The 144,179-nt window shown below is 44.7% G+C and overlaps 3 protein-coding genes across 15 annotated transcripts; 2 read left to right on the top strand and 1 right to left on the bottom strand.

Moving 5' to 3' along the window:
* The first annotated feature begins 38,904 nt into the window (after positions 1 to 38,904).
* CCDC113 (coiled-coil domain containing 113) lies at positions 38,905 to 71,737 on the top strand. 2 transcript variants are annotated; one of them, XM_056525385.1, is made up of 9 exons: positions 38,905 to 39,185; positions 39,327 to 39,453; positions 43,939 to 44,103; positions 46,510 to 46,668; positions 59,555 to 59,635; positions 66,930 to 67,085; positions 67,192 to 67,299; positions 67,386 to 67,541; positions 71,223 to 71,737. In XM_056525385.1, the coding sequence occupies exons 1-9, from the start codon at positions 39,076 to 39,078 to the stop codon at positions 71,310 to 71,312; spliced, it is 1,152 nt and encodes a 383-aa protein (XP_056381360.1). In that variant the 5' UTR covers positions 38,905 to 39,075; the 3' UTR covers positions 71,313 to 71,737. The 2 variants fall into 2 exon arrangements, with proteins under 2 accessions (XP_056381360.1, XP_056381361.1); XM_056525386.1 differs by having other exon boundaries at positions 38,905 to 39,198.
* Positions 59,646 to 86,616, bottom strand: PRSS54 (serine protease 54). Of its 10 annotated transcripts, none has more exons than XM_056525388.1 (6): positions 86,481 to 86,616; positions 86,338 to 86,396; positions 78,697 to 78,868; positions 78,325 to 78,584; positions 72,796 to 72,917; positions 59,646 to 59,782 (listed from the first exon to the last, which is right to left on the bottom strand). In XM_056525388.1, the coding sequence occupies exons 1-6, from the start codon at positions 86,489 to 86,491 to the stop codon at positions 59,747 to 59,749; spliced, it is 660 nt and encodes a 219-aa protein (XP_056381363.1). In that variant the 5' UTR covers positions 86,492 to 86,616; the 3' UTR covers positions 59,646 to 59,746. The 10 variants fall into 10 exon arrangements, 7 of the variants coding, with proteins under 7 accessions (XP_056381363.1, XP_056381369.1, XP_056381366.1 ...); XM_056525394.1 differs by having other exon boundaries at positions 72,796 to 72,852; XR_008845065.1 differs by having other exon boundaries at positions 59,765 to 59,782; positions 72,796 to 72,958.
* On the top strand, positions 86,591 to 105,138 carry GINS3 (GINS complex subunit 3). 3 transcript variants are annotated; one of them, XM_056525396.1, is made up of 4 exons: positions 86,591 to 86,911; positions 94,115 to 94,348; positions 104,401 to 104,483; positions 104,573 to 104,710. In XM_056525396.1, exons 1-4 carry the CDS (start codon positions 86,744 to 86,746, stop codon positions 104,643 to 104,645), a joined length of 558 nt encoding a protein of 185 aa, XP_056381371.1. In that variant the 5' UTR covers positions 86,591 to 86,743; the 3' UTR covers positions 104,646 to 104,710. The 3 variants fall into 3 exon arrangements, with proteins under 3 accessions (XP_056381371.1, XP_056381372.1, XP_056381370.1); XM_056525395.1 differs by lacking the exon at positions 104,401 to 104,483 and having other exon boundaries at positions 86,617 to 86,911; positions 104,573 to 105,138; XM_056525397.1 differs by lacking the exons at positions 94,115 to 94,348; positions 104,401 to 104,483 and having other exon boundaries at positions 86,606 to 86,911; positions 104,573 to 105,138.
* Positions 105,139 to 144,179: the final 39,041 nt, after the last annotated feature.

Below are 144,179 nucleotides of genomic sequence, written 5' to 3'. Positions count from 1 at the left end.
TGCCATTCGCCAATACTCTAGCTGTTGAGGTAGAATAAAGTGATGCAAGGTCAGATAAAATGTTTCCAGAAAAGCCCATATGACCAGCAGTAAGACTTTATACTTTTCTGTTCTTGATTGGTGGAGTGTTGCAGTGATAGTTCAACTTATGGAAGTTTCTCTCATCTGCACACAGGTTCTTTGGGGCTCAGCCATAGTTACCATTGGGTTCTTTTGATAGGCGATAAGGTGTTTGCGGTGGAGTACCCCTTTTACTGAATGCTCCCATAATCCTGTATAAAGTTGGTAAAGTCACATGTCACCCTTTAGCCAATCAGGGCTAAAGGCTGTTTTGTCTCTACCCAAGTCCCCATGGACAGAGGAGGGATCCAAAGCATGTGGTAGTCTAGTCCTGGCCTCCGGTCATGATAGGTCACATAGCTGCAGCTCCTACACCTTTAGTGACAGTCTGCATCCAAGTTCATGAATCTAGTCCCAGACATAGCTGCAGCGTTCCTCACGAATCCTGCTGCTGGAGTAGAACGATCTCAAGTAGTTATTTAGGGTAGGGTCACACAGAACGGATCTGCAGCGTATTTTACACTGCAGATCCGCCGATGACCCGACCCATTCTGTGCCTCCAGCTGTTGCCACCCCCGATTCCCTCGCCTCGCTCCGCCCCTGGCCTGCTTGCAGCGGCAGCCATTACGAGCTGCCACATAAGGGGGCCTGCAAGATGGCAAATGCACTATGACATCGCAGCTGACATCGCGGAGCAGCCACGATGTCTGAGTGCACTGCACTCAGACATTGCGGCTGCTCCCTGATGTCTGAGTGGACTCGGTGACCCGCAGGTCCCATGTGGCTGCTCATAGCAATGGATTGCCGCAGCGAGCAGGCCAGGGGCGGATCGAGGCGGGGGAACAGGGGGGTGGGAACAGCTGGAGGCACAAAATGGGTCGGGTCACCGGCAGATCCAAAGCGTAAAATACACTGCGGATCCGTTACGTGTGTCCCTACCCTTAAGGTAAGAGCGCTCTAACAAGACCTACGTAGGTATATAGATTCTCTGGGCTGACCTGTCAATGCAATGGACTAGCGTCTGGGGTCTCTGCTGGATGCTCTCAGGTCAGTGGCATCTCGGCTATACTCAAGGAAACTTAGGTGAGAGTGAGAGGCTCTGCAAATAACCACAGACTACCCCCAAGAAGACCCCAGCGGTATGCACTCTTACTGGTTCACCGCCAGCATAGGAAGTCAGCTAAGTGTCTGCAGTTTAGTGTACCCTGAGAAAGCAAAAGGGAAAAAACAAGTTCTCCTATAGGTCAGCACATGCCATACTAATCCTGAGACCGCAAGCCTCTAAACCTGATCGAACATCAAAGGAGAAGATAAGCTGAGCAAAGTCAGTCTGTCAAATATCCAGTCAGTACAAAGTCTGTCTTCAGTCTAGTCATTCACTAGTCAAGCTGTCTCAAGTCTATAGTTCCAGTTACCAAGAAGTACTACAACTCACATTATTCCTAAAGACTGCGACAGTGACATCACACCACCTGAGTTTATTTAATTGTCCAGTAAAGTGTCATATCTTCAATCTGCATCTACTGTACTGTTAACTGCATTTCTGGACCTGTAACTCAATAAAGTTAAAGCTGTTATCCAACATCCTGGCTTTTGAGGTTATTTAATTTCCTGGGGGTTTGATATGGATAGCCACTTCCTTTGAAGCAGTGGTAAGTGCAACTGTCATTATACTTTAACCACCATGATCAGTCTACATATAGACTACCTCCTAGTATGCATATCACACTGTCATTTCCAGTACGTCTTGTGCCCTGGTCCTTAAGGCCCTAGTACGTACACTGTCTATGCGCTCACTTCACAGGCACTGTGTGTAGGCTGTGATACTGTCATTATGCATTATTACCCCCTTATGTGCCATGATCAACAGCGAATACAGCACTTAAGAGCCACAATGACAAAAAAAAAACATACTTCCAAAGCTCTGATTCCTTATAGCTTTCATTCGCATCTATCCGGACCTCTGATTTTCTCTCTTCTTCCTTCTAAGATGAGTGCTGGGTGCAGGACCTGCCTGCTCAGCCAATCAGTGGCTGAGATGAGATTCTGCAGTGACCTGTCATTGGCTGAGAAGGAGTTCCTGCCCTAATAGCTCAAAGGTAGAAAGACCAGGACACCAGACCGTGTGGAACGGGTTACTATGTTTAACATATTATTTATTTATTTTGTTTATTTATTTTCTTAAAGGGTACCTCTCATCAAAAAAACTTTTGATATATTATAGATTAATGTATGCAGAATAACTTTACAATTGCATGTTATTAAAAAATATGCTTCTTTCTATTTAATTTTCCACTTTGAAGAAATGACCACTAGGGGTCTCCCTACCAGTCCTGGCAGCAAGCATTTCAGACTCATGCTGGAGTCCTAAACACTACGAGCTGCCAGCCTGCTTTGTTCACAAAGGAGGACACTCAGAGCTGCCAGCTTGCTTTGTTCACAGCCTGTTTGGCTGTGAACAAAGCAGGCTGGCAGCTCTGAGTGTTTAGGACTCCAGCATGAGTCAGAAATGCTTGTTGACAGGACTGATCGGGAAAAATATAATAGAAAGAAGCATATTTTTCATTAACATGCTATTGGAAAATTATTCAAAATTCATTAATCTAAAATATATCAAAAGTTTATTTGATGAGAGGTACCCTTTAAAGGCTAGAAAACCCCTTTACTGTTCTGCACAGAATCTCAATGGGACTTGAGTCCGGACTCGACCACTACAAAACCTGAAAGGGCTCATTCCAGGCGGACATTCTGTGTGCAGCAGGTCCTGGCATAATGAGTCGGCACCAAGACTGTGTATAAATGTGCAGTCCCCATTGACGGCAATGCACTTCCATGCAGTATTCCATTGAGAGAACAAATATGTTTATTCTTTCAGTGGAGTTCGGAATTTGAATTTCCACAGTGGAGCAGCATCACATTGAATACACAGAATCCTATTGGAATTTCTCTGGCTGGATATACCACATAATGTTCATGGGCCCTAATTTTCTTTCTTGTAAACTGTTAAAGGGGTACTCCAGTGGAAAACATTTTTTCTAAATCAACTGATGCCAGTAAGTTAAACAGATTTGTTAATTACTTCTATGTAAAAATCTTAATCCTTCCAGTACTTATCAGCCGTTGTATGCTCCAGAGGTAGTTCTTTTCTTTTTGAATTTCTTTTGTCCGACCACAGTGCTCTCTGCTGACACCTCTGTCCATTTTAGGAACTGTCCAGAGTACAAGCAAATCCCCATAGCAAACCTATCCTGCTCTGGATAGTTCCTAAAATGGACAGAAGTGTCAGCAGAGAGCACTGTGGTCAGACAGAAAGGAAATTCAAAAAGAAAAAGAACTTCCTCTGTAGTATACAGCAGCTGATAAGCACTGGAAGTAAGATTTTTTTTTAATAGAAGTAATTTACAAATCTGTTTAACTTCTTCTGTCAAAGAAGGTATATAAGGCACAGGACAACAATAGCGAGATTACATGAACGCCTCTGAGATGTCTGTAAGTGAACAACAATACGAAGCAGCCCCTTCCACATCGACTTACATAAACTGACCTCCACCGTACATGCGAATGGAATATAATCCTGGGCCATATTCAGTAGCACAGCCTCTCCTCCGTCTCAAGTTGACATGTTTTTACTTTCTGAAGACATTAGAGGACTTCAAAGTTTAGCAGCAATTTTCCACGAAAATTTAAAAATCAGAACTTTTCCAGTTCAGTTTTTAAGTGAATTTGAGTGTCTTTATGTTCGAAATACCCCATAATGGACCCCATTGTGAAAACTGTACCCCTCAAAGTATTCAAAATGACATTCAGAAAGTTTGTTAACCCTTTAGGTGTTTCACAGGAATAGCAGCAAAGTGGAGAAGAAGAATCAAAATCTGCATTTTTACACTAACACGTTCTTGCAGCCCCTTTTTTTTATTTATTTTTTCATTTTTAAAGTGGTATAAGGAGAAAAAGCCCCACAAAATTTGTAGGGCAATTTCTCTTGAGTATTGAAATACCTCATATGTTGACATAAAGTGCTCTGCGGGCTCACAACATGACTCAAGAGGAAAAGAGCAACTGTGGGATTTTTGAAAACTAATTTTGCTGTCATGGTTTTTGGAGGCCATGGTGCCAGAACAGCAAAAAAAAAACAAAAAACACATGGCATACTATTTTGGAAACTACACCCCTCAAGGAACGTAACAAGGGGTATAGTGAGCCTTAACATCTCACAGGTGATTGACAAATTTGTGTTGAAGTTGGACGTGAAAAATCAATTTTTAACACTAAAATGATGGTGTTACCCCAAATTTTTCTTTTTCACAAGGGGTAATAGGAGAAATGCCCCCCAAAATGTTAAGCCAAATTTCTCCTGATTAAGAAAATGCCCCATTTGTGGACATTAACTGCTCTGCTGGTGCACTACATGTCTCAGAACTGAAGGAGCACCATTGGACTTTTGGAGAGAGAATTTCGCTGGAATTGAAGTCGGGGCAATGTGCATTTACAAACCTCTCATGGAGCCAGAACAGCAGAAGCTTCCCACATGTGACACCATTTTGGAAACTAGACCCCTCCAGGAACTTAACAAGGGTTACAGTGAGTACTTACACCTCACAGGTTCAGTTTTTAAGTGAATTTGAGTGTCTTTATGTTCGAAATACCCCATAATGGACCCCATTGTGAAAACTGTACCCCTCAAAGTATTCAAAATGACATTCAGAAAGTTTGTTAACCCTTTAGGTGTTTCACAGGAATAGCAGCAAAGTGGAGCAGAAAATTTAAAATCTTCATTTTTTACAATGGCATTTTCTTGTAGACCCATTTTTCTTCATTTTTGCAAGGGGTAAAAGGAGAAAAAGCCACCAAAATTTGTAACCTAATTTCTCTCGAGTAAGGAAATACCCCATATGTGGATGTAAAGTGCTCTGCGGGCGCACTACAGGGCTCAGAAGGGAAGGAGCAACAATGGGATTTTGGAGAGCGAATTTTGCTGAAATGGTTTGTCACATTTAGGAAGTCCCCATGGTGCCAGAACGGCAAAAAAACTTAACATGAGCCTTAACAGCAGGGGTCTCAGACTCAAATTATCTGGGGGCCACTGGAGGTAGAGGCTGGGCTGCATACACCCCTCAAATATAATGCCCCCATCATGCGTCCCTCACATATAATGCCCCCATCATGTGCACCTCACATATAATGCCCTTATCATGCGCCCCTCACATATCATGCACCCCTCACATACAATGCCCACATCATGCACCCCTCACATATAATGCCCCCATCATGCGCCCCTCACATATAATACCTCCAGATAGATATGACCCTCATCAGGTAGGGCTCCCTAGTAGGTACACAGGCCCCCATATAGATATTACCCCCATCTGCTAGGGCTCCTTAGTAGGTACATAGGCCCCATCTGGTAAACATTTTTATTTTCACGGACCACTGTTCAAAAAATCTGTCAGACACCTGTAGGGTGTAAATGCTCACTGCACCCCTTGTTACCTTCCGTGAGGGGTGTAGTTTCCAAAATGGGGTCACATGTGGGGGGGGGACATGGCATTCAGCGAGGGTGTTACTTACCAGCCGGAATGACGCCGGTCCACTGTTCTGGCACCATGGGGGCTTTGTAGACGCAAATGGCCTTCAATTCCAGCCAAATTTAGCTCCTTCCCTTCTGAGCCCTCTAGTACACCCGCAGAGCACTCAACATCCACATATGGTATTTCCATACTCAGGAGAAATTGTGTTACAAATTTTGGGGGTCTTTTTTTCCTTTTACCTCTTGTGAAGTATGGGGCAACAACAGCATGTTAGTGTAAAAAATTAAATGAAAGATTCAGCAGGCATCCTGTTCCGTTCACCGCCCAGTTACGGGCGGTGAACGGAAATGCCGAGGGTGTACAGGTACGCCCTTGGACCTTAAGTACTAGGGTGGCGGGGGTGTAGCTGTACAAGTTAAAGGGGTACTCCGGTGGAAACCATTTTTTTTAATGTAATTTTCACCCCAATATTTTTTAACAGCATACAAAATGAGTGTTGTCTCAGATTTTTCCCAGGTTTCAATGTGGCCGAGACCTGACATCACTAGTCAGCTGATGACAGGGAGCCTGTGTGCCTCAATTGGTGGAGCGATCGCTTGGTGAGAGAGAGATCGATCTGCAACTAATTGTATATTCTGCAACAGCTGCAGGCACCCTGATTGAAAAATACAGGTCTTTTAAATGGATGCAGCTCATTTATGTTTCAATGAATGGGGTGGCTGATGTGTGGGAGGGAGGAAAAATGGAATTATAGAATTTGTAGGAAAAGGAGGAAATTCAAACAAGAAATACCAGTTCACAAAAAGCTAGCCACAGTGTTATGGTAATCTCACAACATAGCCATTTAGCCACAAGACAAGCACAGATCCTTTCTAAGCATGTCCATTACTGTCTGGCTGGTACGTACTAAAATCACCTTATGGTGGATTACCCCTTTAATGACCTTGGCATCTGTATTTGAATTAATTCTAAATGTGGTATTGTGCTGCATTTTAAGACCTTCTAACCTGCTTCAAGTTGCCAGACAGGTTTAGATTCAACAGGTCTGGCAGTTATCGTGGTTAGGTGTGGCTGGTGAGGGAATATTCAGACAAGTAGAGCATGAGAAAAAAAAAACACACCTGGCAAGGTGGCCAACGTCTGCACAATTTTCTGTTTAATTGTGCTGACACTGGCCTCCATTGTTTCAGCTGTATGTACTATCTGCATACTTAGATGATACCCTGAAACTAAACCCAATTGTCATTTGAATTTGGTTAACTAGTTGATTTAATTTATTATAGGGCCAGGTAGGGCTGAACAGCATTTTTTCTTCTATAAATGAAATCATAATTTAAAACACAGCTTTTTGTGTTTACTTGGTTATCATTCATAATTTATCTGAAACAATTAGTTGTGACAAATATACCAAAATAGAAACTGTGAAGGGCCAAATACTTTTTCATAGAATTGTAGCTATGCCTCAAAGAGGAATTCTCATCTCCAATATTCATCCCCTATCCACAGAATAACATGCTGGTTGGTGGTGGGGTCTGAACACTGTAACCCCCTGTTCATCAAGAGATAAAAGGTATATTGTACCTCTCGATAAACAGATTCAATTCCAGTGCTCCATTCCATCTTTATAGGGCTTATCAACATTGCTGAGCTGTGGGGTGGCAGTTGTGCGCTGGACAGCAATGAGCCCCACTCCTTGCATATTTGATAATTAAGATTTTTATGGCAGCAGAGACTATCAGTGCTAAATGTTGTATTGGTCCTGAGTGACACTAGAAGATTATAACATTATGATTTTTATTAGGCATAAAATAAGCTGAACAGGCCTCAATCTAATGCAGCAGAGATAGCTACACTATTCACATATTTCATTTACTCAGCCCCCATTAGTGACTAAGGGAGTTAAGCAAATTGCTTAAAGGGGTACTCCACCCCTAGACATCTTATCCCCTATCCAAAGGGGACCCCCACAATATAGCATGCGGCACCCACCTGTTTCTGCTCCGGAAGCGCAGGAGTGTCTGGGTCTCGACCACCGGAATGGAAGTCCATGACGTCATGAATCCGCCCCCGTGTGAAATCACGCCCTGTCCCCTCAATGCAAGTCTATGGGAGGGGGCATTGAGGGGATGGGGCGTGACGTCACACGGGGGCAGAGTCGTGACGTCACAGACTTCCGTTTCGGTGGTGGAGACCCAGAGCCTCCAGCGGAACAGGTGGGTGCCGCATGCTATATTGGCGGGACCCCCGCGATCAGACATCTTATCCCCTATCTTTTGGATAGGGGATAAGATGTCTTGGGGTGGAGTACCCCTTTAAGACAGCTAACTTTTCTGTTTTCGGCTTATCGACTATCTACAGTTGCTGCAAACAGACCGAAGATAGTTGGGAAGCCATCTTTTTAGTAGATGGGAATACCACAGTAAGCAGGCCATACACAATGTGGCCAGTTAGTTGTCAGTGGAATTGTGTGAACAAATGATCCTACCAGCAACATAAAATTGTTCACGTGGCAAAAATTGGAAATGTTAGCCACTTTCGCATGTGTACTCTAGATGCACACACCAGGTGTAGCTACATAGACCTTGTAACATCCACGTTCCGGCCAGACACTCTGGCCGTGAGCGCTCTGTCATGTCCCCGCTGCCGACTGGGCTGGGATTCGCATCGCAGGACGCGCCCATATGCGAATCCCAGCCCAACACTCACCTCCCTGTCCTCGCAGCCCCGGTGCGCGTGCTCCCGCCTCCTAGGGCGCGCGTGTCGGAGCTCTCACTCTTAAAGGGCCAGTGCTCATTTAGTCAAGTGTCTGCACCTGCACTCTGGTCCTTAAATATCAGCTCCTCCCTTGGTTCCCGGCCGGATCTTTGGTTGTCTATTGCCATAGTGAAAGTTCTGTGTCTCTGTTACTGTGTACCTGTTCCTTGCTACCTTCCTACCCTGCACCTGTTTTTCTGACCTACTGCCATCTTGCCATGTCCTGCCAGTCTCCTTCTGTGCCACACCATCTCCCAGCTACCTGTGTGGATGAGTCGTGCCAGGGGTAGCGACCTGGGTGCCGCCTGCCGCAGCAGAACCATCCCGCTTTGCGTCGGGCTCTGGTGAAAACCAGCGGCACCTTAGACTCCGCTCCCTGACACGGCTCACTTCATCATCCTCACAGGCCCAGAGGATCCACCACCTGCCGTGACCATAACAGTAAGATCCGGCCATGGATCCCACTGGGGTGCCTTTGCCAGATGTCTCGGATCTCTCCACCGTCATGGCTCAGCAGTCACAGCAGTTAGCTCGTCAAGTGCAACAGCTGAATCAATTCTCAGCCATGGTGCAACAGCTACTTGCCGCTCAGCAGCAACAACAGCAACAGCAGCAGCCACCTGTTCCTAAGCCTCCTCCTGTGTCTGCAGCTCCTGGGACCAAGCTTCGTTTGTGTTTGCCTTCTAAGTATGACGAAGATCCCAAGCTGTGTAGAGGCTTTGTGACACAGTGTCCTGTCCATCTTGAACTCATGGCGGATCTGTTTCTGAAGGAGCATGCTAAAGTGGAGTTTGTGTTCAGTCTACTGTCTGGAAAAGCTTTGGCCTGGGCTACTCCTCTCTGGGATTGTAGAGATCCGGTCTCCTTGAACTTGTCAGCCTTCCTTGCAGAATTCCGCAATGCATTTGAAGAACCCGCACGAGCCTCCTCTGCCAAGACGGCTCTACTCAACCTCTGCCAAGGGAACTCCTCCGTTGGCGACTAAGCAGTTTAGTTTTGCACTCTTGCCTCTGAACTTTCTTGGAACAACAAGGCCCTTTGTGCTACCTTTAAAAAAGGACTTTCTCTACCTCCTGGGAGAGGGAATTGGGGATTACTCTTACCCCTTCCCAGTGGTCAAAATGCTTCCATCTCACACATAAATCGGTAATAGCAACTAAAGCACAAGAAACAAATTATAAAATCTTGTCCCGGTGGTATTGGGTTCCAGCTCAGCTTCACCGTTGGTCTCTGAAGCTTGCTGCCGTTGTGGGGGATCCAAAGGGACTATGGCGCATGTCTGGTGGGGCTGCCCATTGCTCTCCTCTTTCTGGTCCTCTGGACTATCCGGAAGGTCACTGGGATCTCAATACCTAACTCCCCTGAAGCAGTGCTTCTATTTAGCTTCCCCATGTCCTCCACCTCCTTCCGTAAGTCCCTCTTAAGCCATATGCTGCAGGCTGCTCGCACGGTCATTCCCTGCAAATGGCACTTCTCATTGCCCCCATCTATCGGAGAATGGCTGGAGGAGATCGCCGCCACTCAGAGAATGGAAGAGTTACTTGCTCTTACACCGGAGGAGTATGACAGGTACGCTAAAACTTGGCTTGAATGGCTCACATTTCAGTCCTCCCCTAATTTCGGGGCCTTACTAACCCTGAACACCCCAGCCAATCCTTGAGGGCCGTTCTCCTTTCCTTTCCCTAGTACTCTTAACCCTCCCTAACCCCTTTGGTCTACCCAGCTGTGTCCGTCCTGTATGTTATTGTCTTTTGTTGCTCTCCCATGTTTTCCTCCCTGTTCTAGTTTCTCTGCCCTTTGTCCCTGACAGCTCTGAGCTTGTCTTCCTATTTTATTTTCATCTATTCTACTTCCCCCCTCCCCCCCTTTGTTTTTATTTTTGTTTGCTCTTACTGTTTATTGACTCTTCGGATGGACTACTTCCATCTAGCTTTCTTGTTCTCTCATCACTGGAGACTGTTTTCTACCTTTCTAAATTGGGACTCTGGTTCCCTCATATCTGGGCTCCTATGCCTGCTTTTTGACTACTATAGGCTGTTGGTTTGCTCGATTGTAAAGTTGGCCTGGGGACGTTTAGCCTCCCCTTTGCTCTTTGTGTTTTCCACGAATATGTGTATCTTGTAATTTTACTTTGTATCCTCTAACAATGTCTGAACATGCTTTCTACTGCATAGTTAGCTTGAGGAGGTTTACCTCCCCTTTGCTCTTTGGGTTTTCATCAAATAGGTGTATTTTGCAATGTTATATTGTATCCTTTAACAATGTATGAACACGCCTTTGTATGCCATTTTCCCCCTTTTTTGTCTACGGGATGTTATGTATTTGTTTGTTCCTTTGTTTTTTTATTGAAAAATAAAAACCTTTGAATTGAAAAAAGGACTTTCCTCTCGAATCAAGGATGCTCTAGCTGCAGGAGATTCTCCGACTAACCTGAGCGAACTTATGCATTTAGCCACTCGAATAGATGTGCGTTTTGCCAAGAGGCAGGAAGAACTTCCTTTGGAAAAAGAACCTGCCTGTACACAGCGATAACCTCGTCTGGCACCCGTGTTCCAACATCCTCCTCTACTGTCTATTTTGCCTCCTGCCAAAGAGGCTATGGAAGTGGACCATTTTCTCTTAACGCGGCAGGAAAAATCCTGTCGACACAATGAGAATTTGTGCCTATATTGTTCCAGTCCAGAGCACTTTCTCAAAGACTGTTCTATACATCCTCCGCGTCCGGGAGAACACTCTCAACTTGGACAAGTAGGAGTGACTTCCTTAGATGTTAATATTACCTGTACTTGACCACCCCGGTTCTAGTATTTTCCTCTGCCAAGTCATCTTTCATTGCTTCTGCTCTTTTGGACTCCAGTTCCACTGGTAACTTCATTGGTGGTAGTGCCCTGGGTGCCGCCTTCCAAAGCAAGACCATCCCACTTTGCGGCAGGCTCTGGTGAAAACCAGCGGCACCTTAGACTCCGCTCCCTTGCACAGCTCACGTCATCATCCACACAATCCCAGAGGATCCACCACCTGCCGTGACCATAACAGACCTGCAGCAGACTGCACACTTTGTACATGTGTATCCACCTGCTCTGAAAACTATCCGTGCAGCTCATTCAGTGCCACCTATCTGCTCCTTTTTTTCTATTTTTAACTTTTTATTGGACGAAAAAAAGAAATGCAGTGTTAAGAAAATGAGGCTATGTCCACATGATCTTTACAGTTGGTATTTTCATTAAAAAAAAAATGGCTGGTAAAAGTTAATAGAAGTTTGCATTCACTTCCAGGCAGTACAACAGAAAGGTGGTAACTGGTAACTATAAAAGCAAGTACAATAAGCAATTGAGTGAGCTAGCAATCGTGTGAAAGTATACAAGTGGGTGAAAGTATAAAAGTGAGGGGGACTTAAAATTAAGGGACTTTAAATTCAGGGAGTTTAATTGAAATATTTGCTTCTGTTTTTTACTGCATATTTTTACAATCCCCAAAACCAAGATGGCCTCCATTTTGGAAAATGCCATCCAGTGTACATCTTGCTTGATGTATGCAATCCTTGAACAACAGTTTGAGGGTGCATATTGTTGTGCGAGATGTGTGTGCGAGTTGTTCATTTGGAAGCCCAGATCCTGGATCTAGAGGAGCAACTGGCAACACTGAGATCTATTGACAACATGGAGAGGAGTCTGCTGCTCATTGAGCAAGCACTCTTGTGGGTAGATGTGGGGGGGATAATAGTGAGACGGAGGTGCACGACAGTCAGGCAGCTAGCTGGGTTACAGTTAGAAAACGGGGTAGTGAAAAGTGACAGGGAGGCTAGTCCTGAACTGGCACACCCAAACAAGTTTGTCCAGTTGGCAGATGAGGGGGATGCCATTTCAGAGCTAGAAGTACTGCAGCAAAATACTGCCTCTGAACGCCAGGGGGTTGTCTGCTCCAGTAAGGAGGGAAGGAGGAGTGCAGGGCAGGCCAGACAGGTACTGGTAATGGGGGACTCTATTATTAGGGGGACAGACAAGGTGATCTTTCACAAAGACCAGGACCGTCAAACAGTGTGTTGTCTTCCTGGCGCTAGAGTTCGGCACATCGCGGATCGGATTGACAGTTTGCTGGGTGGGGCTGGAGAAGACCCAGCAGTCATGGTACATATTGGCACCAATGACCAAGTAAGAGGTAGGTAGAGTGTCCTTAAAAATGTTTCAGTGAATTACGCCGCAAGCTTAAGGCAAGGACCTCCCAGGTTATATTTTCTGAAATATTACCTGTACCACGAGCCACACCAGAAAGGCAGCGGGAGATTACGAAGGTAAACAAGTGGCAGAGGTTTATAGCCTATTCAGGAAGAAAAATGGAAAGGGGGAGGAGTTTGTCTTTATGTAAAGTCTAGTCTAAATGCCGCACTGTGAGAGGATATACGTGAGGGAAACGATAGTGTGGAGTCACTATGGGTAGAGTTATATGGAGATAAAAATAGGGATCGACCGATATCTTTTTTTTAGGGCCTATACCGGTAATCGGTGGAGGTTATTCCGATATTCCGGTATAAGTTATCGGCTATTTATCCCCCCCCCCCCCGCGCGACACCGCTGCAGATCATTGATTTAAAGCGTGCGCTTTAAATCAATGCACTGCAGTGGCTTTTGCGCTGCCATAGACAGCCGCCGCAACCCGCTTCTCTCCCCCTGCCTGTCCGGGGGTCCTCCTGAGTCCTATCACCGCCACCGCCCCCCCCCCCCCCCACACCGCACCTCCCACCGCCGCACAGCTCCACACCCCCTACCGCCACGCCGCGTCACACCCCCCACCACACCGCCCCGGGCCCATTTCCTCCCCCATCCCCGGTTTTATAATTACCTGTTCCCGGGGCCCACTCTACATCTGGCTCCGGTGGTGGCCTCCTGAGCTGTCACTGTGCGCACTTACGGTGACGTCACGTCGCGCACGTCACGTCACTCGTCATTGCGCACAGCGTAACGCAGGACTCAGCAGGAGCCAGAAGTAGCGTGGGCCCCGGGAACAGGTAATTATAAAACCAGGGATGGGGGAGGCAATGGGGCTGGGGCGGTGCGGTGGGGGGTGCGGTGCGGTGGGTCGGGGGGGCGGTCGCGGTGCAGCGGGTCGGGGGGGGGCGGTCGAGGTGCGGTGGGGGCGGTGCGGGGGGCATTATCGGCTTATCGGCAAGGTAATTGCCGATACCAATAATGCCCAAAATCGTGATTATCGGCCGATAATATCGGCCAAACCGATAATCGGTCGATCCCTAGATAAAAATGAAAAAAAATTCTGATGGGGGTTTGCTATAAGCCACCAAATATAATGGAAGAGGCAGAAGATCAATTACTGAGGCAAATAAGGCAGCAAATCAAAATGATGTGATAATAATGGGGGACTTTAACTATCCTGATATAAACTCGAAGACTGAGACATGTGAATCTCATAAAGGAAAACAGGTTTCTGACTATAGCTAAAGACAATTATCTGTCCCAAGTGGTGCAGGGCCCGACCAGAGGGGGCGCCCTACTGGACTTAATATTAACCAGCAGACCTGACAGAGTAACTAATGTGCAGGTAGAAGGATATCTAGGAAATAGTGATCATAATTCATTATAACTTGTCCTGCAATAAATTCATCTCTCTAGGGGCCACAAAAACAACTGTAGGAAGGCAAAGTTTGATCAACTCAGAGAAGCTCTTAACAATATAAAATGTGATAATGTCCTCAAAAACAAGAATACTGACACTAAATGGGAGACTTTTAAAAATATATCTTACTTCTCACTGTAAGAGGTATATACCTTATGGGAATAAAAGTGTAAGAAATAAAAGAAAACCAATATGGATGAATAAAAATGTTAAGGGGGCAATAAATGACAAAAATAAAGCATTTAAACTACTAAAACAGGATGGCAGTTAAGAAACATTAAAAAAAGATAGAGAAAAATGTAGAATATGTAAAAAAAACTGATAAAAGCCACAATAGTAGAGACAGAAAGACTCATTGCCATGATGTTCTTTATCTATATAAATAGCAAAAAGGTTCAAAATGAAAGTGTTGGCCCTTTAAAAAATTTGAAAGAAGAAATTAGACGGGGATCAGGAAAAAGAAAATATATTAAACAAATTCTTCTCCACTGTATTCATAGAGGAAAATGAAATGCTAAAATACAGCGAGGCAAGGTAAAATACAGCGAGATAAGATAAACTCCCCAGGAAGAAGTACGTCACCTGTCTAACCCAGGAAAAAGTACAGGTCACCTGCCTAACCCAGGAAGAAGTATAGTGCCGCCTACAAAAAATCTAAATAGACAAATCACCAGGTCCAGATGGCATTCACCCCCATGTTCTAAAGGAATTAAGTAATGTAATAGGCAGACCCCTATTTTTAATATTCAAGGACTCTATAGTGACAGGGTCTGTTCCCCAGGACTGACGCATAGCAAATGTGGTGCCAATATTTAAAAAGGGGTAAAAAAGTGACCCCGGGTATTATAGGCCTGTCAGTTTAACCTCCGTTGTATGTAAATTGTTTGAGGGTTTTCTAAGAGATGCCATTTTGGAGTATCTTGATAAAAATAAATGTATGACCCCCATATCAGCATGGGTTTATGAGGGATTGGTCATGCCAAACTAACCTGATCAGCTTTTATGAGAAGGTGAGCTCCAGACTGGACCAGGGGGAATAGCTGGATGTCGTATATCTGGATTTTTCCAAAGCATTTGATACGGTGCCACATAAAAGGTTAGTGCATAAAATTAGAAGGATTGGGCAGGGGGAAATGTGTGTAAGTGGGTAAGTAACTGGCTCAGTTTTTCGCCCTATAGGACGCACCGGCGTATAAGACGCACCAAATTTATAGGTGCAAAATCTAAAAAAATAAAGATTTTGAACCCAATAGTGGTCTTCAACCTGCGGACCTCCAGATGTTGCAAAACTACAACTCCCAGCCGTTGGCTGTCCGGGCATGCTGGGAGTTGTAGTTTTGCAACATCTGGAGGTCCGCAGATGGAAGACCACTGCATAGGAGTTAATACTCATGTGTCCCCGCCGCTCCGGACCCGTCACCGCTGCCCTGGATGTCGCTCCATCGCTGTTGCCGTGTCCCCGTCGCTCCGGAACGTCTCTGCTGCCGGCTGGGTATCCTCGCTCTCCGTCGCCGCCATCACATCGATACGCACGTCGACGCACGTACGCGACGACGTGATGACGAGGAAGGAGAGCGCCGGCCATACAGGGGATCCCTGAACGGAGAAGACACCGAGGAGGCAGGTAAGGTCCCTCCCGGTGTCCTGTAAGCACTAACCCGGCTATTCAGTCAGGCAGTTCGAGACCGCCGTAGTGAAATCGCGGCGGTCCTGAACAGCCTGACTGAACAGCTGGGTTAGTGTCACTTTCGCTTCAGACGCGGCGGTGAGCTTTGATCGCCGCGTCTGAAGGGTTAATACAGGGCATCACCACGATCGGTGATGTCCTGTATTAGCCGCGGGTCCCGGCCGTTGATGGCCACAGGGACCGCCGCGATAGGGGTGTATTCGCCGTATAAGAAGCACCGACTTTCCCCCCCCAGTTTTGGGGAAGAAAAAGTGCGTCTTATACGGCGAAAAATACGGTAATGGTATTATTATTGAGTGACTGTTACTAGTGGGGTACCACAGGGGTCAGTCTTGGGTCCTATTCTATTTAATATATTCATTAATCACCTTGTAGAGGGGTTGAATAGTAAAGTAGCAATCTTTGCAGAGGATACTAAACTCTGTAAAGTGGTCAACACAATAGAGGACAGTGCACTGTTACAAATGGATCTGGATAGGTTGGAAGTTTGGGCTAGGAAGTGGCAGATGAGGTTCAACACTGATAAATGTAAGGTAATGCACATGGGGAGGAAAAATCCGGGCAGGGATTATGTATAAAATGGGAGAACACTTGGGACGACTGACATGGAAAAGGAATTGGGAGTCTTAGTTAACAGTAAATTTAGCTGTAGTGACCAGTGTTGGGCAGCTGCTGCCAAGGCAAATAAAATCATGGGGTGCATCAATAGGAGCATAGATGCCCACGACAAGGAAATAATTCTACTCTCTACTGTGTACAGTACTGGGCACCAGTGTACAAGATATAGTGGAGCTGGAGAGGGTTCAAAGACGGGCAACCAGAGTAATATGGGGATTGGGAGGACTACAGTACCCAGAAAGATTAGGGTTATTGTTACGCCGAGCGCTCCGGGTCCCCGCTCCTCCCCGGAGCGCTCGCAGCATTCTCCTGTTCGCAGCGCCCCGGTCAGACCCGCTGACCGGGAGCGCTGCGATAATGTCCCTAGTCGGGATGCGATTCGCGATGCGGTACGCGCCCGCTCGCGGTGCGCATCCCAACCCGCTTACCAGACTCGTTCCCCGTCTGTGCTGTCCCGGCGCGCGCAGCCCCGCTCCCTAGGGCGCGCGCCGGCTCTCTGCGATTTAAAGGGCCAGTGCGCCACTGATTGGCGCATGGTTTTAATTAGTGTGTTCACCTGTGCACTTCCCTATATTACCTCACTTCCCCTTCACTTCCTTGCCGGATCTTGTTGCCATTGTGCCAGTGAAAGCGTTCCTTGTGTATCCCAAGCCAGTGTTCCAGACCTCTTGCCGTTGCCCCTGACTACGATCCTTGCTGCCTGCCCTGACCTTCTGCTACGTCCGACCTTGCTCTTGCCTTATCCCTTGTACCGCGCCTATCTCAGCAGTCAGAGAGGTTGAGCCGTTGCCGGTGGATACGACCTGGTTGCTACCGCCGCTGCAAGACCATCCCGCTTTGCGGCGGGCTCTGGTGAAAACCAGTAGCAACTTAGAACCGGTCCGCCGGCACGGTCCACGCCAATCCCTCTCTGACACAGAGGATCCACCTCCAGCCTGCCGAATCCTGACAGTAGATCCGGCCATGGATCCCGCTGAGGTCCCGCTGCCAGTTGTCGCTGACCTTACCACGGTGGTCGCCCAGCAGTCGCAACAGATAGCGCAACAAGGCCATCAGCTGTCTCAACTGACTGTTATGCTACAGCAGCTTCTACCACAGCTTCAGCAACCATCTCCTCCGCCAGCTCCTGCACCTCCTCCGCAGCGAGTGGCCGCATCCAGCCTCCGTTTATCGTTGCCGGACAAGTTTGATGGGGACTCTAGACTTTGCCGTGGTTTTCTCTCGCAATGTTCCCTGCATTTGGAGATGATGTCGCACCAATTTCCAACTGAATGGTCAAAGGTGGCTTTCGTGGTTAGTCTCCTGTCTGGGAAGGCCCTGTCATGGGCCACACCGCTCTGGGACCGCAATGATCCTGTCACTGCCTCCGTACACTCTTTCTTCGCGGAGATTCGAAGTGTCTTCGAGGAACCAGCCCGAGCCTCTTCTGCCGAGACTGCCCTGCTGAACCTGGTCCAGGGTAATTCTTCAGTAGGCGAGTACGCCATCCAATTTCGTACTCTCGCCTCCGAATTATCTTGGAATAACGAGGCCCTCTGCGCGACCTTCAAAAAAGGCCTATCCAGTAACATCAAAGATGTGCTGGCCGCACGAGAAATCCCTGCCAACCTGCATGAACTTATTCATTTGGCCACCCGCATTGACATGCGTTTTTCCGAAAGAGGAGCTCCGCCAGGATATGGACTTTGTTCGCACTAGGCAGTTTCTCTCCACGGCTCCTCTCTTCTCTGGTCCGCTGCAATCTGTTCCTGTGCCTTCCGCCGTGGAGGCTATGCAAGTAGACCGGTCTCGTCTGACACCACAAGAGAGGACACGCCGCCGCAATGAGAACCTATGCCTGTACTGTGCCAGTACCGAACACTTCTTGAAGGATTGTCCTATCCGTCCTCCACGTCAGGAAAGACGCACTCCGATTCCGCACAAAGGTGAGACAGCTCTAGGTGTGAACTCTGCTTCTCCACGTCTTACTGTGCCTGTGCGGATTTCTTCTTCTAACTCCTCCTTCTCAGCTGTGGCCTTCTTGGATTCTGGATTTGCAGGAAATTTTATTTTGGCCTCTTTCGTTAACAAGTTCAACATCCCAGTGTCCAGTCCCGCCAGACCTCTCTACATCGCCTCAGTTAATGGTGAAAGATTGGACTGTACTGTGCGTTACCGCACAGAACCCCTGTTAATGTGCATTGGACCCCATCACGAAAAGATTGAATTTCTGGTACTTTCTAACTGCACTTCTGAAATTCTTCTCGGACTGCCTTGGCTTCAACGCCATTCCCCTACACTTGACTGGACCACCAGGGAAATCAAGAACTGGGGTACTTCTTGCTACAAAAAAATGCCTTATGACTGCTCCCAGTCCTGCCAGTCAAAACCCTATGGCTCCTCCGATACCAGGTCTCCCCAAGGCCTATCTGGACTATGCCGATGTTTTTTGCAAAAAACAAGCAGAGACTTTGCCTCCTCACAGGCCTTATGACTGTCCTATTGATCTCCTTCCTGGTACTACTCCACCCCGGGGCAGAATCTATCCCCTGTCAGCTCCTGAAACACAAGCCATGACGGAGTACATCCAAGAAAATTTAAAAAGGGGATTTATCCGCAAGTCTTCCTCCCCTGCCGGAGCAGGGTTCTTCTTTGTCTCCAAAAAAGACGGTTCCTTACGACCATGCATTGATTACCGCGGTCTTAATAAAATCACTATAAAAAACCACTATCCCCTGCCTCTTATCTCGGAACTCTTTGACCGCCTACGTGGCGCCAACATCTTTACCAAATTGGATTTAAGAGGTGCATATAATCTCATCCGCATCAGGGAAGGGGACGAGTGGAAGACCGCATTTAACACCAGAGACGGACACTTTGAATATCTGGTTATGCCCTTTGGGCTTTGCAACGCCCCTGCTGTCTTCCAGGACTTTGTAAATAAAATTTTTCGTGATTTATTATATACCTGTGTTGTGGTCTACTTGGACGACATTTTGATTTTCTCTTCTAACCTCGAAGAACACCGCCGTCATGTCCGCCTGGTTCTTCAGACACTCCGGGACAATCAATTATATGCCAAGATGGAGAAATGTCTCTTTGAATGCCAATCTCTTCCCTTCCTAGGGTATTTAGTCTCTGGCCAGGGACTTCAAATGGACCCGGACAAACTGTCGGCCGTGTTGGATTGGCCAAGTCCCTCCGGACTCCGAGCTATCCAACGTTTCTTGGGGTTTGCCAATTACTACAGACAATTTATTCCACATTTTTCCACCATTGTGGCCCCAATTGCGGCCCTAACCAAGAAAAACGCCAACCCTAAGTCCTGGCCTCCTCAAGCGGACGAGGCGTTCAACCGTCTCAAAACTGCCTTTTCTTCTGCTCCCGTACTCTCCAGACCTGATCCATCTAAACCCTTCTCACTGGAGGTAGACGCCTCCTCGGTGGGAGCCGGAGCTGTACTCCTACAAAAAAACTCTTCTGGACATAACGTTACTTGTGGTTTCTTTTCTAGGACCTTCTGTCCGGCGGAGAAAAATTACTCCATTGGTGATCGAGAACTACTGGCCATAAAACTAGCCCTCGAGGAATGGAGGCACCTGCTGGAGGGGTCCAAATACCCAATTATTATATACACTGATCACAAGAATCTCTCTTATCTTCAGTCTGCCCAACGGCTGAACCCACGCCAGGCTAGGTGGTCGTTGTTTTTTGACCGTTTTAACTTGAGATTCCTCGGATGCCTCTGAAATGGAAGCCTCCCTGCAACACATTATTCCTCCTGAGTGTCTGATCTCCGCTTCCCCAGCTTCCATCAGACAAACTCCTTCTGGAAAGACCTTCGTCCCTCCACGCCAGCGCCTCAGGATCCTCAGGTGGGGACACTCCTCACACCTCGCCGGCCATGCTGGCGTCAAAAAGTCCATCCAGCTCATCTCTCGTTTTTATTGGTGGCCTACCCTGGAAGCAGATGTTGCTGATTTTGTTCGGGCTTGTACAGTCTATGCCCGGGACAAAACTCCTCGTCAGAAGCCTGCCGGCCTACTTCATCCTCTGCCTGTTCCTGAGCTACCATGGTCTCAGATTGCTATGGACTTTATAACAGACCTGCCTTTATCCCATGGCAACACAGTCATTTGGGTGGTCGTTGATCGTTTCTCCAAGATGGCACATTTTATTCCACTTCCAGGTCTTCCTTCTGCGCCACAGTTGGCGAAACAATTTTCTGTGCACATTTTTCGCTTTCACGGGCTTCCCACGCATATCGTCTCGGATAGAGGCGTTCAATTTGTATCGAAATTCTGGAGGGCCCTCTGTAATCAGCTTAAAATCAAATTAAACTTCTCGTCTTCCTATCATCCCCAATCCAATGGGCAAGTGGAGAGAGTTAACTAGGTTCTTGGTGACTATTTGTGACATTTTGTTTCCTCCCGCCAGGATGATTGGGCCGATCTTCTACCATGGGCCGAATTCTCGTACAATTTCAAAGTCTCTGAGTCCTCCGCTAAATCCCTGTTCTTTGTGGTGTACGGCCGTCACCCTCTCCCCCCCCCCCCCCTCCCCAGTCCCACGCCTTCTGGTTTGCCCGCTGTTGACGAAGTTACCCGGGACTTCTCCACCATCTGGAAGGAGACTCAAAAATCCCTCCTACAGGCCTCATCCCGGATGAAGAAGCATGCCGACAAAAAAAGAACTCCTCCTGTCTTTGCTCCTGGAGACAAAGTGTGGCTCTCCGCCAAGTATATCCGCTTCCGTGTCCCCAGTTATAAACTGGGACCACGTTATCTTGGACCCTTTAAAATCAAGTGCCAAATCAATCCTGTCTCCTACAAACTCCTTCTTCTCCCTTCTCTCCGTATTCCCAATGCTTTTCATGTCTCTCTCCTTAAACCGCTTATCCTTAACCGCTTCTCTCCCAAGGTTGTTGCTCCTACTCCTGTCTCCGGGTCCTCAGATGTCTTCTCGGTTAAAGAAATTCTCGCATCTAAGACGGTCAGAGGTAAAAAAAAAAATTCTTGTAGATTGGGAGAATTGCGGTCCTGAGGAGAGGTCATGGGAACCCGAGGATAACATTCTCGACAAGGACCTTATTCACAAATTTTCAGGTTCAAAAAGAGGGGGAGACCCAAGGGGGGGGTACTGTTACGCCGAGCGCTCCGGGTCCCCGCTCCTCCCCGGAGCGCTCGCAGCGTTCTCCTGTTCGCAGCGCCCCGGTCAGACCCGCTGACCGGGAGCGCTGCAATAATGTCCCTAGCCGGGATGCGATTCGCGATGCGGGATGCGCCCGCTCGCGGTGCACATCTAGACCCGCTTACCAGACTCGTTCCCCGTCTGTGCTGTCCCGACGCGCGCGGCCCCGCTCCCTAGGGCGCGCGCGCCGGCTCTCTGCGATTTAAAGGGCCAGTGCGCCACTGATTGGCGCATGGTTTTAATTAGTGTGTTCACCTGTGCCCTTCCCTATATTACCTCACTTCCCCTTCACTTCCTTGCCGGATCTTGTTGCCATTGTGCCAGTGAAAGCGTTCCTTGTGTATCCCAAGCCAGTGTTCCAGACCTCTTGCCGTTGCCTCTGACGACGATCCTTGCTGCCTGCCCTGACCTTCTGCTACATCCGACCTTGCTCTTGCCTTATCCCTTGTACCGCGCCTATCTCAGCAGTCAGAGAGGTTGAGCCGTTGCCGGTGGATACGACCTGGTTGCTACCGCCGCTGGAAGACCATCCCGCTTTGCGGCGGGCTCTGGTGAAAACCAGTAGCAACTTAGAACCGGTCCGCCGGCACGGTCCACGCCAATCCCTCTCTGACACAGAGGATCCACCTCCACCCTGCCGAATCCTGACAGTTATTTAGTTTAGAAAAAAAGAAGGCTTAGGGGCAACCTAATAACTATGTATAAATATGTCAGGGGGCAGTACAGAGATCTCTCCCATGACCTATTTATACAGAGGACAGTATCTATAACAAGGAGGCATCCTCTACGTTTAGAGGAAAGAAGGTTTCTACTCCAGCACAGACAAAGGTTCTTTACTATAAGAACAGTGAGACTGTGGAACTCTCTGCCAGAGGAGGTGGCCATGATGAACTCGGTAAACGATTTCAAAAAGGGCCTGGATGCATTTTTGGAGAGTAATAACATTACAGGTTATGGATTCAAGATTTATAGGGACAGAACCTTGATCCAGGGATTTATTCTGACTGTCATATTGGAGTCTGGATGGAATTTTTACCTCTAAGATGATGTTTTTTTTGCCTTCCTCTGGATCAACTCTGTAGAGACTCATTAGGGATACAGGTTGAACTTGATGGACTCTGGTCTTTTTTCAACCTTATGAACTATGTTACTATGTTAAAATAAAAAAATACCACGAGTCACATCTACCTCAAAATGGTAAAGATAAAGAGGGAGATTTATCAAAACCTGTCCAGAGGAAAAGTAGCTGAGTTGCCCATAGCAACCAATCAGATCGCTTCTTTTATTTTCCAGAGGCCTTTTCAAAAATAAAAGAATCAACCTGATTGGTTGCTATGGGCCAGCAACATTTCCTCTGGACAGGTTTTGATAAATCTCCCCCAAAGACTACAGATCACGGCACATAAAATGAGCCCTTACAAAGCTTTAAATATGGAAAACTAAAAAGTTATAGGGGTTAGAATACGCTGATTTTCTCTTTGTTTTGTTTTCTTTTTGTACTACAAGTAGTAAACATAAAAAAAACTATACAAATTGGATATCGTTGTAACTGAACTGTACCTACCTGATAAAGATAACATGTCAATTGTCCTGCACAGCGAATCGTGTAAAAATTAAAACACTTATAAATGTACAAAAATTACTTCACCATACAAATAATTTTGTTTCTGTTTTGTAGTATATTCTTTTGGTAAAATGATGGGTGTACAGTTGTTCCTGCTAAAAACAAGCCCTTATATAGAGTACAGTAAAGAATATCTTTCTGTGATGATGGTGAAGCCTTCTTTTTTTTAGACGTAGAGGATGTCATGGTTACCGACCTATTAATCACAAAAGGTCCCATATGAGTCCCAGGGTAATGCAATATTATTCCAATATCCCTTTGGGGGAACTCCCTCTGAGATAATAAGCCCTTTCACTTAGGGACTCATTAAAATATAGATTTTATTGTATCAGTAGTCTCTCTATTATTGGTTGGATTTTCTTAGCTATATCACTATTTAGGTTGGTATTGGTACCAGTGGAGTGTGAGCCTTTTGGAGTTGCTCACATCTACCTCAGCCTACATAGGCTATTGGTAGGCTAGCACTTTATCCCTCTCTGTTTTATGCTTGCCTTAGGCTTCCCTTTATTAACCTTAAAGGAAATCTGTACTGCATGAATTTTACATATTCCTGTGCCCGGGCTGCAAAAATAAACTAAATAAAACTTAACTCACCTTCCGGCCAAAGTTCCCTACATGGCAGTGCGCTCAGCCTATCACCGGCCGAGGTGGGACATCGCTGCGGCCGGTGATAGGCTGATGGTTCTGTGACGTTACCGTCCCCAGGAAGCAGCAAGAGGATCACAGCGGAGGACCGTGATGCCGGTACCGCAGCAACGGGGGAACGTAGGAAGGTGAGTTAAAGTTTATTTTGTTTATTTTTGCCGCCCGGGCACAGGAATATGTAAAATTCCTGCAGCACAGATGTCCTTTAACTGTCCACCGATAGAGAGATCATTGTCTAAAATATCACTGGCCTCCCCGCCTTTATGCCAGCTCCCTGGCTTTGTCAAGAGTTGTGAGGCTACTTACCTAGGCATAAAAAGATTATTAGAAGGATCTCTGTATTGTCCATACAAATGTTTGTGCATTTTGATTAAATAGCCCCAAGACGTCTGTTTCTGTGCAGTACTTACAGTATCTCAAAGTGAGTACACCCCACATGTGTTTGTAAATATGTTTTAATATAATTTCATGTGACACTCTGCTACAACGTTAAGTAGTGAGCGCACAGTCTGTATAACAGTGTTTAATGTTGGTCCACTCAAAACAACTCAACAGATAGCCACTAATGTCTAAACCTTGGCAACAAAAGATTTTCAAATTGGCCTAATTAGTCATTTTCCCTCTCTGGTGTCATGTGACTCATTAGTGTTACAAAGTGTGCAGGGCTGGCGTTAGGGCGGGGCATCCCGGGCAGTTACCCAGGGTCCCCAAACATGGCAGGCAGTGCTTCACCAATAGTAAACCACCCATACTTAGTGGAGGAACACTGCTTGCGCTCCACTGGCCAATAGCGGAACCCTCCACCGCCGCTATATGTGGTGCACTCCTCGGGGGCCCGGGCAATCGCTGCCAGCACGTTTTTCTTTTAACTACTTTCATGTGCGGCCCCGCAGGGCTGAGGAGGCCAGGGGCTGCTGGGAGCCCCGGCTGACGTGGCCCTGGCACAGAAGCAATGCAGCCTCAGCCAAACCGATCTCCAGCAATTATCTCCTGGGGGTAAGGAGAGGGTTTGGGTTGGGGATATGTATTGTATATGTGTGTGTATGATTTTGTATGATGTGTGTATATGTATTATGTGTGCATGATAGATTTATGTGTATGTATGATATGTGTGTTAAATGTGTATGTATGTATGATGTGTGATGTGTGTAAGTATCAACCTTATGTGGGGGAACTATACTGCCAACCTAATGTGGGGGAACTACAACCTAATGTGGGGGAACTATACTGCCAACCTAATGTGGGGGAACTATACTGCCAACCTAATGTGGGGGAAACTATGCTGCCAACTTAATGTGGGGGAAACTATGCTGCCAACTTAATGTGGGGGAAACTATACTGCCAACCTAATGTGAGGGGAACTATACTGCCAACCTAATGTGAGGGGAACTATACTGCCAACCTAATGTGGGGGGAACATACTGCCAACCTAATCTGGGGGGAACATACTGCCAACCTAATCTGGGGGAACAAACTGCCAACCTAATGTAAGGGAACTATACTGCCAACCTAATGTGGGGGGAACATAGTGCCAACCTAATGTGGGGGGGAACTATACTGCCAAAATATTGTGGGGGGCAACTATACTGCCAAACTAATGTGGGGGGGAACTGTGCTGCCTATCTAATGTAGGGGGAACTGTGCTGCCTATCTAATGTACGGGGAACTGTGCTGCCAACTTAATGTGAGGGGGGGGGGGGGGGGAACTATGCAGCGTACTTAATGGGGTAGTCCACTGCAAGGGGGGGGGGGAAGCTGGAGGCACAAAATGGGTTGGGCCACTGGCGGATCCACAGATGTTTCTGGCATGAAAATTCCATTTTCTGTGTCTGCACAAACAAAGAGCATGTTCTTTCTTTGTGTGGAGTCTGCACAGAATGCATAGCTGTCTATGAGACGGCGCATTCCTGCTGGCATATTATGTCTGTGCCCTGCAGTTTGCTGAATATCTGCACGGAGATTCTCCATGTGGACATTCTGTCTGTGAACATAGCCTTATAGTATATGTGGGCGCTATTACTGATAGGTAGCATTGAGAAGATCACTGTTTATCTGTGTGTGGTGACTATTACAAGAAAAAGGTGACAGTATTTGTTTAGGGCTACATGGCAAAAATAGGTTGCATAGTCAAAGATCGCCATGTTGTTCTCCTTGAATCGTGCTGAATCTCAGCTAATGTAAGTAAATGTGGTCACACATAGAGAAATCCAGCACAAATCAGTTCTTGAAAAAGCTGAGTTGGAGGTACTCAATCTGCTTAGTATGTATTGTCCGAGATCTCTATCCTGGTGGAATCCTCAGACCACCTTGAAATTAAAGGAAAAGTAGTGATGGTAGTGGATGAGATCTCAAGGACTGGGGAATAAAGGGTGTGAAGTGGCTGGAATAAAAGATGATGCAGGGAGGTGAATGGATGAATGGATGCAAAGTGATGGATGCGAATATAGATAGTGCGGCTTAGAGAATGACTCAGAGGATGTGTGATGCTTATTAAATGCAAGGCTGGTGATCAAGTATGGAAAGATAGAGAGGTAGATGTATAGTGTATATGTATAGTGCATATGCAAATGAATGGTGACTGTTGTGTGTATGTCTACTATGTTGCAAAATGAATCAGGTGTTGCTGAAATAACTACTGCAATAGATGTGTGAATAATTAATGTGTTATAATTAAAAGGTGCAGATGAATATATAAAAAGATGTGAAATAAAACACAGTATATGTGATTAGATGACGACACACTCTCAGTTTGAAAGTTCAGTGTTGGTTAGAGGCAGATCCACTTATGTGTACTTGCAGGAAAAACAGAGGTACGGCTCGGCCGTTTTTAAATAAAGTACAGTAGTGGGGATAAATAACAAGTCACTTAATCCATAGGTTCAGGGGTATAGATAACAATGTCTCTACTGAAGGTATAGTTTGATGGTTCCTGCATACACAGTGCGGCGGCTGTGCAATAGTGCAAATGAATTGGCAGCTCGGCGGCCGTAAAAATAAAGTCTTCGGTACTGTGTACCGCTTACCCGTCCTGTGGGTAGGTGGAGCGAGGCTCTGCGAGATGGGGTCCTGATGTCCGTGGAGCTGGGATGTCCTGGTGTTGCGGTCTGTCTGCCGATAGGCCGGTCACCTAGTCCGTGTGCTGGATTTGTCTGTCTCTGAAGGGGTCTCGGTCTTTGTGATAATGCTGGTAATGCTCGGTGCTCCTTGGTGATAGCTGTGGAGCGTTCTGCGATAGCTGTGGGTGGTGACTTGAGATTGTGAACGTGGGGTATCTGGTGGTGGTCTCTAGAGAGGTGTGTTGTTACGCCGAGCGCTCCGGGTCCCTGCTCCTCCCCGGAGCGCTCGCGGCGTTTCTCTCTCTGCAGCGCCCCGGTCAGACCCGCTGTCCGGGAGCGCTGCACTGACACTGCCGGCGGGGATGCGATTCGCATAGCGGGACGCGCCCGCTCGGGAATCGCATCCCAAGTCACTCACCTGTCCTGGCCCCCGGCTGTCATGTCCTGGCGCGCGCGGCTCCGCTTCTTAGGGCGCGCGCGCGCCAGCGCTCTAATATTTAAGGGGCCAGTGCACCAATAATTTGTGCCTGGCCCAATCAGCCTAATTAGCTTCCACCTGCTCCCTGGCTATATTACCTCACTTCCCCTGCACTTCCCTGCCGGATCTTGTTGCCTTGTGCCAGTGAAAGCATTTAGTGTTGTCCAAAGCCTGTGTTCCAGACCTTTTGCTATTCCATTTGACTACGAACCTTGCCGCCTGCCCCGACCTTCTGCTACGTCTGACCTTGCCTCTGCCTAGTCCTTCTGTCCCACGCCTTCTCAGCAGTCAGCGAGGTTGAGCCGTTGCCGGTGGATACGACCTGGTTGCTACCGCCGCAGCAAGACCATCCCGCTTTGCGGCGGGCTCTGGTGAATACCAGTAGCATCTTAGAACCGGTCCACCGACACGGTCCACGCCAATCCCTCGCTGACACAGATGATCCACATCCAGCTAGCCAAATCGTGATAGTAGATCCGGCCATGGATCCCGCTGAGGTGCCGCTGCCGAGTCTCGCTGACCTATCCACGGTGGTCGCTCAGCAATCGCAGCAAATTGCCCAACAAGGACAGCAGCTGTCGCAGTTGACCGCCACGTTACAGCAACTTCTGCCACTACTACAGCAGCAACCATCTCCTCCGCAGCGACTGGCCGCTCCTAGCCTCCGCTTGTCCCTGCCGGACAAATTTGATGGGGACTCTAGACTCTGCCGTGGCTTTCTGTCTCAATGTTCCCTACATATGGAGATGTTGTCGGACCAATTTCCTACAGAACGGTCTAAGGTGGCGTTCGTAGTGAGTCTTCTTTCTGGAAAGGCCTTGTCTTGGGCCACACCGCTCTGGGACCGCAATGATCCTGCCACAGCCACAGTCCAGTCCTTCTTCGCTGAAGTCCGTAGTGTCTTCGAGGAACCAGCCCGAGCTTCTTCTGCCGAGACTGCCCTGCTGAACCTGGTCCAGGGTAATTCTTCTGTAGGCGAGTACGCCATCCAATTTCGTACTCTCGCTTCCGAATTATCTTGGAATAACGAGGCTCTCTGCGCGACCTTTAAAAAAGGCCTATCCAGTAACATTAAGGATGTGCTGGCCGCACGAGAGATTCCTGCCAACCTGCAAGAACTTATCCATTTGGCCACCCGCATTGACATGCGTTTTTCTGAGAGACACCAGGAGCTCCGCCAGGAAAAAGACCTTGATCTCTGGGCACCTCTCCCACAGTATCCTTTGCAATCTACGCCTGTGCCTCCCGCCGAGGAGGCTATGCGAGTGGATCGGTCTCGCCTGACCCAGGAAGAGAGGACTCGCCGTAGGGAAAAAAATCTTTGTCTGTACTGCGCCAGTATCGAACATTTCTTGGTGGATTGCCCTATTCGTCCTCCACGTCTGGGAAACGCACACACGCACGCACCCAGCTCACGTGGGTGTGGCATCTCTTGGTACGAAGTCTGTTTCTCCACGTCTCACGGTGCCCGTGCGGATTTCTCCTTCTGCCAACTCCTCCCTCTCAGCCGTGGCCTGCTTGGACTCTGGTGCCTCTGGGAATTTTATTCTGGATTCTTTGGTGAATCAGTTCTGCATCCCGGTGACCCGTCTCGTCAAGCCGCTGTACATTTCCTCGGTCAACGGAGTTAAATTGGACTGCACCGTGCGTTACCGCACAGAACCCCTCTTAATGTGCATTGGACCCCATCACGAAAAGATTGAATTGTTCGTCCTTCCCAACTGTACCTCTGAAGTCCTCCTCGGTCTGCCATGGCTCCAGCATCATTCTCCCACCCTTGACTGGACCACCGGGGAGATCAAGAATTGGGGCCCTGCTTGCCGCAAGAAATGCCTCACGTCTCCTCCCAGTCCCGTCAGGCAAGCCTCGGTGCCTCCTCCTACACCTGGTCTCCCCAAAGCCTATCAGGACTATGCTTTGCCTCCTCATAGCCCCTGTCCTGGTAACACTCTGCCCCGTGCCAAGCTTCACCCTCTGCCCTCCCTCCCCATTCCCACTCCTGCTGAACTGCCTGCATTTGATGAGGAAACCCTACAATCTCTCCCAGTGTCCTCGTCCCACGTGAAGCAATTGCCGGTCAAAAAAAGGGGGAGACCTAAGGGGGGGGTACTGTTACGCCGAGCGCAGCGCTCCGGGTCCCTGCTCCTCCCCGGAGCGCTCGCGGCGTTTCTCTCTCTGCAGCGCCCCGGTCAGACCCGCTGTCCGGGAGCGCTGCACTGACACTGCCGACGGGGATGCGATTCGCATAGCGGGACGCGCCCGCTCGCGAATCGCATCCCAAGTCACTCACCTGTCCCGGCCCCCGGCTGTCATGTCCTGGTGCGCGCGGCTCCGCTCCTTAGGGCGCGCGCGCGCCAGCTCTCTAAGATTTAAAGGGCCAGTGCACCAATAATTGGTGCCTGGCCCAATCAGCCTAATTAGCTTCCACCTGCTCCCTGGCTATATTACCTCACTTCCCCTGCACTTCCCTGCCGGATCTTATTGCTTTGTGCCAGTGAAAGTGTTTAGTGTTGTCCAAAGCCTGTGTTCCAGACCTTCTGCTATTCCATTTGACTACGAACCTTGCCGCCTGCCCCGACCTTCTGCTACGTCTGACCTTGCCTCTGCCTAGTCCTTCTGTCCCACGCCTTCTCAGCAGTCAGCGAGGTTGAGCCGTTGCCGGTGGATACGACCTGGTTGCTACCGCCGCAGCAAGACCATCCCGCTTTGCGGCGGGCTCTGGTGAATACCAGTAGCATCTTAGAACCGGTCCACCGACACGGTCCACGCCAATCCCTCGCTGACACAGAGGATCCACATCCAGCTAGCCAAATCGTGACATTTGTCAGGCAGTGTGAGAGTAATCAGACGCGTTTCGGACTATCGTAGTCCTTCCTCAGTGAGCACCGCCAGGACATCCCACCGCCACGGACAACGGGACCTCAACTCGCAGAGCCTCGCTCCACCTACCCACAGGACGGGTAAGCGGTACACAGTACCGAAGACTTTATTTTTACGGCCACCGAGTCACCAATTCATTTGCACTATTGCACAGCCGCCGCGCTGTGTATGCAGGAACCATCTAACTATACCTTCAGTAGAGACATTGTTATCTATACCCCTGAACCTACGGATTAAGTGATTTGTTATTTATCCCCACCACTGTACTTTATTTAAAAACGTCCGAGCCGTACCTCTGTTTTTCCTGCAACGGTGGGCCCCAGACTGGGGGTCTCCAGAGGTTGCAAGTACACATAAGTGGATCTGCCTCTAACCACCACTGAACTTTCAAACTGAGAGTGTGTTGTCATCTAATCACATATACTGTGTGTTTTATTTCACATCTTTTTATAAATTCATCTGTACCTTTTAATTATAACAGGTGGGAAGGAGTACAAGGGCCCTGCACTCTTACTCCACATTTCTACCTAACTGTTTAAATTGACTTAACAATTATTTTGTTTTTATTTGATTAATAAATGTGGTGTACCCTGGACATTTAGTACATCAATTTTATTCACACATCTATTGCAGTAGTTATTTCAGCAACACCTGATTCATTTTACAACATAGTAGACATACACACAACAGTCACCATTCATTTGCATTTACACTATACATATACACTATACATCTACCTCTCTATCTTTCCATACTTGATCACCAGCCTTGCATTTAATAAGCATCACACATCCTCTGAGTCATTCTCTAAGCCGCACTATCTATATTCGCATCCATCACTTTGCATCCATTCATCCATTCACCTCCCTGCATCATCTTTTATTCCAGCCACTTCACACCCTTTATTTCCCAGTCCTTGAGATCTCATCCACTACCATCACTACAAATCAGTTCTTGCTCTTTAGGTGGTTTATTAAACTCTTAAAACAGCATCATAATACGTATGGCTTTCTGTGACCCTGTGGTTTCCTGTGACCATACATTTTATGATGCTGTTTTGTGCTGGATTTCTCTATGTGTGTCCTCACAAGTTGCTGTTGCTCCACAGCTATTGATGCACTTCGTTCTTGCAAAGGGGGGAGCTGAGCTGATCTACACTAAATGGGGTCACATTGCGATCCCCAAATTACCGCAGCCACAAATTCATCCTGGATGGAATTATTAAGTTTCACATGTTGTAGTCACAGCCATTTGTGGTTTGCAGCTCAATCTCATTTACTCACATTAGCCGACATGCAGCACAATTCAGGGGCCGCAACATAGTGATCTTTGGTCACGCAATCTGGAGGCCCCATTTTTTATTTTTGCCCAGAGCCACACTTAGTCTAAAACCGGCCCTGAAAGTGTGAATAGGGAGCAGATGTCTTAAATGTGGTGTTATTGCTCTCACACTCTCTAATACTGGTCATTGGAAGTTCAACATGGCACCTAATGGCAAAGAACTCTCAGAGGGTCTGAAAAAAAGTTTTTTTTGCGCTACATAAATATGGCCTAGGTTATATGAAGATTGCCAAGACCCTGAAACTGAGCTGCAGCACAGTTGGCAAGACCAGCGTCACATCCAGAGGTTGTCTTTGGGAAATAGACATATCAGAGCTGCCAGCATTGTTGCAGTAGTTGAAAGGGTGAGGGTTCGGCCTGTCTTGGCTTAGATTATAAATTGCACACTGCATCAAATTGGTCTGCTCTTGAATATGATGTACAATAAAGCCTGCAAACAGTATGCTGAAGACAAGCAGATTAAGGACATTAATTACTGGAACCATTGTCCAAAATTAATTTATTTGGTTCAAATGGTGTTAATTGTGTGTGGCAGCAACCAGGTAAGGAGTATAAAGACAAGTGTGTCTTGTCTACAGTCATGCATGGTGGTGGGAGTGTCATGGTCTGGGTCTGCTTGAGTGCTGCTGCCACTGGGGAGCTACAGCTCATTGAGGGAACCATAAATGTCAACATGTACTGTGACACACTGAAGCAGAGCATAATCCCCTCCTTTTGGACACTGGGCCACAGGGCAATATTCAAACAGGATAACAACCCCAAACACATCTTCAAGACCACTACCTTGCTAAAGAAGCTGAGGGTATAGGTGATGGACTGATCAAACATGTCTTCAGCTCTACACCCTATTAAACATCTGTGGGACATCCTTAAATGAAAGGTGGGGGAGCGCAAGGTCAATAACATCCACCAGCTCCGTGATGTTGTTCATGGAGAATTGGAAGAGGACTCCAGTGGCAAAATGTGAAGCTCTGGTGAACTCCATGCCCAAGAGGCTTCAAGCAGTGCTGGAAAATAATGGTGGCCACACAAAATATTGACTTTTTGGGACCAATTTAGACATTTTCACTTAGGGGTGTACTCATTTTTGTTTCCAAGGTTTAGACATGGCTGTGTGCTGAGCAACATTAACCTCTTCAGGACATGGGCGTATGGATACGCCCTGCATTCCGAGTCCTTAAGGACCGAGGGCGTATCCATATGCCCGTGGGAATTCCGGCCCCCACCGCTAGCCGGTTGGGGACCGGAGCCGGATGCCTGCTGAAATCGTTCAGCAGGCATCCCGGCATATCGCCCAGGGGGGTCATTATGCCCCCCCATGTCGGCGATTGCCGCAGATCGCTGGACAATTCAGTCCAGCGATCTACGGCGATTCCGGGTCAATGGGGTCTCCAGTGACCCGGAATTACTGGCTGATCGGGCCGTCTCTGACGGCCCCGAACTGCCAGAGCCTGCAGGGGTGAGGTGGCACTGGTGCCACCTCACGATCGCCCTGATTCGTCGGCCGGATTACCGGCGCCTGCTGCGGGTGTCACTCCCGCAACCCGCTCCGCCCCTCTTCCGGAGGACGTGAGCGGGTGCGGGACGTGCACCCCGGGTGCTGGGGACCCCGATCCCCGGCGTGAATGTTGGGATCGGGGCCCCAGGAGGAGCAGCGGCGGCGGCGACGAGGAACTGACCTGCGCGGCGTGGATCGTTGGAGGTGAGTGACAGCCTCCTGCTGTTGCTTAGCAACAGCTCCCAGCATGCAAAAAGGGCATGCTGGGAGCTGTAGTTATGCAACAGCAGGAGGCAGACCACCACAACTCCCAGCATTCCCTTATGGGCATGCTGGGACTTATGGTTTTGCAACAGCTGGAGGCACATTTTTTCTATGGAAAAGTATACCTTCAGCTGTTGTATAACTACAACTCCCAGCTTGCACAAACAGCTAAAATGCATGCTGGGAGTTGTAGTGGTGCATCTGCTGGTTGCATAACTACAACTCCCAGCATGCCCGTTGGCTGTCGGTGACTGCTGAGAGTTGTAGTTTTGCAACAGCTTAAGGCACACTGGTTGTGAAACTTAGAGTTTTTTTTTTTACCTAACTCAGTGTTTCACGACCGGTGTGCCTCCAGCTGTTGCAAACTCCAACTCTCAGCAGCCAATGTACACCATGCACCGTACATGCTGGGAGTTGTAGTTTTGCAAGAGCTGGAGGCACACTGGTTGTGAAACACCGAGTTAGGTCACAAACTCAGTGATACATAACCAGTGTGCCTACAGCTGTTGCAAAACTAAAACTCTCAGCATGTACAGTCCGTCAGCGCATGCTGGGAGTTGTAGTTTTGCAACAGCTGGATGTCCCCCCTTCCTCCCCAATGTGAACGTACAGGGTACACTCACATGGGCAGAGGTTTGCAGCAAGTATCTGGCTGCAAGTTTGAGCTGCGGCAAATTTTCTGCCGCAGCTCAAACTGCCAGCGAGAAACTACTGTGAACCCCCACCCGTGCGACTGTACCCTAAAAACACTACACTAACACAAAATAAAAAGTAAAAAACACTACATATACACATACCCCTACACAGCCCCCCTCCCCAATAAAAATGATTGCAAACAGCTGGAGGCACCCTGTCACTTTGGAGCCCTGTCGTATTTCAAGGCAACAGTTAAGAGTCACATATGGGGTATCGCTGTACTTGGGAGAAATTGTGTTACAAATTTTGGGGGGTATTTTCTGCTTTTACCCTTTTTAAAAATGTAAAATTTTTGGGAAAACAAGCATTTTAGGTAAAAAATAAATTTTTTTTTTTTTTTTACATATGCAAAAGTCGTGAAACACCTGTGGGGTATAAAGGTTCACTTAACCCCTTGTTACGTTCCCTGAGGGGGTCTAGTTTCCAAAATGGTATGCCATGTGGTTTTTTTTTTTGCTGTCCTGGCACCATAGGGGCTTCCTAAATGCGGCATGCCCCCAGAGCAAAATTTGCTTTCAAAAAGCCAAATGTGACTCCTTCTCTTCCGAGACCTGTAGTGCGCCACCAGAGCACTTTTCACCCCCATATGGGGTGTTTTCTGAATCGGGAGAAATTGGGCTTCAAATTTTGGGGGGTATTTTCTGCTATTACCCTTTTTAAAAATGTAAAATTTTTGGGAAAGCAAGCATTTTAGGTAAAAATTATTATTTTTTTTTTTACATTTGCAAAAGTCATGAAACACCTGTGAGGTATAAAGGTTCACTTTATCCCATGTTACATTCCCCGAGGGGTCTAGATTCCAAAATGGTATGCCATGTGTTTTTTTTTTGCTGTTCTGGCACCATAAGGGCTTCCTAAATGCAACATGCCCCCCAAAAACCATTTCAGAAAAACGTACTCTCCAAAATCCCCTTGTCGCTCCTTCCCTTCTGAGCCCTCTAAAAAACAAAACAGAAAAAAAAACACCAAAGTCCATAATTGCGTATTTTTGGTCACTTCATATACCAGAAAAAGTTAATAAAAAGTGATAAAAAAAAAAGCAAACACAAATAGTACTTATAAAAACTACACGGCACAAAAAATTAGCCCTCATATAGCCGTATATGTAAACTTAAATAGTTAGGAGGTGTCAGAAGAGAACAATTTTAAGCATACTAATTATCGTACAAAAAGTTATAGTAGTAAAGCAAGTAAAATAAAACAAAACCTTTATAAGGCTGGGTTCACACCACGCTTTGTTAATACAGGGAAAAAATAGTGAAAAAAAAGTTTATAAAATTGAATTACACCTTCCCTATTAAAAGTTTGAATCATCTCCTCTTTTCCTATTTTTAAATAAAATAATGTGAACAAAAATAAACATGTGGTTTTTTGATCAAAAAGTCTACAGTGCAGATTCATACATCCCCCGTATACAGAGGAAAAAAGAAAATTATAGGGGTCAGAAGAGGATAATTTTAAGCATACAAATTTTTGAACAAAAAAAAAGTTATATATTTTTTTAAAGTAGTAAAATAAAAAAAATATTAAAATTTGTTTTTGTAATCATATGGACCGACAGAATAAAAATAGTGTAATATTTTACTAAAAAGTGCACTGTATACAAACAGAAGCACCCAAAAAAAAATAATTTTTCAATTCAATCCCCAAAAATTATTTATTTTGGGGTTTAGACATAGATTTTGTGGGGAAAATATTGATGTCATTACAAAGTAAAATTGGTGGTGCAAAGAAAACCCTCATATGGGTCTGTAGGTGTAAAACTGGAAGCATTATGATCAGGGGTGTCGATAGGTGGGCTAACAGGGATATAGCCCCGGGTGTCCAGCTAACATCCCCGGGTCTGCTGCCAGTCTTATTTTTTCATTAATTAATCCCTTAGCGACACATGACGAACCTGGTCCATCTTGGTGTCGCTCAGGGTGTATGGAGCGGGCTCCTGACTTGAGCCCGCTCCATACCCGGCTGGCCCCAGCTGATTTCAGTGGTTGGGGGCTGCCGCTAATAGCTGACATGCGTCGATTGCCGCGGGCGGCTATCGTTTAGATCGCCGCTGTCAAAGCTGACAGCAGTGTCTAAAGGGACCTTTAATCTGTCCCTGGTGGGCTAGAGGAGTGTATTGGGTGGGGGTGGGGACCAATCCACTGCGGAGGTAGCCGGAGGGCTTACCTCTCCTGTAGTTCGGTCCGTGGCTCTGCATTTGAGAGAGCCTGGCTGGACCAGGCTTTACCAAATAAGCATAGAGCACACAGATCAATGTAGTTCTGTGAAACTACATTGATCTGTATGAGGAATCTAATGATTCAATAAAGTGTAAAAAATCTAATGATTTAATAAAGTGTAAAAAAAAAAAAAAAAATGTTTAAATACCCATTAACCCGTTCCTTATTAAAAGTTTGAATCACCCCCTTTTCCTACTTTTCCATATAAAAAAAACACGTAAGCAAAATAAAAATGAACTTTTTAAGTATAGCCACATGCGTAATTGTTCGAACTAACATAATCTAACATTATTTGGTGTAAATGTAAAAAAATACTAAACCCCAGAATTGCGTTTTTTGCTCGTCACATTCTAGAAAAAACTATTAAAAATCGATTGAAAAGTCAGATCAATACCGATATGGTAACGATAAAAACAACAGATTATGGTGCAAAGAATAAGCTCATACAGCTCAGTATACGAAAAAATAAAAAAGTTATAGGGGTCAGAAGAGGACAATTTTATGCATAATAATTTTCATACAAAAAGTTATAATTTTTTTAAAGTAGTAAAATAAAGCAAAACCTATATAAATATGGTATTGTTTTAATCATATGGACCTACAGAATAAAGATAAGGTGTCATTTTTACTGAATAGTGTAAAATCGGAAGACCCAAAAGTTTCAAAATGGCTTTTTTTTCTCAATTTTGCCCCACAAATATTTTTTTTGCTTGTTTCACTGTAAATTTGGTAGTAAATGAGCGATGACTTACAAAGTATAATTTGTGGCGCAAAAAACAAGCCCTCATATGGATTGGTAGGTTGAAAAATGGAAGTGTTATCGCTATTAGAAGGTGAAGAGGAAAAAACAAAAGTGCAAAAATGAAAAATTCCTTCTTCCTGGAAAGTGTCAACAGCGCAAGGCGGTGTTCCACAACCAGTGTGCCTCCAGTTGTTGCAAAACTACAACTCCCAGCATGCCAAAGGCTGTCTGGGCATGCTGAGAGTTGCAGTTTTTCCACAGATTAAGGTACATTGGTTGAGGAACACTGCCTTAGCTGGGAGCTGCTCCCCCTCTATAATAAAGATGGTGGTGAGGAGGTACAGGTACGCCCTGGTGCGTTAAGTCTTAGATGGAAAAGACGTACCTCTACCTCCTCACTGCCATCTCTACTATAGAGAGGGAGCAGTTCCCAGTCATTGCTGTGCGCCTATATGTTCTACGACAGTGGTCGACAACCAGTGTGCCTTCAGCCAAAGGCTGTTTGGGCATGCTAAGAGTTGTAGTTCTGGAACAGCTTGAGCTACATTGGTTGGGGAACACTGCCTTAGCTGGGAGCTGCTCCCTCCCTATAGTAAAGATGGCGGTGAGGATGTACATGTACGCCTTTTCCATCTAAGACAACGCACCAGGACGTACCTGTACCTCCTCACCGCCATGTTTATTATAGAGGGGGAGCAGCTCCCAGCTAAGGCAGTGTTCCCCAACCAATGTACCTTTAGCTGTTGCAAAACTACAGGCTTTCAAGGTATAGTGTTACTAGTCAGTGGTAATGGTGGTGGTCATGGTATGGCGGAAAAATTTGTCCCTACTGGTAAAAAATATTAACATTATGTTGGTGATATGTATAATGATAATAATCCTTTCTGCATACTGGAATTATTGGTAATGGTCTCCATATACAGTATTTGGTCAGTAACAGTATGGTGATAGTATGTATGTGATGATATTTCTTCTTGTATACTGGTATTATTGGTAATATTGGTCTCAGTATACAGCATTTGGTCAGTAACAATATGGCAGTAATATGTATGTGATGATATTCCTCCTTGTATACTGGTATTATTGGTAAAATTGGTGTCAGTATACAGGATTTGGTCCGTAACAGTATGGCGGTAATATGTATAGTGATAATATTCCTCCTTGTATACTGGTATTATTGGTAAAATTGGTGTCAGTATACAGGATTTGGTCCGTAACAGTATGGCGGTAATATGTATAGTGATAATATTCCTCCTTGTATACTGGTATTATTGGTAATATTGTTCTCAGTATACAGGATTTGGTCAGTAACAGTATGATGGTAATATATATAGTGATAATATTCCTCCTTGTATACTGGTATTATTGGTAATATTGTTCTCAGTATACAGGATTTGGTCAGTAACAGTATGATGGTAATATGTATAGTGATAATATTCCTCCTTGTATACTGGTATTATTGGTAATATTGTTCTCAGTATACAGGATTTGGTCAGTAACAGTATGATGGTAATATGTATAGTGATAATATTCCTCCTTGTATACTGGTATTATTGGTAATATTGTTCTCAGTATACAGGATTTGGTCAGTAACAGTATGATGGTAATATGTATAGTGATAATATTCCTCCTTGTATACTGGTATTATTGGTAATATTGTTCTCAGTATACAGGATTTGGTCAGTAACAGTATGATGGTAATATGTATAGTGATAATATTCCTCCTTGTATACTGGTATTATTGGTAATATTGTTCTCAGTATACAGGATTTGGTCAGTAACAGTATGATGGTGGTAGTAGTGTGATTGCACAGTTGCCAGTGGTGGGACCCCCAGCGATCAAACACTTGTTTTTCACCGGACCACCCCTTTAACGCAGTGTGGACATAGGCAACCATGGATACAACTGTGATTCCCCACCCCAAACCCCGGCTACCTCCTCATCCCTGCACCCCAACATCCCCCCAATCATGTACCCAGACATGGCCAGACGCTGCTATACTGCTCCACAGTTGGGGGAAGGGGTGAGATGATGTGATGACGGACAGGGTATCCATGCTAGACGCTGCTGTAGGGGGCGCCTTATCACAGCCATAAACCAGTCAGAACTTTAGGGAAGAGCGGCGCTAAGTCACGTGCTTCTCCATGGAGACGCCGATGTCGTCAACTGTTTAACTTAACAACCATGGCGGAGACTGATGGGGAGAGCGTGAGGACTGAGTCCCAGGCCGGCGAGGAGTTGTACCTGTCCGAGCTGAGCCCAGAGCAGCTGCGGGCACTTATCCGGGACACCAGGTACCGCAGCTCCGTATGTAATCCTCCATGCCTGCCCTGCATGTATAACGTCCTGTCATGCTCCCCTTCCCTAGATAGAGTGCCAGTGCCATACTGCTGGGCTCCCTTCTAACCCCTCCGTATACCGCTGTTTTCTTGTAGCAATGCCGTTTCCACACTCAAAGCTGAGACGGAGATGTTTGAGAAGTTCTACAAACGACTGGATCCGAAGGAGCTGACCCCGGCTGCCCCCTCCGAAGCTTCAGGGTCTCATCAGGACTTCATCCAGGTACAGTGCTCCCCTCCAGCACCAGCTTCACTATACTAGTGCATTATATGCAGAATATCCATGTGTAGGGCACAGCGCCCCCTATAGAATCACATCTCATGTAAATGTGGCTGCAGAGTACCCTCTTCTGTCCTTGGTGCAGCAGTATATCCATGTGTAGGGCACAGCGCCCCCTATAGAATCACATCTCATGTAAATGTGGCTGCAGTGTACCCCCTTCTGTCCTTGGTACAGCAGTATATCCATGTGTAGGGCACAGCGCCCCCTATAGAATCAAACATCTCATGTAAATGTGGCTGCAGTGTACCCTCTTCTGTCCTTGGTACAGCAGTATATCCATGTGTAGGGCACAGCGCCCCCTATAGAATCACATCTCATGTAAATGTGGCTGCAGTGTACCCTCTTCTGTCCTTGGTACAGCAGTATATCCATGTGTAGGGCACAGCGCCCCCCTATAGAATCAAACATCTCATGTAAATGTGGCTGCAGTGTACCCTCTTCTGTCCTTGGTACAGCAGTATATCCATGTGTAGGGCACAGCGCCCCCTATAGAATCACATCTCATGTAAATGTGGCTGCAGTGTACCCTCTTCTGTCCTTAGTACAGCAGTATATCCATGTGTAGGGCACAGCGCCCCCTATAGAATCACATCTCATGTAAATGTGGCTGCAGTGTACCCTCTTCTGTCCTTGGTGCAGCAGTATATCCATGTGTAGGGCACAGCGCCCCCTATAGAATCACATCTCAAATACATGTGGCTGCAGTGTACCCTCTTCTGTCCTTGGTGCAGCAGTATATCCATGTGTAGGGCACAGCGCCCCCTATAGAATCACATCTCATGTAAATGTGGCTGCAGTGTACCCTCTTCTGTCCTTAGTACAGCAGTATATCCATGTGTAGGGCACAGCACCCCCTATAGAATCACACATCTCATGTAAATGTGGCTGCAGAGTACCCTCTTCTGTCCTTGGTACAGCAGTATATCCATGTGTAGGGCACAGCGCCCCCTATAGAATCACACATCTCATGTAAATGTGGCTGCAGTGTACCCTCTTCTGTCCTTGGTGCAGCAGTATATCAATGTGTAGGGCACAGCGCCCCCTATAGAATCACACATCTCATGTAAATGTGGCTGCAGAGTACCCTCTTCTGTCCTTAGTACAGCAGTATATCCATGTGTAGGGCACTGCGCCCCCTATAGAATCACATCTCATGTAAATGTAGCTGCAGTGTACCCTCTTCTGTCCTTGGTACAGCAGTATATCCATTTGTAGGGCACAGCGCCCCCTATAGAATCACATCTCATGTAAATGTAGCTGCAGTGTACCCTCTTCTGTCCTTGGTACAACAGTATATCCATGTGTAGGGCACAGCGCCCCCTATAGAATCACACATCTCCTGTAAATGTGGCTGCAGTGTACCCCCTTCTGTCCTTGGTACAGCAGTATATCCATGTGTAGGGCACAGCGCCCCCCTATAGAATCACATCTCATATAAATGTGGCTGCTGTATACCCTCTTCTGTCCTTGGTACAGCAGTATATCCATGTGTAGGGCACAGTGCCCCCTATAGAATCACACATCTAAGTGTAGTTGCTGGGTGTACCCTGTACTGTCCTTGGTGCAGCAGTATATCCATGTGTAGGGCGCAGCGCCCCCTAGAGAATCACACATCTAAGTGTAGTTGCTGGGTGTACCCTGTACTGTCCTTGGTGCAGCAGTATATCCATGTGTAGGGCGCAGCGCCCCCTAGAGAATCACACATCTAAGTGTAGTTGCTGGGTGTACCCTGTACTGTCCTTGGTGCAGCAGTATATCCATGTGTAGGGCGCAGCGCCCCCTATAGAATCACTTCTCATATAAATGTGGCTGCAGTGTACCCTCTTCTGTCCTGTGCAGCAGTATAGTCATGTGTAGGGCACAGCGCCCCCTATAGAATCTCTTCTCATATAAATGTGGCTGCAGTGTACCCTCTTCTGTCCTGTGCAGCAGTATAGTCATGTGTAGGGCACAGCTGCGCCGTCTATAGAATTACACATCTCATATAAGTGTGGCTACATAGTGTACCCTCTACTGTCCTTTGAGCAGCAGTATATCCATGTGTAAGGTGCAGCGCCCCCTATAGAATCACACATCTTATGTATTTTAGTCACTGCCAGAGCATTCTGCATTGAAGGTGCTTATCCATGTGCATAGGCAGACCTTAGGCCTCCTATAGACTCTCACATCTTTCCCCTGTTTATATAATGCTGCAGTGTTTACCTTGCATTATACTTTTACAGCTATATACAGTTGTGCTTAAAAGTTTGAATTCCCTGGATGAAGTAAAATTTTGGCATTAATTTAAAAATATGACTGATCATGCAAAAAATAAATCCCTTGGGGAGATTTATCAAGACATGTCCCGATGAAAAGTTTCTGAGTTGCTCATAGCAACCAATCAGATTGCTTCTTTCATTTTTGAAAAGGCCTTTGAAAAATGAAAGAAGCCATCTGATTGGTTGCAATGTGTAACTTTTCTTCTGGACAGGTTTTGATAAATCTCCCCCCCCCCCCCTGTCTTTTATTAAAGGATAGCGATGCTATAGAGCCATTTATTATTACATAGTTGTTTTTAAATTGTAATGATGCTAGAAGTCACCCGAATGGCTTTGATCAAAAGTATACATACCCTTGAATGTTTGGCCTTGTATTTCAGCATTCCTCCGAAAACAAGATGCTGATGTATACTTTAATATGAACAGTGGACCGCATACATTTCTATGTGCGAACGAGTCACTAGATGACTCCATTTGGCCATAGAAATCCGCAGGGTCAGCTATTTCCATATACCGTTTTCAGCGGGATGCTGATGGATACGATGGGTGCACCAATGAAGCATGAACCTATCTTACAGACACACAAGGTGACACACACATTAAAATAGCAATTAAAGGGGTACTCTAGTGGAAAATATCTACGTCCTGCGCTGGCTCCCGCGATATAACGCGGGGTCACACGGTGACCCTGCATCATATCGGGTCGGTCCCGACGGCCATCAATGGCCAGGACTCACGGCTAATACAGGACATCACCGATCGTGGTGATGCCCGGTAATAACCCTTCAGACAGGGCGATCAAAGATGATCGCCGCATCTGAAGTGAAACCGAAAGCATCCCGGCAGCTCAGTCGGGCTGTTCGGGTCTACCGTGATAAAATTGCCCCAAATTGTCCCGAACAGCTTGCAGGACAGCAGGAGGACCCCTACCTGCCTCTTCGCTGTCCGATCGCCAAATGACTGCTCCGTGCCTGAGATCCAGGCAGGAACTATTGCATAGCAGTGAACAGTATAAGAGATCAGTGTGTGCAATGTTATAGCCCCCTATGGGGCTATAACATTGGAAAATTATTCACTTTTTTTTTTTTTTGCAAAGTCAAAAATTGCGTATTTTTTGATAATTTTTATACCATTAAAAAATGAATAAAAAGCGATCAAAAAGTCTGATCAAAACAAAAATTGTTTCGATAAGAAGTTCAGATTACGGCACAACAAATGAGCCCTCATACATTCCCATATGCGAAAAAATAAAAAAGTTATAGGGGTCAGAAGAGGACCTTTTTAAATGTATAAATTTTCCTGCATGTAGCTATGATTTTTTTTCCAGAAGTACAACAAAATCAAACCTATATAAGTAGGGTATAATTTTAATCGTATAGACCTACAGAATAAAGATATGTCATTTTTACTGAAAAATACACTGCGTAGAAACGGAAGCCCCCAAAATTTACAAAATGGCGTTTTTTCTTACATTTTTTCGCACAATGATTTTTTTCTCCGTTTCACCGTGGATTTTTGGGTAAAATGACTAATGTCACTGCAAAGTAGAATTGGTGGTGCAAAAAATAAGCCATAATATGGATTTTTAGGTGGAAAATTGAAAGGGTTATGATTTTTAAAAGGTAAGGAGGAAAAACGAAAATGCAAAAACGGAAAAATGCTGAGCCCTTAAGGGGTTAAAGGTTAATTTCCCACACCTGTGGCATAAATTGCAATAAGTGTATGTGCATAAAAATTCGATGAGTTTGTTAGCTCTCACATGGATGTACTGAGCAGGCTAGATACTGAGCCATGGGGAGCAGAAAAGAACTGTCACCTGCGTAACAAGGTATTGAAACTTTATAAATTTGGAAAAGTATGTACATGATATCCAAAGCCTTACAAATACTATTCAGTACTGTTCAATCACTTAAGGGGAAAATTCAGGGATCTCTTGACTCCAGCGTCAGGTCAGGTAGATCAAAAAAGATTTCACCGCAACTCCCCACAGAAAACCTCAGTAGAAATGCAGGCTGCTCTGGAACAAGAGGCTGTGGTTGTTTCGAGCAGCACAATACAAAGTCCTTGTTACTGTCCAGGTGTACCCCATACTGTCCTCAGTGTAGCAGTATACCCATGTGCAGAAATAGAGCCTGGACCTTTTGATTTACTTCTCCTTTATGTGCAGATGCGCAGTCGCCGTCGTTCTAAGTCACGTAGCACCATCTCTGAGCGTCTCCTGACCCTGAGTGTGGATCAAAAGTGTGAGCTGGTGCAGCGGGAGCTGGAGGAAACCAGTGAGAAGGTGCAGAGAGACAGTGACAACACGGAGCACATTCTTCAAAGCTACAAGGTAACTGAGGCATACTTCTATGAAGGGTCACCACAGGCATTGAGCCTTCTCCTATAATGCTGCATAGAGGCGTAGCTAAAGTCTTGTGGGCCCTGGTGCTAGGACCTCCACCCCCTCAGCATGTCACCATCCATCCATGCACCCCTCCCTTAGCATGTCCCCATCCTTCCATACTGTGCCCTACCCTCAGCATGTCCCCATTCTTTAATTTTTTGCACCCCCCTCAGCATGTCCCATCCATCCATCCATCCATACTGTTCCCTTCCCCAGCATGTCCCCATCTAATGTCTACAACTTTCCCAAATTTGGCATGTCACCATACATTCAATGTCCCCTTTCCCTTCAGTGTTTTAAAAACTCATACTGGTGGCACAGGTCCGAATGCAGAGCAGTATACTCTAGAGAAGGGGCAGGGCTTTCCTCTTAGGCTAGGTTCACACTGCGGAATCTCCGGGCAGAAAATTTCCGCCCGGAGATTCCGAGTGCGGCCAGACCATGCGGGCACTGCAGTCTCCAATAGACTGCAATGTGTTCTGCGAGTATTTCCGCCTGAAGAATGAGCAGCGCCATTCTTCAGGCAGAAATTTCCAAGCAGATTTTCCATTCACAAATTCCGAAGTGTGACTTTGTGAACGGAATCCCATTCACTACACTATACATTTTAGCAAGCGAAATTTCTGCCCTCAATTTCAAAGCGGAATTCTAGTGTGAACCTAGCCTTAGAGCACCTTGTGTGCCCTACCCCTCGTCCTCTCTACTCTCTTGGACTACTACACATATGTCAGGGGCAGACAGGTGTGGGGTGGAGCCGGAGCACGGGACGGGTATCGTAAACTTACATGGTGTGCTACAAAGGCTCTGCTTAGTTCAGTCTCATACACCCTTAGCTGCTACAGAATATCATACAAATCTCAGCTGTTGCAGAATCCAATATTGAACAAGAAGAAAAAAACGTGGTCTCAAAAAGCAGGAGGTGCTCAACCCCAAATGCAGTTGTGCATTTATAGTGGGGGAGCAGATCCTGCCCTTGTGGTCTGTTACTAGGGGCAATCCCCAGCATAAAATACATACAATGGAGGATTCCTACAGCAGACTACAAGTGCCATAATGGCATCCTACTCCAGATGAAAGGTGTGGATGTGTAACATATAGAGTAATACAGGAATTTAGGTGCACTACTGTGGTAGATGTAAACATTGACATATGGCTAACCCTCAAACTGATGTTAAAATTGAGACATTAGCCAGTATATCCTTATATGAAGGACACACCAGAGCCCGCACACCAATGCCAGGGTTTCTCAAGGGGCACGGGACCTAACACTAAACTTACCTGTGCCGTATGGGCAATACCAGGGGCAAGTGGGCAATTACAACAGCATTAGGCTGCTTTCACACTATGAAATTGTTCCGTTTATGAACTTCCGTCACCAGTTCCGTCACTATATCGGCGAAACCCGGCCGTTACAAAACCCCTGATGGCCGTGACTAAATCGCATTGCAGCCTATGGGGTTTTGTAACTGCCCGTTTGCACCCGTATATGCCCGTAATTCATTACGGGCGTTATACAGTGACGGGACATCGTGGCGGAAAAATTACTGCATGCAGGCAGTTACTGCGGGCAGTTACAAAACCCCATAGGCTGCAATGCGATTTAGTCACGGCCATCAGGGGTTTTGTAACGGCTGGGTTTCGCCGATATAGTGACGGAACTGGTGACGGAAGTTCCTAAACGGAACTATTTCATAGTGTGAAAGCAGCCTTAGATCCGACTAACAGCTTGCTCCCAGTTACCTCCAGTGTAGCTGGGCACACTTACAATGGGAGGAGGAAGGCAGGCTATAAGCCCCTCCCAAGTTGGCTAATGTGTTGACAGCCTCACAGGTGAACCTTAATGCTGCCTAGAAAGTGATCAAGATGCATTAAATGTGGAGTTTATACACCTCCAAGTATAATATTTGAATAAGAAGAAGAAAAGACGTGGTCTCAAAAAGCAGGAGGTGCTCAACCTACAATGCAGTGGTGCATTTATACTGGGGGAGCAGATCCTGCGCTTGTGGTCCGTTGCTAAGGGCGATCCCGAGCAATCCAATGTTGAAAGATTTGGGGTGGGGTTATGTCAGCCAGTAGTAGACAGATCTTCACTGACAGCAAGCAGAGATCTTCAAAATGGTAAGAGCTGGAAAACCAGAGACTCAAAAACCAGTCCTGACTAAACAGTAAAGCTGTGACTACCCCTGAGCTATACTGGTTATCAATCAGCTTTCCCAGGGACTGATACAAATAGGAATAAACAGGCGGCTGCAGATATTTGTGTTGTACCTATTATAATAATGAACCTCAGAATCATCACTGCTTCCCCTCTCCTCTGCTTATTCTGACCCATCTTTCTCTCTGATTGTTCAGGCCACCATTGAAGAGGCCGAGATCCGCAGCTCAGAAATTAAAAAGGTCAAGTATGAGTTTGAGCGAGACATCGGCAGAGCTTCAGTAAGCAATAAAAAGGGTGAAGTGGTGAACCCCGACAAGGTTCTCCGCTACATGGAAGAAAAGATGCTGGCAAGAGTAAGTCCCTGCATATATACTCTATGGTGGAAATTTATGAAAAACCTGTTAAGAGGAAAAGTTGCCCATAGCAACCAATCAGATTGCGTCTTTGATTTTTCAAAGGCCTTTTCAAAAATGAAAGAAGCGATCTGATTGGTTGCTATGGGCAACTCTGCAACTTTCCCTCTGGACAGGTTTTGATAAATCTCCCTCTATAAGCTGCAGGACAAGAAATGTTTATGCAATGTGATACAGTAATAAACACCACAGCAAGGAAAATGTGAGGCTATCATTTTAGGCTTCTCGTTTCAGTACCATCCTCTTCTATATACAAACTCCCCATTAGTATTGCGTTACACAGCAATAGTGCACCATATAATTTAAGGCCCCCTCTGTGCCCCCATAAAGTATTAAGCTCCCTATGTGACCTCATGCAGTAGTCATACACTGCATGCCCCATCTAGCAGTTATGCCCCCCTCTGTACCCCATATGGTAGTTAAAATGTACCTGTCCTAGAACAGAAAAATATATCCTTCTATATGTTACTCACTAGGTCATGCAGATAGTTTACATGTCTTTTTTTTTTTTTATGTTTCTGGCTTCTGAATTTGGCTCACAAATCTCTCTGTGTTGCTATGGAAGAAACAATGTAGGCAAGAGAAATCCCCTTCATATACACTCTCTACAAGCTGCAGGACTAGAAATATAAAGGCACACAAAACAGACATAATGTATTGGGAGGCAGGGTAGCATATGAAGAGGAACATATTACAAAAATAATATATTTTACTGATAAACATTACATAGATAATATTTCTGGAGGCTTGGTGGGTTATAGAGACATCTACAACATACTACAGTGATCCCTCAACATACGATGGTAATTCGTTCCAAATGAACCATCGTATGTTGAGGGAGCCGTGCAATAGTAATATAGAAAGTTATCGACGTGATGACGATGGAGAGCGATGGCCATGCAGCGGAGCTCGAAGAGGACGGTCCGGAACATCAGGGACAGGTGAGTGACACTCGCCGGACCACACCGGCAGCAGCTGAAGCAGTCTACACTGCCGGATAGCCATTTATGCGATGGCCCGACATATTAATGTATACATTGGGGAGCAAGGCAGAGAGACACACAACATTGATAATGTATTGTAGAACAGAGTGGAATATAAAAAGGCACACATGACAGATGATGTACCGGGTTGCGGGGTGGGATATGGAGAGGCATATACAGGCCGTAAATGTTGGCATCCCTGAAAATGAAGTATTTCTCACAGAAAAGGATTGCAGTAACACATGTTTTGCTATACACATGTTTATTCTCTTTGTGTGTATTGGAACTAAACCAAAAAAGGGAGGAAAAAAGCGAATTGGACATAATGTCACGCCAAACTCCAAAAATGCTCTGGGCAAAATTATTGGAACCCTTTCAAAATTTTGGATAAATAAGATTGTTTCTTGGCATGGCCTGGATGCCAAAGTGAGGGACGGCTGTGTTGTGAGCTCCCGCTAACCCCGCTCTGTAACCCTGCTTTTACTTACCCTGAGTGTCCGGTCTTCTCCTGGTGGGTCCCTCTGGAGTGGAGGAACACCTGGGGCTGTTTCTGGTCCAGTTCCGGAGGCTGTCGGTGGAGCGGCGGCTTCCTCCTCCTGCGGCCTGGGCTGTGGTGGGTCGTGCTGCGGAGCTTTGGTGGGGATCCTTCTCCTGGTCCCGGACTATCTGTGCTGTCGGGCAGTGTGGTCTTCTCTGGCGCACAGCTCCCTGTCTTCTCAGCCCTCTCTGGCTGTGAACGCCACATCGGGCATTGCAAATGGCTTCCAAATGTGGGTCTGGTTGCTGTGGAGACTCCTGCTGTGGAGTGCGGCCTTTGCTGGATCCCTTGCAGCAGCACGGACCCTGCCTCTCCTTTGCTGCTCCCTGGGGAGCTGAAGATTTGTGCATGCTGGCACCCTGAAGAGCATTGCTGGAGTCCTGGCCTCATCCCTCCTAGGGGGAGACATCTTGCCTGGGACTTGTGGTGCAGTGCTTGCTCAGTGGATATATCTGCAGTGCTGTTGTGTTCCTTGATCAGTGGACTGTGTGGCTAGTGACTTTCTGCCTGCTCTTAGTGAGGCCCTGTCTGCCATGGAGGGCTCTCATGGTAATAAACGGAATAAGAAATCCAAACTGAATGCCGAGGCCTCTCGGCCGATCTCTGATGAGTATTCCTCTTCTGATGATGGGTCCTCTTGCTCTAGTGGCCCCTCTCAAAGAAATCCTGGGTGCTCAGACCCCGCTTGCTTCTAGAGTCTCTAAGTAGGCGGTGAAAATGCTGAGCCAGTTCTCCAGGGCTCCGGACTGTCCTGGGGGTAATGCTCCTGATACTCCGCTGTCGATTTTTGAAGGGTCTCTGACACCTTGCATTCCCTGCCGGAGCTAGTAGACTTCCTGCAGCTTCAGGTTACAGGGGTACTTAACCGCATTGATGACATGGAAAACCGTCTGAAGCGCAATAACATCCGCCTCGTGGGCCTCTCCGAGAAGGTAGAAGGGAATGATCCTGTGTTGTTCCTTGAAATGTGGCTGAAGGAGATTCTCCCTGTGGATACCTTTTTTCTCCCTATTTCTCGGTTGAGCGAGCGCATCGATTTCCGGCTCGGTGTCCCTCACCTGGTGGCCCTCCACGTCCCTTCCTTGCCAAACTTTTGCACTTCAAGGACAGAGATGCTATTCTCCAAACTGTACGTATTAAGGGAGAAGTCATTTGTGATGGAAGCAGAGTATCCTTTTATCTGGGCTTTTCTGTGGAGCTTCGCAAGCAGCGGGTGCAGTTCATGGAGGTCCGGGCGAAGCTATGTGCCAAGGGTTACTGCTACTCGATGTTGTATCTGGCTGGCCTGAGAGTAGTGGATGGAGCATCTGCCAAGTTCTTCACTTCTCCGACTGAAGCTCTTCACTGGGTGGATGCGGCCCCCCTTGTTAGGCCTCTGGATTGAACTATCCTGAACTTCATTGCTAAAGACTGTTCCCCATGATTGTCTTTAGATAGAGATTAGGGAGGTAGTTTTTTTCAGAAGGTAAGAGACATTTCTGTTATGCCGAACGCTCTGGGTCCCTGCTCCTCCCCGGAGCGCTCGCGGCGTTCCTCTCTCTGCAGTGCCCCGGTCAGACCCGCTGACCGGGAGCGCTGCACTGACACTGCCGGCGGGGATGCGATTCGCATAGCGGGGCGCGCCCGCTCCCGAATCGCATCCCAAGTCACTCACCTGTCCCGGCCCCCGGCTGTCATGTCCTGGCGCGCGCGGCTCCGCTCCTTAGGGCGCGCGCGCGCCAGCTCTCTAAGATTTAAAGGGCCAGTGCACCAATGATTGGTGCCTGGCCCAATCAGCCTAATTAGCTTCCACCTGCTCCCTGTGTATATTACCTCACTTCCCCTGCACTTCCTTGCCGGATCTTGTTGCCTTGTGCCAGTGAAAGCGTTTAGTGTTGTCCAAAGCCTGTGTTCCAGATCTTCTGCTATTCCTATTTGACTACGAACCTTGCCGCCTGCCCCGACCTTCTGCTACGTCTGACCTTGCCTCTGCCTAGTCCTTCTGTCCCAAGCCTTCTCAGCACTCAGCGAGGTTGAGCCACTGCCGGTGGATACGACCTGGTTGCTACCGCCGCAGCAAGACCATCCCGCTTTGCGGCGGGCTCTGGTGAATACCAGTAGCAACTTAGAACCGGTCCACCGACACGGTCCACGCCAATCCCTCGCTGACACAGATGATCCACATCCAGCCTGCCGAATCGTAACAGTATATCCGGCCATGGATCCCGCTGAGGTGCCGCTGCCAAGTCTCGCTGACCTATCCACGGTGGTCGCTCAGCAATCTCGGCAAATCGCCCAACAAGGACCGCAGCTGTCGCAGTTGACCGCCACGTTACAGCAACTTCTGCCACTGCTACAGCAGCAACCATCTCCTCCGCCAGCTACTGCACCACCTCCGCAGCGAGTGGCCGCTCCTAGCCTCCGCTTGTCCCTGCCGGACAAATTTGATGGGGACTCTAGACTCTGCCGTGGCTTTCTGTCTCAATGTTCCCTACATATGGAGATGTTGTCGGACCAATTTCCTACAGAACGGTCTAAGGTGGCGTTCGTCTGGAAAGGCCTTGTCTTGGGCCACACCGCTCTGGGATCGCAATGATCCTGCCACAGCTACAGTCCAGTCCTTCTTCACTGAAGTCCGTAGTGTCTTCGAGGAACCAGCCCGAGCTTCTTCTGCCGAGACTGCCCTGCTGAACCTGGTCCAGGGTAATTCTTCAGTAGGCGAGTACGCCATCCAATTTCGTACTCTCGCTTCCGAATTATCTTGGAATAATGAGGCTCTCTGCGCGACCTTTAAAAAAGGCCTATCCAGTAACATCAAGGATGTGCTGGCCGCACGAGAGATTCCTGCCAACCTGCAAGAACTTATCCATTTGGCCACCCGCATTGACATGCGTTTTTCTGAGAGACACCAGGAGCTCCGCCAGGAAAAAGACCTTGCTCTCTGGGCACCTCTCTCACAGTATCCTTTGCAACCTACCCCTGTGCCTCCCGCCGAGGAGGCTATGCAAGTGGATCGGTCTCGCCTGACCCATGAAGAGAGGACTCGCCGTAGGGATAAAAATTTATGTCTGTACTGCGCCAGTACCGAAAATTTTTTGGTGGATTGCCCTATTCGTCCTCCACGTCTGGGAAACGCACGCACCCAGCTCACGTGGGTGTGGCGTCTCTTGGTACAAAGTCTGCTTCTCCACGTCTCACTGTGCCCGTGCGGATTTCTCCTTCTGCCAACTCCTCCTTCTCAGCCGTGGCCTGCTTGGACTCTGGTGCTTCTGGAAATTTTATTCTGGACTCTTTGGTGAATAAGTTCTGCATCCCGGTGACCCGTCTCGTCAAGCCGCTCTACATTTCTTCGGTCAACGGAGTGAAGTTGGACTGTACTGTGCGTTACCGCACAGAACCCCTCTTAATGTGCATTGGATCCCATCACGAAAGATTGAATTGTTCGTCCTTCCCAACTGTACCTCTGAAGTCCTCCTCGGTCTGCCATGGCTCCAGCATCATGCTCCCACCCTTGACTGGACCACCGGGGAGATCAAGAATTGGGGCCCTGCTTGCCGCAAGAAATGCCTCACGTCTGCTCCCAGTCCCGTCAGGCAGGCCTCAGTGCCTCCTCCTACACCTGGTCTCCCCAAGGCCTATCAGGACTATGCTTTGCCTCCTCATAGCCCCCGTCCTGGTAACACTCTGCCCCGTGCCAAGCTTCACCCTCTGCCCTCCCTCCCCATTCCCACTCCTGCTGAACTGCCTGCCTTTGAGGAAACCCTACAATCGCTCCCAGTGTCCTCGTCCCATGTGAAGCAATTACCGGACAAAAAAAAGGGGGAGACCTAAGGTGGGGGGGGGGGGGGGGGGAGTACAGTTACGCCGAGCGCTCCGGGTCCCTGCTCCTCCCCGGAGCGCTTGCGGCGTTCCTCTCTCTGCAGTGCCTCGGTCAGACCCACTGACCGGGAGCGCTGCACTGACACTGCCGGCGGGGATGCTATTCGCATAGCGGGACGCGCCCGCTCACGAATCGCATCCCAGGTCACTCACCTGTCCCGGCCCCCGGCTGTCATGTCCTGGCGCGCGCGGCTCCGCTCCTCAGGGCGCGCGCGCGCCAGCTCTTTAAGATTTAAAGGGCCAGTGCACCAATGATTGGTGCCTGACCCAATCAGCCTAATTAGCTTCCACCTGCTCCCTGTGTATATTACCTCACTTCCCCTGCACTTCCTTGCCGGATCTTGTTGCCTTGTGCCAGTGAAAGCGTTTAGTGTTGTCCAAAGCCTGTGTTCCAGATCTTCTGCTATTCCTATTTGACTACGAACCTTGCCGCCTGCCCCGACCTTCTGCTACGTCTGACCTTGCCTCTGCCTAGTCCTTCTGTCCCACGCCTTCTCAGCAGTCAGCGAGGTTGAGCCGTTGCCGGTGGATACGACCTGGTTGCTACCGCCGCAGCAAGACCATCCCGCTTTGCGGCGGGCTCTGGTGAATACCAGTAGCAACTTAGAACCGGTCCACCGACACGGTCCACGCCAATCCCTCGCTGACACAGATGATCCACATCCAGCCTGCCGAATCGTAACAATTTCCTACACCACTAGGGGGATCTCGGTCCACTCAGCTAAACTGTCCTGTCCTTTTTCCCATATCTAGTACATGCATCCCAGCTGGTTACAAGTGGAGGCAGTTGTGGACGCTCTGGGGGTTGCCCATGCAGAATATTGAGAGCATATAATGATTCTTACCCTGACCCTTTAGTGCAATGGGACGCATACAAAGCCACGGTTAGAAGTGGCAGGAGGTGGGTGTATTGGAGGCAGCGTATGTTCAGGACCCCTCCCTCGAGGGGGTGGGCTAGGGCTCAGAGTTCTCTGCTGGTCATTCAGAAGGATAGGGTCCAGTTGCACATGGTGGATAGGGAGGTTGCCTTGTTTGCATTTGGGGGCAAAAAATGGTAAACTGCTGACGTTTTTAGCGAGGGCTAGTCGCCCTGCTGCCTCTATCCCTAATATCAGTGGCCCAGATGGTGCGGTGGTGACTGACCCTTTGTTGATTAACACTGTCTTTAAGGACTTTTACGCCTCTTTGTATGCTGCCCCTTCTGAGCCCTGTCTAGGGGAGATCTTGTTTTTCCTTCGGAATTTATCCCTTCCTATGCTTAGTCGCTCTCAGGCAGAGGCGTTAGATGCCCCTTTTTCGGTTGAGGAGGTGGAACTGGCCATTCGAGATCTTCCTCATGGGAAGACCCCGGGTTTAGATGATAGGTGATTGGTACAGGATGAATTAGGAATGATTGGCCCCTATACTTCTTCTTAAATTGTTTCACTCCATAGCTGACACTGAAGTGCTTCCAGACTCTATGATTGCGGTGCTTCCTAAGCCTGGAAAAGATCCGTTACTATATAGGGCTATTTCCTTATTGAATGTTGATATTAATATTTTGGCTAGAGTATTGGCTACTCACCTGTACGGTGTCATTGATACTGTCATTCATCCTGACCAAACTGGGTTTATGCCGGGTAGGGCTGCTGATGTTAATGTGAAGCGTCTGCAACTTAACATAGCAGCAGTGGGGGAAGGCTTTCCTACAGGTGTAGTGGTCAGCCTGGATATTTATAAGACCTTTTTGATTTGGTACAGTGGCCCTATCTTTGGGAGGTATTGGGATTGTTTGGGTTCGGTCCTCGTTTCTGTGCTCGTGGGACATGGCAGGGAGGGGTGCCCGCTCTCTCCTTTTCTTTTGCGCTGGTGATGGAACCCTTGGCCGCAGATGTTTGTAGGGCACCTGATATCTGTGGTATTCCCAGGGGATCTATTGTAGAGAAGGTTTCCCTTTATGCAGATGACACTCTGGTGTTCCTGGCAGATGCTGAGGGCTCTCTCCTGTCCCTCATTGACCTACTTGACCGGTTTAGTGTAATTTGGGGCTTACGGGTCAACTGGGCCTAGTCCTCATTGAAAGCACTGTCGTCTGGAGTTCCTTCTAATCTCCCGGCCGTTCAGATACTTGGGGGTGGAAGTAATTATGTCCCTGCTAGATTATATGTTGTTGAACTTAGATCCACTATTGTGCTCCACTGTGGAGCGGTTAAATGCCTGGTCCTCGCTTGCTCTCTCCTTAGTGGGTAGGATCAATATTTTTAAAATGTATATACCTACCTAAATTCCTTTTTACCTTTTTCATTTAGCGCCTGTGATTCCCCCTAGGAGATATTTTAATACACTTTGTGGTGCTCTGGGATCCTTTTATTGACAGGGGGAAGTCTTCCAGACTTGGTCGGGCTCTTCTCCAGGCTCCTAAAAGGCATGGTGGCTTAGCGGCCCCTGACATGTATAGTTATTTTCTTGCCTCCCAACTGGTCTACTGGACCTGGATCTTTCGAACTCAGCGACTGCCCTGGCTGGTGCAATTATGGGATCCTATGAATCTCTCACTAATATGCTCTACAGGTATCACTCTTGTTCTTCTTTTCCTGTCCCTCTTCAGACTATTGCTAAAGTGTGGTCCATGGTGTCGAGCAAATTTCCACAACCGCTGGTTTCCCCTAGGGCACCCTTGTGGGGGAATGTACATTTACCTCACCTACATGGGTTACAGGAGGCCGGTTTTCTTGTCCTTTTCATATATGAAGGAACGTTATGGCATCCCTGGAGATGCCTTCTTTAGGTATATCCAGCTCAGACATGTGGTTCAAGCGCAGTTTAGCTCCCTGACGTTTATCCCTGTGTTTTCTGAAGTGGAGCTTCTCCTAGGCACTATGGACCTTTCTAAACCCTTTACTCAAGCTTATGCGCTCCTCCAGACACTAGGACCTAGCCCTTTCTTACAAGCCTTCCATAAATGGATAATGTAAAAGTGAGAAAAGAGAGCGCTTCTTGGTGTAATAAAAGACATATGTATAACTGAAATACGGAGGCATAAAAGCCACTCGCCCCAAGAAGTTGTGTAACAGCATACACAACAATGATAGGCACATAAAATAGTAGAGATATCCGCTGCCCTCCGGCTGTGAAGTAATGGAGGATCGGTGAGGCTTTAAAGTGGACGCCGGCTCTACGGGGTGCAGGATATACTCAGAGAAGGAAAGGTAAAATCACAGGTAGTTTAATTCCCAAGATGCAATGGGTTTCACTGCAGATTCGCAGCTTCATCAGGCATAACAAGAAGAATATGAGTTACTGCTTTATAGAAATGACAATTAACCCTGTCAGTGCAATGATGGGAAGGGAAGGAGATATACAATATTTCCATATATCACACTAGTGAATTGAAAAGAAAAAAAGGGGAAAAAATAATAAATATACCGTTGCATAGTAAAAACGGTTGCATAGTAAAAAAGCTAAAAACATGGGGTAACATATAAACACATGCATTAGTGCACATACACATACAAAACTGCACATTTACAAATATATGACATCCACATGTGTATATAAAAAAATAAACTGAATATTAATCACCATAACAAAAAATAGAAGAAAAAAGAACAGGAGAAACAATAAAATAGAGAAGAGAGAGTGCACCCATGCGAGAAAATGGCCAGAGATCCAGCACGAACCAGAAGATACCAAGAGCTGGATCTGAGGGCAATATACAGTATCGCCCACTATAGGAACTAACGGACATTCTCAATGGTCTCATTCTGACCATACGGTACTAAAGTGGACAACTTAAATATCCAAAAAGACTCTTGATTAATTTAATATTGAAAGCTGTTCTCTTTCCCGTCCCGTCATTACACTGACAGGGTTAATTGTCATTCCTATAAAGCAGTAACCCATATGCTTCTTGTTATGCCTGACGAAGCTGCAAATCGGCAGTGAAACATGTTGCATCTTGGGAATTAAACTACCTGTGATTTTACCTTTCCTTCTGAGTATATCCTGCACCTCATGGAGCTGGTGTCCACTTTGAAGCCTCACCGATCATCCATTCCATAAATGGGTGGTTGACATCTCAGATTTGTCAATGGAAGGAGGTTGAATGTTCCTATTATGCTACTGTGGTCAGTAGTTGAGATATGCTGATACAATCTAGATATGTTCTGAGGTTGTATTATACCCCTGCTAAGCTTAAATGCATAGGTGTTTATCAGTCTGATTTGTTTCCCATGCTCTGTGGAGGTTGATATTTTACTGCATGCAGTGTGCGAGTGTCCTGTCATTGCTGTCTTCTGGAGGGAGGTAATGGAGTTTCTTTGTTTCTTGCTGATAACCTGGACTTTCCTTTCTTGCTTACCCCGGTGTTATGCTTGCTCGGAGGTATTAATGATGTAGTCTCTAGCTCGCACAGACTTTGGCTGATTCGCTTCCTGCTATTCTGTGCTCCTAAAGTGGTAGTAATGACCTGGTAGGATACTTTGCCCTCCCCCGCTGTCTCGTTGGCTAAATATGGTCAACAAATATGTCCCGTTGTATCAAGCCCTATATGTGAGTCGCAAGTGCCCTAAGAAATTTGGCTTCTGCTGGATCTGTTGGCGGACCATCCAACTAGTTTATCCCAGTAGGTTCTAATGGTATACTGGTGTCCTCTAGGGGGAGAGGCTGGGAGCGGGGGGTTGGGGTTGCCGGGATGTGTGTTTGCGACTGTGTGCGTGTGTTTGCCTTTGTTGGGCCTCCTCTGGTTCGGTCTCAGATGTGCCCTGCTGCCGCTCACTTTTGTAAAGTGATTCCCTGTCTGTGCTTAACAGCTAGTCCCTGAGACCAATGGAGTCTGTTGTTGTTCATGTTTATTATTCCACCTTGTTGGTAGGGTATGTACATTAAAAATGCAAACTTAAATAAATACTTAAATAAATAAAAAATAAGATTGTTTCAAGCATGTGATGCTCCATTAAACTCACCGAGGGCAAGTAACGGGTGTGGGCAATATAAAAATCACACCTGAAAGCAGATAAAAAGGAGAGAAGTTCACTTAGTCTTTGCATTGTTTGTCTGTGTGCCACACTAAGCATGGACAACAGAAAGAGGAGAACAGAACTGTCTGAGGACTTGAGAACCAAAATTGTGGAAAAATATCAACAATCTCAAGGTTACAAGTCCAACTCCAGAGATGTAGATTTGCCTTTGTCCACAGTGCACAACATTATCAAGAAGTTTGCAACCCATGGCACTGTAGCTAATCTCCCTGGGCATAAACGGAAGAGAACAATTGATGAAAGGTGTCAACGCAGGATAGTCCAGATGGTGGATAATCAGCCCCAAACAAGTTCCAAAGATATTCAAGCTGTCCTGCAGGCTCAGGGAGCATAAGTGTTAGCCCGAACTATCTGACGACATTTAAATGAAACGCAACGCTAAGGCAGGAGACCCAGGAGGACCCCACTGCTGACATACATAAAAAAACAAGACTACATTTTGCCAAAATCCTTCTTGGAAAATGTCTTGTGGACAGATGAGACCAAGATAGAGCTTTTTGGTAAACCACATCATTCTACTGTTTACCGAAAACGGAATGAGGCCTACAAAGAAAAGAATACTGTACCTATAGTGAAATATGGTAGAGGATCAACGATGTTTTGGGGTTGTTTTGCTGCCTCTGGCACTGGGTGCCTTGAATGTGTGCAAGGCATCATGAAATGTGAGGATTACCAACGGATTTTGGGTCGCACTCTACAGCCCAGTGTCAGAAAGCTGGGTTTATGTCCGAGATCTTGAGTCTTCCAGCAGGACAATGACCCCAAACATACGTCAAAAAGCACCCAGAAACAAAGCACTGGAGAGTTCTGAAGTGGCCAGCAATGAGTCCAGATCTGAATCCCATTGAACACCTGTGGAGAGATCTTAAAATTGCTGTTGGGAAAAGGCGCCATTCCAATAAGAGAGGCCTGGAGCAGTTTGCGAAGGAAGAATGATCCAACATTCTGTCTGAGAGAAGCTTATTGATGGTTCTAAATCCCATTGTACACCTGTGGAGAGATCTTAACCCCTTAAGGATGGACCCATTTTTTACCTTAATGACCAGTGACCTGGCTCTTTTTATTTGACATGTGTCTCTCTTTAAATGGTAATAACTTTAGAACGCTTTTTGATGCAATTATGATATCATTTTTCGTGACATATTGCACTTTATATAAGTGGTGCATTTTTGTTGACTCATGAAATCGTGGAGTTTTTCTCCCATAGAAGTCTATGAGATTAAAAAACGCCATGTGGGTTTTAACTTTGGTGTCTTTTCAGGCAGCTTTTACCCTTTTTTTTTTTTTTTTTTTTTTTAAATAAAATTTCATTTGGTATGAAAATAACAATTCTTTATTAATCAGTCACTAAAAACATGAACAAATATAAAAACAGAATACACATACAAATAGAAAAAGAGGCGAGTATATCATAAGCTGGGTAAAGTGCATAAATAAGCAAGATTAAGTGTCAACATAGTAATGGGACACTCACAGTATGCAAAGTGCTAAATATATCAAAAATATTGTATAGAATGTATGTACCATAAGCATGAATACTGGTAAACAGCAAATTATAAACTGGGAAGGAAAAAGAATGGCATTAAGATAAACAAGTCAGGCCATGCACTCATATATCAGATACTGTACCTCGCTGTATAGAACCGCTCCACATCTCTGCTATATTATGGACAATTGCATCGGGAGATATGTCTATTAGTACAGGTACTACTTCTCTCATCATGGAACAGTGTGTTCCATGCTGGGAGTAGTACTACCTAAAATATGTCAAAAAAGAGAGAAAAAAAAGTGAAACCCACACACTTTATTAAAAATAAAAAAAAATGTTGTTATTAAAAAATATAAATTTTGTTAAATACATATTTTTCCATCACTACAGCATCCCTTTTTTTTTTTTTTTTTGCCATTGCGCCAAAAATGCTATTTCAACGCAAATGAAAAAACGCCAGATGCAGGAAATTGCACTGGCGTTTTTTTCTAACCAAAAAACACAGGACAAAAAAACTAGTAGAAACTTAGCCTAAGGTTGCATGCACACCATGTTTTTGCAATGCAGTTCCCAGATCAGGTTTTTGATGAAAAACGGATACATCAAAACATGTGTACAAATTTCAACTCGTATATGCAAAACTGACTAAACCGGATGATGCGTCTGACATGCGGTTTACAATATTAAGTCAATGCATACGATTTTCTATACGGTTCTGTACGGTTTTTAACTTGAAACCGTAAACGGGAATTGTATAGCAAAAACTTGGTGTGCATGCAGCCTTACTGCAATCCCTTTCTGTGAGAAATACTTCATTTTCTTGAAAAATTTGAGGGGTGCCAACATTTACGGCCATGACTGTAATATATAGATAACATATTCGAATACATGAAGGAATGTACTGTATATAAAGTCTGTAATCCCACTCTCTTTTGGCCAGGATAGTCTGGTGGATAAACTCCGTTTAAAGAATGCAGCACTGAAAATTCAAAAGAAGAAGTTACAGATGCAGCTGAAGCAGGTATCACTCTTTACATAGCAATTTCCTGGATCTTTCTGATGCTGTTGAGGAATGTTTTCTTTGCTGCACTGCTGTGCTTAGATTTGTTGCAGAAACTCCACTAGGTGCAGGTCAGTAGTGTGACTTTAGACAGTTGCTCAGGATTCCCTGTTTCCAGTGAAGAGAAAAAAAGGAACACAATAGCGCCCCTGGTGAAGTACGTTAAGCACAGGTAGGGAGATGCTGGTATAAACACTCACCCTGTGATGATAACATCTGATATCACATATATCATAAAATGGGATCCTGCAGCTTGATTCCCCCGATCCCAGGCAGCGTCTGGTCCGGTATTAGTGTAGGCAACAGAAGAAACAAAATCGGAACTTATTCCAAGCGCCAGATCCCTCAAGATAGTCAGTCTAACAAAGTAGACCAATTTCCATAGAAGATAACATTTATTCCAAGCATAGATCTATGCTTGGAATAAATGTTATCTTCTATGGAAATTGGTCTACTTTGTTAGACTGACTATCTCGAGGGATCTGGCGCTTGGAATAAGTTCCGTTTTTGTTTCTTCTGCTGCCTGTTTCCAGTGAAGAATTCCTAATTCCATCACTGATATCAGGGTTTTCAGGTCCCAAGACAGCAGTGACTCTTAATCTGTGACTGCAGGTGTATGATGGATCTACAAAAATGGGAGAAATGGTCCACATTGTCCACAGAGCTCCACTTCTGACTCCTCCATCCAATGAACATTCTCCACACAGCTCTGGATTTCCCATGTGTTTATTACAGGTGTAAGAGAATCTTTAATCTAGAATTCCACTTGTGGTTTTTTTGGGCGAGTTGCCCCAAAAAAACATCAAAAACGGTCACATGACGTTCTTCCGTGGGAAAAAAACCACAGCCAGATGTTAGCAGGAATCAATAGGGAAACGCAAATTGTTTCCTCTCTCTCCATTTTGCTGCAATTTGACAGTTTTGCAATATGGTGTTTTATTAAGCAAAAAACTCCATAGTTTCAGCATCCCTGGAAGGAATTAGTGATAAAATCCCTACTTCCCTCTGCAGCCAGACAGCTTCCAGCGCAGCTTAGTGCTGCCCTGGGAGCTCTCCTTGCAGAGATCGGGACTTCTGCTGTGCCACGGCTACAATTGCTGAGCAGTAGATATACGTTGAATATCTACTGCCCAGCAAGAATTTGCAGTGAGGCTGCAGTGAGCGCTATGTGCCAGCTCAGCGAGGAAAGGGTTAACCAGCACTTCAGATCAGTGCGATCAACCCTTTAGTTCTATGCAGTGTATACAGCCATGTACAGGCTGTATCCACTTACCCCATCCTGCTGCTCCAGTCAGTCTTGTTTAGCCCTGCCACCTAGTGATGACGTCATTAGGGGGGAGCTACAGCCAGGGGTGGTAAGTCTCTGTTTACATTGTACATTTGTATAATGTAAACAGACCCTTCTGGCAGTGTCTTCCCAAACAGGGAGACTCCAGCTGTTGTTAAACTACAACTCTTAGCATGCCCAGACAGTTTTGTCTGTTTTTCAACAATTGGAGGCTCCCGGTTTTGGAAAACAATGCATTATGCATTTACTAACCCATTGTTCTTACTTTTTTTTTTTTTTTTCTTCTTGTTTCAGATTTGTGTATCCTATGGATTATGGTGGATTTGTTGGATTATGCGATAATCTGCATTTTTTTTCTTTAAAATGTTTTTTATTTTTTTTATTTTAATTTTCAGGCTTAGTAGTGGAAGCCGTCTTTTAGACTGAATCCATTATTAAGCCAGGGCTTAGCATTATCCCCCAAAACAGCTAGAACTAACCCCCAATTATTACCCTGGTACCTACCGCCACAGGGGTAGTGGGAAGAGCCGGTACCAACAGGTCTAGAGCGTCAAAAATGGCGCTCCTGCGCATAGACGGTAAGAGGTTGTGTTATTTAGTCTGGGGAGGGCCAGTAATAATAGTCCTTGCCCACCCTGATAATGTCAGGCTGTTGCTGCTTGGTTGGTATCTGGCTGAGAATGAAAATAGCGGGAACTACAAACGTTTTTTCCCAAAAATTGATTGATTAATTAATGAAAAATAAGGTGTTTGATTCCCTGTATTTTCAGTCTCAGCCAGATACCAACCAAGCAGCAACAGCCTGATGTTACCAGGGTAGACTATTGTTACTGGCCCTCCCCAGCCTAAATAACGCCAGCCTGTAAGTGCCTAGGCCCAGGGGCAACATTTTTGACACTCCAGGCCTGTTGATACCAGCTCTGGGCACCGGAATAATTATTGGGGGTTAGCGATAGCTGTTTTTGGGGCTAACACTAAGCCCCAGCTTAGTAATGGATTCCGTCGATCAGACGGCTTCCACTACTAAGCCTGAAAATTAAAATGACTAAAAAACATGACACATTGGGAAAATTATTTTATTTAAAAAAAAAATAAATACTCCTCCACGGCCCTTTGTTAGCCATTTTATTAACCCCTTAAGGACCAGGCCATTTTACACCTTTAGGACCAGAGCATTTTTTGCACATCTGACCACTGTCGCTTTAAACATTAATAACTCTGGAATGCTTTTAGTTATCATTCTGATTCAGAGATAGTTTTTTCGTGACATATTCTACTTTAACATAATGGTAAAATTTTATGGTAACTTGCATCCTTTCTTGGTGAAAAATCCCCAAATTTGATGAAAAATGTGAAAATTTTGCATTTTTCTAACTTTGAAGCTCTCTGCTTGTAAGGAAAATGGATATTCCAAATAATTTTTTTTTATTCACATTTCCAATATGTCTTCTTTACGTTTGCATCATAAAATTGACGTGTTTTTACTTTTGAAAGACACCAGAGGGCTTCAAAGTTCAGCAGCAATTTTCCAATTTTTCACAAAATTTTCAAACACTATTTTTCAGGGACCAGTTCAGGTTTGAAGTGGATTTGAAGGGTCTTCATATTAAAAATACGCCACAAATGACCCCATTATAAAAACTACACCCCCCAAAGTATTCAAAATGACATTCAGTCAGCATTTTAAACCTTTATGTGTTTCACAGGAATAGCAGCAAAGTGAAGGAGAAAATTCACAATCTTCATTTTTTACACTCGCAGAAAATATATACTTATTTTTGTAGCCCAATTTCTCTCGAGTAAGCAGATACCTCATATGTCTATGTAAAATGTTCGGCGGGCGCAGTAGAGGGCTCAGAAGCGAAGGAGCGACAAGGGGATTTTGGAGAGTACGTTTTACTGAAATGGTTTTTGGGGGGCATGTTGCATTTAGGAAGCCCCTATGGTGCCAGAACAGCAAAAAAAACAACACATGGCATACTTTTTTCACAAACGTGTGTTTTCCCCCCAAATTTCACATTTTTTCAAGGGTTAATAGCAGAAAATACCCCCCAAAATTTGCAACCCCATCTCTTCTGAGTATGGAGGTACCCCATAAGTGGACCTGAAGTGCACTACGGGCGAACTACAATGCTCAGAAGAGAAGGAGTCATATTTGGCTTTTTGAGAGCAAATTTTGCTCGGGGGTATGTCGCATTTAGGAAGCCCCTATGGTGCCAGGACAGCAAAAAAAAAAACACATGGCATACCATTTTGGAAACTAGACCCCTTGAGGAACGTAACAAGGAATAAAGTGAGCCTTAATACCCCACAGGGGTTTCACGACTTTTGCATACGTAAAAACAATGCTCAGAAGAGGAGGAGTCATTGTTGGCTTTTTGAGAGCAAATTTTGCTCGGGGGCATGTCGCATTTAGGAAGCCCCTATGGTGCCAGGACAGCAAAATAACCCCAACATGGCATACCATTTTGGAAACTAGACCCCTTGAAGAACGTAACAAGGGGTACAGTGAGCATTTACGCCCCACTGGTGTCTGTCAGATCTTTGGAACAGTGGGCTGTACAACATTTTTAATTTGCACAGCCCACTGTTCCAAAGATCTGTCAGAGTTTTAGTTTGCAACAGCTGGAGGCACACTGGTTGCGAAACACTGAGTTAAGTAACAAACTCTGTGCTTCTCAACCAATGCGCCTCCAGCTGTTGCATAACTACAACGCCCAGCATGTATGGTCTGTCAGTGCATGCTGGGAGTTGTAGTTTTGCAACAGCTGGAGGTTTGCCCCCCCCCCCCTCCCCCCATGCGGGCGGGTTTACAGCGAGTTCTGCTGCAAGTTTAAGAAGCGGCAAATTTTCCGCCGCAGCTCAAACTCCCAGCGAGAAACTCACTGTAAACCTCCGCCAGTGTGAATGTACCCTAAAAGCACTACAACTACACAGTCCCCCCCCCCCCCAATTAAAAAACAAAATACTAAAAACGTCTTGTACGGCACGGTTTCCAAAACGTAACCTCCAGCTGTTGAAAAACAACTTGCAGTATTGCCGGACAGCCACTGACTGTCAAGTCATGCTGGGAGTTTTGCAACAGCTGGAGACACCCTGTTTGGGAATCACTGCCGTAGGGTATTTTTGTGGCGGATTCAAATCCCCAATTTAGGCCTCAAATGCGTATGGTGCTCTTTCGCTTCGGAGCCCTGTCGTATTTCAAGGAAGCAGTTTAGAGCCACATATGGGGTATCTCCGTACTCGAGAGAAATTGCGTTAAAAATTTTGGGGGGCTTTTTCTCCTTTTACCCCTTATGAAAAGGTAAAGTTGGGGTCTACACCAGCATGTTAGTGTAAAAAAATATATATTTTACACTAACATGTGTTACGTGTTGCCCCATACTTTTAATTTTCACAAGTGGTAAAAGGAAAAAAAATTAAACATTTGTAACGCAATTTCTCCTGAGTACAGAACTACCCCATATGTGGGCGTAAAGTGCTCTGCGGGCGCACAACATGGCTCAGAAGTGAGAGCGTGCCATGTACATTTGAGGTCTAAATTGGTGATTTGCACAGGGGTGGCTGATTTTACAGCGGTTCTAACATAAACGCAAAACAATAAATACCCACATGTGACCCCATTTTGGAAACTACACAGCTCACAGAATGTAACAAGGTGTATAGTGAGCGTTAAGACCCCACAGGTGTTTCACAAATTTTCGTTAAAGTTGGATGTGAAAATGAAAAAAAATGGTGTTACCCTACATTTTTCATTTTCACAAGGGAGAATAGGAAAAAAGCCCCCAAAATGTGTAACCCCATTTCTTCTGAGGACGAACATACCCCATATGTGGATGTAAAGTGTTATGTGGGCGAACTACAATGCTCAGAAGAGAAGGAGCGCCATTGGGCTTTTGGCAAGAGAAGGTGTCTGAAATTGAAGGCAATGTGTGTTTACAAAGCCCCCATAGTGCCAGAACAGTGGACCCCCCCCCCACATGGGACCCCATTTTGTAAACTACACCCCTCACGTAATGTAATAAGGGGTACAGTGAGCATTTACGCCCCACAGGTGTCTGACAGATTTTTGGAACAGTGGTCTGTGAAAATGAAAGATTTTATTTTTCATTTGCACAGCCCACTGTTCCAAAGATCTGTCAAATGCCAGTGGGGTGTAAATGTTCACTGCACCCCTTATTAAATTCTGTGAGGGGTGTAGTTTCCAAAATGGAGTCACATGGGGGGGGGGGTCCACTGTTCTGGCACAACGGGGGGCTTTGTAAACACACATGGCCTCCCACTTCTATCCCAACCAAATTCTCTCGCCAAAATCTCAATGGCGCTCTTTCTCTTCTTAGCATTGTAATTCGCCCGCAGAGCACTTTACACATGTGGTATTTCCATACAATTTTACAAATTTTGGGAGGCTTTTTCTCCAATTACCCCTTGTGAAAATGAAAAATTTGGGGTAATACCAGCATTTTAGTGAAAAAAATCAAATTCTTCATTTTCACGTCCAAATTTAGCAGAAATTTGTCAAGCACCTGTGGGTTGTTAAGACTCATTGTACCCCTTGTTACGTTTCTTGAGGGGTGTAGTTTCCAAAATATTATGGCATGTGGTTTTTGTTTTGCTGTTCTGGCACCATAGGGGCTTCCTAAATGCGACATGCCCCCCAAAAACCATTTCAGCAAAATTTGCTTTCAAAAAGCCAAATGTGACTTCTTCTCTTCTGAGCATTGTAGTGCGCCAGCAGAGCACTTGACATCCACACATGGGGTTACAAATTTTGGGGGGCATTTTCTCCTATAACCCCATGTATAAATGTAAAATTTGGAGGAAAACCAGCATTTTAGTGAAACAAAAACTCATTTACACATCAGAGTTTAACGAAAAGTCGTCAAACACCTGTGGGGTGTTAAGGCTTAGCGGACCCCTTGTTACGTTCCTTGAGGGGTGTTATTTCCAAAATAGTATGCCATGTTTTTTTTTTTTTTTTTTTTGCTGTTCCGGCACCATAGGGGCTTCCTAAATGTGACATGCCCCCCAAAAGCCATTTCAGAAAAACTCACTCTCCAAAATCCCATTGTCGCTCCTTCCCTTCTGAGCCTTGTAGTGCACCTACAGAGCACTTGACATCCACATATGAGGTATTTCCTTACTCGAGAGAAATTGGGTTACAAATTTTGGGGGGATTTTTCTCCTTTTACCCCTTGTAAAATTTCAAAGAACATGCAAGTGTAAAAAATGAAGATTTTGAATTTTCTCCTTTACCTTGCTGCTATTCCTGTGAAACACCTAAAGGGTTAACACACTTTATGAATGTCATTTTGGATACTTTGGGGGGTGCAGTTTTTATAATGGTTTAATTTATGGGGTGTTTCTAATAAGAAGACCCCTCAAATCCACTTCAAAGCTGAACTGGTCCCTGAAAAATTCAGATTTTGAAAATTTTGTGGAAAATTGCTGCTGAACTTTGAAGCCTTCTGATGTCTTCCAAAAGTAAAAACATGTAAACTTCATGGTACAGATATAAAGTAGACATATTGAATATGTGAATCAATATATAAATTATTTGGAATATCCATTTTCCTTATAAGTAGAGAGTTTCAAAGTTAGAAAAATGCTAAATTTTCATGACATTTTGGGATTTTTCACCAAGAAAGGATGCAAGTAATGATGAAAATTTACCACTGTGTTAAAGTAGAATATGTCACACACAAAAAATCTCGGAATCAGAATAATCGGTAAAAGCATCCCAGAGTTATTAATGCATAAAGTGACAGTGGTCAGAATTGCAAAAAAAGGGCTCGGTCCTTAAGGTGAAAAAGGGCTCAGTCCTTAAAGGGTTAAGGTTCTTTTTGGGTAGCAGTGCTCACCTTTCTCACATCACTTGTCATACTTTCTCACAGTAATGGCTTCAAAGTTTAACATAAATCAAGTAACAAGGGATCCCAGTTAACTTTCCTTGTTCACTGTTCACAGAAGGAGGAGATGGGTGAGGTGCTGAATGAAGTGGATTTCCAGCAGCTGAAAATTGAAAATGCACAATTTCTAGAAAGAATTGATGAGAGAAACCAGGATCTTCTGCAGTTAAAACTGACCACTGGTGACACTCTCCAAGTGCTGAACTCATACAAGGTGACTAAGAGAACAGGCTTCCAGTAAGGAAGTCACATTGCTATAGGCCTGAATTTTTAAGGCTAGAAATGTGACACTAGATGGACTATCTTGATTGCCTTTACAGAAGAGGCTTCAGAACACAATGGTGGAGTCTGTTCATCTGGCCAAGGAAATTTCAGTGCGTAATGAGATCCTGCAGAAAATTGAGCTTGAAACTGTACAGGTGGAGCAGGTAACATATATACTGGGGGGTGATGTTTATTTGCACAGTTCCAAGCTGTGCACCTTTTGGTTTATGTTCCTGGTTACTTTTGTCAGGAACGAGCAAAAGCTGAAAGTCTTAACAAGAAACTAAGGAAACAACTGAGTGACTATCGGGTTCCAGATGTTTTACAGTATGTACAGGAGAAGATGGAGCAGGAGGAGCTGGAGAAGAATGTGCGAGCCTGGGAGAGGAAAGTAGAGATCGCTGAGGTAAGTAGGGCACATATGAGGCGTTAATACTGTATAATTTCGTATTTTTTTACATTTACGCAATTTACCGTGCAGGATCATTAACATTATATTCCCTATTGTCTAGTCAGCAGCACAATTATGGGGTGATTCTCCACCCCTGTGAACTGCAGGACCCAGGAATTTTATTTGAAATAAAAAAAGACTCCTTAGGGCATAAAAGCCCCTCACTAACATACATTAGTGAGTTTTTTTTCTGTCCTGTAAGCAGGACCTATGTTGGCCAGATTGTTATTTTTTTTTTTTGTACGGCTGTTACTGTTTCTTTGCCCCGTCCTACCTGCCTGCCACCCCCCCCCCCTTTTTTGGCATTCAGTTAGCGCTGTATATGCGAGCGCTTACCTTGCCTGTAGCCCCGTATCAGTCCCTGTATGTGTAGCAGTGTTTGCCTTAGGGCGCGCCGCGTGTGCGGATGCTGAATATGTTGTGTTTCTGGGGGCGTGGCCTAGCTATCTCCGGGTCTCTTCCTTAAATATATACCTGATGCCTCGGTTGGTGAAGAGAGTCATCTAAAAAATCTGGACCTGGTGAGAGCCCTTCAGATTTACATACAGAGGACCTGCTCCTTTAGGAAAGAAGAAAATGTATTTTTCCTATACCATGGCTCCAGTAGGGGTAAGAAATCATCCAAGTCCACATTAGCCCACTGGATCTGTGATTGTATTCGGACTGCCTACTTTAAAGCCTACCTTGAGCCTTCAGAATTTACAGCACATTCCACAAGGGCAATGTCAACTTCTAGTGCTGAACGAGGTTCAGTCCCTCTTGATTTGCCATAGTGCATAATAGAGCACTCCCATGACGTTCTCTAAAGGACAAGTCTCATGGTCAAAAACTTATCCCCTATCTGAAGGATAGGGGATAAGTTTTAGATCGTGAGGGGTCCAATCACTGGGGCCCCCGCAATCTCCTGTTTGGAGCTCTGGTGTTCTAGCACAGGAGCGCATCATGACACCTGCCCAAAACGGAGGCCGCCACTCCCCCCTCCATATAGTTCTATGGGAGAGTCGTTTGGCAATCTTCGGCTCTCCCATAGAGCTACATGGAGGGGGTAGTGCAATAACAAAAACATTTTTTAATGAGAGTGCCCATTTAAAAATACTGTTTATTTTGCACTTCTTAATATACAATCATTAGATTGAATTCACTGTATTTTGCTATGCTTATTGCATAGCCTTTTACAGTGTGATCGGCACTTCACTGGAACAGCCTGGCTAAGCCTCAGCTGCCATATTAGCTCATTAGTCCGATAAGTTCCTGAGTTGGCTGGGATGTATGATTTAATAGTTTAGACAAAGGATCAAAGGTTTAATTGAGCCATTTGCAGTAAGTGTTTGAGTACTTATAGTAGCCGACACTAAGGCTATGTTCACTTGATGGAATGTTCCAGAGAGTGCGGAAGTTCTATAGAGTGTGGGCGCCCACATAATATGCTGTCTCGTAGATGGCTATACATTGCATGCGGACTCTGCATAAATTATAAACATGTTCATTCTTTGTGCGAACATGTTCATTCTTTGTGAGCTGGGAAATTTCAAAACCGGGAGCTCCCTTTTCCAGCCGGACCAGCGCAAAAACCCACTCAATTTAACCCCTTAATGACCAAGCCCATTTTCACCTCAAGGACCAGGCCAATTTTATTTTTGAGTTTTCGTTTTTTCCTCCTCGCCTTCTAAAATCCATAACTCCTTTATATTTCCATATACAGACCCATATAAGGGCTTGTTTTTTGCGTGACCAATTGTACTTTGTAATGAAACCTCTCATTTTACCATAAAATGTACGGCGAACCCCAAAAAAAAAAATTTTTAGGTAGGAAATTTTAACGAAAACCAAAATTTTGCACATTTTGGAGGGTTTTGTTTTCACACTGTACACTTTACGGTAAAAATGATAGGTGTTCTTTATTCTGTGGGTCAATACGATTAAAATGATACCCATGGCTAGATACTTTTATATTTTTGTACCACTTAAAAAAAATCTAAAACTTTTTGTACAAAATCAGAAATCTAAAATCGCCCTATTTTGACCACCTATAACTTTTTCATTTTTCCGTATATAGGGCGGTATGAGGGCTCATTTTTTGTGCCGTTATCTGCACTTTTTTTAAATACCACATTTGCATATATAAAACTTTTAGATAATTTTTTATAAATTTTTTTTAAAATAAAATGTGACAAAAAAGCAGGATTTGTAGAATTTTTAAATTTTTTACGTTTACGCCATTCACCGTACGGGATTATTAACATTATATTTTGATAGTTCGGACATTTACGCACGCGGCGATACCAAATATGTTTATTAAAAAAAAATGTTACGCTTTTTGGGGGTAAAATGGGATTTTTCTTGGGGGAGGGGATTTTTCAATTTTTTTTTTTTATTTTTACATTTTTCAACTTTTTTTTTTTTACACTTTTTTTGTCCCCATAGGGGACTATCTATAGCAATCGTTTGATTGCTAATACTGTGCAGTGCTATGCATAGGACGCAGCACTGCTCAGTATTATCGGTGATCTTCTGCTCTGGTCTGCTCGATCGCAGACCAGAGCAGAAGACCCCGGGAGACGGCCGGAGCTTGGTAAGGGGACCTCCGGCTGTCATGCTGACTGATCGGATCCCCGCTGCAGCGCTGCGATCATCCAATCAAAGTGCCGCAATGCCGCAGATACCGTGATCTGTATTGATCACGGCATCGGAGGGGTTAATGGCGGACATCCGCGCGATCGCGGATGTCGGCCATTACCTGCGGGTCCCTGGCTGCTGCTATCAGCCGGAACCTGCCGTGTATGACTCGAGCACCCTTCCGATGCTCGCGGTCATACACAGGACGTAAATGTACGTCCTGGTGCGGAAAGTGCCGCCAAACCAGGACGTACATTTACCTCCGTGGTCGTTAAGGGGTTAATGAGCTGACCAAAGTCAGACAGTGACTCCGGTCTGCTTGTTTTTGCCCAATATCCAGTTTTGTGACCAGACTTAAAACCGTAGTATACCACAGTTTTAAGTCCGGTCACTAAACCTGATACAGGCAAAAATGAGGCGACCGGAGTCACTGTCTGACTCCGGTCGGCTCATTTAAAGTGAATGGGTTTCAGTGCCGTATGGAGGGAACGTAGTGTAAATGCAGCCTTACACACTGAATTTGGTTTCGTGCCCTCAATCCTGATGACAGGTTCTCTTCAAAGGGTTTTTTCAAGAATATATAATATGTTGTTTACTGCCGCCTTATGCGTTAAAAAAAAACAACAAAAGTCAACATACTTACACCACACCCGCCCCATGGCGCTGCAGCTGTCAGATCTTCTGGTTACCGGTGCACTCCTGTTTTTCCTCCTCCTGATGACATCCCGCTCCCCAGTCAGCCAATCACAGAGCTGGGTAGGGGATCAAAATGTCATAAGAAGAAGAAAAAAAAAGGCACCCAGTAGGGACCAGAAGATCTGACAGCTAAAGAGCCGGGGGAGCAAGTAAAGTAAATATGCCGGCTTTTATTTTGTTTTAACATACAGGATGGCAGTAAACTTCTTCATATTATTTTTTATTGGAAATACCCTTTTAAGTCCTTTCAAGACAAATGATTACAACACTCCATTCTGATAAAATGTGGATAGTTTCTCATTGTGTCTTCTCCTGGCTACACAGCTTTCTCTGAGGACTCAGCGCAGAAAGTGGGAGCAGATAAAGACAGCCAGCTTGACACCAGAATATGAGCAGCTATATGGAGAACAGTGACAGAACAAAACAGATACTTAACAACCAGTAGCTGAAGGCGGTCAAAGAATCGGCAACATATTCAGTTACTAGTTTCGTGGATTTACTAATTTACTAAAGTAAAATATTTTGTCATTTGACTTGGGTTTTTATTAAATCACTTTTTTTCCCCCCATTAAGGAAGAATAATTAAATCTACAGCTCTCACATGGCTGCTACAAAGCTGTAATATGTCGCCTGTTATATAAATCCAACAGGAAAAAAATAGTATACTTTATTGGACTCCATGTTACAGAGGTGTTAGAAGTCACTGCACAGAGTGAGTGTAGTTTCATGGTATAGAACCATAAGGACTCCAATCTCCCTCTGTACAGCCTTTTGTTTTTCTGCATGCCTGAGGTCTTAGGAGTTAGGACATCATAATTTCTGACTCTATCTATACCGTAAAAGCTCAAGTATATTGGCTTCCTTTAATGTGGAGGTTTAGCAGGAGCCTAAGGAAATAAAGTTAATAAGAATCTTGAATGCAACTTACTGCCATTTTTATTTGTGGCATTGTGTGTCTTATTTTGGTTGACTGAAAGAGTGACAATGTTTGTCCCCATTCTGCTATGGCAAATAATAGAAGAACAGTATTTACAGATATTGTGTCTGATCTCTCAACACTCTCTAGTAAGTATGACCAGTGTTGGGGAAATGCTGACTTTGGACAGGTCTAGATCTTTGTTCTCCATCTGCCCTTATTTCCCAGAAGACCCTGACCATCCTCTTTGCTAGACGTTACCACGTTATCGTTATCACTTAGGGTTCTGTATCATATTATGGCATCTTGTCTTCTGCTCTTTGCTGCTCTGCCCCCATGTCTTCAGCCCTGACTGGCAGATGTGTTTTAAGGTATTATAAGATTATCACCTCTATTACTAGAATGCTGGAGACCTGCGTTCACTTATATAGAACATGGTGGAGTTTGAGGTGTAAGTTATACACAGTCTCTACAAATATTTTCATCATGATGCCCACTTTTATCTCATTATGCATAAAAAAACAAGAAATACAATAATATGGACATCAATGCTGGATGAACAGCCAGAAGCTTCGGGAAGGTCGTTGTCATTGTAATAATCATACAGCATACTTTGTTCTTTCTCTAGAGGAGGCTTAGGTGTTGGTTCCTTTGCTGAAAATGGGAAGTGCAGCTTATCCCATGGGAAAACCCGTGTATTGATGGTAATTGTAGGGATGAACGGCTGCCCTGCCTCCATGGTACGAGATGAAATCCAGTCACTGTAAAATGAGGTGCGTGTGTAGAGAACAGGAATGTAGGGCCTTATACCAGCACCATTCAGGACTCCAGCTAGCACCCATTGGTCCTTACCATTCACACGACATGACACTGGGCTACCTCCTGCCCCCTGTAGACCAGACACATCAGGTAAACATCACATCCAGTACATACTGACTGAACACATAGTCCATGATCTCCTAGAGATTAGAGAGGTCTTACCACACAGCCAGAATCATGATGCCCACGGTGGGTGCAGCATGCGGTTGACACAGTCCTCTGCAAAGGGCAAGGGTTCATATTCTCAACAGACAATCTGCACCAAGATGTACAGCCTGAATGTCCTGTCAAATGCCAGTGCAGAGACCATTAATGTCTGATCTCCCTGCAGAAGGAAATAGAAAAAAGGAAAAAAAGGACCACACAGGGCGCCTAGTGCATTATCCTAGGGTGCGAGAGAAAATGAAGTGCTGGTGTTGAGCTCACCTTGAGCGCTATAATATGCGCTTATCACCCCGATGGTTGGGGTATCAGAGAATAAGATGATGCCGGGAGTGCTGCACTGCCGTCGGGATGTGGATCCAGATGGACGTCTGTCCACAGAAGGTGCAAGGTTGAGTAGAAAGAAAAGATCCCTCTTCAGCGCTGCTTCTCCCAACACATTTCTCTTAGACGTAAGTAGATGAAAGTTAGGTCTTTTTTATTTATACCAATGACGCGTTTCGGGTTCGTACCCTTCCTCAGATTGGCATGATTAAGATGACAACTTTAACAAGTGTGTATGTATGTATATGTGTATATATATATATATATATATATATATATATACACAAAAAACCCGCCAAAATTAGGCGGGTGGGAGGGTTAAGGGAGGGGAAGACAGGAAATGACATATACAGGTAAATCACGTGACTACAGGTATATTATAGATAAAATCAGAAAAACTTTGCTAAAATGTGTAAACTTTAGAATAAACGGTGATCAATCTACTTTGGTGCATAAAAAAGAAAACGTCTAACTAGTTTTTTCTGAGCTTTAAAGACTTTTTCTTCTTCTTTTTAATGCACCAAAGTAGATTGATCACCGTTTATTCTAAGTTTACACATTTTAGCAAAGTTTTTCTGATTTTATCTATAATATACCTGTAGTCACGTGATTTACCTGTATATGTCATTTCCTGTCTTCCCCCTCCCTTTCCCCTCCCACCCGCCTAATTTTGGCGGATTTTTTGTATATATATATATATATATATATATATATATATATATATATATATACTTGTTAAGTTTCATCTTAATCATGCCAATCTGAGGAAGGGTACGAACCCAAAATGCGATATTGGTATAAATAAAAAAGACCTAACGTTCATCTACTTACGTCTAAGAGAAATTTGTTGGGAGAAGCAGCACCTAAGAGGGATCTTTTCTTTCTACTCAACCTTGATCTCCCTGCAGAACCACCTGCTTACAAGGCTAGCTCCGTAGTGTAATCCCTGGCTGACATCTTTACGTAGTAGTTGGGCCTCACTTACATCTTTTGTTTTTGTTTAGTGTATACAACAGGAAAAGCTCATAATGTATACATTAAACAGAGGATGTGATAAATGCTGTATGACAAACACATCATGAACAGCTTTGAAAAGCTCATGAAGTATACTCTAAACCGATAGCTGTGACCTAGGCCCTACAGTGGCATCTGTCACACATTCTATTATGGCATTTGTTTAATCAATACGTTTTTTACAAGGTGACATATTATAAATCGTGTTGTCTATTACCTTACTCTGTACTAAATTTTTCTCATACCAAAAAATTTTTAAGGAAATACTAAAACTTGAATGCAGGGAGGGAAATAATTCAGAAATATATAACCATTTGAAGAGCTACCAAGCTCCTTAGACCTAAGTCTTAAAAAATTACTTTTAATAATGTATATTATTAAAACAATTACCTCATAGTCAACTGCTACTTTTTAGCACCTATTTAACATCTTAGTGCTATGGCCATCTTTCAGCATGTCTATAATATTCATGTGTGGCGGAAATAGGTTACTTCTTCTTGTCTTTAACCCCTTAAGGACTCAGCCCATTTTGGCCTTAAGGACTCGGACAATTTAATTTTTACGTTTTCATTTTTTCCTCCTCGCCTTCTAAAAATCATAACTCTTTTATATTTTCATCCACAGACTAGTATGAGGGCTTGTTTTTTGCGCAACCAGTTGTCCTTTGTAATGACATCACTCATTATATCATAAAATGTATGGCGCAAAAAACACTATTTTTGTGGGGAAATTAAAAAGAAAAACGCAATTTTGCTAATTTTGGAAGGTTTCATTTTCACGCCGTACAATTTACGGTAAAAATGACATGTGTTCTTTATTCTGCGGGTCAATACGATTAAAATGATAACCATTATTACATACTTTTCTATTATTGTTGTGCTTAAAAAAAATCACAAACTTTTTATCCAAATTAGTACGTTTATAATCCCTTTATTTTGATGACCTCTAACTTTTTTATTTTTCCGTATAAGCGGCGGTATGAGGGCTCATTTTTTGCGCCATGATCTGTACTTTTTTTTGATACCACATTTGCATATAAAAAACGTAATACATTTTTTTATAATTTTTTTTTAATAAAATGTATTAAAAAAGTAGCAATTTTGGACTTTTTTTTTTTTTTTTACGTTCACGCCGTTCACCGTACAGGATCATTAACATTTTATTTTAATAGGACATTTACGCACGCAGCGATACCAAATATGTCTATTAAATTTATTTTTTACGCTTTTTGGGGGTAAAATTGGAAAAAACTGACGTTTTACTTTTTTATTGGGGGAGGGGATTTTTCACTTTTTTTTTACTTTTACATTTTTTTTTACACTTGAATAGTTCCCATAGGGGACTATTCATAGCAATACCATGATTGCTAATACTGATCTGTTCTATGTATAGGACATAGAACAGGTCAGTGTTATCGGCGATCTTCTGCTCTGGTCTGCTCGATCTCAGACCAGAGCAGGAGACGCCAGAAGGAGGAAGGTGAGGGGACCTCCGTGCGGCATTCTGAATGATCGGATCCCCGCAGCAGCGGTGCGGGCGATCCGATCATTCATTGAAATCGCGTACTGCCTCAGATGCCAGGATCTGTATTGATTCCGGCACCTGAGGGGTTAATGGCGGACGCCCGCGAGATCGCGGGCGTCGGCCATTGCCGGCGGGTCCCTGGCTGCGATCAGCAGCCGGGATCAGCCGCGCATGACACGGGCATCGCTCCGATGCCCGCGGTTATGCACAGGACGTAAATGTACGTCCTGGTGCGTTAAGTACCACCGCACCAGGACGTACATTTACGTCCTGCGTCCTTAAGGGGTTAATACACTGCTCAAAAAAAATAAAGGGAACACTTGAAGGGGTTATCCACCATAAGGTGATTTTAGTAAGTACATGGCAGACAATAATGGATATGCTTAGGAAGGGTCTGCACTTGTCTTGGGGATAAATGGCTATGTTGTGAGATTACCATAACGCTGTGGCTAGCTTTTTATGAACTGGTAATTCCTTTTTTAGTTTTTTTTTTTTTGTTTTTTTTTTACTACAAGTCCCCCAATTCCATTTCCCTCCCTCCCACGCATCAGCCACCCCACCCATTGAAACATAAATGAGCTGCATCCATTCAAAAGACCTGTGGTTTCCAATCAGGGTGCCTACAGCTGTTGCATTAGTTGCAGATTGATCTCTCTCCCACCAAACGATCACTCCACCTATTGAAGCAGACAGGCTCCATGTTATCAGCTGACTAGTGAGTCAGGTCTCGGCTGCATTGCAACCTAGGACAAATCTTAGACAGTCATTTTGTATGCTGTTAAACATAAATATTGGGGTGAAAACCGTCACACACAGGTACAGACACTATATTATGAACTAGACTAATTTTACAGCCCCTGTAGCATAGTCAAATAAAATAAAAAAATCCTGGAATACCCCTTTTAAACAACACAATGTAACGCCAAGTCAATCACACTTCTGTGAAATCACACTGTCCCCTCAGCAACACTGATTGACAACATTATAGGCAATTAGCAAGACACCTCCAATAAAGGAGTGGTTCTGTAGGTGGTGACCACAGATCAGTTCCTATGCTTCCTGGCTGATGTTTTGGTCACTTTTGAATGCTGGCGGTGCTTTCACTCTATTGGTAGCATGAGATGGAGCCTACAACCCACACAAGTGGCTCAGGTAGTGCAGCTCATCCAGGATGGCACATCAATGCGAGCTGTGGCAAGAAGGTTTGCTTTGTCTGTCAGCGTAGTGTCCAGAGCATGGAGGCGCTACCAGGAGACAGGCCAGTAAATCAGGAGACATGGAGGCGGCTGTAGGAGGGCAACAACCCAGCAGCAGGACCACTACCTCCGCCTTTGTGCAAGGAGGAGCACTGCCAGAGCCCTGCAAAATGACCTCCAGCAGGCCACAAATGTGCATGTGTCCACTCAAACTGACAGAAACAGACTCTATGAGGGTGGTATGAGGGCCCGATGTCCATAGGTGGGGGTTGTGCTTACAGCCCAACACTGTGCAGGATGTTTGGCATTTGCCAGAAAACACAAAGATTGGCAAAATTTGTCACATGTGACAGAGTCTGGAATCACCGTGAACGTTCTGCTGCCTGCAACATCCTCCAGCATGACCAGTTTGACGGTGGGTCAGTAATGGTGTGGGGTGGCATTTCTTTGGGGGGCCGCACAGCCCTCCATGTGCTTGCCAGAGGTAGCCTGACTGCCATTAGATGCCGAGATGAGATCCTCAGACCCCTTGTGAGACCATATGCTGGTGTGGTTGGCCCTGGGTTCCTCCTAATGCAAAACAATGCTAGACCTCATGTGGCTGGAGTGTGTCAGCAGTTCCTGCAAGAGGAAGGCATTGATGCTATGGATTGGCCCGCCCGTTCCCCAGACCTGAATCCGATTGAGCACATCTGGGACATTATGTCTCGCTCCATCCACCAACGCCACGTTGCACCACACTGTCCAGGAGTAGCCCATGCATTGTAGGGAGGTCATACAGGCACGTGGAGGCCACACACACTACTGAGCCTCATTTTGACTTGTTTTAAGGACATTACATGAAAGTTGGATCAGCCTGTAGTGTGGTTTTCCACTTAGATTTTGAGTGTGACTCCATATCCAGACCTCCATGGGTTGATAAATTTGATTTCCATTGATAATTTTGTGTGATTTTGTTGTCAGCACATTCAACTATGTAAAGATGAAAGTATTTCATACAATTAGTTCATTCATTCAGATCTAGGATGTGTTATCTTAGTGTTCCCTTTATTTTTTCGAGCAGTGATATAGGCATGTATGTGGAGAGTCATTTGTTGACAAATAATTCTGTTGCCATGTATTTTGGAACACTTTCAATGTTGGTGAGAAATCGTTTTAAAAATATACATTAATAAATGTTAATTTTAATACCCATTAGTGAAGGACTTAGGTTTAAGGAGCTTGGTATCTCATCAGATGGGTGTATATATAATTTTTTTGTGAAACACTAACATGACAGAGACCAAGAGAAAACTGTTTTGGCCTTTAGTGGACTAATTTAACTATATAGACATGTTTAACATGTACGTCAGGAGCTTTCCTCACATACGCACTAGATTGTTAAGCGAACAGGGCCTTACTGATGTTGCCCCCTGCTAATCCATACAACATCCCACTGAGAGGCAGCGCAGATCTTCACCCATCCTCTCACCTGTACTTTTCAAGTCCATCCATCCTGACACCATGCAGTTGCTGAGTGCAGAGTTGTGAGGGTCCAGGCTTGGGAAGCAAATGGGTTGAACTGTGGAGCCAAATCTGATCTTGTTCTTGGTCATGAGCAGCATCAGATCATTCCTGTGAAGAATCTCATCAAATTCCTCATGTATGATGACCTTATGGATGATGTAGGATGCTCTGGTGTGCAGCTCATTGTCCAGATTTGTGATTCCCACCACAACTATAAGATCTTTCCTGAAGAGGACAGATGGAACATAAAGATATTATTCCTAAATATCAATCTGACTAGATATCACAGAAAGTGGTGAGGGATAGTATCATAATATTTTTTGACTAGAGGTCTAACCTTAGTTTCAAAGCAGATGGTGCTGTTATTATCCAGAATTCACTGATGATTGTTCCCATTGCAAGATGGAATCCCATGTAGTTCTGAACTGATACCAACCAAGGGAAACTAGAGAAACTAAGTAGTCGCTTGTTCAGTGCATCCGCTGTGAGGACCTCAAACCTCCCACAGCCTGAAAGAAGCAGAATCGCCACTTGTCAGCTGTATCTATACATCATCTGACTGAAATATCCACTGCACCCTTAAACATACTGATTTTGTAAAAAAAAAAAAAAAATAATTGAGATTTTTTTAAACAGTACAATAATAGAAAAGTATGTAAATATGGTTATCATTGTAATCATATTGACCCACAGAATAAAGAACACATGTCCTTTTTACCATAAAGTGTACAGCTTGAAAATTAAACCCTCCAAAATTAGCAAAATTGCGTTTTTTTATTAAATTTCCTCACACAAAATTTGCTGGGTTCGCGGTACATTTTATGGTAAAATGAGAGGTGTAATTACAAAGTACACTTGGTCGCGCAAAAAACAAGCCCTCATATGGGTCTATGGATGGAAATATAAAAGAGTTATGGATTTTAGAAGGCGAGGAGGAAAAAAACTAAACAAATGCAAAAATTAAATTGGCCTGGTCCTTAACTCCTTAAGGAAGCAGGGCATATCCATACGCCCTTGTTTCCGAATCCTTAAGAACTCAGGTTGTATGGGTATACCCTGCTTTCTTCCGGCCCCTGCTGCTCGCCGGGCAGGGACCGCACCGGGATGCCTGCTGATATCGTTCAGCAGGCATCCCGACATATCGCCCAGGGGGGTCCTGAGGTCCCCCCATATCAGCAATCGCAGCAAATCGCCGGTCAATTCAGACCGGCGATTTGCTGCGATTCCGTTCCCCGCCCCTCGCCAAGTGGGGATCGGAGCCGGATGCCTGCTGAAATCATTCAGGAGGTGAGGAAGACCCCACCTTCCTTATTTCCTCCTCCTCCTCATCATCTTCGGATGATGAGCCACCAAGGCGGAGACGCCACCAAGGGAGGCCGCAAACCACCTCTGCTCCTGACCCTGTGCCTCATGATAGTATGAGTCCCCCTGGCGCTCATACTAGTCAAGCCCCCCAGTCAAGTTCACTGGTGCCCCATACCGGCAAACTTGTCTGGACTCAGCCAGCGGACCACGAGTCCGTGATTCCTGAGTTTGTTGGCGACTCAGGAATCAAGATTGACATTGTCGGGTTCACTAAAATGGACTATTTCAGTTTTTTTTTTCAGTGACGACTTTGTCAATCTGATGGTTGACCAGACGAACCTGTACGCCCAACAGTTCGTCGCCGCAAACCCAAGCTAATTTTTAGCTAGACCCAATGGATGGTACGCCGTCAATGCGGCCCAAATTAGGACCTTTTGGGGCCTCGTGCTGCATATGGGTCTAGTTAAAAAAAACAGTGTCCGGCAATACTGGAGTGGGGACGTCCTTTACCAGACCCCGCTTTACGGTATGGCCATGACACGTCCCCGGTTCAAGGCCATTCGGAAATGTTTGCATTATGCTGATAATGTCCCAACCACTTCGGGGCCAAATTTTGGGAGGCCTATGTCCCGGGGCAGGAGGTCGCTATTGATGAGTCTCTCATCAGCTTTAAGGGGGGACTCAGCTTCCGGCAATACATCCCTACCAAGCGAGCGCGGTATGGAGTGAAGATGTATAAACTTTGCGAGAGTACCTCAGAGTACACATGCAAGTTTATAGTGTATGAGGGACGAGATTCTAGTTTTGAACCCCCAGAATGTCCCCCCACTCTGGGTGTTACCGGGAAAATCGATTGGGGCCTTTTGAACCCATTGCTAGATAAAGGTTACCACCTTTACGTGAATAACTTTTATACTAGTATCCCTCTCTTCACATCCCTCGCCGCCAGATCCACGGTCACTTGTGGGACAGTCCGGAAGAATCAAAGAGGCCTTCCACCCCATCCCCTACATGCTCCTATCCCCCGGGGTAAGTCCCGTGCCTTTTCCCATGAAAACCTGTTGCTGGTCAGGTATAAGGACAAGAGGGATGTCCTTATGCTCACCACAAATTCATGGGAACGGCAGCACCGACTGGTTCTCAAGCCCGATTGTATTCTGGACTACAATCGGTATATGGGGGGAGTTGATCTATCTGATCAAGTCCTCAAGCCATATGATGCCATGCGGAAAACACTGGTATGGTACAAAAAAGTTGCGGTCTACATGATACAGGTTGCCATGTACAACTCTTTTGTACTGTCCCAGTATGCTGGCAACACAGGGACATACCTGCAGTTTCAAGAGGTAGTTCTAAAGGCCCTCATCTTTGGTGACCGCCAAGGAGCGGGTCAGAGCACCTCTGGAACTTCAGTGCCCCAGATCGTGAAAAAATGCAGTGTGTGTCACAGGAGGGGGATTTTGAAGGACACCACCACTCAGTGTGACACTTGCCCCGATCATCCGGGCCTCTGCACTAAAAACTGTTTCAGGGAGTATCACACTTCCATGGAGCACTAAATTTTTAATCCTTTTCCCTGATTTTAATTCCCCTGAATTATACTCCAATGTACCAGTCCAGAGTACATTGTCCTCCAAATTTTTAAACCAAACAGCCCCCCCCCCCCCCCAAAAAACAAAAACAAAACACAAAAACCTATATCACAATACCCCTGATAAAAAGGGTAATGGACACAGGGACACAGAGTCAACAGCATTGGGGGTTTGCAGTTGCCTCAAATGCTCAGCGCTCTCTCCCCACCTGAGCGGGGTGCGCATTTGAGGTAACGGAATAGGGATGGCCACTCACATCACATTCCCAGAATGATGATTCAGAGCATAGGGTTTGGAGCGGGCATCATTTTTACTTTCAGCTATACTCTAGGTCATCATTCTGGGAATTGGCATATCCATATTAAAATTGCAATTTTCATTCCCCCCCCCCCCCCCCAAAGTACCAAATCTCCACTTCACCCCTATACACCTTCCCTAGGGGGTGTTCTGTTTGTAATAGGCTCACATGTGGGCGTTCCTTTCATGTATTTTCCTCTGAATGTATCTAACTGTTAGGTCCGTAACAAACATCGGCCTCAAATGCGAAGAGTTCTCGCTGAGCTCTGTCGTATTTCCAGGCGACAATTCGGAGTCACATGTTAGTTTTTCCCAGAAAGATGAAGCAGCTCATAGGTTGAAAATTGGAAAATACATTTAGGAAACACCTGTGCGTTCAAAATGTCCTCTTTACCCCTATACCCATTCCTCAGGGTGGGTACTTTCTGTAATGTTGTCACATGTGGGTGTTTAATTTTTGTATTTTCCTCTGAATGTATGTAATAGTCAGCTACTGATATGCCATAGGCCTCAAATACAAACTGACCTGTATGACTTCTGAGCCTTGTTGTGTGCCCGCCCGCCCGCCCAACACGTTTCCCCATATGTGGATGTATTTCCATAGTCTAGAGAAAAAGCCCTCCAAAATTTGTAACCCAATTTCTCCAATTACCCCTTGAGAAAATGTAAAAAATTAGGTAACCCCAGCATTTTAGTGTAAAAAATCAAATTTTTCATTTTACGGCCCATTGTTCAAAAAACCTGTGAGGTATAAGTACTCACTGTACCCCTTGTTACCTTCCTTGAGGGATGTAGTTTCACCCACACAAACCTGTCATACAGGCTTGTAGTGCGGGGGATACTGATCAGTATCACCCGCACTACAAGCCTATATGACAGGTTAGTGTGGGTGATACTGAGAACAGATTTCCTTTAAGGACCAAGCGTTTTTCTGTTTTTGCACTTTAGTTTTTCCCTCCTTACCTTTTAAAAATCATAACCTTTTCAATTTTGCACCTAAAAATCCATATTAGGGCTTATTTTTTGCGCCACCAATTCTACTTTGTAATGACATCAGTCATTTTACCCAAAAATCTACGGCGAAACACCATTTTGTAAATTTTGGGGCTTCCGTTTCTATGTTGTAAATTTTTCGGAAAAATTACACTTTATCTTTATTCTGTAGGTCCAAACGGTTAAAATGATACCCTACTTATATAGGTTTGATTTTTTCGTACCTTTGAAACAAATCATAACTACATGTACAAAAGTAATACATTTAAAATTGTCCTCTTCTGACCCCTATAACTTATATAATTTTTCCACGTACTGGGTGGTATGAGGGCTCATTTTTGGCACCCTGATCTGAAGTTTTAATCTGTATAATTTTTTTTTTTATAGGACTTTCTCATCGCTTTTTATTTGGTAAAAAAAAGTGACCCAAAATACACTATTTTGGATTTTATTTGCGCGTACGTCATTGACCGTGCGGTTTAATTTATGATATATTTTTATAGTTCGGACCTTTACGCACGCGGCGATACCACATATGTTTATTTTTATTATGTTTATATATTTTTTATGTGGAATTTGGGAAAAGGGGTTTGATTTAAACTTTGAACTTTTTTTTTTTTTACACTTTTAGTCCCCTTATGGGGGACTTTTAGGAGGAATCATTAGATTCCTCATACAGATCAATGGGATTCCATATAATCCCATTGATCTGTGTGCCCTGCGCTCGATTGATAAAGCCTGGCCCTGCCAGGCTTTATCATTCAGAGCGCAGGAGCCGCCGCAGCAGCAGTGGAATGCCCCCCCCCCTGCACGCGCCCGCTCGGCGGGGGGGGGGGGGGGGGGGGGGGAGATCCACCCCACTGGACCACCAGGGATAGGATAAAGGCACCTTTAGATGCCGCTGTCAACTTTGACAGCGGCGATCTTAAGGGTTAATAGCCGCCCGCGGCGATCGCCGCATGTCGGTTATTAACGCTGGCCCCCAGCTCAGCGACTGCTGAGGTAGCCTGAGGTCTTACCTCTCCTTTAGTGCCAGCTCCTGCGCTCAGAATGATAAAGCCTGGCAGGCTTTATCAATCGAGCTCAGAGCACACAGATCAATGTGGTTCTATGGAACCACATTGAACTATATGAGGAATCAAATGTTTCCTCCTAAAAGTCCCCTAAGTGGACTAAAAGTGTAAAAAAAAAAAAAAAAAAAGTTTAAAAACACACACATTCCCTTCCTTATTAAAAGTTTAAATCCGATGCGAGGGGATCTCACCTATAGTATCATGATATTCTCCTGAATGACTTCCGCCGGTTGGCGTTCTGATTATTGCTTAGGATGGGATGGGGAAGGGGTGCGGGTTGCTCGATTGATTTGATAATGCTGCATCGTGATATGTCTTGTTGATATAGTTAATATATCTATACTACACATTATTTCACAGGAATGCCCTGTGTGCATGTTTATAAAATTTTGAAAATTTTGAAAAAAAATATGTTTAAAAAAAAAAAAAGTTTAAATCACCCCCCCTTTTCCCCAAAAAATTCCAAAGTCCAAAATAGCGTATTTTTTGTCAATTTTTAAACCATAAAAAGTGAATAAAAAGCAATCAAAAAGTCTGATCAAAACAAAAATGGTAATGTCAGATCATGGCGCAAAAAATGAGCCCTCATACCACCCCGTACGCAAAAAAATAAAAAAAGTTATAGGGATCAGGAGATGACAATTTTAAATGTATTAATTTTCGTGCATGTAGTTATGATTTTTTCCAGAAGTACAACAAAATCAAACCTATATAAGTAGGGTATCATTTTAATCGTATGGACCTACAGAATAAAGAGAAGGTGTCATTTTTACCAAAAAAATGTACTGCGTACAAACGGAACCCCCCAAAATTTACAAAAATTGTTTGTTTCGCCATAGATTTTTGGCTAAAATGACTGACGTCATTACAAAGTAGAATTGATGGCGCAAAAAAAATATGGTTTTTTAGGTGCAAAAGTGAAAGGGTTATGATTTTTAAAAGGTAAGGAGGAAAAAATGAAAGTGTAAAAACAGAAAAATGCTTGGTCCTTAAGGGGTTAAGGGCTGGACCATAGAAGTAAATGGTGCCTGCTGTTCCCGTTAACAGTATCTGTCAGCATTGTACTTCTTCCTGGATTAGAAGGGTGACATGTAAAGGAGAGTTTACCTCAGGCTAAGTTTCTACTTGTTTTCTTTTTGGGGGAAAACGCCAAGAAAAACGTCAATTCTGCCGCATGGCGTTTTTTCGGCCAAAAACCGCTGTGGCCAGATGTTAGCTAGGGTACCATTAAAAAAATAATAATAAAAAAGATACAGTAGTGATGGAAAAAAAATTTATTTAACAAAATGTATCTTTTTTATAACATTTTTATTAATTTTTAAACAGGGATCAATTTATGTGGGCGGACAGGGCACTAAAAATATAGACAATAATAAAAATGTAGTGTGTGTGTTTTTCACTTTCTATTCTTTATTTTTTTTAGGTGGTACTACTACTCCCAGCATGGAACACACATTGTTTCATGATGGGAGTAGTAGTACCTGTACTAATTGACAGATTGCCCCGGGTCCGTCCTGTATAATGTATAGATGCGGCCGGCTGCTCTTCTATGGTCCCCTGCACTGCCGTATATATATACACCTATTCATATTTCCCACAGAGAGTTGTGATTGGCCAGATGGTTCCAGCCAATCACAACTCTCTGTGGGAAATATGAATAGGTGTATATATACGTCAGTGCAGGGAACCATAGAAGAGCGGCTGGCCGCATCTATACATTATACAGGAGGATCACAGCGGGTGTCAGGAGTGACATCCACTGTGATCTTTCCTTAACTGCAGGTACTACAGCTCCCAACATGGAACAGAGTGTGCTCCATGCAGGGAGTAGTAGTATCTGCAGTTAAGGAAAGATCACAGGGGTATCACTCCTGACATCCGCTGTGATCGTCTTATACAGCGCTCGCATCTCTGCAGAGCTGTGATTGGCTGCAACCATCCGGCCAATCCCCACTCTGGGCTTAAAATATGAAGTTCTATTCACATCACTGGCCGGAGTATAGTGCAGAGATGTGAGCGCTGTATAGAGCCGCTCCACATCTCTGCTATATTATGGACGATCGCATTGGGCGATATGTCTATTAGTACAGGTGCTACTACTCCCATCATGGAACAGTGTGTTCCATGCTTAAAGTAGTAGTACTACCTAAAAAATGTCAAAAAAAGAGAGGGAAAAAAATTGTGAAACACACACACTTTATTAAAAATTAATAAAATTTTTGTTATAAAAAATATAAATTTCGTTTTTTTTTCCCCATCACTACTGCATCCTTTTTTTTTTGGTACCCAACACATTTTGGGTACCAAAAACAAAATAAAAGAATGCCAAAGGGGCCAAAAATGCAATTTCCACACAAATGAAAAAAAACTCCAGAATAAATGCCAGATGCAGGGAATTACACTGGCGTTTTTTCAGGTGTTTTTTCTTGTGTTTTTTTCAAACCAAAAAACGCAGGACATAAAACCAAGTAGAAACTTAGCCTTACCCCGCTGTATTTCACCTGGCATTTCATTTTCCTCTATAAATATATGATGGGGCAGATGCAAAATAGGTAAATATAAAACTGTTGGTTGCTATAGGCAACAACATATTTCTTTAGACAGTTTTAGTAAATAAGGCCCATCTTTGTCTTCCCTTTTATTTGCAGTGGAAAGAAACGTCTCCTATCTTATGAACTGTTCATGAATTTACTGAACACCAGCGCATAGGATACCTACTGGCAGACAAGCAGTGGATACAGGCGATGAGGATCGTGCTGCACATCATCATATTGACCCTAAAATACACAAATCATGAGCACTAGTGAGGCTGACACCTGCAGAATATCATCCAAGACATTGCATCATGGCTGTTTCCTCACTTCATATTCATCAATCAGGGCTACATCCAGATTTACGGATACGAAATACACAGAAGGATGCGCTGTCACACGCCTCCGGGAGAGGGCGCTGGATGACACAAAGCTATGGGAACGTTATCGCCATAGTAACGGAACGGGCAGCTGCTCTGAGGGGGAGAAGACGCGTCGTGACGTTAGGGGGCGTGTCCTTCAAAGCCAGGATTAGAACGTGCAAGGCGGGAAACCGAGTCTGTCAGTGAAGCAAAACTGAATCGGGAGACGAGATGTGGGACTCGTACATGCCGGTGGAGGCCAGCCTTGGCCGGGAGGAGAACTTCCTGTCACTCGATGACCTGTTGATGTCTCAGGAGAAGCTGCCATGCCGGGTGGAGAGCGGCTTCCCCCGCCTGGGCTTCCTGGAAAAAGGGGGAGACAGCGACAATATCCCTGAGGTAAAGTCATGTGATCATGTCACACCTCAAGCAGTGCCCCCCCCCCCCCCCCATATTATATACAGCTGGGGTTATACATGAGCACCCCCCCCCCCCATATTATATACAGCTGGGGTTATACATGAGCACCCCCCCCCATATTATATACAGCTGGGGTTATACATGAGCACCCCCCCCCCATATTATATACAGCTGGGGTTATACATGAGCACCCCCCCCCCATATTATATACAGCTGGGGTTATACATGAGCACCCCCCCCCCCATATTATATACAGCTGGGGTTATACATGAGCACCCCCCCCCCATATTATATACAGCTGGGGTTATACATGAGCACCCCCCCCCATATTATATACAGCTGCGGTTATACATGAGCACCCCCCCATATTATATACAGCTGGGGTTATACATGAGCACCCCCCCCCCCCATATTATATACAGCTGGGGTTATACATGAGCACCCCCCATATTATATACAGCTGGGGTTATACATGAGCACCCCCCCATATTATATACAGCTGGGGTTATACGTGAGCACCCCCCCCCCCCATATTATATACAGCTGGGGTTATACGTGAGCACCCCCCCCCCCATATTATATACAGCTGGGGTTATACATGAGCACCCCCCATATTATATACAGCTGGGGTTATACATGAGCACCCCCCCATATTATATACAGCTGGGGTTATACATGAGCACCCCCCATATTATATACAGCTGGGGTTATACATGAGCACCCCCCCCCCATATTATATACAGCTGGGGTTATACATGAGCACCCCCCCCATATTATATACAGCTGGGGTTATACATGAGCACCCCCCCCCCCCCCATATTATATACAGCTGGGGTTATACATGAGCACCCCCCCCATATTATATACAGCTGGGGTTATACATGAGCACCCCCCCCCCCCCCCATATTATATACAGCTGGGGTTATACATGAGCACCCCCCCCCCCATATTATATACAGCTGGGGTTATACATGAGCACCCCCCCCCCATATTATATACAGCTGGGGTTATACATGAGCACCCCCCCCCCATATTATATACAGCTGGGGTTATACATGAGCACCCCCCCCCCATATTATATACAGCTGGGGTTATACATGAGCACCCCCCCCCATATTATATACAGCTGGGGTTATACATGAGCACCCCCCCCCATATTATATACAGCTGGGGTTATACATGAGCACCCCCCCATATTATATACAGCTGGGGTTATACATGAGCACCCCCCCCATATTATATACAGCTGGGGTTATACATGAGCACCCCCCCATATTATATACAGCTGGGGTTATACATGAGCACCCCCCCATATTATATACAGCTGGGGTTATACATGAGCACCCCCCCCATATTATATACAGCTGGGGTTATACATGAGCACCCCCCCCATATTATATACAGCTGGGGTTATACATGAGCACCCCCCCCCATAGTAAATACAGCTGGGGTTATACATGAGCACCCTGAGACCCCCCTCCCCCATATTATATGCAGCTGGGGTTACACATGAGCACCCCCCATATTATATGCAGCTGGGGTTATACATGAGCACCCCCCCATATTATATACAGCTGGGGTTATACATGAGCACCCCCCCCCATATTATATACAGCTGGGGTTATACATGAGCACCCCCCCCATATTATATACAGCTGGGGTTATACATGAGCACCCCCCCCCCATATTATATACAGCTGGGGTTATACATGAGCACCCCCCCCCCCATATTATATACAGCTGGGGTTATACATGAGCACCCCCCCCATATTATATACAGCTGGGGTTATACATGAGCACCCCCCCCCCCATATTATATACAGCTGGGGTTATACATGAGCACCCCCCCCCCATATTATATACAGCTGGGGTTATACATGAGCACCCCCCCCCATATTATATACAGCTGGGGTTATACATGAGCACCCCCCCATATTATATACAGCTGGGGTTATACATGAGCACCCCCCCCCCCATATTATATACAGCTGGGGTTATACATGAGCACCCTGAGACCCCCCTCCCCCATATTATATGCAGCTGGGGTTACACATGAGCACCCCCCATATTATATGCAGCTGGGGTTATACATGAGCACCCCCCCATATTATATACAGCTGGGGTTATACATGAGCACCCCCCCCCATATTATATACAGCTGGGGTTATACATGAGCACCCCCCCCATATTATATACAGCTGGGGTTATACATGAGCACCCCCCCCCCATATTATATACAGCTGGGGTTATACATGAGCACCCCCCCCCCCCATATTATATACAGCTGGGGTTATACATGAGCACCCCCCCCATATTATATACAGCTGGGGTTATACATGAGCACCCCCCCCCCCATATTATATACAGCTGGGGTTATACATGAGCACCCCCCCCCATATTATATACAGCTGGGGTTATACATGAGCACCCCCCCCCATATTATATACAGCTGGGGTTATACATGAGCACCCCCCCATATTATATACAGCTGGGGTTATACATGAGCACCCCCCCCCCCCATATTATATACAGCTGGGGTTATACATGAGCACCCCCCCCATATTATATACAGCTGGGGTTATACATGAGCACCCCCCCCCATATTATATACAGCTGGGGTTATACATGAGCACCCCCCCCATATTATATACAGCTGGGGTTATACATGAGCACCCCCCCCATATTATATACAGCTGGGGTTATACATGAGCACCCCCCCCCATAGTAAATACAGCTGGGGTTATACATGAGCACCCTGAGACCCCCCTCCCCCATATTATATGCAGCTGGGGTTACACATGAGCACCCCCCATATTATATGCAGCTGGGGTTATACATGAGCACCCCCCCATATTATATACAGCTGGGGTTATACATGAGCACCCCCCCCCCATATTATATACAGCTGGGGTTATACATGAGCACCCCCCCCATATTATATACAGCTGGGGTTATACATGAGCACCCCCCCCCCCATATTATATACAGCTGGGGTTATACATGAGCACCCCCCCCCCCCATATTATATACAGCTGGGGTTATACATGAGCACCCCCCCCATATTATATACAGCTGGGGTTATACATGAGCACCCCCCCCATATTATATACAGCTGGGGTTATACATGAGCACCCCCCCCATATTATATACAGCTGGGGTTATACATGAGCACCCCCCCCCATAGTAAATACAGCTGGGGTTATACATGAGCACCCTGAGACCCCCCTCCCCCATATTATATGCAGCTGGGGTTACACATGAGCACCCCCCATATTATATGCAGCTGGGGTTATACATGAGCACCCCCCCATATTATATACAGCTGGGGTTATACATGAGCACCCTGAGGAGACCCCCCCCATATTATATACAGCTGGGGTTATACACGAGCACCCTGAGGAGACCCCCCCCCATATTATATACAGCTGGGGTTATACATGAGCACCCTGAGGAGACCCCCCATATTATATACAGCTGGGGTTATACATGAGCACCCTGAGGAGACCCCCCCCCCCCCATATTATATACAGCTGGGGTTATACATGAGCACCCTGAGGAGACCCCCCCCATATTATATACAGCTGGGGTTATACATGAGCACCCCCCATATTATATACATCTGCGGTTATACTTGAGCACCCCCCCATATTATATACAGCTGGGGTTATACTTGAGCACCCTGAAGAGACACCCCCCCCCCCATATTATATATACAGCTGGGGGTTATACATGAGCACCCTGAGGAGACCCCCCCCATATTATATACAGCTGGGGTTATACATGAGCACCCTGAGGAGACCCCCCCATATTATATACAGCTGGGGTTATACATGAGCACCCCCCAATATTATATACATCTGGGGTTATACTTGAGCACCCTGAGGAGACCCCCCCCATATTATATACAGCTGGGGTTATACATGAGCACCCTGAGACCCCTCCCATATTATATACAGCTGATTTTATACATGAGCACCCTGAGGAGACCTCACCCCCCATATTATATACAGCTGGGGTTATACATGAGCACCCTGAGGAGACCCCCATATCTCACGTTACAGAAGAGGGCAGGACAGGGAGTGAATATTGATGAGGCAGGGGAGCTGGGTGAGCCTGCTCCCCACCTCCATTGTGCACAGGAGCACAATGGAAACAGAATTAGTAATGGGCATAACTTTGGAAATAGTGTATACTAGAAACAATTTGTCTGGCACTGCATAGATTTAGCCTAACTAGGCATGTTGAATACAGCTAATAATGAAAGCTGGGAGTTTCGTGAGACAGGTGGTGCTCACTCCTATAATGCACAAAATGCTTCCAGCATTGGATTATAGAAAGATGCTAGGAAAGCACTCACCACTTACTCATTTCTTATGCCCTTTATTCAAGTGTGAAAACACATGGCAGGGTACACGGTGTGGATAGACCAGCAGCGGAAGGCAGCGCCAGGAAACCTCCTTATAACCGTTGTGACAGCTGTTTTTGTAGTACAAGACTACTTCATCAGACCTGAGGGTCCCCCCCCAAATCATGTCGGCGAACGCCCCAAATCGCCGGTGAAGTCACACTGACGATTCTGGTCATACGTGTGGCCCAGAGTTAGATGGTGATCAATGGTGACCGTGAATCATCTACTGTAGTGATCCCGCCAACCCCCCCCCCCCCCGCCCCCATATAACGGTGTGTGACAGCGGCGATCTAAAGGGTTACATGACAGCTATTAACGCTGACACCCAGCTACAGGATTCAGCTGGGGGCTGGCCGGTATGACACAGGCTCGAGTCAAAATAGGGCAATTTCAAACATACTAATTTTGTTAAAATAGTTTGAGGTTTTTTTTTATAAGCTGTAAAATTATAGAAAAGCATATGACATGGATATCATTTCATTCGTATTAACCGACAGAATAAAGAAAACTTCATTTTTACCATAAAGTGTACACTGTGAAAACAAAACCTTCCAAAATTAGCTAAATTGCGGTTTTCTTTTCAATTTTCCCACATAAATATTTTTTGGTTGCGCCGTACATTTTATGGTAAAATAAGTGATGTCATTACAAAGTAAAATTGATGCAAAAAACAAGCCCTCATATGGGTCTGTGGATGGAAATATGAGTTATGATTTTAAGGAGAGGAGGAAAAAACGAAAATGCAAAAATAAAATGGGCCTGGTCCTTAAGGAGTTAAACTGTATCTTTTTATTTGCCGGACTAAAAAACTCCCAAAACGTGGTGTGAATGCACCCAAAGCAAGTTTCAAATAGTGGTCTGGAGTGAGATTTTGTAACCATTTAAAATTCTCATTTAATAAAACGGCAACCACTACAAGTGAAAGCTCTTTACTTCCACCACACTGCTTATTTGAAAAGAATGTATGTGAACACTTTTGCAATAAACGCCAAAAAAAAGTGTGAAACGAATGATAAAATATCCCCATCCCCCCCCCCCACATCTCAATCACGATTACGGTGTACCATTACGACAATGTGGGAGGCTGGGTGTTCTTATATCGCATCAAAATCACTGTCCTGGATGCCATCAGTAAAAATGTAGTGCTCAAGCTGGGGTCCCAGTAATGTCTGCAATAACAAACACAGAAACTAACCTGCTCTAGAACTCTTTAACCCCTTAAGGACGCAGGGTTTTCCGTTTTTGCATTTTCATTTTTTCCTCATCACCTAAAAATCAGAACGCTTTAAATTTTGCACATAAAATTCCATATGATGGCTTATTTTTTGCGCCACCAATTCTACTTTGCAGCGACATTAGTCATTTTACCCAAAAATCCATGGCGAAACGGAAGAAAAATACATTGTGCGACAAAATTGGAGAAAAAATTTAATTTTGTAACTTTTTGGGGCTTCCGTTTCTACGCAGTGCATTTTTCGGTAAAAATAACACCTCTTTATTCTGTAGGTCCATACGGTTAAAATGATACCCTACTTATATAGGTTGGATATTGTCGTACTTCGGAAAAAATCATAACTACATGCAGGAAAATTTGTTAAAAATTCTCATCTTCTAACCCCTATAACTTTTTTTTTTTTCCCGTGTGCGGGCCGGTATGAGGACTCCTTCTTTGCGCCGTGTTCTGAAGATTTTATCGGTACCATTTTTGTATTGATCGGACTTTTTGATCGCTTTTTATGCATTTTTTCATGATATAAAAAGTGACCAAAAATACGCTATTTTGCGCGTACGCCATTGACTGTGTGATTTAATTATATATTTAAAGTTCGGACATTTCCGCACGCGGTGATACCACACGTTTGTTTTTATTTAGTTTTTTTTTTTTTTATGGGAAAAAGGGGGGTGATTCAAACTTTTATTGTTTTAAATTTTTTTTTTTTTGTAGTGCTATAGCTCCCATAGGGAGCTATAGCACTGTACACACTGATCTCTTATGCTGATCCCTGCAAAGCCATAGCTTTGCATGGATCAGCGAGATAGGGGCTTGATTGCTCAAGCCTGTAGCTCAGGCTTGGAGCAATCAAACCCAGATCGGACACGACGGAGCAAGGTAAGGGGGTCTCCACTCGCGTCCTAGCTGATTGGGACATCGCGATTTTATCGCAATGTCCCGATCAGCCCGACAGAGCTGCTGGGAAGCGTTTACTTTCCCTTTCAGACACGGCGGTCAACTTTGATCACCGTGTCTGAAGGGTTAATAGCGCGCGGCACAACGATCGGTGCCGTACGCTGTTAGCCCAGGGTCCCGACCCTGCAGCCGGGACCGACCCGGTGTTTTAAACACCGGGATCGGTCGTACAGGTACGTCCTACGTCCTTAACAGGTTAAAAGCGGGGAAAGATAACCAGACATGGGTCAGGGTTTCTCTCGACCATCTGCAAAGCCAACACAGATCTGAGAATGTAGGGAAGGTTAAATGAAGTAGGAACCTAGTCCCATTGGGATAACAGTTTGTAGTCTATTGTGCTTTGCATCAGATGGACAGTTTGGGGCACGGAATAAATAACTCCAGTTGCTAACAAGTGTTTTGCCTAACTCCTCCTTATGTCAAGCTTCTGTGTAAAAAGGGTGAGAGCGCATCTAGGCCATATGTCACTGATAAAGGCCGCAACAGCAGTGGAGAAAGCTGCTTGTGTTGCCAGTGACATGTGAGATAATTACCCCAGTCACTCCTTACAGCTCTGCTATAATACTGGATTTATTCTCTTGATTAGGGCACCAAGATGGAGTTGCCGCTATGGATGGTGAAGGGTCTGTATGACAATAAGCGAAGAATTGTTTCTGTTGAGCTTCCAAAGATCTACCAGGAAGGCTGGCGAACCGTCTTTAGTGCAGATGCTAATGTGGTGGACCTGCACAAGATGGGACCACATTACTATGGCTTTGGCTTCCAGCTGCTCAACTTTGAGAGTCCGGAAAATACAGAGATTGCAAAGACAATATTGCAGGTAAAATCCCCAGATGAACCAGTGCTACAGAGAGACCACAGCTAAACAAACATATTAAGCACCCATTCCATGTTCTATAGCAGGGTTACTCCACTAAATTTAGTAAAGGTTCACTTACCTAGGTGTTCGATTGCTAGACCCCAACCGATCATAAACTAGGCTGGAAACGAGGCGCATGGAGTTCTTCATGCGAGGTACGTGGGTGCATCACAATATGAAAAGGTATCCCAGTTTCATCACATTAGATACCCAAATATGCTTCATATTTGGGTCATTAATGTGAGATTCATGGGATTAACCTCTTAAGGACGCAGGGTGTACCTGTACGCCCTGCGCCTGGCATCACACCGGGTCGGTCCCAGCTTCTATTCATAGCCGGGACCCTGAGCTAATAGCGCACGGCACCGATCGTTGTGCCGCGCACTATTAACCCTTCAGACACTGCGATCAAAGTTGACTGCCGTGTCTGAAAGTGAAAGTAAAAGCTTCCCGGCAGCTCAGTGGGGCTGATCGGCACTATCGCAATGAAATCACCATGTCCCGATCAGCTAGGACGTGAGCGGAAGCCCCCTAACCTTGCTCCGTCGCGTCCGATTGGCGTTTGATTGCTCCAAGCCTGAGCTACAGGCTTGAGCAATCAACTCCCTATTACGCTGATCCATGCAAAGCTATGGCTTTGCTGGGATCAGGGCAAAAGATCAGTGTGTGCAGTGTTATAGCCCCCTATCGGAGCTATAACACTGCAAAAAAAAGTGAATAAAAAGTTAATAAAGGTCATTTAACCCCTTCCCTAATAAAAGTTTGAATCACCCCCCTTTTCCCATAAAAAAAACTGTAAATAAAAATAAATTTATGTGTTATCGCAGTGTTTGTAAATGTCCGAACTATAAAAATATATAGTTAATTAATCCGCATGGTCAATGGCGTACGTGGAAAAAAGTTCCAAAATAGTGTATTTTTGGTCACTTTTTATATCATAAAAAAATTTATAAAAAGCGGTCAAAAAGTCCGATCAATGCAAAAAATGGTACCGATAAAAACTTCAGAACACAGCGCAAAAAAAATAAGCCCTCATACTGGCCCATACGCGGAAAAATAAGTTATAGGGGTCAGAAGATGACAATTTTAAACGTATACATTTTCCTGCATGTAGTTATGATTTTTTCCAGAAGTATGACAAAATCAAACCTATATAAGTAGAGTATCATTTTAATTGTATAGACCTTCTAAAGAGAAGGTGTCATTTTTACTGAAAATGCACTGCGTAGGAACGGAAGCCCCTCAAAAGTTACAAAATGACATTTTTTCTTCAATTTTGTCGCACAATTAATTTGTTTTCCGTTTTGCCGTGGATTTTTTGGAAAATGACTGTCACTGCAAAGTAGAATTGGTTGCGCAAAAAATAAGCCATCATATGGAATTTTATGTGCAAAATTTAAAGCGTTATGATTTTTAGAAGGGGATGAGGAAAAAATTTAAATGCAAAAAAGAAAAACCGCCGAGTCCTTAAGGGGTTAAAATAAGCCCTTTGTACTTCTACTACTGTATTGAGTTAGTTGCCCCCTGTGCCTTCCATTAGTAATCCCATCCTTTTATTTATTCTATCTTTAAACTATCCAGTGTAGTGTGTTCAGTGCTGGAAACAGACATCTTGGGAATACACCACTGACTCTGGGGTAGGCGGGGGAATGCCAGCTTCAGATATGTGATCCTCAGTCTGTGCCTAGTTTAACCTCCCCTTCAGCTTTCTCCCTTATAATCTCTGAACAATGAATAAATATTTTACTCACCTAGCATAAGAACACTTCTTTGTTGCAAAGCACCTAATGTAAAAGCTGCCTTGCAGCTGAAAGCTTTTCTATATACCACTGATAGTGTCACCTTGATATTGAGAGATGGCTCCTCTTAAAGGTCCGGACAGCAGGGGAATGGAAAGCTGATGCCATTGGTCTGCAGACTTAATGGGGTACACCACTGGAAAACATCTTTTTCTCTATCTGCTCCATTGGGGGACACAAACCATGGGTGTATGCTGCTGTCACTAGGAGGTTCGACACTATGGCAACAAGAGAAGTCGGCTCCTCCCAGCAGGGTATACCCGCCCACAGGCACCTGAGGTAATCAGTTTTAGCTTAGAGTCTTAAGGAGGTGGACATGGTCTGGAGTGCTCTCCAGACCAGGTCTTATGTTTTATTTTCCTAGTTAGGGATGTGTTTAGTTTTCTATTCCTTTTTCTTTCACGTTTTCAGCTGGGGACTCGGGAACTGCGGCTCACTGTTTCCCCATTGCGATGGAGGGGGCACAGACATTGCGTATATGCGCTGTTAACCCCCTCTCACCAACGGTCAGCGTCTGGGGTTGTACCTCATGGGTCCGGGGCCCCCTATTTCCTGCTCGCCTCGCTCGCACATGGTAGCCTGGCGTGATGCAGGTGACAAAAAGCTGACTGAAGACTCCACAGAAGACTCCATTAGGTAAGTTCTTCTGACTGAGGTGAGTATATTTCCCTTTCTTCCTTAGGTGCGGATTTGCAACCTCTGGAGACCCACAGTTTTTGGCCCACCTTTCTCATGTGTCTAATGGGGTTGGCATGGACAGGGGGCTTTCTTTATTCTGGGGTGAGCAGTGGCATGTGTGTAAGGGGACAGTTTATTTCACTGGCCATTTGTGTGTGTGCTTTTTTTCTGACTGAACTAGAGCAGACCTTTAGCGCGGCAGACAGCCGCGGCGTTGCTCTTCTCAGAGCGCCGGCCTACTTTAGCTTTCAGCAGTGGCTGCTGCCGGCGGCGTCTCGCTCGCTCCGTTCTCCGCGAGCGCATATGCATTCGCATGTGCGCTCAGGCCAAGGAGCGGGCGCCATTACTGTTCTACTTATTCTCCCGGTACGCTTTAACTCCGCCCACCCAGGACCGCCAGGGCTTCTACAGGGCGTGAACTGGCCACCAATCAGCGCTGTGCGCGCGCACATGGTGGCAAGGGCCAATCAGCAGCGCCCCTGCTCCTAGCTCGGCCCTCTCTTGCGATTGGCCGGCATATTCTCCCTCTCTGACTGCTAGAGCGGAGTTTCCCTCAGCTGCCCTGGGGAGGATACCTGGACATAGTCTTGGGTGAGACATTTAAATTTTTACTTTGTCTGTACCCAGAACTGTTCCTACCTCTAAACAGATATCTGGAGTGTTAGCCACTCATTACATCTGTTATAGCTGTAACTCAAAAGTGTCTGGTTCTGCTGAACCACTTGTTCTGCCTGCACCACTGCTCCCCCAGAGCCCCCTGCTATTCTACCCAGTTGTTCTTCCAGACCCAGTGGGTTCGGCCGCCCCTCCAGCCCTGGTTCCCTCTCTCTCCTGGTCTATATCCGACTTGGCTCAGGTCTCCCGTTATGTGGTGACTGCCTTAGAGAGGCCCTTCCTACACCGGCCTTTCGAAGGGTCCCGCTCTCCCCCTATACTAGCGCTCTCGCAGCGTCATAGGGGTGTTTTCATCTGATTCCCCGAGTCTTCTGGCAGGCACGGGCGCTCCCCTCGCAGGCATCGCCCCGTTACTGACCTGTAGCAAGCGTCACTCCCCTAGAGGACGCTCCCATGGTCGCCGCTTTGGCTCTCCAGACCCACATACCAGGTCCTTTTCCCTCTCTTCCAGGGCCGCCTCCCACGTTCCCATTCACCTGGAGAACTTGTGGATGAAGTTTCCGATTCAGCCTCTGATTCAGTAGACCGCACGGATATGTCGGACATGGTGCACTCATTGGTTTCGGCCATAAGAGACGCCTTCCATCTAGAGGACACAGGATCTTCGGACGTGGCTCCATAAGTTTCCTTTCATCGTGCCCAACCTCCAGGGCTGCCTCACCTTGTTTCCATTCACCTGGAGAACTTGTGGATGAGGTTTCTGATTCGGCCTCCGACTCAGAGGACCGCACGGATGTGCCTGATGTGGTGTACTCATTGGTTGCGGCCATAAGAGACACCTTCCATCTAAAGGACCCAGGAACTTCGGACGTGGCTCCAGAAGTCTCCTTAATATGTGCCCGACCGGCACCCAAGACTTTCAGCTCTCAAGCTGAATTTTACGCCCTCCTGGTATTTGCCTGGAGGCACCCTAAGTTTCAGGAAACAAAGAAGGTTCAAGCGCGGTATTCCTTCGCCAAGGACCTCATTGCTCGGTGGACCTCCTCTCCAACTGTGGATCCGCCGGTCTCCAGCCTCTCTAAGGCGCCTACCCGGCCGTTGGCTAATGCGGCTGCCTTCAAGGATCCAGCGGACATGAAGGTGGAGGCTTTGGCACATTTTGCCTTTGAGGCAGCAGGTTCTTCTTACCTTTGCTTCTGCCTGGGTGTCAAGGCCCTTTCGGTATGGTCTCCCAACTCCGCCAGGGTAGTCTTCAAGATCCCTCTGGGGGATTTCTTTAATCTAGCTCTCCAATGCTCCACAGATGGAGATTTTCTGGATTCTGCTGCCTTTGCCACAAGCTACCTGGTAGCCACCGTCCCTCCATGTGGCTTAAAGCCTGGAATGCGGATGCCACCTTCAGGAAGTGAGGCGACGGGCAGGAAAGAGTTCTTTATTACCTCTGGATAAGGCTCACAGAACCACTTTCGTCGTAAGTCCTCCTTCCGGTCCTGCAGACCTTTGGTACCAACAAAAGGTCCAGCCAGGCGCCTTCTCGGGAAGAGGGCTCCTTCCTTCCGATCCCGTTCCTCCTGGAGGTAGGCTATCCGTTCAGGCCGTTTTGCGGCCTCATCGGGCACCTGTAGGCCTTCCTCGATCTGATGGGTCGCCTCTTACTCTTCCGGGATGCCTGGACTACGCACATTCATTGTCCCGGTTCCTTCAGGGGAACGTTTTCGAGGTTTATTCCAACCTCTTTGTGGTCCCCAAGAAAGGCGTTTCTGTTCGCCCAATCTTGGTTCTCGAGTATCTCAGCCAGCATCTTCTGCTTCCCATCCCGAATGGAGTGTCTCCGTTCGGTGCTGGCATCCCTGGTTCATGGGGAATTTTCGTTCCTCGGTGGACATCAAGGATGCATGCCTCCACATCTCATTGTTCCGGTCATCAGCGGTACCTCCGCTTTGCAGTTCCGGACGGTCATTTTCTATTGTGGCTCTCCATTTCGGTCTGGCCACTTCTCCGGACCTTTAACAAAGTCCCGGCGCCTGTGATAGACCCTTTCACGGACAACAGTTGTTTCCGTGATTCCTTACTTGGATGACCTTCTGATCAGAGTTCCAGCCAGGGACCAGATCCTGGAGAGTCTTGGTCTCAACCTCCAGACCTTGTCTCTCTTCGGTTGGATGGTCCTTTTGGACAAGTCCAACAGCTTTCCTGGGGCTCCAGTTCGACACGGCCTCTGCCCGTTTTCAACTCTGCCAACCAATCGGCTGACTCTTTTATCAAATTCCGATGACATCGGCACCCTGCTCCCAGTTTCCATTCGCTTTTGCATGGATGTCCTGGGTCGGTTAGCGGCGGCCGTGAAGGCCGTGCCATTTGCCCAGTTTAATCACCGACCTCTTCAATTGGTGATTCTCTTCCGGTGGGACAGGTCTCCATTGTCACTCGACAGTCTTGTCGGTCCCTTCTATGGTGGCTGCTTTTTCGGGGCCGTTCCTTCCTGCCCCTCCCTGCCAGTCTGTCAGGCTGGGGAGGTGTTTTCATGGACTGGCCGGTCTGGGGCCTTGGTCCCTCGAAGCCCTTTTTTCCCCCCTTCATGTTGGGGCCTAGGGCCATCCTTTCTTTGCTTGCTGCTTAGGAAATTCCCTCCTGGGCAGAAATCAGGTTTCCGGCCATCTCGGCGCTTTTCATTCCGGGCGTTTCTGGGATGTGGTCTTTCTCAGCCGCTCCTCAGCCATCGAAGGCGAGTGGTCCCTACATCTGGAGGGGTTTTGCAGTGATCTGCAACCTCTGGGGTGCTCCCAGGCGTGGACTTCTGCATGTCCCACCACAACCTAGCGTAACTCTTTCTTGGTCGGCATTGCCCTACCTTATCTGTTTATTGGTCTGGCTTTGCCCTACCTTATGTTTCCTCCCCTTCCTCTCTTTTCGGGGTCCGGAGGAAACTCTCAGCAGAGGGCGTTCCCGCCATTCTCGTGACCCAGACTGGCCCCCCGGCGGGCGTGGTACGTCGTCGTGGTCAGGCTCCTGTACTACTTACCTCTGCACCTTCCCTATCGTCCAGACCTCCTATATCAGGTCTCCTGTGCCACCCCTATTTACCGTCTCTGCTTTTGAAGGCGTGATGTTGAGACAGCGGTTTTGAGGACCCGGGGTTTCTCTTCCCAAGTGGTTCACACCATACTGAGGGCTCGCAAGCCTTCCACTACAAAGGTTTACCACCATACCTGGTGGTCTTATTTCTGTTGGTGTGAAACTCAGTCTTTTTCTCCTGTCGTGGTTGGCTTTCGGCCGTTTCCATTCTTTTTCAACGTTATTTGACGTTCAATTATCATGTCCGAACCTAGTTCAGGGAGTGGCACAAGCTGCCCCTCCTTATCAGTCCCTTTATTTTCCCTTGGGACTTACACTTGGGCGTCCTGCAGAGCACCTAAGACCCTTTTGACCCTCTCAGGGACATTTCTTTTCGCCTCCTTCCCCAGAAGGTGGCGTTCCTTATTGCTCTTACCTCTGTTAGGAGGGTGTCGGAGCTGGTAGCTCGTCCGTCCTTCTTACCTGAGATTGTTCTCATTGAGATGAAAAAGTCAAAAAACCTTGTCCTACCGTCCTCTTGTCCGGCCCCTTCTCATTCCTGGAAGTGTTTGTTCCACAACCTGGTTGTGGTGAGGGCTGTTCGGACTTCTCTGTCACTCTTTCCTTTCGGTAGTGTGACCCCCTTTTTTGTTTTTCCGGAAGGACGTTGTATAGGACAACCTTCTTCTACGACCACCATTTTTTTTGTGGATCCGGTCTGCTCTCTTTGGGAGCTTACCGCTGCAAGGGGAAGATCCCACCCTTCAGGGGTTGGCTCATTCCACCTGTTTTTTCGGGGCATCCTGGGCCATCCACTACATGGCCTCAGCCTTGTAGTTCTGTAAGGCATCCGCATGGTGGTCTTTGTACACTTTCTCAAGGTGCTACCAGATTCATGCCTTTGCATCGGTTGATGCTATTCTGGGCTGTAGGATGTTGCAGACAGCGGTGGTCCAACCGTCCACCTGTCTGATTCCTTACCCACCTAAGGGACTGCTTTGGTACGTCCCATGGTCTGTCCCCCCCCCCCATGGAGCCGATAGAGAAAAGGAGATTTTTTTTTTTTTTTTTATGCTTACTGTAAAATCTTTCTCGAAGGATCCATTGGGGGACACAGCTCCCCCCCCCCCCCCCTCTTTTTCTGGTGTTCCCACTTCAGTTATCTGTCCGAAGATGTGGTCAGTTGCTTTTTCTTCTGATTGCTCGGACAGTTTGTGGTCTTCTCTTGACCTGTCGGTCTTCTCCTCCTATTGCTCTGGGACTAAAACTGATTACCTCAGGTGCCTGTGGGCGGGTATACCCTGCTGGGAGGAGGCGACTTCTCTTGTTGCCATAGTGTCGAACCTCCTAGTGACAGCAGCATACACCCGTGGTCTGTGTCCCCCCCCCCCCCCCCCCCCCCCCATGGATCTTTTGAGAGATTTTACGGTAAGCATAAAAACTCCTTTTTTTTTTTTTTTTTTTTTTTTCCTTTTTAAATCAACAAGAAGGTTAAACAGATTTGTATATTCTATTAAAAAATATTAATCTTTACAGTACCTATCAGCTGCTATGATCAACAAGAAGTTATTTTCTTCATGAATTTCCTTTCTGTCTGACCACAGTGCTCTCTGCTGACATCTCTGTCCATGTCTGGAACTGTCCAGAGCAGGAGAGGTTTGCTATGAGGATTTGCTTATACTCTGGACAGTTCCTAAAATGGACAGAGGTGTCTATGAATCATACAGCAGGTAATAAGTACTGGAAGGGTTAAGATTTTTTTTTTTAATAGTAGTAATTTACAAATCTGTTTAACTTTCTGGCACCAGTTGATAAAAAAATTAATAAAAATGTTTTCCAGTGTTTCCCTTTAACCCCTTAATGATGCAGGATGTATATTTACATCCTACGCCGGCTCCCACGATAGAACGCCCTGGGACCCGCGGCTAATACCAAACATCATTGATTGCCGTGATTCCCGGTATTAACCCTTCAGATGCTGCGATCAAAGTTGATCGCGGTGTCTGAAGTGAAACCTTCCCGGCAAGCTCAGTGGTTCTGTTCAGGACCGCCGAGGTGAAATCTCGGCGTCCCGAACAGCTTGCAGGACACGAGGAGGATCCCTACCTGCCTCCTTGCGGTCCAGTCGCCGAATGACTGCTCCGTGCCTGAATTTCAGGCAGGAGCAATCGAGCGGCGATAACGCTGATCCATGCCATGCTATTGCATGGCAGGGATCAGTGTTGGAAATCATTGTGTGCAATGTTATAGTCCCCTATGGGGGCTATAACATCGTAGCAAAAAAAGGAAAATTTAACCCCTTCCCTAAATAAAAGTCTGAAACTGAATTTCCCATAAAAAAAACTAAATATAAATGTGTGGTTTCGCCGCGTGCGTAAATGTCCGAACAATAAAAATATTTAATCAACACCTTAAATCGGCGCTGTCACCAACTTTATTTTTTGATATGTTGTAGTACTTATGTGCTACAACATATCACTAATATACTTTTATTATTTTATTTTTTTTCATTAAAAAGGTTTAATATACATTTAAAAACCGGCTACTGAAAAAGGACTGATTTTGGAGTGGCTAGCAAAAAAAAAAAAAAATAGGATGGTGGAGCTACCCTTTTCATTTTCTCATCACCTTCTAAAAATCATAACTCTTTAAATTTTGCACATAAAATTCCATATGATGGCTTATTGTTTGCGCCACCAATTCTACTTTGCAGTGACATTAGTCATTTTACCAAAACATCCACAGTGAAACGGGGGAAAAATTCTTTGTGCGACAAAGTTGAAGAAAAAAAATGCCATTTTGTAACTTTTGGGGGCTTCCGTTTCTATGCAGTACATTTTTCAGTAAAAATGACACCTTATCTTTATTCTGTAGGTCCATACGGTTAAAACGATACTCTACTTATATAGGTTTGACTTTGTCGTACTTCTGGAAAAAATCATAACTACATGCAGGAAAATGTGTACGTAAAAAAAAAAAAAAAAAAAAAATCTGACCCCTATAACTTTTTATCTTTCTGCGTACGGGCGGATATGAGGGCTCATTTTTTGCGCCTTGTTCTGAAGTTTTTATTGGTACCATTTTTGTATTGATCGGACTTTTTGATTGCTTTATATTCATTGTATAAAGTGACCAAAAATACGCTTTTGACTTTGGAATTTTTTTGCGCGTACGCCATTGACCGTGCGGTTTAATTAATGATATATTTTTATAATTCAGGCATTTCCGCATGCAGGGATACCACATTTGTTTGTTTTTATTTATACTTTTCCCATAGCTTTGCATTCATCAGTGTTATAGGCGGTCGATTGCTCAAGCTTCAGCCCCAGGCTTAGCGCAATCAATCGCCGATCGGACGCGACATACGGGTGAGGGGACCTTCGCTCGCGTACTAGCTGATCGGGACATCGCGATTTTATCGCGATGTCCCAATCAGCCCGACTGAGCTGTCGGGAAGCTTTTTACTTTCATTTTAGACGCGTCTAAAGGGTTAATAGTGTGCGGCACAACGATCGGTGCCACACGCTATTAGCCCAGGGTCCCGGCTATCATTAGCCCCTCCCACACACTCCAGCCCCCCCCCCCTCCCAGTGCGCTCGTGGTTATGTACAGGATGTAAATGCGTTAAATATCAACGCACCAGGACGTACATTTACGTCCTGCGTCGTTAAGAGGTTAAATACACCTGTTCTATACCTGTACTTCTGAGGGGCTGGTTGGCAACAACATTAATGTTAGAACTGTAGTCTTTTCTGCTAGTAACAGTCACCAGTGTCATGTGCATTTTCTTGAAAAGATAAGCTGGGGTGGTACCTCCTAGTGTAGATTTGTCTGGTCCAAAAGTCAAGAATACATTTTCCTTCACAGGTATGCAGTAACTGTAGTTGTGCAAGGATAGACACAAATCTTATGGAGTGTTCACACTGTAATATCATCTGCCCTACCCTCAGGTATTTTGTTGCTAGAAAGAGCTCAATTTCTTTTGTGGCTACATAAATTGTGACAATCTCCTTATGGTACAACATGTTTTGTTTTCTAGACCTTCATTGGTCGTTTTCGGCGCATCATGGACTCTTCTCAGAATGCTTACAATGAGGACACGTCTGCCCTAGTGGCAAGGCTGGATGAGCTGGAGCGAAGCTTGTTTCGGGCTGGACAGAAGGGCTTGAATGCTTTTCAGAGCTGGGAGCGTGGGACAGCATATCAGATCACGGCATCTAATTTGGTGCAGAGTTACAGGAAGAGGAAATTTAATGAGACTGATACGTAGTGGTTGCTCCTAATCCCTACTGTTGTCATGGATGCCGACTCGTCATCTGAGGATCTGGGGCTCATGTCTCCCAATTTGTCATTCTGGTATAAATATAAAGGAATAGATATGACAGTGCATATATATCACAGCACAGGAGCTGCAGGGGTGATGTATTCTGAGCTGCAGGCAGTAATGGGCCTTTCATTGCAGGATTGATCAGCTTTCCTGGAAAAGGCTACACTTAGCTCTATATATAGGAGAATGGATCTCCTGCTGACTCATGTGTACTGCTTAAAATTCACACTGTAAATATACTCTATTACTTTGAGGTATAAAGAATCATTCACAGTAAACTGCTGTTAAGTTTCTATACAGTATGCAGTGTCCAGTTACTATAGAATTGAATGTCACAGCTAGGAAAATATTGTAAAGAAGTCTTGTCTGAAAATACTCTAAAAGCATGGCACTAGACATGATGTAGATGGGTACAGTGGTGTGCTGGCAGGATTACTGCAAAAATCGATGCAGGGAAGGCATGTCGGTGTAGGAGGTGAACAGTCCGTTTTGCTTTCGAAAATCAGATTTGGTAAGATATTTGTTTACATAGGTTATAAGGTAGCAAAAAGAAAAGTCCATAAACTTCAACCTTAACCCTTTAAGGACCCAGACAATTTTCAGTGTAGGACCTGGCCATTTTTTGCACGGCTGACCACTGTCACTTTAAGCATTAATAACTCTGGGATGCTTTTACCTTTCATTCTGATTCACAGAATGTTTTTTCGTGACACATTCTACTTTGCTAGTGGTAAAATTTTGTCGATACTTGCATCATTTCTTGGTGAAAAATTCCCAAATTTTCATGAAAAATTTTTTTTTTTTACTTTGAAGCTCTCTGCTAATAAGGCAAATGAATATTCCAAATTATATATTGATTCACATGTACAATATGTCTACTTTATGTTGGCATCATAAAGTTGACATGTTTTTACTTTTGGAAAACATCAGAGGGCTTCAAAGTATAGCAGCAATTTTTCAATTTTTCAAAATCGAAATTTTTCATGGACCAGTTCAGTTTTGAAGTGGATTTGAAGGGCCTTCTTATTAGAAATACCCCATTATAAAAACAGCATAGTTCAAAATGACATTCAAAAGGTTTGTTAACCCTTTAGGTGTTTCACAGGAATAGCAGCAAATTGAAGGAGAAAATTCAAAATCTTCATTTTATTTTATTTTTTTTTTATTTTTTTTTTTACACTGGCATGTTCTTGTAGACCCAGTTTTTGAATTTTTACAAGGGGTAAAAGGAGAGAAATCTTCCTAAAATGTGTAAACCAATTTCTCTCGAGTAAGGAAATACCTCATGTGTATGTCAAGTGTTCGGCGGGTGCACTAGAGGGCTCAGAAGGTAAGGAGCTACAGTGGTTTTTTTTGTGAGTTTTTCTGAAATGGTTTTTGGGGAGCATGTCACATTTAAGAAGCCACTATGGTGCCAGAACAGCAAAAAAAAAAACACATGGCATACTATTTTGGAAACTACATCCCTCAAGGAAAGTAACAAGGGGTACAGTGAGCCTTAACACCCCACAGGTGTTTGACCACTTTTTGTTAAAGTTGGATGTGTAAATAATTTTTTTTTCCACTAAAATGCTGGTTTTCCCCCAAATTTATTTTTACAAGGGGGTAATAGAAGATATGGGGTTACAAATTTTGGGGGCATTTTCTCCTATTACCCCCTTGTAAGAATAAATTTGGGGGAAAACCAGCATTTTAGTGGAAAAAAATAATTTACACATCCAACTTTAACGAAAAGTCGTCAAACACCTGTGGGGTGTTAAGGCTCACTGTACCCCTTGTTACATTCCTTGAGGGATTTAGTTTCTAAAATAGTATGCCATGTGTCTTTTTTTTTAATTTTTTTTTTTTAAATTTTTATTTTTTGCTGTTCTGGCACCATAGGGGCTTCCTAAATGAGACATGCCCCCCAAAAAAATTTCGGCTAAAGTTGCTTTCCAAAAGCCAAATATGACTCCTTCTGTTCTGAGCGTTGTAGTACGCCAGCAGAGCAAATACCCCATGTGTGAACGTCAAGTGCTCTGCTGGCGCACTACAATGCTAAGAAGAGGAGCGCCATTGAGCTTTTGGAAAGAGAATTTGTTTGGAATGGAAGTCAGGGGCCATGTGTGTTTACAAAGCCCCCATTGTGCCAGAACAGTGGACCCCCCCCCCCCCCCCACTCACATGTTGGTGGTCTGACTCACTGACCATAATTATATCGCCTGTGAAAGACGAAGGCTAAACTGTTGTAGTTCTTGATTACCTCTGCATGTGCCATTTGGGCCTGAATTTAGTAGTTGTCAGACGAAGGCTCCTATCACACTGACGTTTGTGCCAGTCAGTGTGATTGCCGTTAAAAGATGGTGGGATAGTGAATGGGATTCTCTGTGCCCGTTATGACTCCTGTTAGGCTCAGTTATAATAACTGACATTAATGACACTAAAAGTGGGGGGAAAAGAGCCCTTTACTTCCGTTTGTAACGGAGCCTCACACAGCGTGAAAGTCTAAGTAAATCCAGAAAACATGACCTGTTGGGGGTACTTGAGATCTGCGTTTTGAGAAACACTGGTCTAACTAATTTATACAAATGTAAAATTGTTTGTCCCGAGCCTCTCTGCCTCTTGATACATCCCATGGCTTTATTAGCCTTGGCAGCCACTGCTTGGCACTGATCGCCAAAGTAGTTAACTTTCAACCAGTACCCCCCCAAATCCTTTTCAGTAGAAGTTCTACCTAATGTTTTATTAATTAGAAGATAATTGAACATGGTTTTTACAGCCAGAGTGCATCACATTACATTTATCCACATTAAACTTAATTTGCAATGTCTGTGATCAAGCCTGCAGCTTCCCCAGATCCCTGTAAGATTATCTTCCCCTGGTGATCACTTTACCCAATTCAGTGTCATTTGCAAATATAGAAATTCTCCCTCTACAAAGTCATTAATACATATATTAAAAAGTACCCAAAGGACCCAGTACTGACCCCTGCAGTACCCTACTTGTAATTGACACCCAACCAGGGTAAGTTCCATTGATCCCCACCCTCTGCTTCCCATCACTGAGCCAGTTGCTAAACTATTTACATAAATCCTCACCTAGTCCCAGTTTCCTCATTTTATGTACTAGCCTTTTATGCGGCACGGCACAGTATTAAATGCCTTAGAAACGTCCAGATATACAACACCCACAGCTTCACCCCCTATCCAATCTATAACTGACCTCCCCATAGAAGCTGATCAGATTAGTCTGACAGAACCGATCCCGCATAAACCCATGTTGCTTTGTTGTTGTTGTAGGTCATTTTCATTGAGATACCCCAGAAAATCATATCTCAGAAAACCCTCAAAAATCTTACCCACAGCAGATATTAAACTTGCAGACCTATAGTTCCCAGAATCCCTTTTTTGAATACTGGTAACACATTTGCTAAGCACCAGTCCTGTGGAACACTCCGTCATAATAGAATCTTTAACCCCTTAAAGACTCAGCGTTTTTCAGTTTTTTTTTTTTGCATTTTTGTTTTTTCTCCTTACTTTTAAAAATCATAACCCTTTCAATGTTCACCTAAAAATCCATATGATGGCTTTATTTATTTTTTTGGGCCACCAATTCTACTTTGTAATGACATCAGTAATTTTACCCAAAAATCTACAGTGAAACCCCCAAAAAATCATTGTGCGACAAAATTGAAGAAAACTCAATTTTGTAATTTTTTGGGGGCTTCTGTTGCTACGCAGTACAAATTTCATTACAAATGACACCTTATCTTCTGTAGGTCCATACAAATAAAATGATACCCTACTTATATAGGTTTGATTTTGTCTTCTGGAAGCAGCCTAAAAATGTCCTCTTCTGACCCCTATAACTTTATTTTATTTTCCGCATATGGGGATGTATGAGGGCTTATTTTTTGCGCCATCATCTGAAGCTTTTATTGGTACCATTTTTGTTTTTATCTGACTTTTTGATCGTTTTTTATAAAAAAAAAAAAGTTAAGGTATAAAAAGTGACCAAAAATACGCTATTTTGGACTTTGGAATTTTTTTTTGTGTACGCCATTGTCCGTGTGCTTTAATTAATGATATTTTTATAGTTCTGACATTTACATACACGGCGATAACACATATGTTTTCTAATTTTATTTACATAGTGTTTTTATTTTTGGGTAGAGGGGGCTGGGTTATAAAAACTTTTATTAGGGAAGGGGTGACATCACATTTATTAACTTTTTAACTTATCTAAAGTAAAAAAAAAAAGCATTCCCAGCTGCTCAGTCGGGCTGATCGGTCTAAAGGGTTAATACGGGACATCGCGTGACCCCACGTTATATCGCGGGAACAGGACATACAGGTATGCCCAGCGTCCTTAAGGAGGTTATATATAAGGAATAAGGATCTATCCAACACTGTATTCCTGCAAAACTCTGGGATGGATTCCATCTGGGCCCGGTGATTTGTGTGTTTTATTGTTGTTAAAGCGTTACTGTCATTAGTAAGAAAATGTGTGTTAGAGTTAAAAAAAAAAAAATGCTTAACGCAGTGTGGTAATGTATAATAATATGCATGTGCTAATATGCAAAATACCTTTTGATCTATGTATTACTGTGATGAGTTTTCCTGAATTTCTCTGAAAGGCTGGGGGTGCCTGTTGTCCTCTTGACAAAGCTGTGTTTGCAGCGAAACATGTCGAGGGCGGGCTGAGTGTTGATTTTAAACACAGTGCTGTCTCCATGCCGCATAGCACACAGCAGGTGCATCCGGTGACCATTTTAGTTAGTGTCAGAAATCCAGACTGGCATCAGTTATAGACCAGGATTACTGTATGGAGAGAATGGCACTGCATTTTTAATCTGTATGTCCTTAGTGTGAGAAATGACTCATTACTAAAGTAAAAAAAAATTATATATGGGAAACAAGTATATATTTTTTTTTTTTTTTAATCACTTTGGTGATCTAGAAGTATGCAAGATTAATTTACCCGCCATATGTAGGTCTAGTGTATGGTGAAATTTCTTATCCTCTAACCCCATTTTAATTTCCCATATTTTGACCCCAATGTACCAGTCCAGAGTACATTGTCTTCCAAATTTTAGACCCATAAACCACTCACTTGCCCAACAAAAACCCTTCACAAAATACCCCTGACAAAACAACAAAAAAACGTGGTCTCACCCGCCCTCATTAGGGTGACAGTTACAATATTGTTTCCTTTTGTCATATTTTATAGTAAGCTCATCCACTTGTGATGTATGGTTCTTGTATGCTATATTTTTGTCAAATAAAGCGTTTGAATAAAAAAAAAAACAACCTGGTCTCAAATGGCTGGAGGTGCTCAACCCCAAATGCGGTTGTGCAATTATACTGGGGGAGCAGATCCTGCCCTTGTAGTCCGTTGCTAGGGGCGATCCCCAGCAGAAAAATGCATACAATGGAGGATGCCTGCAGCGGACTACAAGTGCCACAATAGAATCCTACACCAGATAAACGGTGTGGATGTGTAACAATAAGAATAATACAATACAGGAATGTGGGTGCCAATGTCATTGTATACATCTACCACAGTAGTGCACCCACATTCCTGTATTGTATTCTTATTGTTACACATACATGGTCTTAGTAGGTTTTCTGCTGCTTCCATTATACTTGGTGGCTTATAACAAACCCCTATCATTAATTTATTGTTCTTACCCCCTCCCCTTATTTCCACCTGTATACCCCTCTATATTAACTGCCCAGTCATAGCTCTCATCCAGCCATGGGAACCCCCACAATCTCTCCTGGAGCACCCAGTGTCATCTGCACTGAGCGAACTTCGCTCCGTGCCTCATGACTGGCAATACAGGGGCTGGAGGATTGTGAAGTCACGGCCCCACCTCCTCATGACTTCTCGCCCCGCCTTCTCAATGCAGGTCTATGGGAGGGAGGGTGGCAGCCACTGTGCCCCCTCCCTTAGACTTGCATTGATTGGGTGGGGCATGATGTCACGATCCTCCGGCCCCTCTATTGCCAGTCATCAGGCACAAAGCAAAGTTCGCTCCATGCAGCAGATGACACGGGGTGCTGCAGGAGAGATCGTGGGGGTTCCCAGTGGTGGGGCCATGCGATCAGACATCTTATCCCCTACCTTTTGGATAGGGGATGAGATATCTAGGGGTGGAATACCCCTTTTAATAGTTTCAGTTCCTCCATCTTATTATTGAGGCTTCCGGCATTAGTGTACATACACCCTTCTGGTCGTCCTCTCCCTGAGCATAGTTGCACCCTCCCCACTGAGGTGCAGCCCGTCCCTACGGTAGACAGTGAAGTCAGCCAAGTTCTCCATGAACCCAAACCCTTCCTACTGCATCTTCTGAGCCACTTGTTTACCTCCCTAATCTCCCGCTGCCTCTCTGGTGTGGTACAGGTAATATTTCAGGAAATACTACCTTGGTGGTGCTTTCATTAAGCTTGCAGCCTAATTCCCTTAAATCATATTTAGGGACACTCCACCTACCTCTTACTTTGTCATTGGTGCCAATGTGTGCCATGGCTGCTGGGTCTTCTCCAGCCCCTCCCAACAATCTATCCACCCGACCCGAATGTGCCAAACTTCTGTGCCAGGAAGGCAACACACTGTTTGACAATCCCAGTCTTTGTGACAGATTGCCCTGTCTGTCCCCCTAATAGAGTCCCCCACTACCAGCACCTATCTGGCCTGCCCTGCACTCCTCCTTGAGCAGACACCACCCTGGCAGTTCAAAGCTAGCAGTAGTGCAGCATGACACTGCTTCTGACTAACACCACCCATCCTAAAGTCTCTAGGAGATTGACCATTATGAATATATGATTCTGCAACAGGTTTGCTGATCTTGTAATAAGGAGCCAATCGTCCAGGTAAGAAATGTTACTTATGGATTGCAGTCTTAAAACCACAACAACCACAGAAATCTCCTTGGTGAACCACAGGGGAGCGGAGCTTATCCCAAAGGGTAAGTCCTTGAACTGGAGCTGCTGAAGCTCCAGTAGGTAGGTGAAAGTATGCGTCCTTAAAGGGGTACTCTGCCCTAGACATCTTATCCGCTATCCAAAGGATGGGGGATAAGATGTCTGATCGCAGAGGGCCCACCACTGGGGACCACTGCGATCTCTACTGCGGAACCCCAGACATCCGGTGCATGGAGCGAACTTCTCTCCATGCTGGATGACTGGCGATGCAGGGTGGAGGTTTGTGACGTCACTGTCACGCCCCCTCAATGCAAGTCAATAGGAGGGGGCATGACTGCCATCACGTCCCTTCCCATAGAATTGCATTGAGGGATTGTTGCTGTGACGTCACGAGCCCCCCGGCGCTGCACCTGATGCTCTAAACAAACGCTGGGTGCAGCAGGGAGATTGCTGGGGGACTTCCACAATCAGACATCTTATCCCCTATCCAAAGGAAAGAGGATAAGCTGTCTAGGGGCAGAGTACCGTACAGAGTAATGTCTATAGGTAGTCTTTCTCTTAAGAGTCATTCTGACTGAAAGAGTTCTCTTCATTAGAAACTTTGTTTCTACCTGTCATTTCAGGTTACTCTTTTTGGACAAGCTGCTTTGTATTGCACACATTGGGAGCAGCACTAGTTCTGGCCATTATATAACTTGTATATGGCATTTTTCATTAGACTTCGGTTCTGCAGGCTTAATCTAAAATGTTCAGTTTCCTTAGCGCTAGTAGAGGAGAATGAGGAAACTGAAAAAAAGGGAGAACCCAGCGCCTTGCGTAATTCTGTGTGGTACGGTCCCCAGGTTCCCTTGTGAAGATGTGTTCACTTGGGTTCATGCATATTACTCCTCCGTATGGGATACAGACGTGGGATCTCGAGCTGCAGCCTGCAAATTACTGGACCGGTCTCCTTGCAAAAAAGGAGGAAAATCCGGTAACGTGAAGACAACTTGTAAAGCAGGAAAAAAAAAAATCTTTGCACTGGCGCTGCTCTCTAGTGATCACTTTCAGGCAAAAGTCCAGACTTTTCTGTATCAGATAATTTTTGACATTAAAATAAAATTATAAAAAGCAAACTGACAGTAAGCAAAACGCGTTTCGGGAGTAACTTCTCCCTTTTTCAATTGCAGTAAGAGGCTGTCTTATGTTTGTAATGAAAAGGCTCTTTTAAATAGTCATTTCTGGCACCAAATAAAAAGGTCATGGGTCAAGGTGCATTACGAGCTGGTAACAAGACAAAGGTTTAACAGCGCTTTTGCAAAATATTTGTAAAAAAATTATACAATAAAACATATATAAATAATTTGTAGAGTAAAACGTAAAAAATATAAAATTTGAGAATAAAGATGAGCTTGTCTAGGATTGTTCTGTATAGCTGAACGAGGCTGAGATATTTAGGAAAGGAGCCGAGGCTTGGATGTGTAGTATTCCATATTTTGTTTTGAATAGCCCGCTATTTCATTCATGAAAAGCGAGCGACCAATCACGATGTTTGTTCTCCGATGACGTCACCAGGGGTAATGCGTGACTCTCCTTCAGTTTAGTTAGGTCACATGAATACTGTCCAATTGCCATCTGTATAGACCCTTCTGATGTATTCGTATTTTTATGACCAATCAGGATCGGGCCGGCTCATGGATTGTAGCCAATCAGACGAGCGCCTACTCGTTCATAGGGCGAGGGAAATTTTTAATCAATACATATAAAGGCCAGGTATTCGTGCCATCAAGAATATATGAACCAAACTATGTTGGCCAATCGGCCTGCTTGATTTCTAGAGCTTTCATTGGTGGATACAGTATCGAGCTGTGGCCAATTGAATTTATGTTGGCCGCTAGACAGTAGCCAATCAGAGGGCTGCCTACTTATATTGATACAATAAAATGTATGAAGAACGGATATACCGTTTGAGACTGTTACATTTTTCTTGGAATTACTATTTGCACATAATAAGCACTGTAAGGCTTCCTCAGATGTAGAATAGTGGTCCAGAGAGAGTGTGGGCTTCCAGATGTTGAGAAACTCAATTGTAGCAATGCTTTACTTTCAGAGTAGCGGATAAATATTATACTGTATGTTCAATATATTCATTTAAGCCCTGTGGAACCAAAGTTTTGAGTTTAAATATCCTATAATTTTCTCTCCTGCATAGCTGTGTATATCGTCGATGGCAGGTGACTGGAATATGCTCTCTAGGTAGTACTGTAAACTGAGAAAAATAACATTTATGCTAAATGGAGGCATGGCAGGATATACTATGCAGTGGATATACTGTTTTAACATTGAAACGATGTTTATTGAGCCGGGCGCTCAGGGTCTGGGTGGTGCGTCCCACATATTGGATGCTGCATGTACACTCTAGCAGGTATATGACATATGATGATTTACATGACATCATGGTTTTGGTTTTGTATGTCTGTCCAGTGAGTTTTGATTCAAACTCTTTGCACAGATTTTTTTTTCTATTCAGGCAGCACTTGCAGTTTGTAGAGGAGCATTTGTATGCACCTGTTATTCCTTCATTCAACACCATGGACTTTTTCGGTGCTTTCAGCTTACTTGGAGCCAAGATATTTTTAGAGACTTGTTTTTTCTAAAAGTAACCTGTGGACGTGGAGGTAATGTATCTTTTAGAAAAGGATCCATCATCAAAATGCGCCAATGTGACTGTAAAATTTTCTTTATTGCTTTATGGTCTGTAGAGTAGGTGGTTAGGAAGTTGTATGCATAGGTTTGTTCTTTCTCTCCATTTTCCCTGGAAGTTTTAGTTGTTGGCAGTAGACATGTTTTCTGGTCTAAAAGGCTTGCTTTTGATTTGCTATTGCGAATGATGGATTTAGGATACCCCTTTTGATTTGAATCTTTCATCTAATATTTTGCTTTGGGTCTGGAAGTCTTCCCTTGACGTGCAGTTACGGCAAATACGTTTATATTGCCCGTATGGGATGTTTTTCGTCCACTTTTCTGTATGGCAGCTCGTGTAGTCTAAATAGCTGTTTCCATCAACAGTCTTGAAAAAGGTTTTAGCATTTAACTTTTTATATTCATCATATGACACAACTACGTCCAGGAATTCCACATGATTCATATACTGGGTGTGAGTGAACTGTACGTTCCAAGTGTTGCAGTTAAGGGATGATAGGAAGTTGTTCAGGTTGGTGGTATTGCTGTCCCAGACGATAAATATATTGTCGATATATCTCCGATAAGTGATACAGTGATGGAATAGAGGATTTGGGTATATGAATTGCTCTTCAAATGCACCCATAAAGAGATTAGCGTCCCCATCGCTGTCCTGCAGTGCTTTCGGTATGTGTCCATTGAATTTGAACTTGTTGTTGTGTTCCACTATGAATTTTATTGCTTCCAGGGGAAAAAGTTGTTGGGATTCAGGTAACTGATTGTCAGATTGAAGGTATTTGGAAACTGTAATGCCCAGGTCGCTAGTTTCTCAACATCTGGAAGCCCACACTCTCCGGACCACTATTCTACATCTGAGGAAGCCTCACAGTGCTTATTATATGCAAATAGTAATTCTAAGAAAAATGTAAGTCTCATACGGTATATCCGTTCGTCATACATTTTATTGTATCAATATAAGTAGGCAGCCCTCCGATTGGCTACTGTCTAGCGGCCAACATAAATTCTATTGGCCACAGTTTGATACTGTATCCACCAATGAAAGCTCTAGAAATCAAGCAGGCTGATTGGCCAACATAGTTTGGTTCATATATTCTTGACGGCGCGAATACCTGGCCTTTATATGTATTGATTAAAAATTTCCCTCGCACTAAGATCTCGAGTAGGCGCTCGTCTGGCTACAATCTGTGAGCCGGCCCGATCCTGATTGGTCATAAAAATACGAATACATCAGATGGGTCTATACATTTTTACTGTATGAATTATTTATATATGTTTTATTGTATAATTTATGTACAAATATTTTGCAAAAGCGCTGTTAAACCTTTGTCTTGTTACCAGCACGTAGTGCACCCTGACCCCTCACCTTTTTATTTATTTATCATGACAAGACAGCCTCTTTCTGCAATTGAAAAAGGGAGAAGTTACTCCCGAAACGCATTTTGCTTACTGTCAGTTTGCTTTTTATAATTTTATTTTAATGTGTCAATAAAAAACTTTGATACAGAAAATTCGGGACTTTTGCCTGAAAGTGATCACTAGAGAGCAACGCAAGTGCAAAGATTTTTTTTTCCTGCTTTACAAGTTGTCTTAGCGCTAGTAGAGCCTGTGGTGTCTGCACAGGAGGGGAGCCTGCCTTCTGTCATTACACAGCCTAAACGGCAGTCACGGCATTAGCAGTCTAAGGCCCCTTTCACACTACAGGTATCATCCTGCTTTTTTTACTGGCGTTATTTTACAGTAAAGGATGGAAAAAAAAAAACGCATGTAATAACGGATGATAACTGATGACCATCATCCGTTATTTTTTGTTTTTTTTTCTTTAAAAACCTGATGTTGTTCATCCCTTATCAGTTATCATCCGTGATTACCAGTTACATCTGATGTTTGTTTGTTTTTTAAACAGGTTTTTAACCCTTTTTTCTTTCTGTTTTGTAAAGCTGTACTCAGCATGCTCGGTACAAAAAACAAAAGTTAAAAAAAAAAATCTGACAGTAACTGATGGATGTTTTTTTTTTTTTTGTTTGTTTTTTTAACATCCGGTTCCCATAGACTTCAATGTTAAATTTTAATGTCCGGTTTTTCACCATTTTTTCTTTTTGCTGGACCAAAAACCTTTTTTGCCGGCAACAATAACTGACATTAGTAAAAACGGACATGCCTGATGTAAAAGGATGTTCAAAAGATCCTATTGACATGAATGGGATTTTTTGACGGAGTAGTAAGAGGTTTTTTTTACAGGACGATACATGTAGTGTGAAAGGGGCCTAAACTGTGTATAAAACCCTAGGATGAGATACCTTGACTACAGCCTGTGTTCATTGGCACTGCCCTCTCCCATCTCCTTCCATAGATTTGTATTGCTTGTAATTTGATCCCTGAGAGTGAGCTACAGTACAAAACTGAGCAGGGACAGGACAATGCTAATCTTATTTTTAGAGTGGAAAAGTTTAGCAGCATTTGGGAGGATATATTCTAAAACCTCTCTGAGTGAGAGAGAAAATAGATATAAACGTACCTTTGCAAATGTAAAATGCAAACAGTGAATTATGCAAAAATATGTTCAATTATAATAAAATAACATAAACAATATGATTGCAAAATAAAATGCATTCCAGCAATTTAAATCTAGGTAATACTAAAACATAACCAGATAATTTCATGGCTAAGATCTCCACAATTAATTTACTACCAAATTAGTATCACTAATCAACTTAGGTCTAATTAAAGTAAGACGTTAGCCATATCCACAAATGGAAATTATATGACACTATCTTGTGATACACATAAGACAGTGCTCGCTTATATACACAAAATACAAATGTATCTTGTGTATATAAGTGAGCACTGTCTTATGAATTATTGCCATGACTAAGGGCTTGCATTAAGCCCGAAACGTGTCGGAGTGTGTTTGGATGCACCTTTCACCTTTTGATTTTTGCACAATGTTTTAATTGGATTTAATAAAGCTCAAGTATTAATAGAAACCTACTACGCTTGATAGCTAAACCTCCATTCTCCTTCTCTGAATAAAATACACCACTTAAATAGGAATATGCAGCAACTTAAAATTTCCTATTAGTCCACATAAATGAAGCCTTAGAATATATGGTATTAGTGTCCTTTTTGAGTGAAGTAGTCCATATCCATAGGAATACAAAGGCAATCACAGTCAATAAGCCCACAGTTAGATTAGCCCACACTTAACAGTGATGACAGCTCTGACACAATGCAGACATCCTTATCATGTTATTAGCTGATTGGCTTCCCTGAACTATGAAGTATTTCGGGACAGGAAAACATGCAAGATAAGTTCAGATTTATCCATCTCCTGACACTAAGAGATGTCTCTAAGCTAAGAATGTGACTGTAAAATAGTTACTCACAGAAACATAGAATGTGTTGGCTGATAAGAACCATTTAGTCCATCTAGTCTGCCCAATAATCTGAATCCTATCAATAGTCCGTGGCCCTATTTTATATGAAGGATAGCCTTATGCCATATCTAATTCATGTTTAACCCCTTAAGCACCCAGGGTTTTTCCGTTTTTGCATTTTCATTTTTTCCCATATGATGGCTTATTTTTTGTGCCACAAATGCTACTTTGTAATGACGTCAGTCATTTTACCCAAAAATGTACGACGAAACGGAAAAAAAAAACATTGTGAGACAAAATAGAAAAAAAACAAAAAAAAAAACATTTTGTACCTTTTTGGGACTCCCGTTTCTACACAGTACATTTTTCATTGCGGTGATCCCAAACAGCTCCCTGAGCTAACCGGCATTAGTTTACTTTCACTTTAGAAGCGGCGTTTAACTTTGAATGCCACGTCTAAAGGGTTAATAGCTGCAGCACCGCGATCAGTGCCGCGCACTATTAGCCGTGGCCCCACGTTATAGAACGGGAGCGGACTCATGACGAACTGGTACGTCATGGGTCCTGTAGAGGTTAAACTCCTTCACTGTATTTGCAGCGACCAATTCTGCAGGAAGGTTATTCCATGCATCCACTACTCTCTCAGTAAAGTAATACTTACTGATATTACTTTTAAACCTTTGCCCCCCTAAATTAAAACAATGTCCTTTTGTGGTAGCTTTTCTTCTTTTAAATGACTTCCTCCTTTACCGTGTTGATTCCCTTTATGTATTTAAGTCTCTATCATATCCCCTCTGTCTCTTCTTTCTTCCAAGCTATACTGTACATGTTAAGGTCCTTTTTTAACCTTTCCTGGTAAGTTTTATCCTGCAATCCATGTACTAATTTAGTAGCTCTTCTCTGAACTCTCTCTAGAGTATCTATATCCTTTTGGAGATACGGCCTCCAGTACTGCGCACAATACTCCAAGTGAGGTCTCACCAGTGTTCTGTACAGCGGCATGAGCACTTCTCTCTTTCTGCTACTTATACCTTTCCCTATAAATCTAAGCATAGGAAGCCAAATGTATGACACATAGCATAATACAGGTTTATAATTGGTGAATAACTTTTAAGGGTTCACAATTTGAGCGGAATTTCCTTGCACGGTGTTGCGCATCGCAGAATTTAAGGGGTGGACAATTCTGTGGTGAAATTGATCAGCGCAAAGAAAGAACATGTTCATTCTTTGTGCGGAAGTTCACGAGCCCTTCCTTGCCATTAGGTGGCCTTGACGTGGCGAGTGAGCTTTGTACCTTTTGATCAAAACGTATATACTAACAACCTGTTAGTTTTTGTAATTATGCTGAGAAGCAATTGGATCATAATACAAAATTGTGGATGTGCGGCCATGTCTGTTTTTTCTACCAGGATTGGCAAAGCAGGAAGTATTTCAGCGGCTGCCACCAGATGGCGCTGACTCCGGTCACATTACTCATTGTGCACAAACCCAATACATCTGATCATTAGCATAGTGGATAAGTGTCTGATCACGTGGGTCCAACCTCTGGGATCCCCTGGGATCTCCTGCCTGGCTCCCCAGCACTCCTCATGCATGTAATGACCTTCGCTTCATGTGGAATTACTTTCGATCACTACGTACCAGATTATGGTTGACCATTTGTGGTCAACACTCCCCCTCCATATATCTCTGTGGGAGAGCTGGAGATACACAAGCGGCTCTCCCAAAGAGATGCATGGAGAGAGAGTGTCGACCACGGCGGCAACGAACGAGCCAGATTTCTAAGAATAACGTTTCATGACATCGGGCAGTGGCCAGGAGATTGTGGGGGGAAACACCCCCTCCCTGGGACTAGACATTTATCCCCTGGATAGGGGATCAGGGCTGTGGAGTCGGTAGATAAATGTTCCGACTCCGGAGTTTTCTGTACTTCCGACTCCTCTGTATTAATATGCGAATATATTTTAAACATTCCTTGAAGGAAAGAAAGGCAACATACATGGCATTACCACAGGACTACTGGCTGTGAAGCCAACAGTCTACTGTATTGAACAGTTTGTGTGCTGATCTCCTGCTGAAGATAGGGCAGTGGGAGGATCCAGGAAGGGGCATTTATTATAAAACATGATTTCCCTAGTAGAAACCCATAGTCATGTTTAAAGTTTAAAATGGTACTCCGCCCCTAGACATCTTATCCCCTATCCAAAGGATAGGGGATAAGATGTCAGATCGCCGGGGTCCCGCTGCTGGCGACTCCCGAGATTGCCGCTGTGGCACCGCGCTTTCATTACTACACAGAGCCAGTTCGCACTGTGCGTAATGACGGGCGATACAGGGGACAGAGCAGCGTGATGTCATGGCCCGCCCCCTTAATGCAAGTCTATGGCAGGGGGCGTGATGACTGCCACGCCCCCTCCCATAGACTTATATTGAGGGGGCTGGCCGTTACATCACGAGGGGCGGAGCCGTGACGTAACGATGCTCCGGCCCCTGTATCGCCCGTCATTACGCACAGAGCGAACTCGCTCTGTGCAGTAATGATAGCGCGGTGCCGCAGCGGCAATCCCAGGGTTCCCCAGCAGTGGGACCCCGGCGATCTGACATCTTATCCCCTATCCTTTGGATAGGGGATAAGATGTCTAGGGGCGGAGTACCCCTTTAAGCTAACAATCGAGTTTACAAGTTTTTACAGCCTTAGCTGAATGGCAGCAGTTTTTCCAATGGTTTACAGCTTCAGTCTTGAACTATTGACCCTCCATTCCCTTCACTTATACAAGTGTCTCTAGTCCTGCAAAAAACATATTAACTAAATCCCTTATCAGTGAGAGGCTAGGTTACCCATGCATATATACAGTATACAGTGTAGTTAGGTTACCCATGGGTTCCCTGTAACAGCAGAACACAACACTATGGAAAGTATAAGTATTGCTGCTCCTAATTGTGCGTTGTGTGCCATATAGTAAAGCACATGAAAAGCAGGCTTCTTCACGGGCACTTAACGTGTTCGTTTTGCGGTTACGTGAGGCACTGCATGCATTGGTCTTTATTCTTAAAGTAGAGAAGTCATTAATTATAGCTTTTTGTGAATTGGGACATTTAAACTTGCTTTTTTTTTTTTATTCCAATCTAAATTTAGTAAGAGTCGGAGTCGGTGCATTGTTTGCTGACTCAGACTCCAGGTACCCAAAATTTCGTCCGACTCCGACTCCACAACCCTGTAGGGGATAAGATGTAATCTACTGGAGTTCTCCTTTAAGGGATTCCACTGCACAGTGCATGCTATGGAATTTCAGTGGCAGAACTTTCCACTGCTGAAACTCCTTTCAGCGGAATACCTTGCTGCTTATGGCCTACAATGTCCACACAGTCCTAGCACCGAATGATTCAGTCAGCGCCAGCCGCCCTTGAAATCTCCGCCCGTAATTTCTGTAGTTTGCATAGACCCTTAGATTCCTTGGGCCACATGCACACAGTCTTATTACATATCTGTTTTATCCACAGTAGTAGTAAGCACAGAGAGGAGGATGGGACCTTATTCTACAATGGTAGGCCTCCCATTTCATATGGAGGCATACAGAGGTGTTTTGATGCAGCAGTTCCCAACCTGGGGTACACAGGGTTATTCAGCAGATCTCCTGGGAATACATGTAAAAAAAGCATCAATAATAGTGGCTGCAGTCATGGTTTCTAAAGTGGCCAGCAGCAGAGGGTGCTGTGGCCACTTTAAGAGTAGTGGCTGCCAGTAGTTGTTATGGAGAATAGTGGATGTACTATGCTCAGGCATGTCCGGTACAATCACGCCTTCCAGATGTTGTGCCCAGAGGAGCACTGCTGCAGAAGTACTTTTCTTTTTACTGTGCAAGTTAGGGGGAGTGGCACCCTCTTTAGCTGTATATCCAGGGCTGTCATCAGAAATTTTGGGGCCCCTTACACAGCTCAAGGCCTAGATAGATCACTGCGGCCGGTGATAGGCTGATTGCTCTGTGACATTCCCATCCCCAGGACCGCAGCCAAGGAACGTCGGAAGCTGAGTTAGTTTATTTTGTAAATTTTTGCAGCCCGGGCACAGGATAGTACAGTACAGCGCAGCGGCTGATAATTATTTGTGTGTGTGGGGGGGGGGAGAAGCAGTGCTTGCGGGTGACATATGATTAGTCCGCCGATGTGGGGGACAGCGCAGCGCTGGGCTGATAATTCATTAGGGGGGGAGAGAAGCAGAACAGCGCCCGTGGGTCACATCTGATTATTTCTGTAAGGAATTATTTTTTGACCAAAGAATATGAAGCCTGCCGCCACAACAAGGTAGACTCTTAGGCAGGGCACTACACAAAGACTGACTACACTACCTTTTCTAATCTGCCCTATCAATCTTCCCCCTAGCACATTTAACCAAAAAAACACCTTAACCTGTTAAGGACCAAGGGCGTACAGGTACGCCTTTGCTCCCTGGTACTTAAAGGACATCTGCAGTGCTACAAACACTTATCCCCTATCCTCAAGATAGGGGATGTGTTTGATCGCGGGGGGTCCGAACGCTGGGGCCCACGGCGATCGCCTGTACGGGGCCGCGGCTCTCCCATGCAGGGGGCGTGCCAGCAGCAGCACGCACGCCTCCTCCATACATCTCTATGGGGGGAGGCAGCATTCGTGCCTTCCCGCATACCCCATAGAACTGTATGGGGACAGGGAGGAGACGGGGCGTCAGCGTCGACGCTACGCGCCTTAGCGCTCACCATGAACGCTTATGGTGGCGCCCCGTTAGGGAGATCGTGGGGGTCCCAGCGGTCGGACCCCCCGCCCCCGCGATCAAACACTTATGCCCTATCCTGTGGATAGGGGATAAGTGTAATGCCGCTGCAGTTGTCCTTTAAGGACCAAGGGTGTACCCAAGGGACCGGACCGGGGTGACTGCTGATATCGATCAGCAGGCACCCCGTGCAAATTCCCAGGGGGGTCATCAGACCCCCCATGTTGGCGATCGTCGCAAATCGCAAGTGAATTCACACTTGCGATTTGCGTGATTCCGGGTCTATGGTGACCCGGAATAGAAGGGGGATCGCGGTTGTTCAAGACACCCACAATCCCCCTGAAGGGATAGGAGTGAGGTGACAGGGGTTCCACCCCTCCTATCCCTGCTATTGGTGGTCTAGACGCGACCACCAATAGCAGATCGCGGACGGGGGGGGGGGGGTTAACTTTCGTTTTCCCCGTTCTGCCCACCCACAATAGGCGGGGCAAGATGGGGAAACGAAGGGGACTGGTGCCGAAGATCCACTTACCCTGTGGGCGAGGCTGTGGGCGACGATCGGTGTCGGAGATCGGCGCGGGCGGCATGTCGTGCGGCAGAAGAGGACGGCTCCCTGGATCCGACGGAAGCCTGTAAGTTGCTTAGCAACATCTAGGGGACTACAGTCTGAGACCACTATACAGTGGTCTCTACACTGTTGCCCTCCAGATGTTGCAAAACTACAACTCCCAGCATGCCCAGTTTTGCAACAGCTGGAGGGTCACAGTTTGGAGATCACTGTGCTGTGAACTGTGGCCCTCTAGATCTTGCAAAACTACAACTTCCAGCATGCCCACATAGCAGTTTTCTGTCTGGCATTTGTAGTTTTGCAACATCTCGAGGGTCACAGTTTGGAAATCACTGTGCACTGGTCTCTAAACTGCAAAACTGCAAATCCCAGCATGCCCAAACAGCTGTCTCAGCATGCTGGGAGTTGCAGTTGCGTACCTCTAGCTGTTGCATAACTACATCTCCCAGCAATGCACTTCGACGATCAGTACATGCTGGGAGTTGTAGTTTTGCAACAGCTGGAGGCACACTGGTTGGAAAACCTTCAGTTAGGTTCTGTTACCTAACTCAGTATTTTCCAACCAGTGTGCCTCCAGCTGTTGCAAAAGTTCAACTCCCAGCATGCACGGTCTGTCAGTACATGCTGGGAGTTGTAGTTTTGAAACAGCTGGAGATTTGCCCCCCCATGTGAATGTACAGGGTACATTCACACAGACGGGTTTACAGTGAGTTTCCTGCTTCAAGTATGAGCTGCGGCAAATTTGCCGCAGCACAAACTCCTAGCGGTAAGCTCACTGTAAACCTGCCAGTGCGAATGTACCCTAAAAACACACTACACTAACACATAATAAAGGATAAAACATTACTTATACACTCCTTACAATGTCCCCCCCCCCCAATAAAAATGAAAAACGTATTGTTCAGCAGTGTTTCCAAAACAGAGCCTCCAGCTGTTGTAAAACAACAACTCCCAGCATTTCCGGACAGTCACTGACTGTCCAGGCATGCTGGGGGTTTAGCAACAGCTGGAGGCACCCTGTTTGTGAATCACTGGCGTAGAATATCCCTATGTCCACCCCTATGCAATCCCTAATTTAGTCCTCAAATGCACATGGTGCTCTCTCACTTCGGAGCTCTGTCGTATTTCAAGGAAACAGTTTAGGTCCACATATGGGGTATTTCTGTACTCAGGAGAAATTGCACTACAAATTTTGGGGGGTTTTGTCTCCTTTTACCCCTTATGAAAAGGAAAAGTTGGGATCTACACCAGACTGTTAGTGTAAAAAAAAAAATTTACACTAACATGCTGGTGTTGCCCTTTACTTTTTATTTTCACAAGAGGTAAAAGGAAAAAAAGACCCCCAAAATGTGTAACGCAATTTCTCCTGAGTACGGAAATACGTGGGGAATAAAATGCTCTGCGGGCGCATAACAAGGCTCAGGAGTGAGTGCACTATGTACATTTGAGGCCTAAATTGGTGATTTGCACAGGGGTGGCTGATTTTACCCACATGAGACCCCATTTTGGAAACTACACCCCTCACGGAATGTAACAAGAGGTACAGTGAGCTTTAACACCCCACAGGTGTTTGACGAATTTTCATTAAAGCTGGATGAAATTTTTTTTTTAAATTCACTAAAATGCTGGTGTTACCCTAAATTTTTCATTTTCACAAGGGAAAATAGGAAAAAAGCGCCCCAAAATTTGTTACCCCCATTTCTTCTGAGTATATAAATACCCCATATGTGGATGTAAAGTGCTCTGAGGGCGAACTACAATGCTCGGAAGAGAAGGAGCGCCATTGGGATTTTGAAGAGAAAATTTGTCCGGAATTGAAGGCCACCTGTGTTTACATAGCCCCCATAGTGCCAGAACAATGGACTCCACCCACATGTGACCCCATTTTGGAAACCACACCCCTCACCTAATGTAATAAGGGGTACAGTGAGCATTTACGCCCCACAGGTGTCTGACAGTTTTCTGGAACCGTGGTCCGTGAAAATGAAAAATGTAATTTTTAATTTGGTCAGCCCACTGTTCCAAAGATCTGTCAAACACCAATGGAGTGTAAATACTCACTGCACCCCTTATTAAATTCTGTGAGGGGTGTAGTTTCCAAAATGGGGTCCCATGTGGGGGGGGGGGGCACTGTTCTGGCACCATGGGGGGGCTTTATAAAAGCACATGGCCCCTGACTTCCATTCCAAACAAATTCCCTTTCCAAAAGCTCAATGGCGCTCCTCCTCTTCTGAGCATTGTAGTGCACCAGCAGAGCACTTGACGTCCACACATGGGGTATTTCCATACTCAGAAGAAATGGGGTTGCAAATTTTGGGGGTAATTTTCTCCTATTACCCCTTGTAAAAATGTAAAATTTGGAGAAAAACCATAATTTTTGTGAGAATTTTTTTCATTTACACATCCAACTTTAACAAAAAGTCGTGAAATACCTGTGAAGTGTTAAGGCTCACTGTACCCCTTGTTACGTTCCTTGAGGGGTGTAGTTTCCAAAATAGTATGCCATGTGTTTTTTTTTTTTTTTTGCTGTTCTGGCACCATAGGGGCTTCCTAAATGCGACATGCCCCCTAAAAACCATTTCAGCAAAATTTGCTTTCAAAAAGCCAAATGTGACTCCTTCTCTTCTGTGCATTGCAGTTTGCCCGCAGAGCATTTTTTGTCCTAACATGGGGTATTTCCATACTCAGAAGAGATGGGGTTACAAATTTTGGGGGCATTTTCTTCCATTACCCTTTATAAAAATGGCAAATTTGGGAAAAAAACTGCACTTAAGTGAAAAAAAATAGTTTTTCATTTACACATCCGACTTTAACGAAAAGTCATCAAACACCTGTGGGGTGTTAAGGCTCATTGGACCCCTTGTTATGTGCCTTGAGGGGTGTAGTTTCCAAAATGGTATGCCATGTGGGGGGTTTCTGCTGTTCTGGCACCATAGGGGCTTCCTAAATGTGACATGCCCCCCAAAAACCATTACAGAAAAACTCGCTCTCCAAAATCCCACTGTCACTCCTTCCCTTCTGAGCCCTCTACTGCGCCCGCCGAACACTTGACATACACATATGAGGTATTTCCTTACTCAAGAGAAATTGGGTTACACATTTTGAGAGGATTTGTCTCCTTTTACCTCTTGTAAAAATTCATAAACTGGGTCTACAAGAACATGCTAGTGTATAAAATTAAGATTTTGAATTTTCTCCTTTATTTTGCTGTTATTCCTGTGAAACACGTAAAGGGTTAACACACTTATTGAATGTCATTTTGAATACTTTGAGGGAGCAGTTTTTATAATGGGGTCATTTGTGGGGTATTTCTAATATGAAGACCCTCCAAATCCACTTCAGACCTGACCTGGTCCATGAAAAATTCCGATTTTGAAAATGTGAAAAAATGGAAAATTGCTGCTGAACTTTGAAGCCCTCTGATGTCTTCCAAAAGTAAAAACATGTAAATTTTATGATGCAAACATAAAGTAGACATATTGTATTTGTGAATCAAAATATAATTTATTTGGAATGTCTATTTTCCTTACAAGCAGAGAGCTTCAAAGTTAGAAAAATGCAAAATTTTCAATTTTTTTTCATCAAATTTGGGAATTTTTCACCAAGAAATGATGCAAGTATCGACAAAATTTTACCACTAACATAAAGTAGAATGTCACGAAAAAACAATCTCGGAATTAGAATGAAAGGTAAAAGCATCCCAGAGTTATTAATGCTTAAAGTGACCGTGGTCAGATGTACAAAAAACGCTCTGGTCCTACAGTGAAAATTGGCCTGGTCAGAAGCACAAGGTTTACTCTTTCACCCTTTTTCATATCTCCCCTAACACATCATCTAAGGAAAAAAATCCAAAAATACACAAGGTACTTTTTTTTAGAAGGACCCTACACTAACTACACCTTTTTTCCATGTCTCTCCTAGCTATTTACCACCTACAGACCCATGTAAGGGATTGTTTTTTTGCGCAACCAATTGTACTTTGTAATGACAACAATCATTTCACCACAAAATCTGCAGCACAAAATTATTTTGAAATTGAAAAAAACAAGACATTTGTAACTTTTGGGGGCTTCCGTTTCTATGTAGTGCACTTATATGGTAAACATGACACGCATTCCTTATTCTGTAGGCCCATACGATTAAAATGATACCCAACTTAAATAGGTTTTATTTTATTTCGCTACATAAAAAATATATCGGAGACGGTGTAGAGGAAGAGTGGGGCAGCTGCCTATAGCAACCAATCAGATTGTTTGTTTTATTTTTCAGAGGCCTTTTAAAAAAAAATTGCAATCATGTTGCTATGGGCAACCTCTGCATAGGTGTTGATAAATTTCCCCCGATCATTTTTAGTACAAAAATTTGCGTACTTAAAATTGCCCTTTTCTGGCCCCTATAACTGTTTTATTTTTCCTTATGTGGGGATATATGAGGGCCCATTTTATGGGGCAGCTATTCGAAGAGGGGCCTACCCAAACTTTATAGGGGCAGCTATTAAAGGGGCCTACCCAAACTTTATGGTTAGGCCCCCATATAGTTGTTGTAGGCCCCTCTCAAAAGGGCCTAAAACTATATGGGGCAACTATTAGCTAAAAAAAAAACTACATGGGGGGCTACTTGCCCCCATATAGCTGTTGTAGGCCCCTCTTTGTTGCTAATTGTTGTCCCCATATAGTTGTAGGACTCAGTCCTTGCCCCCCTCACTGCAGGACACACACACACACACACACACACACACACACACACACACACACACACCTCACTCACTCACTCACTCACTCACTCACTCACTCACTCACTCTTCTGCCCCAGCTCCAGTCATATATTTATTTTAACTTATTAACCTCTGTGCCTGCTGTCCTCCTCTCAGGGCAGGCTTCCTTTGCGCTGCTCCGCTTGGCAATGTCTGCTACTCCACACCGCTGGCCTCCTCTTCCGCCACAGTGCTACTGCGGTAACGTGACGTCAGGGCTGGTGTCGGCGTGCAGAGCGCAGTGGACGTACCTCCCGGCGTCTGCTGCTGTTTTTAAAGAGAGAGTGCTGTGCAGCTGCAGCAGGAGCGCTGTGTGTGATCTGCGACTGTACATTGTCTGACTGTACTCTGTACAGTCAGTCAATGTGCCGGCCCCAGCAGTCAGTGAGTCACTCACTGACATTGAAAAAAAAAAAATTGGCTGACCCCTTACAGGGGTACCTTGGGGGTCCGGGCCCCTTACAGGGGTATCTGTTGTACCTCCCTGATGGCGACCCTGCGTGCATCCCTCCCTGCTCACAGGAGGTCTTCTAAATTGATAGTGGATCCGGCATGTCACCCAGACAGGGGCTATATGCCCAGAAGGGGTGAGTGTAATGAGCGTGTTTGGGGATGGGGGGGGGGACACACGTTTTGATCAAAAGGTGCGCTAAGAGACTCAATTTTTTGACCAAGAGTGCTGCTGCAACCTTCTTTTTTGTATACTAAGTCAGGAGAGCGGTCCGGAGTCCAGGACGCCAACTACCGCCGTTTGTCAGGTGTGGAAGGTGCTCTACTGCTACTTGGATGTCTGGACCAACTACTATGGTCCATAGAAGTAGGTCCTGACCTTGGACTGGAAGAGAAGTGAAGCACTGAAGCAGTAATGTCTGGGAGCCTTCAATTATATATATATATATATATATATATATGTATATATATACACACACACATACAGTGTGTGTGTGTATATGTGTGTGTGTATATATATATATATATATATATATATATATATATATATATATAATACAGTCATGGATGTAAATTGTTGGCACCCCTGACATTTTTCAGGAAAATCACTGTTTATTGCCTTTGTGTATATTGAAACTAAACCAAAAAAAGGGAGGAGAGAAAGCAAATTGGACCTCCACCATATTTCACTGTAGGTACAGTATTCCTTTCTTTGTAGGCCTCATTCCATTTTCAGTAAACAGTAGAATGATGTGCTTTACCAAAAAGCTCTATCTTGGTCTCATCTGTCCACAAGATGTTTTCCCAGAAGGATTTTGGCTTTCTCAGGTTCATGTTGGCAAAATGTAGTCTTGCTTTTTTATGTCTCTGTGTCAGCAGTGGGGTCCTCCTGGGTCTCCTACCATAGCGTTTTATTTCCTTTAAATGTTGACAGTTCGTGCTGACACTGATGCTCCCTGAGCCTGCAGGACAGCTTGAATATCTTTGGAACTTGTTTGGGGCTGCTTATCCACCATCTGGACTTCCTGCGTTGACACCTTTCATCAATTTTTCTTTTCCGTCCATGACCAGGGAGATTAGCTACAGTGCTATGGGTTGCAAACTCCTTGATAATGTTGCGCACTGTGGACAAAGGCAAATCTAGATCTCTGGAAATGGACTTGTAACCTTGAGATTGTTATTTTTTTCACAATTTTGGTTCTCAAGTCCTCAGACAGTTCTCTTCTCCTCTCTCTGATGTCTATGCTTAGTGTGGCAGACACAGACCACCATGCAAAGACTAAGTGAACTTCTCTCCTTTTCATCTGCTTTCAGGTGTGATTTTTATATTGCCCACACCTGTTACTTTCCCCAGGTGAATTTAAAGGAGCATCGCATGCTTGATCTTATTTTTCCACAATTTTGAAAGGGTGCCATTAATTTTGTCCAGCCCATTTTTGGAGTTTGGTGTGACATTATGTCCAATTTGCTTTTTTCCCTCCCTTTTTGGTTTAGTTCCAATACACACAATGGGAATAAACTTTTCAGTGAGAAATACTTAATTTTCTTGAAAAATTTCAGTGGTGCCAACATTCTCGGCCATGACTGTATATGCACACAGTAAGAGGGGGACTTAAAACTATAGATATAGAGAGAGATGTCACCTGTGAGTATACGGATCTGTATGAGGAATAATTTTTTGCGTCCTAATCTGTATTTTGTTTTTTGCAATTTTGCTGTGGGTGTGTCTATCGGCTCCACTGAGCTACCGGCACTTGTTATCGGCCTTTTAGGGACCGCAATCATCTTAAAGTAATGTAAACAAAAATAAACATGTGGTATCGCTGCCTGCGTAAATGTCAGAACGATAAAAATATAACGTTAATAAAACCACAGTCAATGGTGTAAATGTAAAAAAAAATACCAAAGTCTAGAATTGTGTATTTTTGCTCACTTCATGTAACATTAACCCCTTAAGGACCAAGCCCATTTTAACCTTTTTATTTTTGTGTTTTCGTTTTTCCTCCTTGCCTTCTTAAATCCATAACTTTTATATTTCCATCTACTGACCCATATAAGGGCTTGTTTTTTGCGTGACAAATTGTACTTTGTAATGAAACCTCTCATTTTACCATAAAATGTATGGCGAACCCCCAAAAAAAAATCTTTTTTAGGAGGAAATGTCAATGAAACCAACAATTTTTAGCACATTTTGGAGGGTTTCGTTTTCACACTGTACACTTTACGGTAAAAATTACAATAAGATTAAAATGATACCCATGGCTAGATACTTTTATATTTTTGTATCGCTTAAAAAAAATCCCAAACTTTTTGTACAAAGTTAGCAATCTAAAATCGCCCTATTTTGACCACCCATAACTTTTTCATTTTTCCGTATATAGGGCGGTATGAGGGCTAATTTTTTGCGCCGTCATCTGTACTTTTTATCGATACCACATTTGCATATATTAAACTTTTAGATCATTTTTAGTTTTGGAATAAAATGTGACTAAAAAGCAGCACTTTGACTTTTTATTTTTTACGTTTACACCGTTCACCGTACGAGATCATTAACATTATATTTTGGACATTTACACATGCAGCGATACCAAATATGTTTATTTTTTTTTAAATTATGCTTTTTGGGGGTAAAATGGGAAAAGCTGACAATTTTTATTTTTAAATGTTTTATTTTTACATTTTTCAACTTTTTTTTTACACTTTTTATGTCCCCATAGGGTACTACCTATAGCAATCATTTGATTGCTAATACTGTTCAGTGCTATGCATAGGGCATAGCACTGATCAGTATTATCAGCTATCTTCTGCTCTGGTCTGCTTGATCTTAGACCAGAGCAGGAGACGCCGGGAGATGGACGGAGGCAGGTTAGGGGACCTCTGTCCGCCATTACAGATGATTGGATCCCCGCGGCAGCTACGCTCATCTATTTTAACATGTGCACTGCCACAGATGCTGTGATCTATACTGATCACGGCATCTGAGGGTTTAATGGTGGACATCTGCGTGATCGCGGATGTCTGCCATTACCGGCGGGTCCCCGGCTGCTGCTAGCAGCCTGAACCTGCCGTGTATGACACGAGTATTGCTTCGATCCTCTCGGTCATACACAGGATGTAAATGTACGTAAGTAAGTACCACCGCACCGGGATGTCCCATCAAAACAATTGTAGCACCAATAAAAACTACAGATCACTGCGAAAAAATTCAGAAAAACTGAAAAATGAAGTTATAGGGGTCAGAAGAGGACAATTTTAACCACTTAAGGACCAAGGGCGTACCTGTACGCCCGTGGGAATTTCGGTCCCCACCGGGCGGGGACCGGGTGACTGCTGATATCTATCAGCAGGCACCCCGTGCAAATGCCCAGGGGGGGGGTCAACACCGTCGATTTGCGCCAATTCCGGGTCATACAGGTCTATGGTGACCCGGAAAATAAGGGGGATCAGGGTTGTCCAAGACATCCACGATCCCCACTAGAAGCGATGACCAATAGCAGATCCGGGGCGTTAACTTTCGGTTTTCCCGTTCTGCCCACCCATAATAGGCGGGGCAGAACGGGGAAACCGACAGAGGATCAGCACCGAAGATCCACTTACCCATCCGCAGGGCATTGATCGGCGGGTGGCAATGTCGTGCGGCTGGCTCCCTGGATCCTACGGAAGTCGGTGCGTTGCCTAGCAACATCTGGAGGGCTACATTCTGAGACCAATATACAGTGGTCTCTAAACTGTAGCCCTCCAGATGTTGCAAAACTACAACTCCCAGCATGCCCAGACATCTGTTTGGGCATGCTAGGATTTGTAGTTTTGCAACAGCTGGAGGGCTACAGTTTGGAGATCACTGTGCAGTGATCTCTAAACTGTGGCCCTCTAGATCTTGCAAAACTACAACTCCTAGCATGCCCACACAACAGTTTGCTGTCTGGGCATGCTGGGATTTTTAGTCTTGCAACATCTGGAGGGCCACATTTTTGAGATCACTGTGCAGTGGTCTCTAAATTGTAGCCCTCCAGATGTTGCAAAACTGCAAATCCCAGCATGCCCAAACAGCAAACAGCTGTCTCGGCATGCGGGGAGTTGTAGTTGAGTAACTCCAGCTGTTGCATAACTACATCTCCCAGCAAGCCCTTCGGCGATCAGTTCATGCTGGGAGTTGTAGTTTTGCAACAGCTGGAGGCACACTGGTTGGAAAATACTGAGTTAGGTAACAGAACCCAAAGGTTTTCCAACCAGTGTGACTCCAGCTGTTGCAAAAGTACAACTCCCAGCATGCACGGTCTGTCAGTACATGCTAGGAGTTGTAGTTTTGAAACAGCTGTAGGTTTGCCTCCCCCATGTTAATATAAAGGGTACATTCACACGGGCGGGTTTACAGTAAGTTTCCTGCTTCAAGTATGAGCTGCGGCAAACTCCTAGCGGGAAACTCACTGTAAACCTCCGCCCGTATGAATGTACCCTAAAAACACTACACTACACTAACACATAATAAAGGGGTAAAACACTACATATACACCCCCTTACACTGTCGCGCCCCCCCCCCCCCCCCGATAAAAATGAAAAACGTATTGTACGGCAGTGTTTCCAAAACGGAGCCTCCAGCTGTTTTGTCCAGGCATGCTGGGGGTTTAGCAAACAGCTGAAGGCACCCTGTTTGGGAATTACTGTCGTAATTACATGTCCACCCCTATGCAATCCCTAATTTAGTCTTCAAATGCACATGGTGCTCTCTCACTTCAGAGTCCTGTCGTATTTCAAGGAAACAGTTTAGGGCCACATATGGGCGTACTCGGGAGAAATTACACTACAAATTTTGGGGGGCTTTCTCAACAGGAAAAGTTGGGGTCTACACCAGCCTCTTAGTGTAAATTTTTACATTTTTTTACATTAAAATGCTGGTGTTGAGGTAAAAGGAAAAAAAGACACCCAAAATTTGTAATGCAATTTCTCCTGAGTACGGAAATACCCCATATGTGGGCGTAAAATGCTCTGCGGGCACACAACAAGGCTCAGGATTGAGAGTGCACTATGTACATTTGAGGCCTAAATTGGTGATTTGCACAGGGGCGGCTGATTTTTACAGCAGTTCTGACACAAACGCAAAAAAATAAATACCCACATGTGACCCCATTTTGGAAACTACACCCCTCACGGAATGTAACAAGGGGTATAGTGAGCCTTTGCCTGGAATTCCACTTGTTTTTGTTTTTTTTTAAACACCAAGAGAAACACCAGTTCTGCCGCATGGCGTTTTTTCGGCCAAAAAACACTGCGGCCAGATGTTAGCTGTAAATCAATGAGAAATCGCTAAATTCTTATTCCACTTGGCGTTTTTCACTTTGGCGTTTTTTTTAATCCTTTTGGCGTTTTTTCACTCTCTTCTTGCGTTTTTTAAATCATTGGTAATCGCAACATGTTGAGTCATTGGCGTTATTTTAGTCAAAATCGTGGCGTTTTTCTCCCATAGAAGTCTAACTTTGGCGTTTTTGCATGCGGTTTTTATTCTTTTTTTGGACTTTAGCGATCCAAAAAAGTGATTGAGATACCTTTTTTTCTTTCATAATATTTTGTAAGGTACCATAAAAAAAAAGATACAGTAGTGAAGCAAAAAATTGTATCTAATGAACTGTATCTTTTGTATAACAACATTTTTATTACCTTTTTAAACAGGGATCAATTTATGTGGGCGGGTGGGGACCTAAAAATGTAGCCGACAATAATTAAAATGTAGTGTGTGTGTGTGTGTGTGTGTGTGTGTGTGTGTGTTTCACTTTTTTTCTTTATTTTTTTTAAACAATTTTTTAGGTAGTACTACTACTCCCAGCATGGAACACACTGTTCCATGATGGGAGTAGTAGTACCTGTACTAATTGACAGATCGCCCGTTGCGATCCTCCTGTATAATGTATAGATGCAGCGGCCGCTCTTCTATGGTCCTCTGCACTGACGTATATATACACATATTCGTATTTCCTGCAGAGAGTTGTGATTGGCCAGATGGTTCCAGCCAATCACAGCTCTCTGTGGGATATATGAAAATGTGCATATATACGGCCGTGCAGGGGACCATAGAAGAGCGTCCGCCGCATCTATACATTATACAGGAGGATCACAGCGGGTGTCAAACAAAATCAATTCCTAAATAAGGTTCTCAATAAGGCAGCCTTCTCATCTCAGGAGAAAGTGGTTGTTATGGGCGATTTTAATCACGTCATATGGCCATCAATAGACTCAACCTCTAAATCACACCACACAGAACCAACAGCAATATCCCGCACGATAGCTCATGTCAATCTCTATGATGTATGGAGGGTACAACATCCAACTGAGACTGACTACACCTTTTTCTCAGACCCTCATAAAACTTACACACTTATAGATAATTTTTTTTAGTGACAAATCCACTCCTATTAACATCAATATCAACCGAAATAAAAACCATCTCATGGTCAGACCATGCGCCTGTGGTGTTGACGATCAGGGACAAGATTGAAGTTCCGGCAACAACGCCAGTGGCGTGCTAACCCACACATTATTAAAAATCTAGAACTAAAGGAGCAAATAGCGTCTTGGATTCCATCCTTCTTTGAGGTCAATAGAGGATCAGTTTCGTCAGAGACTACTCTATGGTGTGCTTTTAAAGCCTCGTTGCGGGGGCACTTGATAGCCCAGTCCACACACTACAGGAGACAAACCCAGTATAGAAAATTGGAACTTCAGAAAAAACTAGTGGATCTGCATAGGCAGAATAAAATAAATTTCTCCCAAGGTATAGCGGCACAAATATCCTCTATTATGGCAGAACTACACAATTTAGACCTATATAAATTCGATTTAGCCATAAAGAATCTAAAATTGAATTTTTATTGGATGGCTAATAAACCAGGGTCATTTTTAGTGCGTCAATTGAAGTTGAGAAATTCCCAAAATGAAATATCATATTTAGTTTTACCCACAGGGGAAAGAGCACAGGACCCCCAGGGCATAGCAGAAGGCTTTGCAAGATACTACCAGGGGCTGTATAATTTGAAAGATGACAGAAGTATTTCAGCCGACAATAGATTCGATAAATATCTTTCTAAATAAAGTGTCACTGCCAGTCTTGACAGAGGAGGAAGGAATTTCTATGACTTCCCCCTTCTCTGGTGCAGAAGTAGAAAAGTGCGTTCAGGAATTGAAGCCTATTAAGGCGCCAGGACCAGATGGTATAATAAATGAATTTTATAAAACACACTTAAAAACATTACTTCCACACTTGATACATTTATTCAATCACCTACTTGACTCTGGTAATATAAATAAAGAAATGCTGGAAGCATCTATAATAACTATACCCAAGCCCGGGAAAAATCTAACTCACCCATCAAACTTTAGGCCGATTTCACTTTTTAATAGCGATATTAAAATCTTTGCCAAATTACTAGCAAATAGGTTAAATAAGAAGCTTCAGGACTTGATAGATCCAGATCAGGTTGGCTTTGTTCATGGGAGGCAATCCCAGGACGGAACCAGACGTTTTTTTAACGTGATTGAAAAGGCAGTGGTCGATCGGATGCCTTCTCTGCTCCTTTCCCTGGATGCGGAGAAGGCATTCGATCGAGTCCACTGGGGGTACTTGGGACAGGTCTTGGAAAAATTTAAACTACCATCTAAATTTAATAGGGCTATTAAGGCACTATACTCAGGCCCCTACGCCAGGGTATGTAATGAGGGATTTAGATCTAGACCCTTTAACATCTAAAATGGGACCCGGCAGGGTTGCCCCTCCTTTTTGCCCTACTAATAGAACCCTTGGCACAAAGAATACGAGAGTGCGAAGCAATTAAGGGTATACAAATAGGTCCAACAAGTCACAAAATAGGACTCTTCGCGGACGATATCCTTTTGTCAATTTCAGAACCTAAATACTCATTGGACCCCTTAATGGATATATTAGATCAATTTTCTCAAATAAGCTATTATAAATTAAATATATTAAAATCAACAATCCTCCCACTATCATTAGATAGGACTACTAAGGCAGAATTGACAGCCAAGTTCCCCTTTACATGGTCAGAAGAGTCACTTACATATTTGGGCATAAAATTAACAACCTCCCCCAGACAGTCAGTAATCCTTAATATAGAGCAGGTATGTCGTAGACTACAGGCAGATATAAAAACATTTTCCAAATTACCTATCTCTTGGATAGGACGAATAGGGGTGGTCAAGATGGTTTTATTGCCTAAGATATTATATTTATTTCGTAACCTCCCCCTCAAAATCCCCCAAATTACTATTAAGAAATTGCAAACAATCTTATTAAAATATATCTGGAGAAATAACACGGCCAGAGTAACCTCAAATATACTTTACAGAAATATTAAACTAGGCGGAGTAGGTTGCCCAAATCTTAGAAACTACTATCGTGCAATCCACTTGACACAACTGCAAAGATGGTGGCATAATGACTCATCAGCAAAATGGATAGAAATAGAAACACATATGACTAATGCATTATCCTTAAACACAGCCCTATGCCAAATTATGTTAAACAAACAACCAATATTAACAAGTAGCCCAACAGCTAAAGCAAATATGGAAACCTGGTGGTATGCCCTAACACAGTAAATAATAAGTGACACTTGCTATGACAATATCCCAATGGTATCTATTCACAACTTATTGCCAAATACAGACCTTTCCCTTTGGATAAAAAAAGGAATTACGCAAATTGGGCATATACGCAGCAAAGGTCACTTACTACCCTTTGATCAGATCTCTCAGAAATATAATATACCCCCATGCGAATTTTTTAAATATTTGCAAATCCGGCATTTGCTGGGGCCATATAAAGCAGAAAGTCAGGGAATCAAATCGCATTTTGAAAAATATTTCTTTGGGTCTAAGGGGGGGTAAGGGGGCCATTTCTAAATCATATAAAGCAACACGGGATAAACTACACAACCCAGTTTCCAGCTTTCAAACAAAATGGGAAAAGGATTTAGGTAAAGAAATTCCTCATGAGAACTGTATTAAATTATACGTCTTACCATCTAGTCTGTCACACTGTATATCATATCTGGAGAGTTCCCGTAAACTCATGTATCGCTGGTATTATACACCAACCCGACTGGCGAAAATGTACCACATGGAGAATAGTAAAGCTGTGTGTTGGAGGTGCATGCAGGATCAGGGCACACTTTTACATATTTGGTGGAGCTGTCGAGTGATACAGCCCTTATGGGAAGCAATAAAAATACTGCTAAATAATATCTTAGGAAAACAAATAGTTCCCAGTATAATAGAAATTTTAAATTCTTTAACCCATGTATGCACAATGGAAAGACTTAGACTAGATAAAATAGACAGCCCAATTCCAACGGATGCAAAATGCAGGATGTGGGATAATTGGATAGAAAAAATAAGAGATAAGAGGGGTATAGTGCCATATAGGTGCCATATAGGTTATAGACTATTATAGAGTGTCTTACATCAAATAACCACGTTATAAATATAGCTGGAGAGGGAGAGAAGATTGGATAGAGGAAGGGTATAGGACTATGTGTGAATGTAGGTATGTTTTTGAGAATTAGGGCGGGCGGGGCAAGTAATTGTGGGTTGTTTTCCCCTTACCCCCGCCCTTCCAATGTGTTTGTCATGTTGTATATTTTCCTTTTCTCCTTTGTATTGTATTATTAGAAAATTGCAATAAAAAGTAATTTAAAAAAAAGTAGTGATACCAGCTGTGATCTTTCCTTAACTGCAGGTACTACTACCCCCAACATGGAGTAAACTCTGCTCCATGCTGGGAGCTGTAGTACCGGCATTAATAAACAGATCGCAGTGGGTGTCAGAAGTTACACTCGCTGCGATCTGTCTATTAATGCAAGTACTACAGCTCCCAATATGCAGCAAAGTGTGCTCCATGTTGGGAGTAGTAGTACTTGCAGGTAAGAACAGATCACAGTGGGTATCACTACTGCGATTATCCTGTCTATAGCAGAGATGGAGCGGCTGTATACATCGCTCGCATCCCTGCTCTGCACTATACTCCGGCCACTCACTCATTCATATTTTACTCAGAGCTGTGATTGGCTGCAACCATATGATGTTCTATTCACATCACTGGCCGGCCCAGAGTATAGCGCAAAGATGTGAGCGATGTATAGAGCCGCTCCATCTCTGCTATATTATGAACGATCGCATCGGGTGTCAGGACTGGGACATCAACAACAAATTTTGGGTACCAAAAAAGAAAACTGCCAAGGTGCAATTTCCACACAAATGAAAAAACGCCAGACGCAGGACATTGCACTGGCGTTTTTTCATGCGTTTTTTTTATCACAAAAAACGCAGCGCAAAAAACCAAGTGGAATCCTAGCCTTAACACCCCACAGGTGTTTGACGAATTTTCTTTAAAGTTGGATGGGAAAAAAAAAAAAAAAAGTTTTCACAAAAATGCTGGTGTTATCCAAAATTTTTCATTTTCACAAGGGAAAATAGGAAAAAAGCCTTCCCAAAATTTGTAACCCCATTTCTTCTGAGTAAGAACACGGTGCTCTCTCACTTCAGAGGGCCACATATGGGGTATTTCCGTACTCGGAAGAAATTACACAACAAATTTTGGGGGGCTTTCTCAACAGGAAAAGTTGGGGGCTACACCAGCCTGTTAGTGTAAAATTTTTAATTTTTTTACACTAACATGCTGGTGTTGCCCCATACTTTTTATTTTCACAAGAGGTAAAAGGAAAAAAAGACCCAAAATTTGTAACGTAATTTCTCCTGAGTACGGAAATACCCCATATGTGGATGTAAAGTGCTCTGCTGACATACTACAATGCTCAGAAGAGAAGGAGTGCCATTGGGCTTTTCAAGAGAAAATGTGTCCGTAATTGAAGGCCACGTGTGTTTACAAAGCCCCCATAGTGCCAGAACAATGGACCCCATTTTGGAGACTACACCCTCATGTAATGTACAGTGGGGTGTAAATGCTCACTGCACCCCTTATTAAATTCTGTGAGGGGTGTAGTTTCCAAAATGGGGTCACATGTGGGGGGGGTCCACTGTTCTGACACCACGGGGGGCTTTGTAAACGCACATGGCCCCTGACTTCCATTCCAAACAAATTCTCTTTCCAAAAGCTCAATGGCGCTCCTCCTCCTCTGAGCATTGTAGTGCGCCTGCAGAGCACTTGATGTCCCCACATGGGGTATTTCCATACAAATTTTGGGGGTAATTTTCTCCTATTACCCCTTGTAAAAATGTAAAATTTGGGGATTTTTTTTTATTTACACTCCTTCTCTTCTGAGCATTGTAGTTTGCCCGCAGAGCATTTTACGTCCTAACATGGGGTATTTCCATATTCAGAAGAGATGGGGTTACAAATTTTGTGGGGCATTTTCTCCCATTACCCTTTATAACAATGGTAAATTTGGGGAAAAAATGCACTTTAGTGAAAACACTTTTTTTTTTCATTTACACATCCGACTTTAACGAAAAGTCATCAAACACCTGTGGGGTGTTAAGGCTCACTGGACCCCTTGTTACGTGCCTTGAGAGGTTTAGTTTCCAAAATGAAATGCCATGTGGGTTTTTTTTTGCTGTTCTGGCACCATAGGGTCTTCCCAAATGTGACATGCCCCCCCAAAAACCATTTCAGAAAAACTCACTCTCCAAAATCCCATGGTCGCTCCTTCCCTTCTGAGCCCTCTACTGCACCCGACGAACACTTGACATACACATATGAGGTATTTCCTTACTCAAGAGAAATTGGGTTACAAATTTTGAGAGGATTTTTTCTCATTTTACCCCTTGTAAAAATTCAAAAACTGGGTCTACAAGAACATGAGAGTGTAAAAAATGAAGATTTTGAATTTTCTCCTTCACTTTGCTGCTATTCCTGTGAAACACCTAAAGGGTTAACACACTTACTGAATGTCATTTTGAATACTTTGTGGGGTATTTCTAATATGAAGCCCCTTGAAATCCACTTCAAACCTGAACTGGTCCCTGAAAAAGTCAGATTTAAAAATTTTGTGAAAAATTGGAAAATTGCTGCTGAACTTTGAAGCCCTCTGGTGTCTTCCAAAAGTAACAACTTTATGATGGAAACAAAGTAGACATATTGTATTTGTGAATCAAAATATAAGTTATTTGGAATATCTATTTTCCTTTCAAGCAGGGCGCTTCAAAGTTAGGAAAATGCAAAATACTAAATTTTTTCATCAAATTTTGGAATTTTTCACCAAGAAATGATGCAAGTATCGACAAAATTTTACCACTAACAAAGTGGAATATGTCATGAAAAAACTGTCTCTGAATCAGAATGAAAAGTAAAAGCATCCCAGAATTGTTAATGCTTAAAGTGAAAGTGGTCAGATGTGCAAAAAACGCTCTGGTCTTACATTGAAAATTGGCTTGGTCCTTGAGGGGTTAAAGGGTTACTACGCTCCCCAGCATTCAGTAACTTAATGTTCACATTGGGGGACATTTATCAAAGCATTTAGTAGTTTTTTTTTTTTGCATGTTCAGTGTCCTAAGCAAAAAATAAAAATCTTGCTTACCAAAGCAAAAAGTGATTTTTGACTTGCAGTGGTCAGAGATTTATCAAGTGCGAAAGTCGCAAAAAAAGTTGCATCGCATGAAAAAAAACTACTACCGTATATACTCGAGTATAGGCCGAGTTTTTCAGCACGATTTTTCGTGCTGAAAACACCCCCCTCGGCTTATACTCGAGTGAACTCCCCCACCCGCAGTGGTCTTCAACCTGCGGACCTCCAGAGGTTTCAAAACTACAACTCCCAGCAAGCCCGGGCAGCCATCGGCTGTCCGGGCTTGCTGGGAGTTGTAGTTTTGAAACCTCCGGAGGTCCGCAGGTTGAAGACCACTGCGGCCTTCAACATCATCCAGCCCCCTCTCACCCCCTTTAGTTCTGAGTACTCACCTCCGCTCGGCGCTGGTCCGGTCCTGCAGGACTGTCCGGTGAGGAGGTGGTCCGGTGGGATAGTGGTTCCGGGCTGCTATCTTCACCGGGGAGGCCTCTTCTAAGCGCTTCGGGCCCGGCCTCAGAATAGTCACGTTGCCGTGACAACGACGCAGAGGTGCGTCATTTGCGTCATTGTCAAGGCAACGCATCTATTCCGGGCCGGAAGCGCGGAGAAGAGGCGCCCCCGGTGAAGATAGCAGCCCGGACCACCTCCTCACCGGACCACCTCCTCACCGGACAGCCCTGCAGGAACGGACCAGCGCCGAGCGGAGGTGAGTACTCAGAACTAAAGGGGGTGAGAGGGGGCTGGATGATGTTGAAGGCCGCAGTGGTCTTCAACCTGCGGACCTCCGGAGGTTTCAAAACTACAACTCCCAGCAAGCCCGGACAGCCGATGGCTGCCCGGGCTTGCTGGGAGTTGTAGTTTTGAAACCTCTGGAGGTCCGCAGGTTGAAGACCACTGAGGGCGAATGATGAGAAGAGGATGATGAAGGGGGGGTGTGGGGATGATGAAGGGGGGTGGGGATGATTACAAGGGGATGATGAAGGGGGGATGTGTGGGATGATAAGGGGATGATGAAGGGGGGATGTGCGGGATGATAAGGGGATGATGAAGGGGGGATGTGCGGGATGATAAGGGGATGATAGGGGGGATGTGTGGGATGATGACAAGGGGATGATGAAGGGGGATGTGTGGGATGATAAGGGGATGATGAAGGGGGGATGTGTGGGATGATGACAAGGGGATGATGATGAGGATGTTAATGACGGGTCTGGATGATGACAGGGGGGGATGAGGTATTTCCCACCCTAGGCTTATACTCGAGTCAATAACTTTTCCTGGGATTTTGGGTTGAAATTAGGGGTCTCGGCTTATACTCGGGTCGGCTTATACTCGAGTATATACGGTACATTTACTCCAGCTCAGACATGGAGCAGAAAAAGCAACTACCAAAGCAAAAAAAGAAAAAGTGCTTAAGTAAAAGAAATTTATCAACAGGCTGAAAGCAGTTGATAAATAAGCCGCACGTAAGCAAAAAATAGTAAGAAAAAAATTACTAAAAAAAAAAGGAATACATAAGCAAACATTGATAAATGTCCCCCATTGTGTTCCTGAACGCTGTGTGCGGGCTTCTGTGTTCATACCCGCCCCCTCATGACGTCACAGCCTGCCCCCTTAATGAAAGTCTATGGGAAGGGGGCGCAACGGCCGTCACGCCCCCTCCCATAGACTTTCATTGAGGGGGCAGGACGTCACATGACGGGGCGTGACTTCACGAGGGGGGCGTGAACATGGAAGCCCGCACACGGCGTTCAGGAACTCAATGTTCCTGACTTTGGGGAGTGGATTAACCCTTTAAGCATAATTTTTGTACTAAAAGTTATAATTTTTAAAAGTAGTAAAATAAAATAAAACCTATATAGGCAGGGTATCATTGTAATCGTATGGATCTACAGAATAAAGATAATGGCCTCCATTTACTATTGCAACCCGACCTACTATTGTCAGGTTCTGCGCCAAATTGTGCTGGAAAAGGGGTGTGACTGGACGGAAAAGAGGCGTGGTTTCACAGAAAATCCTGTGAATAAATGGCTAGAAATTTCCACCAAGAAAAAGCTGGTCGAAAACTTTCCTGATGTAAATCTGTGAATCTTCATTGTAAACAAAGTGGAATCCTGCAAGTCTGAAACAACATTTCACACTAGTAAAAACCCAACACTCAGTGTTTTTTTATTATACCAAAACGTGCACTGCGTAGAAACTGAAGCCCCCAAAATTTACACTCCCTGCACCATGGTTACATACATAGTTACATAGTTGGTATGGTTGAAAAAAGACATACGTCCATCAAGTCCAACCAGGGAATTGAAGTGAAGGGTGTAAGGGGATAAGGGAAAGGGATGTAGTTTTATAATTCTGCATAAGCATTAATGTTATTTTGTTCCAGGAATGTATCTAACCCTGTTTTAAAGCTGTGACCAGTTCCTGAGGTAGACCGTTCCATAAATTCACAGTCCTCACGGTAAAGAAGGCGTGTCGCCCCTTTAGACTAAACCTTTTCTTCTCTAGACGGAGGGAGTGCCCCCTCGTCCTTTGGGGGGGTTTAACCTGGAACAGTTTTTCTCCATATTTTTTGTATGGGCCATTTATATACTTATATACGTTTATCATATCCCCCCTTAAACGTCTCTTCTCAAGACTAAACAATTGTAACTCCTTTAATCGCTCCTCATAGCTAAGATGTTCCATGCCCCATATTAGCTTAGTCGCGCGTCTCTGCACCCTTTCCAACTCCGCAGTGTCCCTTTTATGAACAGGCGACCAAAACTGAACAGCATATTCCAGGTGAGGCCGTACCAATGCTTTATAAAGGGGGAGTATTATGTCCCTGTCCCTTGAGTCCATGCCTCTTTTGATACATGACAATATCCTGCTGGCTTTGGAAGTAGCAGCCTGACATTGCATGCTATTCTGTAGTCTGTGATCTACAAGTACACCCAGATCCTTCTCTACCAGTGACTCTGACAGTTTAATCCCCCCTAAGACATACGACGCATGCATGTTCTTAGTACCCAGATGCATAACTTTACATTTATCCACATTGAACCTCATTTGCCAAGTGGATGCCCAGACACTTAGTCTATCCAAGTCATCTTGTAACCTATACACATCCTCTATAGACTGTACTGTGCTACAAAGCTTGGTGTCATCTGCAAAGATAGAAACAGAGCTGTTAATACCATCCTCTATATCATTGATAAATAAATTAAACAACAGCGGGCCCAGTACTGAACCTTGGGGTACACCACTAATAACCGGGGACCAATCAGAGTACGAATCATTGACCACCACTCTCTGGGTACGATCCATGAGC

Source organism: Hyla sarda, chromosome 6 (genome assembly GCF_029499605.1).
Source record: "Hyla sarda isolate aHylSar1 chromosome 6, aHylSar1.hap1, whole genome shotgun sequence".
Classification (NCBI taxonomy): domain Eukaryota; kingdom Metazoa; phylum Chordata; class Amphibia; order Anura; family Hylidae; genus Hyla; species Hyla sarda.
Note: the sequence above shows the minus strand (reverse complement) of the source record. Positions and strands in the feature narration are given on the sequence as shown.

Excerpts from the sequence above, each read along its gene's own strand:
- CCDC113 (XM_056525385.1), top strand. The coding sequence starts at position 39,076 with ATGGCGGAGACTGATGGGGAGAGCGTGAGGACTGAGTCCCAGGCCGGC. Across the intron at positions 39,454-43,938 it reads CTCATCAGGACTTCATCCAG|ATGCGCAGTCGCCGTCGTTC; the intron begins GTACAGTGCTCC and ends CTTTATGTGCAG. Across the intron at positions 67,300-67,385 it reads AAACTGTACAGGTGGAGCAG|GAACGAGCAAAAGCTGAAAG; the intron begins GTAACATATATA and ends TACTTTTGTCAG.
- PRSS54 (XM_056525387.1), bottom strand. Across the intron at positions 78,869-86,337 it reads TATCCACTGCTTGTCTGCCA|GCTGTGGGAGGTTTGAGGTC; the intron begins GTAGGTATCCTA and ends TGCTTCTTTCAG. Across the intron at positions 78,585-78,696 it reads CCATCTGCTTTGAAACTAAG|GAAAGATCTTATAGTTGTGG; the intron begins GTTAGACCTCTA and ends TGTCCTCTTCAG.
- GINS3 (XM_056525395.1), top strand. The coding sequence starts at position 86,744 with ATGTGGGACTCGTACATGCCGGTGGAGGCCAGCCTTGGCCGGGAGGAG. Across the intron at positions 86,912-94,114 it reads ACAGCGACAATATCCCTGAG|GGCACCAAGATGGAGTTGCC; the intron begins GTAAAGTCATGT and ends TCTCTTGATTAG. Across the intron at positions 94,349-104,572 it reads TTGCAAAGACAATATTGCAG|ACCTTCATTGGTCGTTTTCG; the intron begins GTAAAATCCCCA and ends TTTGTTTTCTAG.